This window comes from Coturnix japonica, chromosome 15 (assembly GCF_054131305.1).
Source record: "Coturnix japonica strain WE chromosome 15, WE-NBRP24, whole genome shotgun sequence".
Lineage (NCBI taxonomy): Eukaryota > Metazoa > Chordata > Aves > Galliformes > Phasianidae > Coturnix > Coturnix japonica.
The window spans coordinates 10,645,986-10,754,640 of record NC_140677.1 but is presented as its reverse complement, the minus strand read 5'-3'; the positions used below and the strand labels follow the sequence as shown (position 1 = coordinate 10,754,640).

General features: G+C 48.0%; 5 protein-coding genes across 19 annotated transcripts; 2 read left to right on the top strand and 3 right to left on the bottom strand.

The window, feature by feature from the left end:
- Nucleotides 1-1,924: 1,924 nt before the first annotated feature.
- On the bottom strand, nucleotides 1,925-11,218 carry LOC107319735 (uncharacterized). 2 transcript variants are annotated; one of them, XR_014934633.1, is made up of 5 exons: nucleotides 11,055-11,218; nucleotides 6,578-6,678; nucleotides 3,432-5,443; nucleotides 2,910-3,106; nucleotides 1,925-2,093 (listed from the first exon to the last, which is right to left on the bottom strand). XR_014934633.1 is itself a non-coding variant. In XM_085516354.1 (3 exons), the coding sequence occupies exons 1-3, from the start codon at nucleotides 3,530-3,532 to the stop codon at nucleotides 2,082-2,084; spliced, it is 345 nt and encodes a 114-aa protein (XP_085372480.1). In that variant the 5' UTR covers nucleotides 3,533-3,673; the 3' UTR covers nucleotides 1,925-2,081. The 2 variants fall into 2 exon arrangements, 1 of the variants encoding a protein (XP_085372480.1); XM_085516354.1 differs by lacking the exons at nucleotides 6,578-6,678; nucleotides 11,055-11,218 and having other exon boundaries at nucleotides 3,397-3,673.
- A 4,147-nt stretch (nucleotides 11,219-15,365) lies between these two features.
- LOC107319976 (uncharacterized) lies at nucleotides 15,366-23,689 on the bottom strand. 8 transcript variants are annotated; one of them, XR_014934627.1, is made up of 4 exons: nucleotides 18,649-18,976; nucleotides 18,238-18,421; nucleotides 17,204-17,626; nucleotides 15,366-16,755 (listed from the first exon to the last, which is right to left on the bottom strand). XR_014934627.1 is itself a non-coding variant. In XM_085516351.1 (3 exons), the coding sequence occupies exons 2-3, from the start codon at nucleotides 18,307-18,309 to the stop codon at nucleotides 17,264-17,266; spliced, it is 435 nt and encodes a 144-aa protein (XP_085372477.1). In that variant the 5' UTR covers nucleotides 18,310-18,421; nucleotides 18,649-18,976; the 3' UTR covers nucleotides 16,770-17,263. The 8 variants fall into 8 exon arrangements, 2 of the variants coding, with proteins under 2 accessions (XP_085372477.1, XP_085372478.1); XR_014934631.1 differs by lacking the exons at nucleotides 18,238-18,421; nucleotides 18,649-18,976 and adding an exon at nucleotides 20,403-23,689; XR_014934632.1 differs by lacking the exons at nucleotides 18,238-18,421; nucleotides 18,649-18,976 and adding an exon at nucleotides 22,217-23,689.
- On the top strand, nucleotides 19,065-35,558 carry GATA2 (GATA binding protein 2). Of its 4 annotated transcripts, none has more exons than XM_085516342.1 (6): nucleotides 19,065-19,221; nucleotides 24,635-25,084; nucleotides 25,708-26,307; nucleotides 28,800-28,945; nucleotides 31,783-31,908; nucleotides 32,737-35,558. In XM_085516342.1, the coding sequence occupies exons 2-6, from the start codon at nucleotides 24,856-24,858 to the stop codon at nucleotides 33,034-33,036; spliced, it is 1,401 nt and encodes a 466-aa protein (XP_085372468.1). In that variant the 5' UTR covers nucleotides 19,065-19,221; nucleotides 24,635-24,855; the 3' UTR covers nucleotides 33,037-35,558. The 4 variants fall into 4 exon arrangements, with proteins under 4 accessions (XP_085372468.1, XP_085372465.1, XP_085372467.1 ...); XM_085516339.1 differs by having other exon boundaries at nucleotides 28,767-28,945; XM_085516341.1 differs by lacking the exon at nucleotides 19,065-19,221 and adding an exon at nucleotides 24,048-24,211.
- LOC116654014 (uncharacterized) lies at nucleotides 33,353-91,380 on the bottom strand. 4 transcript variants are annotated; one of them, XM_085516343.1, is made up of 21 exons: nucleotides 91,271-91,380; nucleotides 88,531-90,056; nucleotides 87,899-88,079; nucleotides 82,198-82,281; nucleotides 73,778-73,902; nucleotides 73,576-73,646; nucleotides 70,664-70,736; nucleotides 66,594-69,668; nucleotides 65,953-66,049; nucleotides 65,169-65,347; nucleotides 63,045-63,201; nucleotides 57,809-57,953; nucleotides 54,123-54,175; nucleotides 53,093-53,184; nucleotides 50,997-53,008; nucleotides 50,165-50,238; nucleotides 49,396-49,480; nucleotides 48,392-48,530; nucleotides 39,659-39,904; nucleotides 38,319-39,473; nucleotides 33,353-37,791 (listed from the first exon to the last, which is right to left on the bottom strand). In XM_085516343.1, exons 3-8 carry the CDS (start codon nucleotides 87,947-87,949, stop codon nucleotides 69,389-69,391), a joined length of 684 nt encoding a protein of 227 aa, XP_085372469.1. In that variant the 5' UTR covers nucleotides 87,950-88,079; nucleotides 88,531-90,056; nucleotides 91,271-91,380; the 3' UTR covers nucleotides 33,353-37,791; nucleotides 38,319-39,473; nucleotides 39,659-39,904; nucleotides 48,392-48,530; nucleotides 49,396-49,480; nucleotides 50,165-50,238; nucleotides 50,997-53,008; nucleotides 53,093-53,184; nucleotides 54,123-54,175; nucleotides 57,809-57,953; nucleotides 63,045-63,201; nucleotides 65,169-65,347; nucleotides 65,953-66,049; nucleotides 66,594-69,388. The 4 variants fall into 4 exon arrangements, with proteins under 4 accessions (XP_085372469.1, XP_085372471.1, XP_085372470.1 ...); XM_085516345.1 differs by lacking the exons at nucleotides 82,198-82,281; nucleotides 87,899-88,079; nucleotides 88,531-90,056; nucleotides 91,271-91,380 and adding an exon at nucleotides 74,867-75,602 and having other exon boundaries at nucleotides 73,576-73,650; XM_085516346.1 differs by lacking the exons at nucleotides 33,353-37,791; nucleotides 38,319-39,473; nucleotides 39,659-39,904; ... (9 more) ...; nucleotides 65,953-66,049; nucleotides 91,271-91,380 and having other exon boundaries at nucleotides 69,602-69,668; nucleotides 73,465-73,646; nucleotides 88,531-89,107.
- On the top strand, nucleotides 79,109-80,071 carry DNAJB8 (DnaJ heat shock protein family (Hsp40) member B8). Its single transcript, XM_015875396.3, has one exon. It carries the CDS (start codon nucleotides 79,334-79,336, stop codon nucleotides 79,958-79,960), a length of 627 nt encoding a protein of 208 aa, XP_015730882.2. The 5' UTR covers nucleotides 79,109-79,333; the 3' UTR covers nucleotides 79,961-80,071.
- Nucleotides 91,381-108,655: the final 17,275 nt, after the last annotated feature.

Genomic DNA, 108,655 nt, shown 5'->3' with positions numbered 1-108,655 from the left:
ATGGCCCTGGCTGCCTGCCCCACTCCAGTCGGGAAATCCTGCTTGCTGTGCCCCAGGCTGCAGGTGCTCCCAGCCTTGGCAGATCCCTCACTAGTGCCCACAGCTCCAGCACAAGTGGCCATGTGCCCTCCCAGATGGGATGGTGGGCAAGGGCACCACTCCTGCTCTGGCTGGTGGCCTTGGATGCTTGGCAAACAGGCTTTTCCCTTCCCCCCCCCTGCCTGCAGCACTTGGTGGAGCCTTTAAATCACATTCAGCCCTTTCATTTTCCCTGTGCCATTTCCTTGCTCTGTGCTGCACATCACTGCACAGCCCTACCCTGATAGAGATCACAGACAGAGCACCACTCAGGCAGGGGGAACAACGCTGCACCACAACAGCCAGGAGGCAGCAGGACAAAGTGCACAGGGTTAAGGATTTCTCCATTCCCCTACTGAGCCTCCCCTCCCTCCAAAAACAAACCGTGTGGCTCCCTGCACACAGCTCCCTGCTGTGCTCACCACTTTCCAAAGCTCATGCCAGCACATCCCTCCGTGCCTTCCCTCCTCTGCAGGGATCACGCTGAGTGCAGGCCCTTCCTGCCCTCTGTCCCTCAGATCATTAACTAGCTCCACTCTCGCTCTCTCTCTTTTTTTTCTTCTTCCCTTTTGAACATATCAGCCTAATGGAATCAAAGAGGCATTTCAGTGACTCAGGCGTTTCCCATTGCCCTATTCCAGCATCCTCTACTCTTAACGCTGAGAGCTTTTCACGTCCTATTTGGAACTGATAGGAAGCCCTTTCATTGTTTCACTACATGGATATTAACACTGATGAAGGAAATGCTCCATCTGATAACAGAACCGTTGAAAAGAGCACCATTTCCAAATGAACAGTCTCTGAGACAGTGCACCATTGCTGCTCACATTGCTTTGCATGCTCCCTCCGGCATGGCTGGCACCACCTCCCTGTGAGCCACATCCATGCCAGCTGGGATACTGCCTCCTCAGAATGGCCTCTTCCCTGTCACAGGCATGTGATGTTGCACAGGTTTATTCTGGAATAATAAGAAAATTTATAAGAAGAAAAAAGTCAGAAGAAAAAGAGCTGCTATTGCTCTGAGATGCTGATTTGGGTAGCCCAACAGCCAACAACAAGGTCAACCTTGCTGACAGGACAAGAGGTTGTGGACTTAAGTTGTACCTATGGGGGAGGTTCAGGCTGGATATTAGGAAAAACTTCTCTGAAAGAATGCTAATGCATTGGAGCAGGCTGCTCCACCCACGGAGTCACCACCCATGGAGATGTTCACTAAAAGGGTAGATGTTACACTGAGTGACATGGCCAGAGTGATCAGAGACATGGGTTGACAACTGGACTAGATGATCTTAGTGATCTTTCCAACCTTAATTATTCTATGATCCTGTGGCTGAAGGGAATGAGTTCTGCTCAAGAAGCTGTGGGATAAACTCATCCCACCTAGGAAGACACTGAGCAGATTTTGGGGCATTCTCTGAAGCCTTCAATGAATTAAAGCTGAGAACTTCAAGCTTCTAAGTGGAGCTCAGAAAAGAAAGACCCACAAGGTCAGCTGTGAAGAGCCAAGAGATGTCTCCTGCCCTAGCATCATACACAGCCACCAATATTTGATGGTGGCTTCCCAGACCTACAGCAGCTCTGTCCTACCAATGAGCTCTGTGAGCAGCACAGGCACGTGGCTTCTCTTCGGGCCTTATCCAAGTCAGGAACAACATCTCTTTCTCAAGCCTTTTGATCATCTTGGGACTTTCTGCTCTTCCTGACACCTCTCCAGAGCTGGCTGGCACTCCTGAAAGTCATTTCCTCCTGCTGTGGCTGCCCTAATCAATTAGCCACCTATAAATAACCTCTCTGATTTCATGGTGTCATCTGGAATGCATCATCACCACCAGCTTCCCCCTCTTACCTGGGAGCGGTCTCTTTCCAGCACACAGGGTGGGATCACCACGTGTCTGCTTAGTCTCTGTGATGTTTCCCATCTCAGCTGTTTGGTGCTTTGGTTCAGCATAGAACCCAGTCACAAGCTCAGTTCAGATCAGTGGTCATCCCTGCCTGGTCATCTTTTAAATATGCTTCTGAAAAGAAAAAACCAAAAAAAAACCCAAAAAAAAAAAAAACCAAAAAAAAAAACAAAGGGAAATTTAAAATCATCCATCAGCTTTGTGGTTTTTTAATTATTATTATTTTTTAAATCTTTTTAGGAAAATCTCTTTGCCTGTGCTGTCTGAGGGAGGCTGAGCAGTTAACAATCTCTTCCCTTGCATCTCTCCTCTGCAGCGCAGCCCCTGGCACCACCAGAGGAAGTCACCAACGGCGTGTTCCCGTAAGCTGCCCCTTTGATCAGCTGTGATTTTTGTGGATCAAATGGCTCTGAGGACGTAACAGCGAGCTCGGGGCATGCGATGATGGGCAGGGAAGCAGTGCCTCCAGCAGGAGCTGGCCAAGGCTGTCACAGCTGGGAAGCAGCAACCACCAGACCCCAGGTGGGCACCTTCAAATCCCAAAGCAGCAGGGGGTTTGGTTCTGGCAGAGCTCCTGTGTCAAGGCTATATGTCAAGAGTCTTGCCCTGCTGTTCTTGTGGGGTTTTCAGTCTATAAAAGGCAAAGTGCCAGGATATGAGCACTTGGTTTCTTGGGAGGGATCCTACAGGTATCACCATCTGGATGGCCCTTGGAAAGGGTACACCCCAATAACACCCACCTTGGGATTACAGGTAAATATCTCTCCGTCTTTCTAAAAGCAGCAGGCAAATGAAAACAACATCCCAAATTATTCATTTTCATAAAAATTCTCAACTTTGGTCATTCATATCAGCTACAGGATTGGAGCAGGCACAGGCTGAGCCCCCATGAACCAGTTCAGGGGTCGGGTGGGGAAATGGGATACTCACCTTGGATAAACCCCTATACAGGCACAAAGCATCTGGGTTAGAGGACGGGACCTCTCTGTTCCGGGGTGGGGGTATCAGGGCTGCAGGGATGCTGAGTGCCCCAGGGATGCTCAGGCAGGGACAACCGCTTGTGGACTCTTCGTGGACCAGCTCTAAGTGTAATTCCACACAGCTGGAGGGAAACCCCAGCTGCAGTCCTGAAAAATAACAAATAATAAAAGTGGCTGCGAGCAGCAGCGGGGCTGGCAGGAAACATTCCCAGTAGCAGCTGCTTCCTGAGCGCGACATTTATTTGATCCCCTGGCACCATCTGGGCCATGCCCCACTCTTTGTTTTCATTAAGAGTTTAGAAAAACAATTCAGCTTTGACTAATTGCTCTTTAAGGTCCCAGGCTCACCCTTTCTCCTCCCCCACACATTTCCTCTCCCCCCACTCCATGTGTTCCATCCCCTCTGCCCAGCCCCAAGCACTCCCCTTGACCCATACCTAGTGGTCTGCCTTGTTCCCGTGTCCCCAGGTACCTGTTGTCCCCCAAAACCAGGTGAGATGTCTTCACGTGCTGACTCTTGTGAGCGTCTTCCCTCCCCACGTAAGCATAGGGTACCACGATGAGCCCAGGCATCCCAATGTTCCAACGATGCACTGGGATGTAGCAATCTGAGTGCTGTAAATTCTCAGCCAAGCAGAAGGGGCTGGATCCTGCATGTGGGCACCTCCCAAATCCTGACAGTGCCCTGCCCAGACCCCTCACTGTCTTCTTTCCACGCCTAATGAGAGCGTGCCACCCTGGGGGAAGCAGCCCTACGACCCTGACTGTTTTGTCTGACGTGTACTTTCCACCCCAGAATAATCAGCGAGAAAAGTGTCAAGCCTTGATGTGAAATCCTTGCTTCTCCAGGAGGGGGTTGTTATTGCACAGGACTTTTATGCTCCCCCTCACCTGATGGCTTTAGCAGAATCCACAGCAAGGACAAGGAACTGGAGGAATTCCGGCCCTGTAATTACACTTGCTGGGAGGAATTTGCTTTTGCAATATCCCTGCTGAGTTAACCTAACAGGCATGGCGATGAGCCTTTCTTTATTTAATTAGCAGCTCCACCGTGAAGTCCCCTCCACGGCACGCACACACAGGCTGCCCCTTCCTTGAGCTCTGCGGCGGTGTTTGTCCCTCTCCCTTCACCCTTTGCCCTTTGCAATCTTCTGCCAAAGCTCAAAGCACTTTTACACCTTCCTACTCCCACTTTCCGGTCCTCAAAAGTTTGCTTGGATTGGGGCAGAGGCTCCATTTCCTCGCTCCTTCCTAACAAGCGCTTCCTGCTCCTTGCTGCCTGCCATTCTTTGGAGCTCATGAAGCGCTGGGATTTCCTTCCATGGGAACCCCGCTGGCTCTGCCGTACTCAGAGCTCTGGATAACTCATCCCCACGTCGGCACCCCGCAGTGTGCTTGTAGCCCCATCAACAAGGCAATGGCAGTGGGAACGGCGGCCGCATGGGAAACCGCAGTCATCAGCTGTGATCCCGCTTCCTATGGGGTGGGTTTCTGTGCAGTCTGGGGTCGCTGCTGGACAGGGCAGGGACATTGGCATCACTAGCACGTGTTGGCCGTGAGCTGCTTTGGAGCCACCAGAGCCTGCAACAACACTCAAAGAGCACAGAGCAGCTGATGAATAGAGGTGGGCTCTCAAGAGATGTCAGGTTGCTTCCAGGTGTTGTGAGCAGCAGCAATGTTGTAATCAGCAGTAGAAGAGTGAGGCCAGGATATGATCCTCAGATGGGCTTTTCTATCCAAGCCAACCAGGTAAACAATAGAGAATCACAGAATCATTAAGGCTGGAAAAAGCACTAAGATATTCCAGTCCTACCACTGACCCACCACCATGGCCAATAAACCGCATCCCTCTGTGCCACATCTCCCCAGTTCTGGAACACCTCCAGGGACAGGGACTCCACCACCTCCCTGGGCAGCCTGTGCCAATTACTGACCACTCTTTCAGAGAAGAAATGTTTTCTAATATCTGGCTTGAACCTCCCTGGGGGCAACTTATGGTCATCACCTCTCATTCTAGTGCTGTTACTTGGGAGAAGAGGCTGACCTCCACCTCACCACCACCTCCTTTCAGGCAATTGTAGAGAGTGATAAGGTCTGCCCTAAGCCTCCTCTTCCCCAGAATGAACAATCTCAGTTCTCTCAGCTGCTTGCCATAGACTTGTGCTCCAGACCCTTCACAGCTCTGTTGCCCTCCTCTGAACACACTCCAGGACCTCTAATATCTCATAGTGAGAGCCCCAAAACTGAATGATCACTAATCCAATAAGAATAAACAGACAAAGAAACAGAGATGATGATATGAGCATATTTAGACATTTGTAACGTGTAGAAGATTGTGCTCACCTGGTGGGCTATTGGAGGAAAACAAACCTGAAAACCTCTCAGTGATGCATTGTAGAGCCAGTGCATTGCCCAGGTTCAGCTATATGGCATGTTGATAAATTAAGCAGTCAGTGGCCACCAGCGGATGGGATTTGCAGATATCTAGAAGGAAAACAAATAGAAACTACAATGAGATCCAGTTGAGATCTTACCAGCACTAAAGCAGAAGGACCTTAAAGGAAATAACTCAAAGATGGGCACAGAAGAGGGTTGGGGAGAAGATCCCAAGGATGCATCCTGAGGGGAGCATAGAAGAGGGCTGTCCTGTTGACATTGATATATCCCATATCTATATCAATATCCCATTGATATAGATATGTGGAGGAGGGGAAACAACTTGTACAGGCAGGTCCATTGCCAGCTGTTGCAGTGCTTGATGGTTAGGTTTCTCCAGGATCCAAACTGAGGAAGAGGAGAACAGAGATGTGCATGGAAATGGGACCTGAGAGCAGGAAGGTGTGCAGCATGGAGGAGATGCACCTCATCTCCCCTGAGCACAGACACCTCCCTGCTGTGCTGCAAGCACCAGAGGGGCTGCAACTGGAGTCTGGGCACCTAAGGGTGGACCAGAGCACCCGAGCATCCCTTTGCTCTCATTCCCAAGCAGAGCAGCAGGGCTGTATCCAGCCTTGTACTGCTCGGGGCGTAGGAGCTCCAGGCAGGCTGCAGGAAGCATGACTCGGCTTTCCAGCACGCAGGAATGCAGGACAGACAGGCAGCAGCTTCCTGCCTCCTGCTGCACGCTTCCTGCCCCAGGACAAGGCTTACTGGAAACCCCAGCACTGCCCAGTGCAGCCACCAGCATTTTCCAGGTGTCACTGGGCTGGTGTGAGCCTCTGCCGCCTCACTGTCCTCCCTCCTGCTGGCTCATGCTGCTGCTGATGGGTTGGGATTGTTCTCTTTCTGTAAGGGTATAAAAGTCAGAGAGGGGAGCAGAAGATGAGCAGAGGATTTGTCCCTGCAGAGGATTTGTCCCTGCAGAGGACAATGGCATCCTGGCTTGTATCAGCAGTAGCACAGCCAGCAGGAGCAGGAGGTGACTGCCTCTCTGTACTTAGACCTGGTGAGGCTGTGCCTTGAATGCTGGATTCAGTTTTGGGCCCCTTGAGGCTCTGGATCTCGTCCAGAGTAGGGCAAGGGAGCTATGAAAGGTCTGGAGCACAAGATTTACAGGGAGCAGGTGAGGGAACTGAAATGGTTCAATCTGGAGAAGAGGAGGCTCAGGGGAGACCTTACCACTCTGTACAACCGCCTGAAAAGACGTGGTGGCAAGGTGAGGGTTGGCCTCTTCTCCCAGGTAACAGCCATAGGACGACAGGTGATGGCCTTAAGTAGCCCTGGGAAAGTTCAAGTCTGATATTAGAAAACATTTCTTGTCTGAAAGAGTGCTCGGTGGTTGGAACAGGCTGCCAGGGAGACAGTGGAGTCCCTTGTCCCTGGAGGTGTTCCACAACTGTGGAGATGTGGCACCAAGGGATGTGGGTGGTGGGTTGACAGTTGGACTAAATAATCTTAGATATCTTTTTCAATCATTATGACTCCATGAAATCTCACTCCTTCCAGCTCCTCACACACCACCTGCTCTCTCATCTTGTCTCCAGCTCTTCTGGAGTTGCCATTGGGTTCCATCTTGGGAACTCAATGCTAACACAGGTGCCGTCTGCATAGGGCAGCCCTGTGCCTCCTTGCTCCTTCCACACCACTATGAGGACAAGGACTCTTCTCTTTTGAGCTTCCCTGGTACTGTGGGAAGATGACAACCCCATGCCCACTCCCCACCACACACATCACCTGGTCAGATAGCAGCCACCCAGTTCCACCACAGCACAGAGGGGATGCAGTCTCTAGGCAGGCACAAATCAATGCAACTCGCAGCATATCCCAGCTGGTTGAACAGGATCCTGCCCTGCGCTGGCAGCCACCTAATCTCCCCAGAGACAGTCCTTTGGGGCTGCTCCTGTTCCGAAGCTGATAAAAATCTGACCAAAATGTTTTCAACAGTAAGCTGGGTGTGATTACAAAGCAACCGTCCCCTACCGTCGAGCTGGGAAAGCTCAGCTGGGAGATTTCTTTCAGAAACAAATGGATTTTTAATTTATTTTGCTCCATTTCCCTCCCCATCCCCCCCTTTTGTGTGTGTGTATGCCAATGAAAAGTGTTGGTGGGGCAGCCCTAAACCTGGCTCTGTAGATGGACCAGGAGCAAGGCAGAGCCCTGCTGTCCTCCTGCCATCAGAAGTTGGCCTCAGTGATCCTTATGGTTCACTTCCAACTCAGGATATTCTATCATTTATGGGTCTGCATCCACAGGGGTGTGCAGGCCACATCTGGAGTGGAGTATCAGTGATCCCCAGCCAGTAGACCTCGGTTATAGCATCATCCCAGCACAACCCTACACAATTTACCTGTCTAGCTTGGTACTGACACAAGTCACCCATTAAATAAAGGTACATCATCAACAGGGAGAAAAAAACCAACAATCACAGATAAAGTATTTGGCACAGGGGTTGAGGATATAGTGTTTTTGGCTTCAGGACTTAAATATCTTCTCTCTTTAGAGCTGCCAACCTGCAGCACAAATGTGTCAGAGCATGAAAACCATTCTGTGGATTCAGCAGGCTCATTAGCCAAAGGCATTAAGGGTGAAAATTGACCAAAACATTCTGGAAAGAAAATCCTATCTTAAAAAGAAAAAAAAAAAAGAAGGAAAAAAAAGTCTTGGATAATGGCATTTATCACAGCAAGACTCCAAGGGGAGAAGAACCAGCCCAGCGCTGGGTCACAAAGACCCCCCAACAACCCCGTCCCTGCCATGGAGGTTGGCTTAATCCCAGTGCGTGTCAAGGTCTGAGGGAATAAAGGGTTTTATCAGCACTTCAATGAGCAATGAGAGCATTCACCAGTTGATCTTGGGGAGCAACAGGTACTTTGAATAAAACAATATGAAAACCCACAGCAACAGTTTCGGATTTTGAATCCTCAGAGCTATAGGGAAATTACAAACCAGTCACTTCATGATCGAAGGAAAATTAAAAGTCCAACTTCAGTGACAACAAAAACAACGCAAAGCCACGATGTGCAATAAACAGCACAGGGAGCAGCAGGCTCTTTGAACAGGTTTTTTAATCTCCTCTCCCCTCTGCTCATAATATCGCCTTTATTATTTTCTGATGTGGAGCCTGATTCTCACGAGGGAAACAGATGCTGACAGCAGAGTAATGGAGCACCAGTAATTTTGGTTGGGCAGCCCTCGGGGATTAATGTGGCTGCAGAGAGGGAGAGGTGTCACACAATAAAGCTGCCAGGTTGAGCGGGGTCCGTCAGCAACGGATGCTCGTACCAACACTACATCCCTTCCCAATGTCCTGTGAGGTCTGACAACGGGGCTGAAGGAAAGGTGCCTCAAGGAAGGGGATGGATGGAGTTGGTGAGATCCACATCCTCCAGCTCAGGTCTGCCCATGTCTGATTGTGATCCCACAGCCCTTGGTGTGCACAATGGGAGCTATTGTCAATCCAGATCTCCCATCCTGTCTGTCCCTGCAATAGAGCACCCACTGCAAGGCAAAGCTCTCTCCTTGGTGCCTACAGCCTGCCTGTACCCTCCTGCCTGACAGCCGGACACGTGACTGTGGCTGGAGTGATGGATGGGGCTGGAGTTTCTCTTTAATAGGATCTCACAGTGGTTTCCGTAAGTTGATGGAGATTGCACAACACTACTAACTGCCAGGACGGATATATTTTGCAACCAGGGGTTTTATGCCACATCTGTAGGATGATATGCCAGGGCCTTCTGAGGAGGCCTGGGGAAGTCTGAACACAGGAAGAAAGAATAAGAAAGAAAAAGAAAAGGAAAAGAAAAAAGTCAACAAACTTCTTTCCATAGCAGCTATTTTGGTGGGGCACCCTGGGGTGAGGGGAGCCAGCACTAACCTAGCAGCTCTAGGCAGCTCTGCCCCAGCACAGCAACCAGAGCAAATTCCTCCCGCATGGATGTGTGGCAACGCACACTGTAATGCCTGGCTGGAGCTGCAGGGATGGCCAAGGCTCTCCAAGAGGTAGCTGCAAGACAGGGCTTGAGGTAGCACTAGAGAAGACATGCTGCTGCAGCACAGTGGAGCTTGTCCCACTTAATGGCCTTGGGAAGTGCCATCCCTGTCCTTCCCAACCTGGTGGCTTATGTCAGAGGGTGCAGCCCTCCAAGTCTTGAGCCAACATCATATACTGTCCCTTCAGTATCTCCCTCTAAATGATAGAAAACAGGAGACCGGGATATACGGACTCCTTGGTTGGCAAATGTTGGTGAAGACACTCAAAGAGACACACAGGTACCTCATGTTTCCCAGATAATGGTTCCAGCAGCTCCATGGTAGAAGCCTACAACAATGACCTAAGGGAACTTTGGCTCTCAGCATCAATCCATAAATTATCATCATATCTTTCAATCCTCAACAGACTTAAATACACAACAGGGTCCCAAATGCAGACAAACCAGCACATCCCAAAGTATTATCCCCATAAAACTACTTTTGGAATACCTTTGGGCCCTGTCAAGGAGATGTCACATTGACTCCCTCAGATTAAGGAAGCCAAGAAAAGAATTCCAGGATTACTGATTTCCTGGGCTTGCATGCAGCTATCAGATTCCAGTTTAGGAAGAAAGAGTCTCTGACATGAAGGTTCCTACAGACTAAACAAACCAGGATACGGGGAAAGGAATCAGATGAGCCAGCACCTGCCCTGTAAGATACAAGCCATGGTTCTCGTCTATGATCCATATCTAAAGATTCAGAAAGGGGCATTCTGCACAAATATTTCATCACACCAGCGCATAAAACAAGACAAAACTCTGCCCTTCCAAGACAGGCACCCATTACTGACTCCAAATCCCACTGGAGATGTTGCTGCAACAGAGCTGCACCTTGCAGAGCAGGACACTGCTTATGCGAGATGTCTCCCCTGTGCAATGGCCACTCATCAGCAGGGAGGTGAGGATGCAGAAAGCAGCATGGAACCAAGGCTTTAGAGATGCTCAGGGCTTAAGTGACTGAAAATGAAAGCACTGGGACATTTTTTCACCCTGCACTTGACAGTGGGGATTTGATAACATCAGAGATGCTGAGCAGAGAGCATCTCTTCTGGAAGATTGATTATGCCAGCAAGGAACCAAGCCAAAAACATCACATCAGCCTCTGTCCCCTTATAGCTGAGCCCTGCTGTAAGCTGACTGCTGCAAGGCCAACACCAACAAGCCAAAACCCAGCACTGTTTGTACCATCCAACTGCCCTACTCAGAGTTTCCCTGCTCCAGCCAAGGACTGGCCCAGCTAGGGAGCATACAGCTCACTGTCCTCGAATCCAATGGGCTGAAGACACTTCACGTACCAACTAGATCTCTTTGGTGCTAAGGAAACCTTTTAAAAACCCAGTGGGACATGACCCAGTGGTAGATCTGCTGAAGACTCCTCTGCAGCTCACCCATTTTCTCCATCTCTGCCAACACATCTGAGTCCAACCTGGGCCCAGACCTCTGAACAACTGTGATCCAAGCATAACCAAGGAGCAGAGGTTATCATACAGCGGGGTCTCACTGCTGTGAGATGGGGAAGGTCTCACTGAATTGGCTCTATTCTCAAGGAGAAAATGCACAAGGAGCCACTTGCCATGTTGGCACAAAGGAGAAGATGCACTGCAGTGCAGTTTCCAGTGACTTACCCAGCAATTGCCCAAACTCATCCTGGCAGCTGCTCCTCCCCTTGCAGGCAACTGGAAGCAATTCCCTTTTCCAAATAGAGTCTGGACCCAAAAATCTCTCACACCGAGCAACGGGGTCCACCTGCTGCCTTACTTCTGCCTCCTCCATTGCCTTCTGCAAGTTTGCAGGAGAAAAACAGGGAAAGCACAGCTTTTTGATTTCCACCCCCGCTCTTGGAATGAGAAAGGAATGGGAAAAAAATAAAAGTATCCTTTTCAGTGTAAGGATGTGGTGAGGGCCAGACAGCTTCCCCTGATACATGAGCCAGGATATGGAGACACTGCCTTTCTCAGGCAGAAATGAGAGACTTTGCCATCTCCTCTGTTTAATGAGAAATTCGCTCAGCTTTAGTGGTGCCACATCCCCTGGCCTCCTTCCCTGCTGTAGAAGATAGAGGCAGCATACATCCTGACTCAGTTTCCCCACCTGGAAATCAGGCCAATGTTCATCAGTGACAAAGTGGGGAGGTGAGGTTTAGTCTGTATCTGCAAAACCCTTGGAAGTCTCACACCTTCCACTATCCATCATCATTTGAAAGGTGAATATGAAGTTCTTGCAGTGCAAAGAGCAGGTCCCAGGGATCTGCCCTCGTCCACTCCCCTCCTCTAGCAGCACACTCCTTCCCCTCGGCTCCTTCCTGTGGCAGCCAGAAACAGAGCCAAACTCATAATTCAGATGACAGAATTAAACCAATCCTGATTAGAAAAAGCCCTTACCCCAAAGAGCAAAACCTGGCTCCAAGCTGCCCTGTAATCCAATAGTCCCCCATGGCCACTGTGGTGAACCCAAAACTTGCCTGCAGGCAAAGACACTTTGTCTTGAAACAAGGGAAGTCAAAAGTGTCTTAATGGGAATTTTGACACGTTTTGCTTTGATTTCACTAATGTTACAGAAGTAGCTGCTAGGAAATATTTCAGCCCCTCTGTATGGGACCCTTTGGAGAGGGATCAGGGGGAGAGGCGGCAGTGCTCCACCTCCCCCACACTTCCCTGGGTGTAAGAACTTCATTTCAGTAAGGGCAGTGAGGCACTGGCTGCCCAGAGAGGTGGTGGATTACTGGAGACACTCAAGGTCAAACTGGATGGGTCTGTGCACCTGATGGAGCTTTGGGCGTCCTTGTTCATTGTGGTGTAGACTGGGTGGCCTTTAGTGGTCCCTTCCAACTCAAACTACCCTATGATTCTATGATTTGGGGGTTCACTGGGGAGGCTGTGGATGCCCCATTCCTTGAGGCATTCAAGGCCAGGCTGGATGTAGCTCTGGGCAGCCTGGCCTGGTGGTTGGTGACCCTACACATAGCAGTGTTGAAACTGGATGATCATTGTGGTCCTTTTCAACCCAGACCATTCTATGTTAATAGCAGCTAGTGGATGCTATAGGTGTTGCCCTGGTGGAGCCCAGCTACATCGGCAGATACAACACAGCATCAACACAGAAAGAGATGGCACATGAATGGGTGAGACTAATGGTCAATGCGCTGAGATAGGCAGCTCAAACTAAACTAAATCCCCCGCTCTCCTCTCCCCCAGCATCTGCCACTCCTCAAGGCAGAGCCTTATAGGGCATCCCCATCCCACCCAGCCCATATTTGTGAGTTATTTTTTGTTGTTTTAACGCCATGCTGCAATTCTAACCCAGAGCTTTGGATTGTCAAAGAGTTTTTCTTTTCTTTCCTTTAGGAAAAAAAAAATAAAATAAAAATACAGCTGAACTAATTTGATGAAAGGGGAAAATAAAACTTACGCCAGACTAAACACATGCAGTTCCTACCTACAGCCAGGGCCCAGCTTCTCCCAGGCCAAAGTCAACACACGTCAATTTTGAACATGACAGGGCTTTAAAAGGGAGGTTTGAGCCCTGGATGAGAGGCGGCTGGAAAACATTAATAATGAGCTCTGTCAATTAAAAGCAAGCATGACGAGTCACCAAGACAAGGACTGGGGGGTTCCCCTTCCTCCCCACTTCTCTTCCCCTCTTAATTTGAGGAAAAAAACAGTGATTTATGGAGAAATCCATCCCTTCATCCAAAAAATGTGGCCATGGTACCAAATGAAGGGGCTTTGTTTAGGCGCCAGGCAGGCAAGGCTCAGCATTCAGCCTTATGGAAAGGGCTGCTTGCAGGGATGTTCCTGTTTCACCTGCACAGGGTGCACAGCCATCACACTGCACTGGCCTCCTGATGCGCCTGGGACATGGAAACGACTGGTTTGGATTCCAGAGAAAGAAAAAGTATAAAAATAGTAAACCTGCTTTTATCAACCCCATAGGAAGTATTGCTATGGCTTCTGTGGGCTGGGCAGGTTTCTGCCCTACACCACCCACCCGTCTCCAAAACAAAGCTGGGCAAAACAAGGGAAGGGGCACCTGGCATGTGTTCCACTCACCATTCTCCAAATATCCTGCTCAGCTCCACACTCTGTCCTCATCCTCGTGGTACTGCAGCCCTGTGCTCCCCATTCTATCACCCAGCAGCATCACGCAGCACAGGCAAAAAAATTGAAGGAGAGCCCTTTTAGCTCAAGTTCACGCCCCGCATCAAGATAGGCTTGCCTTCCCCTCCCCAGATAAAGGATACAGTTGTTAAACTGATGCCACGTTTGATCGCAGCCAAAAAGCCAAGAGGGCTTCAAACATTCATTTATCTCAAGCTGTAAGCAAGGCTTATTGCTGCTAATCAGATAATTACTCTGCTTCTCCCCCATCACAGAGAGCACCATGCGGTGTGAAGGTTTCCTCCCTGCACGGGACCCTGCTCTGAGCAGAGATCTGAGCATCACTGAGAGCACTGGGATGGGTGGGATCCCAGCAGCTCCAGGCTCCAGTCTGAGATGAGCATCTTTGATCTGAGCCCATCGGGGCTGTTGGCACTGCTATAAGACCACATGAATGTACGAATCCATGAGGGATCAGTGGGGCTTAAATCCCTCTCCAACTCCACAAGATCTTTTCAGGCACAACGACAGGAGCGGGGATAAATCACGCATCTCCAGCACAGCACAAAGCGGGCAATTAGCAGACAAAGCTGCCCACCAGGGCCCGATGGAGCAGAACAAGGAGATTTTCTTCCCAGAGACGTCTGCTGGAAGCTGTCTGAAGCATTTCCATTCCCTTTGGCTTTTAATCGCGAGGTCAGCTCCTTTCTCCCTACCCCAACGTCCTCTATCAGGGCCTCTTTCTGGGAACTCGCAGCAATGCACCAGATGTCACAGAGACAGAATAACAGCCCAGGGCCAACCTGGGGCATTTCACCCTCCCCTGAATCCCATACCACTCTGAGCCACGTTTGTGGGGCTGAGAAAGCAGAATGCCCATTAGGGCCATCCCTGAGCAACCAGGTTTGGGGACAGCCCCTTCCTCCAGGGGTACAAGCAGAGTGCCAAGGGAAGCAATAGCACTGCCCTGAGGAATGGGCATGCTGCAGGGAACACAGCTTTGGGCAGAGGGTGCAGCTCCTCTGGTGCTTCTAGGGGTTTTTTCAGGGCTGCAGACCCCAAACAGCGCATCTGCTGCCAGGATAGGAAGGATGCAAGAGGGAAGGGAAGAAACCACAAGGCTTAAAAAAAAGAAAACCACCTACATTTTGGGTTGCTCTGTGCTCCTCTTCAGACATCCAGCTCAGGGTGTGCTTTTGGCCTTCTGCCCTTCCCTATAAATTCCACTACCAGAAACACAACAACCTCCTGTCTAAAGAAAAAGCAAGTGACCCAAGGCTTAAAAGCACAAAATTACACATTAACCCTCAAAACACTGCTGTCTGCTCTCTTCTTATAGGGGCAGAGCCTGAAAGAGAGGGCAGAGCCACAGGTGTGGGTGTTTATACGTGCACAGGTGGGGGAACACAGTGAATTACGCTGTGGTTACACACACACATTCCCTTATTTGGTTTTCAAGAGTGACCTTGGGTAAAAAGAGAAGGAAAAGCAAAGAAAGCGCCGTAGCTCTTCGTGGCGCAGATGACAGCGAACCTCTCCTCTTGTGTTTTAATATGTGTGTCTTCAAACAGCCGGGATTTCTGTCCGAACCCTCGGAGGTGTTCGGGATGGTGCCCGGCTCGGCCAGAAGGTGACGCCGTCCGCCCGCAGATCGCGGCCGGCCCCAATTAGCGGCCGTATCGCCGCAATCACGGCTGCTGATAGAGATAAATGGGGAAGGCGCTATCTGCGCAACAATAGCGCGTGGTTTTTTTTAAGGGGGGGGTTATGGGGGGGGGGAAACTTTAGGGAGGAGAAAAAAAAAAAAAAAAAGAAACAATTGAACTTTTCATCAGCCGCTAATCGTGATTTTTTTTTATTGCTTTGCTTAGCATTTTCTCGGGGAATAAAACCTCAGAGGAGCCCCGTCTTTTGTGGGAAATGAAAGGGCATATAAAAAAATGAATGTACATGGATTCTAAATATTTCAGGTTGTATGACTTTGTGTTTGACCTTAGCAGAAGATGAACTAATCCTGCAATATAATAGACTTTCATAGAGATATGGAAAATGGCTGCTTTTTTATCTCAGTTGCCATGGGAACCATCAGAGAGAAGGCCTAGCTGAGATGCAATAGAAGGTTATTAAATGTGTGCTTGTGTATATTGGAAAAATACAGCTTTTTGTCATCTCGTGTCACTCATAGGTCTTTAATACGTAATGTTTAGGTTATTAATAAACTAACACAGGTCCATTTTTTATGGGGAACAACTGTGAACACAACTGGAAAGAAAAAATTAGTACAAGTTGAACATTTGCAAAACTCCTGGGCACGGGCAGGGGCTGACAGGGCTGCTGCTCACACACAACGTCCCGCTGAAGTTTCTCTCCTTTACCTGGACAAGGGGACGGCTCCTACTGCAGGGGATGGGCAAAGGGGACTGGGGGCACTGCGGGCACCGTGTGCTTAATGGGGCAGTGCTGGGGACATAAGGAGCGCAGTTCAACGCCGTCTTGTTCGGTATCTGAGCAGGGGAAAGAAGGGGGTGATGAGGGCTGCTCAGCGTTGTGGAATCACCTGCTCTGGAGCCAAGGTTGAGAGGTGGTTGTTATGATGCTGGTAGTGGCCAAAATAAAAATCAAATTAAAAAAATAAAATAAAATAGAGAAGGAAAAAAAAAATTAAAAGTTTAAAAGAAGATGAAAAAAAAATGAAAAGGAAGAAAAAAGAAAGGAAGGAAGGCAAGAGCCTGGTGCTCCTCTGAGCGGACAGACTTCAGGCAAACTCCAGGCGGGATGAATTCCCTTTCTGTGGGGTTTTGCGGGTGTCCCGTTCCTCCCTTGGGATAAAGGTCTCGTTCAGCTTCGAGCCGGAGGTGCCGAAACCCCCCGGCTTTGGGGTCCTGCTCTGCTGCCCCACAGCGCTGAGCAGCGGCGGGCACCTCGTTTCCCCCTACCCTCCCCCGTAGGTCCCAGCGGGGCCAAATCCACCTTGCGCCGTTCCTCGCTCTCCCACCCCGCTCCCCGCGTCGGGGAAGGGCAGGAGACACTCCTGAGAGCCCCGGGGGTGTCCCGGCCCGGCGGGGCACCCCGCGTGCACAGCAGCCCGCCGTCCATGCATACTAAGTACAGCAAGGAATACATAGATTTTGCCTATCTGCCGATCAAACGCGGAGATCTGCTCTGGTAAATGATGCATTAGATGCGGTGGCTGTATTTGTTGTGTGAGTTTTGAAAGGGTTCCGATAATCTGGAAGCGAGAGATAAGGAACACCATTTATTCAGCAGCACTTTGGAACCAATTTTCAACCCTGTTCAACCCCATTCTCCAGCAGCCTCCAGGAGCCCAGGAGATAAGGATTGGGCTATTCATTATCTTCACAAGGAACAAAGATTAGCTAGCAGAGATGAAAAATTACCCCTGGATAGTAATAATAAGGAAGCGAACCTGGAGAGTTGCTGAGCCCATATTCTCTCCCCACTGCTGCTGCTGCTTCTTCTCCTTTTAAAATTCTCTCCCTCTCTTTTTTTGTTGAATCAATATTGAAAAGGTTGCTTTTTTTTTTTCTTTTCCTTTTTTCCCCCCTTTTCTTATTTTATTTTATGAAAGAAAAAGAAATTAAAATAAAATAAAATAAAATAAAAAAGCCTTCCCCGCTGACTATCATATTTTTCCATACGAAGAATATGGTTGTTACCGTGGAAGAGAGCTGAGCACGGTCTCCCCTTCCTCCCAGACTTTCAGATGACATCTTTAGTTACAGAAGGCAAACAGCAGAAGAAAGCTTCCTTCTCTTCCAGCGGGCATCGGGGGGGACACCGCTTTCCCCCCAGTGTCCCCAGTGCTTCTCGTGACACTCGGGGGCGGCTCTGACCCCGCACACAGCTCGGGATATCCCGGCAGAGCACCGCGGATCGCCCCGGGAGCGCAGCGGCTCCTCGGCAGCTCTCAGCACCCCCCCGGCCGTCGCTTCGGACCCCCCCGTGTGCCCCCGCCCGGGGTAGTTCTGCACGCTCCCAAAGCCGCTTTTCGTGCTGTTTTTACTCCGGGGCGACGCTCCCCCGTTCCGGAGTCGTTCCGTGCCGGGGCGATCCAGGGATGCGGTGCCGTCTCCCTCGTCCTGGGCACAAGGGAAAAAGAGGGGGATATGTATATACGTATATATTTTAATACCACATTCTTTTGTATTTTTTTTTCCCCTGTATAAATCTGAGAACGTATCTTCTCTCAGAGGATGAAGGGTAATACGGGAGGAGTAATTAAAACACTTACTTTAGAAATGGGCTGCGTGGAGCTGATAAGAATTATCTCCCGCATATCAAGGACCCTTTTTCCCCCGAACCATATCACAAAGACAGACAGAAAATGCCAGCAGAATAGGATTCCCCCCTCCCTTCCCCTGCTCACATTTTTACCTCCATTATGATGATAATTCCGCTCCAGAGAAACTTTTCTCCTTCCCTTCCCGAACCGTATTTCGTTCCCCCGCTCGCACAGGGCCCCCACCGGACGCTCCGGCCTTTGTCCCTCCGTTAGGACTCTTTGCCCGCTCCCCGCTCCGGGGGTCTCCCCGACCCTCCATCGGAAAATCTCCCCTCGCCCCGCGGCGATCCGGCGCGGCCCCCACTGCCGCTCTCGGCGCTGCCCCCGCGGCCAACCCCGGCTCCCGCCGACCCCATGCAGCCTCCGGGGCTCGGCGAGGGGACCCCAGCCCCGCACACACGCACGCACCGGGAGGTAAAGGCACAGCAGGTGAGCAGTGCCAAGCCGGGGACTAAGGCGAGGCGACATTTCCCAAAGCATTCGTTCAGGCTGAATCGCCCAGTGCTACGAAATCCGTATTTCGCCGTTTCTTTTCTAGCTATAACAACGACTCTTTGAGGCTCGTGCCTCTTCCAGCTCATCTGCTGTCTCTCTTAGTTGCAGGTGCACAGACCGAAAGATTGAGTTTGGGAAGGGAGATTGAGGAGAAGAGACACGAAGTTAGTAAAAAAACAGGTTGGTCAGTGCAAAAATAAAATAAAATAAAATAAAATTAAAAAGGGTCAGCCAGGTATGAAAAGGTGGAAGAAAAATTAATAGGAATAGGGATATTTAATATCCACAATTGACACCACAAAACGCTCCCCCACCCCGCCCCACCTTCCTCGGGGTCCGGTGGCGGAGGAGAGGCGCGGAGCTGCGGGCAGAAGAGCCCCGTTCCCAGCGCCGGAGATGCGAGCGTGTGTTGTGTTGGTATAATATCAATTCATTTAAAATATGAAAGTCAAGTCGCGTAGACTGTGACAGCAACCGTAACAAAAGGTGCAAGCAACAGACAATGTGATGTGCTTGTACAGATATTGTAATGATGCAAATGAAGTGGAGGGGACGAGCTGCCTTATTATGTACATAAATACACAGTGGCTCGCTGTGCCATCCTTGAATGCAGGAGAGTGAGAGAGAGAAGGGGAGGGAAAGAAGGGAGAGAGGAAAAGAGAGGGAGGGAGGAGGGAGGAAGGGAAGGGGGGAAGGAGGGAGGAAAAAAAAAAAAAGGGCTCAGCTCGAGAAGTGCCGCCAGTTCGAAGCAGAGCGCTCCTCGGGCAGCCCCTCCGCCGGCTGCGCGCACCCACGGGCGGGGGAGGACACGCGGCCGGAGCCCCCCTCCCCAGCCCGAAGGTGAGAGCGGTCGCTCCGCAGGCAGCGGGCGGCGAACAGCGACGGGAGGAAGGCAAGGTAAGGGAGTGCGGCTCCGCGGCGCTCCGCGTCCGTCCGCCCGGGGCGATTTTCCCCGGGGAACAGAGCGGGGCGGTTTAGTAAAGAACGAAAAAATCCCTTCATCCCTTCCCGGCCTCCTCCTTCCACAGACCCGGCTGGAGGCACCGCAGAGCCGCGGGGCTGTGCTGCTCTGCCCGTCGGTACCCTGCGGGGTGCGGGGCCGCCCTCGTTCGCTTTTCTTTTCCCTTTTTCTCCCCTCGTATCTTCCCCCCCCCCCTTTCAGCTCCCCTCGTTCTTCTTATTATCACCGCGCTAATTATTTAAATCTCCATCTTTGAAAGTTTGCATTTCACCCAGGGCAGCCACTTTCCCGGAGCAAAGGGGTGTGCGTGTGTGTGTGTGTGTGTGTGCGGAACCCCTCGCCCCCTCCCCGCATCCTATATCTCCTCGCTCCCATTGTTGGCAGATTTGGACAGCAAACACAAAGATGAGGGGTTTGTTCTGCCCGGAGAGAGCACCTGCCCGCCGGGAGCCGCCCGGCCCAGTCCCGTGCGGCAGCTTTATGGGGCTTTGCATGATTTAGAATTACCCCAGCACGGCCCGCTCCTCTCTGCTGCTCTTCCACCGCTCTCTCTCTCTCTTCCCCTATTTGTTGTGTGTGTGTGTGTGCATGTGCAAAGTCCCCCTCTCTTTATCCGCCTTTTGCTTTGGGGTGCCGAGGCTGAAAGGCAATAGGGGGGGAGAAAAAATAGCCAACAGGAGCTTGGATTTGAGGCGATTTCAATAAGAAAAGCGATTTCCATCAGGAAGGTGCGGGGTTCTCTGGCCAGGGATTGTTCTCCTGTTCTACCCGAGAGGATCTTTATTAATTAAACGCAATTAAAATAATAATAATAATAATAAAAGAAAATAAAAGAAAGGAAAAGAAAAGAAAGAGAAAAGAAAGAAAGAAAGAAAACGGTCCGAAGAGTCAGCCCGGTTCGGGGATACGCGGGGTTACGCGGCCGCGGGCGGTGCCGGACCCGCTGCGCTGCGGGGAAACAGAATGAGACCTGCGGGGTATCCGAAATCACCTTAAAATGGGGGGGGGGGGGGGAAACGACTGGGGGAGGAGAAGGGAAAGAAGAAAAAAGGAAGAAATCCAGCGGGCTCCTGAGAACGAAACCTTTCGAGGCAGAGGCTGAACGTTCTTGGTATACCTTTATCCGGATGAATGTGTCCGTGTGAAGCCCCCCGCACTCGTTCTGCTTTGGGAACGTGCACAAAAGGCGGTGACGGGGGGAGGACGGTGGGGTTTGTCCTCCTCACCGGGGGGAAGCAAAGTGAGGGGAAAGTGAGGGCAGAGCGGAGGTGAAGTTGTGCGTGTGTGTGTATGTGGACGGGCACGGGGGGGACCCGCCATTCCCACGCTGTAGGACAAACCTTAGTGGGGTTTGGGGGGGGAGGAGGAGAAGGGGACAGCAAGGCGGCTTCTGTGAGATTAAGGGGGGAAAAAAGAATGAAAAAGAGATTCTGTCGTGGTTTATTCCCCGAGCTGTTGCTTTTTTTTCTTTTCTTTTTCTTTCTTTCTTTCTTTTTTTTTTTTAATGCAGCCTAAATTGGGTCTTGTGGTTAAAAGGTGACTGTGTCGTTTTATAACCCTATTAGCAGCCATTAATACGTGCTGGTAATGCACAGAGGAGTTTGGGGGGGGGGGGAAGGTGTGGAGGGGTGAAGATTAATAAGAAAAGCGGAGGGAAAAAACACAGAAAGAGGCAGAAAGCGAGTAATCCCCCACCCCTCCATACCCCCCAGAAAAGAAGACAAAATGGAAGGGGGGGGGAGAGGGTAAAGAGCCCCAATCTGGGCGTGTAAATAAATACTGCGATATTTGTTTTCTGGCTTCGCGTCTGCCCGGGCAGAGGTGTCAGCTCCATCGCTAACTGTTGCTAAAACACGGTGCCGTCTGCCCCCCCTTCCCCCCCCCCCCGGAGCGATGTGACATCACTTGTCAATCACATCCACAGGACCAGTTGTGCGGCCAGCGCTGGGAGATCTCCCTTATTGCAAGAAATAATAATAATGGGACGGCAATAAGAAAATAAAGTTGATAAAAGTGAGGCCGGATATCGGTTAAAAAGAAAAAAAAAAAAGGGGGGGGGGGGGAGATGGGGGAATAAGCGGAGAGAAGGGAAAAGAAGGAGAATGGGGAGAGAGCAGGAGCTGCGGGGCTCGGCTGCCCGGAGAAAGGACTGCGGAGCGCAGCGCAGCCTCCTGCCCGCATTGCCCTGCGCGGCGCTCCCCGGAGGGAACTCATTCATTCGTTCCATTTCCAACCCCGGGTCCGCAACGCGGTCACCGGCATCGGGGATGTGAGATAGGAGGAGGAAAAGAATAAATAAAATAAAGCGTAAGAAATGAAAATGCTCCAAGCCGGTTCGGTAGGAATCCTCCCTTCTCCGCTGAGCTGATATCGCTTCTCCCCGCCGGATCGCTCATTCGTTTTGAGGAGGATTCAGGGGGGGTACGTGGGGGTTTGGGCGCTCCGGGAGGCGCCGGGGCAGCGGGACCCCCCGGGCGGGGCCGGGCTCGGGGCAGCGCGACCGGAGCCGGAGCTCGTTCGGCCCTTTTGTTGTGCTCCTGCCGCCGGCCCCGGGGTAACCCGAGCCGGGGGCTTCAGGGAGAGAGCCCTCGGCGGGCAGCTCCGGGGTCTGCCTCGCCATAAATCAAGCCGCCTGATTAATCTTTACAATTTGTCTTTTAAAACAAACACGGACGAATTATCAGCTCGTTAACTGCGATTTTATCACCTGCCTAAAACAAACAGCCCACCCCCTGACCCCCCCAAACAACACACACACACACACAAAAACCAACTAAAAAGAAAACCCAAAAAACTCGGCCCCGTGCCGATTGGCAGCCGGGCAGTAATTAAAACATCCGTAATAATCATCATCGGAGCGCTGGGCACGGCCGGGGGCTGCGGCCCTTCTCGGGGGATGCCCGCACCCGGCCCGGGTGTACTGAGACCTACCTGCGAGCGGCCGCTTTGGTTCCTTCTCGCCCTTTTTACACAATAGTCGTAATAACAAAAGGAAAGTCTCGGTTTGGGGATATCTGTCTGGTTTTGGTAGAGTTATTTCTGCCCGTGGTAAGAAAACACCTTCGGCCGTAGAAGGAGAAGCCTGATTTTTAGAAAGCTCGCTCGGTTCTCGCTCTGCCTTTTAACTTTCCTTTTTTTATATATATTTTTTCCATTTTGAAATTTTCCTCTTTATTTTCCCCTCGCTTTGTTTCCTTTTCCCTGGAAGCTCCGTCCCCATGCGCCCCGGGCACGGGGGCACTTTGCCCTCCCCAGCCCCGACCGCTTCCCACCCAGCGGCCGCTCCCGTCCTGCCCGGCCCGGGGCCCCCCGAGCCCGGTTCAGGTCGGGGAGGAGGCAGAGGAAGGGGCGCGGAGATGGGGGTGCTCCGCAGCCCCTTCTGGGGGCCTCTCGTAGGGGACAGCGGGTGAGGAGCGGGCAGGAGCGAGGGAGCCCCGCTTCGCTCGGGCAGCGCAGAGGGGGAAGGGAGGCTTTTATTATTATTACTGCCGTTATTATTATTATTATTGTTATTATTTTTTAAAAGAAAGTTCATTTCCTGGCGAATTTGGCAGTGGCGGTGACGTCAGAGCCCCGGCGTCGTAGTGACTGGGGCGGTCGGGCAGGGGGGGGCCGCGGCTCCCAGCGCTGCCCGAGGGGGGCTCGGAGCGGTGCTCCCTTCGCCGACTCCTCCGGGTACCCCCGGGTCGGCCGCGCCGTCGGGTGGGAGCCGCTGCCGTTGCCCGGCCGGCTTTGCTCCACGATTTCCTCGCTCGGAGGCTTCAGCGCTCGTTTCCCTTTTCCTCCGAAAGCAGAGGTTTGAGGAACGGGAAGGCAGAGCCTGTGCAGCAGGACCTGCGGCAGCCCCGATAGCGCGGCTGGCGTCTGGCTGCGACTTTCCCTGCGTTCGTTTTGGTTTTATGTCGGTTTTGTTTTGTTTTTCCTTTCCTGCCCCAAAAGCGGATGGGTCCCGAGGCTCTTTTCGGAAAGACCCGGAGCTGAGCCCCGCTGCGGCCGCAGCATTCCCGCTGTGCGGGGCAGCTCCCGGGCACGCACGGCCCGAAGCACGGGGGTGACTGCGAATAATCAAACCGTTTAAAGAACCGAGGGGGGAAGGAAAATAAAGGCAGAGCTGCGGCGCCGCTGCCCCACCGGGAGGGACACGCCGCGGACCCTTCCCGGGAGCGCTGCGGGACGGGATCCGGCCGTGCCCGCTCGATGCGGAGCCTCGAGTTTGTTTCTTTTTGCCGTTTTCCAACTATAACGTGATGCCATCAGCGACCGCGCCGGGCTCCGTCCCGCTGTGCTCCGTTTGGGGGAAGGGGGGGCCGTGACGCCTCCATCTCCCCGGTACCGGCCTCCATCTCCCGGCCCCGCGCATCCCGGCGGCAGCGCAGCCCCGCGCCCGGGCATCCCCCGACGGAGCCGCCCCCCGGCGCCGAACCCTTCCCGCCCCGATCCCCCTCCCATCCCCGAGCACCCCGCCGGGACCCCCCTATTCCGTCGTCCCCGCCCCACAGGGGCGTGCAGAGTCCGGGCGGGGAAAGCCCCCACGGCGCTGCCGGGCGAGGATGCTGCGGGCGGGGGCAGGGGGCGGAGGAGGGGGTCCGCGCCGCGCCCCCCCGGGCCGGCTCCGTTTGGGGCCGGGGGTGCGGTTGGGGGCGGTGTGGGGCGGCGGGATTGGCTGGCCCGGCCGCCGGCCCTGCGCGCCCCGGCCCGTCTGCGGCGCCGCGGCCAGCTGGCGCCAGCGCTCATATAGGATGCGCGGGGATGGGACCGAGCCGGCCAGAGCCGCGGCTTTGCCATCTGAGTAACACCCTCCATCCAACCTCCCGCTCTCCTCCTCCCGCGCTCGCTCGGCTTTTCCCCCTTTCTTTTTTCCTCTCGTTCTCCTTTTTCCCGCAGCCTCCGAGCGGGCACCCGTCTCCTCTCTGCCTCCCGCCCCGGGTAAGTGCGAGGCGCGGGGGGGCATCGCCGCTTTTCCCCCTCCTCCCACCCTTCTGCCCTCGTTCCCTTTCTCCTCCGTCCTTCGTTTTCCTTTTGTGTCAGCCCAAGTTCTCGCTGGGACTCTATGGGATCTGCCGTCCTTCCTTCCCCCTCTCCCCTTTTGAAGCCAGCTGGAAAAACTCCTGTTGACGTTTGTAGCGAGAGGGCTGGGGGGGGCGGGGGGGGAAGGAAGCCTTTGGATTTTTTTCTTTTTCTTTCTTTTTTTTTTTTTTTGTAAAGTTCGAAATGAGATCTGTTTATTTAGTGACGGGACAGAGCAGGGTGAGGAGTCGGGGGCAGCAGATATTTTAGGAAGGGGGAGGGGCTCGGCCGCCACCTCGCTATACATTTAGGGGGACCCGCTCACCCCGTGTCTCTTTACAGGTGCTGCCCCGCCACCCGCCCGCGGACAGAGGGACGCGTTGACTCCGGGGCCCACCCCGCATCCTCCCGAGGGCGATCTCCGGACACCCGACGGTTTTCTCCTAAACAATCGCCCGTCTGCTAAACCTCCCCCCCACAAACCTCCCCGGTACCTCCGCCTGCAGACCCCGACCGCCGCTCGCCGCTGCCCCGCGGGTGAGCGGGAGGGGAGGCCCGAGGCCATGGAGGTGGCCACGGACCAGCCTCGCTGGATGACCCACCACGCCGTGCTCAACGGGCAGCACCCCGAGAGCCACCACCCGGGACTGGCTCACAACTACATGGAACCAGCGCAGCTCCTACCTCCGGACGAAGTCGACGTCTTCTTCAACCACCTGGATTCCCAGGGCAACCCTTACTACGCCAACTCTGCCCATGCCCGGGCCCGGGTCTCCTACAGCCAGGCGCACGGTAAATGAGCATCCCGCTCCTCGGCCCCTTCCCCACCTCAGCCCGTTCCGACGTGTGGGTGGGGAGATGTGCTTGCAGCTGCTCCGGTGTGTCGGGGCCGGTGGGGGGGGGAAAGGAGATGGAAGGAAATAGAACAGAAAGGGAGGCATGGGTAGATTTTAACCCTAGCAATGACCAGGCATTGGCGGAGGGGAGGGAAAGAAGGGGAGGGTGAGAGAGGAAGGGGAAATAGTGTGTGCAGAGGCTCAAACTTCTCAGACACGGCTGCTTCCCGGATGCAAAATACGAACAGATTCAAATCGGCAATGGATTTTACTTGGGGTGTTTGTAGGATCTGAAGAGAGAGCACTGTGGCAGCTCGGAAGACAGCACAGAAGGGGGTTTGCTGCTTCTTGTAGGGTAGGGTGGGGTGGGAGGAAAGGGGGGTCCTTTGCTCCTTCCCCGACTAGCTCTGTTCCTCTGAGCTTTCCCAGGTGGTTGGGGGTCTCCCTTGGAGGGCATGTGGATGAGGGGCTGTGTGCGCTTTGCACTGGGAAATCTCACCCTGCTTTGGCTCCCCTGCAGCACTCTGAGCTGAGAGTTGGCATATTTAACTGATCCCTGACGCTCTTGTGTCCCTACAGCCCGCCTGACCGGGAGTCAAATGTGCCGGCCTCATCTTATCCACAGCCCCGGGATCCCTTGGCTGGACAGCAGCAAAGCGGCACTGTCTGCCCATCACCACAACCCCTGGACCGTCAACCCCTTCACCAAGACCCCCCTGCACCCCTCGGCAGCTGGAGCACCCGGGGCCATCTCGGTGTACCCTGGCAGCAGCACGTCCAGCACCGCATCTGTCTCCTCACTCACCCCGGCCTCGCACTCAGGCTCCCATCTCTTTGGTTTCCCCCCGACCCCTCCCAAGGAAGTGTCTCCGGACCCCAACTCCACCAGCGCTGCCTCCCCTTCGTCCTCCGCTGGGGCCAGGCAGGAGGACAAAGACAGCATCAAGTACCAAGTGTCGCTGTCGGAAGGGATGAAGATGGAGAGCGCCAGCCCGCTCCGCAGCAGCCTCACCAGCATGGGGGCCCAGCCCTCCACCCACCATCCCATCCCCACATACCCCTCCTACGTGCCAGCTGCCCATGACTACAGCAGCAGCCTCTTCCACCCAGGCAGCTTCCTGGGGGGCCCAGCATCCAGCTTCACTCCCAAGCCACGAAGCAAGGCCAGATCCTGTTCGGGTAAGCAGAGCACCCCTATCATGCATTGATGATATCCCTGGGATGGGAGGACTAAATTTAGGGCTGTTGTGCTGCATGCGTGCATGTCGTGGTTGGCTGTGCTTGTGTATATGGTTGAAGCTGTAGGCGGCTGTAGGGCCAGCAGTTTGTGCCAGCTCTCCCTGGGACAGAAGGGCAGGTGACTGCTTGGCCGTGCTTTGCTGTTTTTAAATTAAGCTTGTACCAGGCTTCCCTGGTGCCATCGTGCTGGCGGTGGCCGCAGAGCCCCGGGGCACTCAGATGGGGCTGAGGGATACAGAGTCGGCACAGCAGATCGCACATACAAAGAAGGATTTATATGGGGAAGAATGTCAAACAGCCCCCGGCAGGCTGCAGCCCCCGAGGGGCTCAGGCTCCCCTGAAGTTGTTAAACCCCCCCCCAGTTCCACGTGGGGACTTTCTGCTCAGAGTTATTTCCCCTTTGATAATTTTCACGTCTCCTCTTCAGTAAGAGAGAAGGCCCCATTGCAGGGTGAAAGCGAAACTTCCCCGGCCGCTCCGTGCGGGCCTTATTTCCTTCACATTTAAAGGAGCAAAAGTTCAAATATAGTTTACATACCAGTGCTAAAGACTAAGGTGTCCAGTCATCACTAACTTACTGCAGCCCAACCAGAAAGCACTCCTTCTTTCCTGATCCACACATCTCTGCTCCGCAGTGCAGAGCTTTCTCAGTGCACAGCTCTGCCTTGCATTTCTACCTGGAAGTGCAGTTCCAAATCAGCAAACTGCGATGGATGGAATTCCGATCGCGCCTTGCAGTGACCCCCGCTTGTTCAGACTGACATAGAATTAAGGGAATTTCTGTGACTCCGACCTTCCTGATTTAAAATCCTCAGCATCAGGAAGAAATGATGTACGATGTATTTCAATACAGTGTATTGGTACTGAATTAAGATAACCCTTAAAAATTAGCGACCGGATAAGCTGTTGTGTGTGTATTCTTAAACACCATTGAATGCACCACATGCAATTATTTTTAGAGCAGTTCAGAAGTGTGTTCCCTTACGAGTTTTGCAACAAAAGCATCAGACACCAGCTCTGTTCCAAACAGCCCCTCTGAAGGGAACCACACGGTCCACTATTTAAATGCAGTCACTGCTGCGTGCATGCATTCTTTTGGCTGTGCACAGCACGGTAAGAAGAGGCAATTAGCAGCCTGAGCCCCCTATTTACAAACAGACCCAAGGCCCCCATCTCTGAAGATAACCGGATTTCAAGGAGCTTTTTATTTTATCCTGTGGTCGCCGGCGTCTTTATTAAATGGAGGAAGCTTGGGGCTCCGATGTTTGTTTTTCCTTCTTTTTTTCCTGCATGGGAGCCCCCTGTGTGAGGAACTGGGGAAAGTTCGTGACCACCCGGTGTTTTTGTAGGAAAGCTCGGGCTCACGACACGGCGACTCCGGCAGCTTCCTGCCCAAGGAGGGACAAAAGCTCCAAACGCAACGCCGAGAGCTCCCCTCATTTTTCACTGCCTTGTTTAAAAGCCACCCACTCCCTAGATTAAAGGAGGCACAACCCCGCTGAACTCGGCGTGGCCCGCTGCAGTTATTAGCAAAAGGAGAATTTCCTCTCTGCTTAAACGCTGTAGGATTTGCATAAACTATATGAAGAGATTTCTATATTAAGCAGACCTGCCCTCGAACCATCGGAGGCGAATGAACTTCTAGCAGAGAGCTTTCTGAGGCACAGACACACGTAGGAGCTGCGTGCTGGGTTTCCGTAGGGCCGTTCTGTCTTGCCATGTTTCCCATGTTGTGCTGAAGCACAAAGCAGTAGCGTGGGTAGCTGCTCCCCACTGCATCTAGGGGGAAAAAATGACAGAAAAGGACTTTTTTACAATAATTCCCAGAGTCAGTGCTGGAACTGAAGTTTCTAAAGGATTGGTATTGTGCCTTTAGAACAAAACTCATAACAGACTTTTGCACGCCGTGTCTATTCCCAACCTGCTCGGCTTTGCTTTCCTGGCCGGTAGTGTTTGCAGCAAACAGAGCAAGCCCAGAAGAGGAGGTCTTTATGCTTAGATTTAATTTTAGGAAACCCCTTTTTTTAGTTCTTTTTCATCATTTTTTTTTCTTTTGTTACTGTTTGTTTGTTTCACATCTTGTGTGTTTGCAGGTGTGTGTGTGTGTGTGCGTGTGTGTAGGGCAGAAGGCACAGCCCCAACACCACAGTGCCGTGGGTACGGGAGGGAGCTCTTGTTTTCCCAGCACCATAACCGGGTCAGTCCTTCCCTCCCAACGGGGAGCACGAGCTGATCTCTGCTGGTGACATGCACTACTCACGGTGCTCTCAAGGTTCCCTGCTGCATGTGCTGCGCGTGTCCCTGCTGTCTGCCCGTGCTTGAACCTTAACGCTCTGTTTTGACTTTCGGAAAATGCCTAAAGGACAATGCAAAAAGCTTTTGTGAATTTGTTTTTAAAGAAAGAAATCCGGTTTCTTCGTGTTTCCATTTAGAAGGCAGAGAGTGTGTGAACTGTGGAGCAACCGCTACCCCTCTCTGGAGAAGAGACGGCACCGGGCATTACCTGTGTAACGCCTGCGGGCTCTACCACAAAATGAACGGTCAAAACCGACCTCTCATTAAACCCAAACGAAGGCTGGTAGGTGTCTTTGACTTTCTTTGGGTTGGGGGATACATGTAGCAAAGGGACCACACGCAGGCACGAGCCCGACACATCCCACAGCCCTCAGCCCCATAGTCACAGCGGGGTCAGGCCATGCCTGGGGGCAGATCCCCCTCCTCCCCACCCCCTGCCCTGAGCCCCCAGCCGAGCTTCTGCGCTGCCAGGCCAGTGGGAGATCGGGTATCCGTCTCCCCGTTTATCCTCAGATGACAGCTTTTAATTTAATTCCTCATTCATTTGGCCTCTCGGGACATTTCGGGAGCGAAAGGGTTATGAGCGTCAATGTTCTCCACCGTGTGCTAAAGGAAAAAAAAAAAGTTCCAGCTCCAAAAAGCAAAACAAATCAGATGAGTCAAAGCTACTGCTCCCTACTTAATAATTATTTGTATAAAAGCCATGAAGTAATTTTCACTCTTATATTCTCTGGCAATACTAATATTGGTTCCCTCCCCAGACAATCCCCTACTGTTAAAAAAAAAAAGAAATCCTATTATTTTTCCATGGAGTCACCTATACTTTGTATTTTCATTTGAGCCATTAAAAAAAAATGTCCTTTCTGAGCTCCTGGTAGTAGTTTCCTATCCGGATATCTGTACGTTAAAGATAAGGAAACTTTGTGTATCTGTTTCCTGACTCTAAAAGCTTTAGAGAGTTTCTATAGGCGAGCCTTGCCAGTCATGCTCACTGTTTTGAAATTTCTAATACACTCTATTCCACAAATAAGGCGTAAAATGCTAAGAATAATAAATATATTTTTTTGGAGCTTTGTGATTTATGGTGCCTAAGTCTCTCAGCTACTCGTGGGCACGTTTCAATGAGGTTTGGAGAGCAGAAAATTGGCACCGCTGCTCTGAGGCTGGGATGAGATGCAGAAGATTTGTCGTGAGTCAGAATTTCAGCTATGCAGGCTGCTTAGTGACTGACATACAGAAAAATGTTAAGACAACAGTGTAATATTATCATCTCTCAGGCTCAAGTGCTTTGCAGGCTGAATGGGACAGGCTACTGAGCCGAGCAGTATCAGTGAGCCGCGTCCCATCTGCAAACATAGCGCTCCACCTTGCCCTGTGCTAGGAGAGGGTTGCTCTTCATTTTCTGTACTTACCCCACTGCAAGCATCCACAGAGCTTTTCTCTTGGTTTGGTTGTTTGTTGTTGTTGTTTTAATTGATTTACAGCTTTGTTTATTGCCCCTTTTTCCACTGTAGTTTGCTTGTTTGCAGAAGAGAGATGGCCATCTTTGGGAATGTGTTCATCTGACATGCAATAGCAAAGCCATCATTAATGTCAGTGCTTGGAGGTCTGGCATTAATTGTGTTTGGGTTGCATGAGCGTACTTGCAGTAGGGGGTACCCCTTCCCTCTGCCTTCGGCCTGTTCTCACAAGTGATTGGGGGCTGAAATATACAAGTCCCAAAGGGCTGATTCCCGCTTTAAGCTGCTGAGCCGTCCATCACTTTGGGAGAGTTACAGAGCCAGAGTGTAAAACCAGCAGTGAGCGCTTACAAACCCAGCGCTGCCCTTCTGTGAGCCGGGTCCACCAGTGCTCAGCGTTCTCGTTTGGGAAACCCCAAACACTGGGATGATGCTGTCAGCTCGCAGAGGTGATCAGTGCTTCATGCAAACCTTGCTGCTGCTTCACTGCGTGGCTCTGGTGGCTAATTGCAGAAATACCTAGAGAGCAAGGCCCTGGGGAAATTAACACAATTTATGTGTGTTAGTAAGTAAACTGCGCTAATTTAAGGAAAGAAAATATCGAGTCCTCTCCTTTAACCCAATTGCACACACTGAATTGTGTTTCACCCACTTCCAGAGGCAGAACCATAGCTTTCTTATATAAAATTCTTTCCCAAAATGTGGGGTGCCATTGACAAGTCCACAATGCTTCCAACCAGCGAGCAGAGTGTTATTATTGTAAGGCCTGCTAGAGAAGGGCCCATCCAGAAATCACCCGCTGCCTGCTGTTCTTCTCTTCCTGCTCTTGTTTTGGGAGGTGGGTGAATGTTTGGGATATTTTTGCCCCTCCCTCCGCCCTGGTTTCGGCAGAACAATGCTGTTTAAATGATCCTTTTATATATTTTTTTTAAAGATGGTTGGCTGAGGGCTTGTCAGCCCAGAGACTGAGTAGGGACAGAGGCGGCAGCCGGGTCAGCGCAATCATTGCTGCGAGGCATGAAATTTGGTTTGCTAAATATTTAAAGAAAGTTGGAGCCAGTTTTGTTTTCTCCTTTTCACTTGTAAATGGAAACTGAATTTTCAGCGATGGCTCTGATAAATACTGCACCCAGCTAAGCAATGTGGTTGGTTTTCTTTTGTGGACATCTTTAAAAGGACAGAGGATGAGGAGGGGGGGGGGCTGGGAAATCACATTCTTTAAGATCATTACCTCTTTTCCAACCCTACACTGTCACTGACTTAAGTTGGTCACTTAAAATAAAAAAAGGGGAGGAGAAAGAAAAATAGATTTTCCTGACACATTCTAGAATCCTTCAAAGGGAAACCTTGAACAAATCAAACATCGATTTCCCCCTCCTAAAATTTTTTGTTCAGGGAGCTGAAGAGATGCATTGTTCCCTCTGCACACATGGTGCCACGGGGCTCAGCACTGCAGCCTGCATAGGAGAATATGTACATTAAACAAAAACCCAACGGCCACAGCATACGAAACTGACAGGAGCTTTCGTTCTGCCCCAATGCTCTGCAAAACCTTAGTATTAGATCTACCCAACCTAAATATCGAGCCCAAGTTGACCTTTCTCATGATCCCCCCCTCCTCCTGCTGATAGATTTTTAATTTTCTCTCTCTTTTGGTTAGTCAGCGGCCAGGAGAGCAGGGACGTGTTGTGCCAACTGTCAGACAACCACCACGACCTTATGGCGACGCAACGCCAATGGGGACCCAGTTTGTAATGCCTGCGGACTCTACTATAAACTGCACAATGTGAGTATTTGCTCATCTCATGTGTCGCGGGGATTGATGTCTTAACTGCGCGGTGTACACTGGGCTTTTATTGGTTTGGGGGGGGAAGGGGGGGGGGGCTGGTTGTTGTTTTATTCCTTCCCTTGGTCTCTAAGGTTCCCCTGGGGAGTGACAGCCATTCTTTGTCAGCATAGTGATGCTAAGTTAGATGACATTACAATGTATGAGCTTGGCTTCTAACGCTTGGGCAAAGCAGGCCAAATTGTGCATGACACTTGGTTTTAACTAAGCATGTTCTGTGCATCTTTTGGCCGTGGGAAATAGGCTCTGGGCAAGAATTGATCCCAACGGAGCATCTTCGTTTTGATTTAAAAATAATAACGCATCTAAGGCTTTGTGTTTTTGTTATTTTTTAAAAAGAAATTTGTTCTAAGCAGGAATCACTTGTCCTTTTGTAAAGTTATTTAAACTACAGGTAACTGAGGTTACTGGTGTTGGATTGTTCACGTCTAAGGTCTGAATTTAGGTCAACGTGTGCCTCCTGGTTTGATCTCATTCTCTTAGGAAATGAATGACTGAGGGCAAGCCTACGGGAAAGAGAGTCATCGGCTGCCAAATTCAGTTCAATTTGTTTTTCATGTCTGGGTTTGTGTGTGTGTGTGTGTGGTTTTATTAAACAAATCAATATAAACAAGTTCTACAGAGAGAAACACCGTTTTTTTCCCCTCTTTTTCTGGCCAGAAAAAGGTCTCCATCCAGGAAAAACACATGGGGGCTGTCCAAATATTTTCATTTTTGCACAATAAAGTCATTTTGTCAGCATGAGCCTGATTTTCTCATCTCTTGCAGGTGAACAGGCCTCTGACCATGAAAAAGGAAGGAATTCAGACCAGGAATAGGAAAATGTCCAACAAATCAAAGAAAAGCAAGAAAGGCTCTGAGTGTTTTGAGGAACTGTCCAAGTGCATGCAAGAGAAATCGTCTCCTTTCAGCGCTGCTGCCCTTGCTAGTCACATGGCACCTATGGGGCATTTGCCACCCTTCAGCCACTCTGGACACATCCTACCAACACCTACCCCTATCCACCCATCTTCCAGCATCTCATTTGGACATCCGCACCCATCCAGCATGGTTACAGCCATGGGATAAAACCTGACGACTAAGAGACCCACCCAGAGATCGAGAACATGGGGCTTTACCTAAGACGACACCAAGTAAGAAAATGTTCTGCCAAGAGGAGAATGTAGGGATGGCGAAAAAGGGGATCTGTGCTCCCGTGTGGTTTAATTCTTCATGCTGGACTAAAGCCTTGCAAGTGATGGGTCTCCTGCAGAAACGTGTAGTGGTGCCTGTAATGCACTTTGCCCCCTCAGGTATAAGGAAAAGAAGAACTCACCTGGTCGATATTGAGTTGTGTAGCAGAAAGCAAAAGGTGGCAGAAGCAGAAAGAAGAGGCTGGAACTGGCTTTCCTTTCTCTCTTTGTTATTACTGTGAATATTGTAAAGAGATATAAGCAGCCTCCCAGGATGGAATCGGCTCACTGGAAGCCACACATGCTGGATTTCTATTGTGGACTCTGTTTGGGGAGGGGAAAGGAGAAAAAAAAAAAAAAAGAAAAAAAGAAAAAAGAAAAAGGATGTCTTTATAAAAACTTAATTTTTAAAATGAAATCAGACACAAAGTCATATTTATTTTGCTCTTGTTTTCCACAAAAAGCCTCAACCCCTCTGAGTGCATGTTTGTGTGCTGTTGGTTGCAATGGCTACCCTGTATGAAAATCTGCCTTCATAAATATGGGAAGGGACACTATTCAGCGGCCTCCCTAGATTTGCTCCATCTATCTTCTGTACCAAAATATCCCCTAGGAAGGGAATAAAGCGAGGGTGGGCAAAGCAAGAACTGTAGCCGCAGTATGGGATTTCAGTGCGCCCAAGACAGTGATTATTTTTGACACAATTTCTTCTTTCATGTTAGGGAAAAGAATGACTTATTTTAAAAAAACAACAACAAAAAGAAACCCCACACAACAGCCCCCCTCCCAGCTACACTATTATTCCTTGAACCAGACAGCTCCCATCTGACTAACTGGTGGGAAGACGCTCCCGGAAGGCAGTCCTGCGTTAGCGAGGGGTGAAATACCAAATCGCTGCAGCTAACATGCAGCAAAACAACAGGAAAAATAAAATGGCAGGGCATAAAACCATCCAACTCACAGACTGCTGAGGTTGAAGCATTTTGTTCTGTTGTGTTGGCAGCTGTTGCTTAGAAAAATGCAGCTCAGCTTCTTGGGTAAACTTAGGGCAGCGCGACAGCGGGTCCGCACGCAGCAAGGCAGCGTGTGCTGTCTCAGGCATCCAGCCCCCACAGACTTCACAGGGAGGAAGGGCAGAAATGAGGTTGAGATCACTGGAGAGGGGAAAAGGAGAGACAATCAGTTTGAGCTTCACACATCCGTCAAATCCCAGACGCAGCGACAGCTGATGAGATGAGGGAAAGTGCCGTACGGCCACTTTCCATAGAGCATTTTGTAAGAAAAAGAGAAGAAAAAAAAAAGAAAAAAAAAAGTAAAAAAAAAAAGTTTAGATCTCCCATTATTAAACCACATTGTACGTAAATGACCGAAAACAAAGCTATTGCGAATGTGAAGTGTATTCTATTGATTGTTATGATCTGATGCCTCTCGTGAACACAAGCTCCAGTATAACATACAGTGTACATATTTAGCTATACTTCTGATGAAAACGCCCCAATGAGCAGAGGGGTTTGATAATGTAAACCATGTAAGCTTAACTCTGTGACAAGCTTCTTTCTTTTCTTTTCTTTTTTTTTTTTAAAAAAAAAAAACTTTTAACTTTTTTTTTTGTCGTTGTTGGGGTTGGTTTTTTTTTGGTTTTTTTTTTTTGTGTTTTTTTGGTTTTTTTTGGATCAAGCCAATTGTATCTTTACTGCAAAAGTCCTGCTTTAAAGAAAGGGGAAAAAAGAAAAAACAAAGCCACAACAGAACAAATAAAAATGGCTGTATGTTGATTTTCTTTTTCTAACCACGTAATTCGAATATTTGGTGATGAATTAAGAAGCAGGCAGACATGGAAAATCCTGCTTGCATCCTTTTCCTGGTCTGTGTAGGCATATAGGTGCACTTTGTAAAGAAGTGGAAATGAACGGGGGGAAACAAAAAGCAGTTGGGAGAAATCACAAACCTTCTTAATCTACTGAGGGAAAAAAAAAAACAACCCCAAAAGAATCGGATCCTTCTTACTTTCTACCTTTTACAATGGTACAGTTGTACATTATTTGTACCCGACTCAAATTGCGGTAGGATTTGTGCAGGGGGTGGGGAAGGGACGTGGGTGGAAGACAGGGATTACTGATACAGTTGACAAAGTGCAATATATCGTCGGTCACTGCAGCATAGACAATGGCAGTTGAGATTTAAATTATTTTGTACTTGTATCAGCATATTAAAAGAAAAAAAATAAATAAAATCTGCAGTATTTTCTGTTTTTATTTTAAGTTTTTTTTTAATTTTGCTTATTTTTGGATTAGTGAACTAAGTTATTGTTAATTATGTACAACATGTTTATATATTGTCTGTAAAAAAAGCGTATGCTTTCCTCATATTCCTTCAAGGTGAATATTGCTAAGAATAATAAAATACCTTTTTTGTGAAGTGACCTGTGCCCGGCTTTCTGTCCCGCGGGCTGCTTTCAGCAAGGAAACCTTTAGTTGGCAAAGCTGCGCCGTAGACGTGGAAAAGCATCCCAATGGGTTTCAGGGCATAGCCTCTGTTAGACCAGGCACAGCTTGCTGTAGGCTCCCACTCTGGTGCGACAGAGTCTGGTGTTTCTTACCATTTGGTGTCATGCATGGCATGAAAGGAGCAAGGGGAGACAGCCAGCCTGGAGCCCCTCTGCTGTCTGTGTTCGTGGGGATGAGGGTTCACCACCGGCCAGCTCTCCCATGGCCAACACGTTGTGTTGCTTTCATCACATGCTCTGGTCTGACCTGCACAAGGAACTCTTGGGGCTGTATAAAGTGAAACAAAGCCCTTGCGAGTGTCCCTGCCATGCGCGGGGGCGAGAGCTGCTGCGACTAAAACAATGTTTGCAAGAAAACTGCTAATGAACTTTGGGTTTCCTCCTTTGACCCCCTGGGAGTAGCAGCTCAGTTCTGTGGAAGCCAGTCTGGGATAACTCCTTGCTTATTAAGAAAAGAAAAAAAAACATACCAGTTCCTTTTTCAGTGAACATGTGCAAATTCCAACCTTTCATATCACTGCTTGTTAGTGGTGCAGCCTCCACCCCGGCCCTGTCTGCAGGCCCTGCTAGCAAGCAGATGACACGGGGCCACAGCAGTTCTGGATGTGCTGCACAAAGCCCACAGGACGGCCAGGACAAGGCCTTCCTGTGCCATTTCAGACAAGTTAATCATCTCTCTAACTTGTTTAGCAAGGCTTAGTGCAAACACCCATTAAAAAAAGTGAAAAAAAAAAAAGAAGCAATTTATGGCATACCATGCAAGCTTCATTTACGAAGAAACACGTTCATCCTCAGACGGGTTCAAAATGGAGTTATAAGTGAAGTCACCCACCCTTGCTCCATATTTGAATGCCAGACACACTCTTGGGAAGAGAGAACAGTAGCACCAACCACATCATTAAAAAAAAAACAACTTAGAATAATCCAACCACTTGCTTTGGTTGCACATCACACACCCAAACCCAGGCTTTGATGAGGATTCACCTCGGTGTTGCCTCTCTGTTGGCATCTCATGGGGGCTGTGCTACCCGCTGGCAGCACTGGGGCCGTGCTCCATCCCCACATTGGGATGGGCCCATTCCTGCAGCATATATAACAAACATTGCCACGTTCATCGGGTGCCACTAAACAGCAAAAGATCAAACCAGCCCTCTGCAACGCGTGTGTCCCGTTTGTCTCCAGACATATTGCAAAGCAGAAGGAAAACAAACAGCAGGGAATGGAAATGGAGCAAGCGTGCAAAGTTCAACACAAAGTGGAAGTACAGAGCTGGTACTGAGACGACAAATTGGGACTGATGGTCCTTTCACTACTGCCAAATACTAGGGGGACAGGTTTGTTGCGAGGAGGGAACCCTGACACCACTTACCTTCAGTTCCCGTTGTTGGGATTATTGTTTTAAGCTGTGCTTAATTGTCATGTCTCCACAGCCACATCAAAAGCTGAGAAGATTAGGTTACAGGGAGTGTTTGATGTCAAAATACAAAATAAATAAAAGGAAAGCTGAAAATGTAGCCTATTTTCCACGAGCTCTAGTGAGTTTTTTGCTTCATTTCTCCCAGCCCCCCCCTTCAAAGGTTGCACTTTTTTAGTGGCAAGACTTCATTTGCTTCCAAACAGCTCCACTGCTTTCCTGCAACAGCTCAAAGGGTTAACAGCCCCCCTTTGATGGCAAACATGGTATAATTAACGCAAACTTCTTAAGTATCCCTGTGACCTGTAGATGGCCACATGAGAATTTTGTTATTTACTGACTTGCCAAACGTTTATTGCTTATAGCAGGACAAGTGGGAAGCAGGCATTAATTCTGATGCTGTTATCAGTGATTGTGTGTAAAGTTCACAGGCACTCTCTGCTATATGTCAACTGCAATTAAACATTTCCTCATTTTTTATTTACTTATTTTTAAATGAATTTCATGTTGGTGGAGGGGATTGGACTGGCAGCCTTGCAAACTGAAATGCTGCCCATGGCAGAGGCACGACATGGCACAACTTCCCCTTACCTGCAGGCTGGGGAAGAAAACAGTCTGGCACTTCAGGGCATTTGATCCTTGGCTTCTCCGCTGAGATGGTCTGACTGAGCAGTGACTGTGGCACGGCACAGAGGGAGATTTTGTGGTGTGACATCTACTTGGAAACCAGCCTGAAAAATACCAAAAACGGAGCCAAAAGTGGCTATCAGGTGAGTATGTTCATTTATTACCAACCTGGGCTGGATTAGAACACATGACCCAGAAGTAAAACGCTTCGTTTAGCCCAACTCCCTGGGCCATCTGGTCCTTGCAAGTAAACATTTCTAAGTGAGATTAAGTGACTGTTCTTTAAGCATGGTGATCTGAGTGCAAACCAGGCTGCTCTGGATCTAACAGATCAAACCTCAGCAGCCGGCTGGTGCCGATTCAGAAACACCCTTTGCTTGAATGGCGCTGGGTGCAATTCTCTGCAGTGATTCTTGGTTCAGGCTGAGTGTCACTTTCAGATGCAATAAATAAATAAATAAATAAAATTAGCCACCAGGTAACACAATAGAGAACCAACCCCTCCCGCAAGGGAAGGTTTTTACATACCACAGAGGGAGGGAACTGCTACTGTTTTGGTCTATAAAAACTGCACCAGGGAAGTATAATGTTAACCCAGCCCATGCAACAATGCCAAGGAGAAAACAGCTACCTGCCTACATCCTGCTCCCATGTCCACATGGTTCTGTGCTCTGGGCTGTTACTTGCAGGAAAGCTGGCTCTGGCTCAGAAGGGCTGGTGGCATCCATAAATCATTTGAAGTTGGGCCTGTCAGTGGCAGAGTGTGAGCATGGACTTGTTTCTTCCCAACACTTCAGTGCTTCACCAAAGTCTTCCTCAGTGGCTTTGTTTTCCTCTAGAGCTCAACTCCTTGTGCCCACCCTCCATCACAAGAGAGGATGCAGCAAATTTCTTTCCTTGGGAAGCAAGAGTAGAACACTTACGTTAACTGTTTAAGTTATGATTATCTTCCATTCACTCCCACCTACCCACACTGTCATTTTGGTAGCAGGTTATACTGCTGGAGGGATTTCTGGGTGTTTCTGGAAAGGATTTTACTGTAAAATTTACATTCATCTACCACCTCCTACTGCAATTCAGTTCTTTCTCTAATCTTTTTTTAATCCCCCCTCTTTCCCCCTCTCCCTCCTTCTTGTAGCCCCAAGTAAAAGTACCCCATTTTGACAGTTGACCCATTGGAAGAGAAGGGAGCAGACAGACCCACATCGCTCAGTTAACCTCTGCACCCACAGGCACGCTGTGACACTGCAGCTCTCCAGCTGAGCACAGATCCAACACAGGGAACACGTTCCTGGTGACGACACATCCCAGGAGACAGAGCACTGCTCGCCTGGCGCCAGGGCTCACCGCGATCCCTCCCACGCTCGCTTTCTGATAACGAGCAAAGGTGCACGACTCCGTGCCTCAGTTTCCCCTCTGTAAAACAGGCATCTCAAAGACACAACCTGCCCTATCAGCTGCCTGCGAGTGCTGACTCGCTCATCCCAGCAGACTTCTGGGCAAGTAGGAACAAAGCTCAGTGCGTGGTGTGTGCTGCTAGGCACCGAGGAAGGGCACAGCACTCCAGTCTCCAGGTTAGAGGCTCCTCCCTGCCTCCTCCATACAGCTGTGTGTAGGGCAGAAGTGACACATCGGAGGAATTAAGTCATCGGTGTGTGCTGCCCGGCTGCTCCCTGTGCTGCACATAGGCACAGCCCGGTGTGCACCCGTCCCGTTGTGAAGCCATGCTGCCTCCATCTCCCATGCTGTTAGCTGCTGGCCTTCCTTTCACATGCTCTGACTGTCGCTAGAAAACAGAGAGAAAACAGTCATGGTATGGAATAGCACTAATTTGTCTCTATGCCTTTCCCCTCCACTGCCCGCCGTGTTCTCTCTCACTACTTAACGCTAAAACCAGCTGAAGTTTACAACAAATCAAAGCCTCCCTATAGGCCCAGATTGTCTAAATACAGAAAACAGGAAGTGAGTAACCTTCAACGGGAAATTGTTCATCCGATGGAGGCCAAGACCCAAGGCCCGTCGCTCCTTGGTCCTGCCCTGCAGAAGCAGCACAGCGGTGCTGAGTGACATCAGTGTGCTGCAGGAGGAATGGATCCGCCAAACTTCTTCTTCTGATATGGTCAATTTGAATGAGGAGACGGCGCAGGACAGCAGATGGACATCTGGGAGGGGCTGTTTTTAAGGAGATTGGGGGTGAGATGGAGAAGAAGCCAAAGGCTGCAATAAGAAACATAAGAGATGCATGAATGCTAACCTCCTCAGAAGCTGAAGGTGGTAAAAGAGTGTTACAAACAGAACTGGGCTGCTTCCAGCACAGAAGGGAGGGAGGAGATGCGTGACAGCCCACTTGGTGATGGAAAGGAGAACACTTCATTTCCTAGGCAGAGCGAATAATGATTTATTTTTGTAGAGTAACTTGCCTGCTTTGCCCCCTAAGGAAAGATCCCAAATTATTTTACCGGCTGTTTATCTAAGTGTTATATTATTCACTGCTCAATTGCAGCCATTACTGGGGTGGAACACAGCAGCTGTTTAACAACTCAAAACAATACCCCCTTTAAAAAAAAAAAAAAAGGAAAAAAAGTAAAAGAAAAAAGGCAAAAAAAGGAAGGTCATATTAAGATCCTTTCTAACTGAAGGTGAACTTCTTGTTACGTGCTGCATCCAGTGAAATAAAGTTTTGCTTACATTTACACTTCCACCAGCATCCCTCAAACTCCAAAACTCCAGCATACACAAATGCATCCAGCCACATCTCAATTCTTTGGCCTAAGCTCTGGACAGGGCCAACGGTCTGCGTGACACAGAGCAGCCCCTGGGCCATAGATAGATAGTTTGCTTCTGACCCCTGGGAGCTTGTTTAGCCCACAGCCTTTTTCCCACAAAGACTTCCCTAGATTTCAGATGGATTATATAAAACTGTGTTCACGGCATTTGCTTCACAGAGACTTTCTCTCTTGCACAGAGGTGAAGCTTAGTTGGATGCTCAGCTAACAAACCAGCTGGCTAGCAGAAAGATGCTCTTAATCAAACAGCCTCTCTGGGGAGAACTCTGTCTTTTTTTCCCCCACATCGCAACAGGTTTCTTCTTTGTCCTCTGGTGGGCAGGTGTTGTCTCACTGGGACATGAAAAAGGGCAGGCTCTGATCCCACTAAAGATAGTCCCATTGGTAACAGATCAGCAGGGCATCCCTAGATTATGGGAGAGTATTCCTATCTTGCTTCACTGGCTGGTGCATAATAGAGCTGGTTCCCAGTGATACATCCATGGCTTTTAACAAGAGTCCTGTTCTCCAGAGGGGTAATGAAAGGGAAAGGAACCTGGAGGGCAATGTCTGTGCCTGCCATTGCCAGAAACCACAGCTGGTCCTGCAAGTGATGGGAACAGAGACAGTGCTTCTATCCAGGAAAGATGCAAAGAAATGTTTTCCCACTGCATTATCTGCTCTCTTTAATCTCCTTCTCCATCACTTTCACACCAGGAAGCGAATTTTGCTCCAGTGGAAGGTGAGACGCAGATAATCTCAGGAAAGGAAACAATACTTACTGTAAGCCCTGGTCTCAGCCAGCCCTTGGTTCTTTCATGTTGAAGGTTGCAGCAGCTTTGCCCTGACTCCTTGGGATCGGGTGTGTAGGCTAAGAGATGTTAGGGAGCTCCAACCACATCCCTGGCCCGGCTGACCAGGGAACAACGATTGTGACCTGCCCAGCAAAGCCTGTCTGCCTGCAGTCCAGACATAGCAGGGAGCAACTTTTCTTCTACTGACCTTGCACTCACAAGGATTGAGATAATATTATCAGGGATCTCCAGTACACTTCCTTCTGTGCTTTCCAAAGTGATCCAGGAGGCAATCTGTCCAGGAAGGATGGACTCCAGAAATCTACAATGAGCTCTACACCTTCTTATCCAGGTTGTGTAGTGCCTCTACTCACTCTGTTAAGGTAGGATTTACCACCCTCACAAAGCATTGTGACAACGCATTAAAGAATGAATTCACAAAGCTGAAAATGTGCCGCAGGTAAAGAATGCAGCTGTGACTGCAAACCATGCCATAGGCATATTCGCAAAGTATGCAGGAGGCTTGTCTAATGAAGGAAATTCTCTTACACTATTCAGACATAGGCAGGCTCTTTGCATTTCCTGTCCATGGTGAGACTCCTTTGGCCAGTGTCATTCCAGCACAAGCAAATCTGTCCACAAGGGACCCAGGCCTCCTCAGCAAGGGTCCTGCATCCTTTAAAGAGTTAATTGTACTGTGACCTCCTGACTCAATGCACAGGAACGCAGCCACCTCAGGTGGAGTTTCACCAGGGCCAACCTTGAGCACTGCTGTGCCTTCACAGGAGCCTGCACAACTCTGAACTCAACAGCAACCACATTATGTTGCATGAGGATCAGCAGGAACTGACATGGGACCAGATACTCCCATTTTAAATCTCATTTCACATTTCCTTTCCTCCCCCCCCCCCCCCCACCATTGTGTTATTCCTTAGTACCCCACAAAGATGCTCCTTTGGTCCAAGCTCTATGCACCAGTTATGCACTCTCTTTTCAACGTCTCTCATATTTACACCCTTGCAGAATTTACCTTTGTGGCTCACAAACCAGCTATTTTCCTTTACTTCTGCTCCATTAGTGTCTGTTGGGCCTGGGAAGACCAGCCATTCTCCTTGTGATGCCCTTGCTACATGCCACAGTGCGATCAATCCCTGTCAATTCTTTGGCTTTGCCTGACATCACCATCCCTGCTTGTGTTCCTACAGCCTGCTTTCACTTTTAGCCCCAGTGCTGAACAAACCCAGCTCTTCATGTACACATACATATGTATTAATACAAATATACCCCCCCCAAGAAGAGACCTATTTTCAAGGTTTAATATGCTCCAAGTTCTGCTGTGGACTCTTCCTCTTTTGTTGCAGCTGTGGTTTATAGGGCAAGCTTTGTGGCTTTGCAAGAGTCCTTGGATGCCTTGGGAAATGTTCTGCAAAAGCGAGCTTTCTCTCCATGTGCTCTGCACTCCAGCCACCAGGTCCTGAAATCTCTGTGCACAGGATTTCCCCTATTAAAACAGAGACAGTGCCTACTTGTCTTTCAGGCAGAGCTTCTGATTGATACTAGTTGTTTATAACTACAGTGTCAGGCAAAGAAGTGCCAGCTAGACTCCCTCCTACACCATCTGCTCTTATGTGAGCCACAGCACAACACCAGAATTGCCCTGAAAAGGCTCAGAAACACCACCTCACAGACACAAGCTTCAAACACTAAGACTTCAGCCACTACCTTGACATATCCATGCATGACACAAGAGAAAGAACACCACCTACCTTGTAGAAATAAGGGAGAGCCTGCAAGTACCAAACAACTGTGAAATAACAAGGGCTACACCCTCTCCTGTGCTCATCCTAGTTACTCACAGGAGAAAGTAACTAGCTTAAAAGAGATGAGGATTAACCTAACACACCTGGGTACCACCTGCTGCTTTACTGGCTCCAGCTCACAGTTCTCTGACAAGCTGGGCACTTGACAGCAACATCCCTTTGAAATAACAGATTTGCTAAGGGTTTGGAAAAGCCTTGCTCTAGCACAAGGTAATTGTCAATATGCATGAAAGACAAGCCTCCTGGGGCTGGCTGCCAGCGAGGAGGGGATAACTTAGGGAAAGAAAATGCCACAAGCACAGCACAAAGCATGCTCATCATAATAACCAAACAGCAGCTTAGCCCTGTAGAGTTAGAACAGTACTGAGGTTTCTCTGAAAGGCAATGCTGAAAAGAATAACAACAACAACTACTACTACTCTACAACGCGACAGAAAGTTGTCTCAAGGTGAAAAGCACATTTGTCCAGCTTTGCCTACTGGTAGCCATGGCTCCTGAATGTGGAGCTGGCTGGCAGTGACAGACGGAGAGGGAGGTGAGATATGAGGCTGAACAATTCGCAGCCTTCTAGTTCCCTCTCTCCCACCTCCTCCTCTCGTGGGAAATGAAAGAGACCGCTTTTGTGGATGGAGGGTGGTAGGTGTGCGGTGAGAGTGTGTGCTGTGAGCAGCCCAGCCTCATGGGAAGGATCCCAGTGTGCAAGCATGTGTGCAGGGCTGTGTGCTCACACACACACGCGTGTGTACAGTTATGCTGAAGTGCTTGGGGCCAGCCCAGGGCCATTTCTCAGAAGTCTCCTCATGCGTGTCTGAAAAGGTGGATCAGGCAGCGGAAGCGGTGAAACCACCACCATGCCCAGGCCCCAAATGACTGCCTTTTCTCTTTCTCTCTCTCTTTTTTTTCTTCTTCTTCTTTTTTTTTTTTTCAGCTCCCCCCACTCCTTCCTCCTTCCCTCCCTGCCCTGTTCGGCTGAACCGCAGCACCAGAGCAGCAGAACCTGATGCTGGAGAGGAGAGCAAAGAAGGCAGCCACCGCCAGCCATCATCCAGCTCCCTCCTCCCTGCTGCCATTCTGCTGTCTGAATAGCATGGCCCCTACCTCTGTGAAGGCTCAGGCCTGGGGGAGCATGGCAGGAAGGACAGAATGAGCTGATGGTAGGGTAAAAACAGGTTGGTTTTCTTTCTTTCCTCTTCAAAGCATTGCTCAACCATGGCCTGGGTGAGCCGCATGGGCTGTGAGGCTGAAGAGAAGATGGAGGCTTGGATGAGAGCCTCCTAGGGGACAACTCCAGCTGCAACTCTTCTCCAACCAATATAATTCCATCAGGTCTCTTGTAGCCTGTTACCACTATAACAGGGACAAAAAAAAAAAGGGTGTGTGTCACCATTCCCACCCACCACATCAGGCAGGGAAGGGGGAAGCATGGCTGGAGCCCTCACTTCTGTTTACTGCTCTTTGTTAGCAACAAAGCTTTCCTGTTGCCATGCTTCCTGATAGCAGCGGGCCAAGCAGCAAGACTGTGGTCTGAACCCCCTACATCTGAGCCTAAAATGGCGGTCAGGACAGGCCTCAGCCCTGTGATGGCGGACAGCCCTCCGCCATCCCCACACAAGATCTCACTGCTCCAGCACCTTTCCCTGAGGGAAATATACTGGATCTGCACCATGTGCTTCAAATTTCCTCCTCCCATTGAGGAAGAAATGCTGGAAAGTTATAAAGGCCCCAACTCTAAAGGCAGTTTTGGCACTGATGTTGGAGATCTCCTTGATAGAGCACATTCAGCTCTTCTAATTTTGGGGCACTGCTGGGTCAAAAATAAACCTTACACAAAGTAAAACAGGACAGTTTTTACTTTGCACATTTTCTGTAAAACAAGAGGTGTTGGATGAAAGAAGGGAACAGCCTTGAAGATGTGGGAATCTACAACGTGGAAGGGACAAATTCAACATTGAAAATAAATAAAAGAAAATTGTAGTGACAATGGAAGAAGAAAAAATAGAAAAATGCATTGAATGGAATTAAGAAATTGAGGTGTCACCTGAGGTTGTCCTGAAATCTACCTGGGCATAAGGAAGATGGAGTCCTTATGTGGCACAAAAACTAAAGGAAGATAGACAAAAGGAGTAAGTAAAGAAGGCAAGAAATGAGAGTGTGCAAAAGCCCACTCAGAGATCTAAGGATTAAAAAGAAAACCTTTAGTAGAAATGGAAAACAGGGAGGCAACCAAACAAGAATATTCAGTCAGTTAAGGCTTGCAGGGAAAAGATAAGGGCAGCAAAAATGCAGAATGAGTTAATTATAGCCAAAGGGATTAAGGAGAATAAGAGGCCTTTTACAAATATATCAGGGGAAACAGAAGCACTAGGTAGAAGGTGGGTCTGTTAATAATAGGTCAGAGAAGGGAAGGGAAATAATGAAACAAGGGGACAAATCATGCCAAGAGCTATGTGGGCATCTTCCTGCTACCAGACAGCCTGAGACCTCCACGACTGAGGTAGGGCTCAACCCAGGGAGTCTCATCCACAAGGACACGTCTGAGCTGAGTATGGAGATGTGCCATGAAACTCTGTGCAGCACCTGACACCTTCCCTGAAGAAATCAAGACAAATATTTTCAGTGATGTTACTGCCACAGTTAAGGCAAGCTCATACATTAAAACAACAGGAGGAGAAACTGCCTGGGTTTTTTGTGGTGTAGGAGTCTGAAAGAGTTTAGGTTACCCATGTATGTGGTGCAGTGGACTTAGAAGATGACCTAGCTAAAACATATCCAAATATCCATGGGCTTTTCCTTAGCTAGGTTATTTCCTCCTTGTCTGCCGTGGTCACCCCCCACAGAAAGCAACCAAGGGTAACACCCAGCAAATCCCTTAGGGCTGGAAGCAGGGATTGGCACCTATTAGGACTAAAACTCGCATTTCACTGACTTGTGAGCCAAATTCTAACCTTTTAAGAAAGTTTGCGCAAGGATCTGAAGCATTTCAGATATGCACACATTCCTGCCGTCAGGATTTTGGCTTTCTCCTGCTCCAGAAATAAAATTTGGCTCTAAATCCCAGGTTTCCCTCTCAGTTCCTATATAAACAAGAGTCTCAGCTAGGAAAACGACAGAGTATTTATATTTTGTCAAAGTTAAAAAAAAAAAGAAAACAAAATACTAACAACACATCATAGGAGATGATAGAAACTATTTTGCCCAGCTCTTTCACAGGGGGGAGCTCATAGCAGTCCTGCCTGAGGCTTTCCCCAAAGCAGACCCCTCAGGCACCCTCCAGCCCCCATCTGCCGGGCAGGAAACAAAGGGCCAGCGCCTTCCTGGCAGGAGACAAGGTGCCAACCTGCCTGTCTCTGTTTACCAAAGGGAGGGATGTTAGCTGGGTGCGAATGGGGGCTGGGACCGTGGCTGGGTGGGGGCCATTTGTCCTCCATTCCTGACTCCCTTCTGCCACTCTGGCTGTATCCCTCTGATTTTCACTTCTTTTAAGTGCTCTAGATAGTTGGCAGGCTGATGAGTAGAAAATAAAAACTTTCAGAATTTAGAATAAGGCCTCAGTTTCTGCAAGGGAAAACAGGGGACAGAATAAACTCCTGTAAGCCAGTTCCCCACAGATCCATCCACTTTGGCCCTTGGGTCAGCCATGCAAAACACAGGTGTTACACAGGACAGAGCATGTGGCTCTGTAGGCTGGGCACTGACACTGGAGGCTCATTCCACACCCATCCACTCAAGTCCTCACAAATGACAAAACCACTGCTGACTCCCTTCCAGTTTCCCTGTGTTGTGCATTGCAGGGTGAAGTCAATGCTCCCTGTCTCCCTGCTGCCTCTTTGCACAACCCGAGTATGTAAAACTGCAGGAGGAAAGAGAGGTTAAAATAACAGCAGTCAATAAACAGAGACAGAGAATATACCGACATTTATAGGTCTTCCCCTTCCACCAGTGGTGCTTTTACTATCGTGATCTCTATGTCAGTGGGACTCTCCAAAGAGTCGCCAAGCAGGAGATCAGAAGAGCTATACAGAAACAGTTATATGCCATCATTTGGAACTATCTCTGAGGTCCTATCCATCCCAAGCCATTCTGTGTTTCTGTGATTTGGTATTGAACCCTAGACTGAGGAGTGACACACAGGTCATGCTGAATGCTGAATTTATAGGCAAGTATGTTCCCCCACCTCTGGTCCTCCTGGAGGAGGGACAGAGTTTGGTGTCTCCTAGCCTGCTTGTGCCCTGCACAGAGCCATGCTGCTGCAGAAGTAACCCCCTTTATTCTTCTGAGCACCCCTTCCATCTCTCCCCACTGCCCAGGAATGGGTTTGTAAAATCCAGCCAGCAGGAGAGGTATTGTCACAGGAGGGAAAAGGAGCCAAGAAGCTTCAGCACCGAAAGGAGCAGCTGTGGCGGAAGGCAGCACTTGGAGTGATCTCATGAATCAGCCATGACATTATCTGCAGTGAAATGCCTGGGAAGGGGTTTCCCATGTCCTACCCTGACCTGCAAGGTTGACTCCATGGGGGCCCGAAGGGCATTTTGATTGCCAAAGACAAAGGCTAAATCAGGAGGAAATGATATTTTATTTAACCTCTGCGTCGAGGTGGGGGCCCGAGGGGAGGGCTGAGGCAGGGGGGCGGTGACAGAGGCGTGGGGATAATGCTGGGGGATTCACAGCAGATAACTCTGTAACATATGGGCTTTCACTAAAGCACATGTCCCACCAAAAAGCCAATTTCCCTCAGCGTGCTCTCAGTTGCTGCCAGGGCAGCTTGCTCTGTCGGGGCTGTGCTCTGCCATACAACGCCCCGTTCGGTGCCAATATGGAATTTCCTTTTGGGAAAGGGTTGCAATAATTGTCTCTCCTATTTACACAGTGCTTTCCAGACAACGTGCCAGAGCCTGGAGCCCTTATACAGGCAAAGCTCCCAGGGACACCCTGACTTGGCTCCAGTGTCAGCTCTGAGCACAGTGTGTGATCAGGCAAGGGGGACTGCAGACCTGTTGGTGCAGGGAGCAGCTATCCCCAAAGTGCCCCATTCCCAAAGTGCTCATAAAAGAAATTGACATCAAAAGCACTCTGGAGTGGTAGTGTGGGGTGAGCTTACCTCCTATTTAGAAAGCATTAGATCTACAAAGGCTTTAAATATCTTCCTGATGTGACATGCCTGTAGGAAGTTGCTGTAGATGTCCTAAGGACCCGTGTGATCTGAGGGTGGGTGGGTAAGCCCAGAGGGATGGGAGCACAGGGGAATGCAAGAGTGCCTGGAAGGGAAGGTGGTGGGCTTTATGCAATCGGGCCCTGAAGGAGAGGTGGGAGTCATAGTGGAACAACCTGCGGTGCCAGCAAGGTGAGGCCACGGTGGCGGAGTTCACTCTGCTCTTCCTCTGTTGGGCCTGAGAGCTCCACTCACAGCACAGGGAAGGTAACGTGTGGGTCTGAACAGTTCCAGTTCTGCTGATCCTGTTTTCAGCTAACACAGAAACACAAGTGAGGTAGAGCAGAGGATCAGAGGTGTGAGAAAGGCTAAGGGCCTTGCTTCACTCCAGATTGTTTTGTCTGGTATTTCATCAGATCAGTCAGGCATACAGTGGCATTTCGTCACTTCCTTTGGAAGGCTGTTTCCATACTTTTTATACACCCGTACGTACAACCCAGGTTATATTTTGCCAGATTTCTGTTTTCACCATTAAGTAGAAAACAGTCGTGGCTGTCAGTATGAATTCTTCCAAGCGCAAAGGACATAAAAGTGGCACCCCCTCCCATCTTCCCACAGTACCAAAGTATCACGTGTCAAAGATGCTCCCGCTGAGAGCTGAATTCCCCCTTCATGCAAAGTTCAGGGACTGAGGGTTGTTCCAAGCGTTTCTATTTCAGACACTTGGTCTTTGACCAACTCATGGCATTGCAGGCTTGTGCTGAAGACCTGAGGGCCATAATTGTTTATATTCCCCCCTGCACTCAGGGCCCTGATCACATCCCCCTGTGCAAAACTGCAGCCTGCCTGAACCCAGGGCACAAACCGACCCATGGGGGAGCGTGACCCAAAGTGTCAAAACAGGGCCAAAACAAGGCCTTTTACATTTTCCACTGCCACCAAACCTGTTTGACTGAATTGCAGGTTAAAAAGGCATTGTGTCTGTAATTGTTGGGCTTTAGAGAGCATGTCTTTTCCTTTAATGAAATACCTCGCTCATTCCATTCGAAAAGGAACCAAAGACTTCTCAGGTTTATGATAAAGTTGTAAAAATTTTATTTACCCCATATTTCCTGCTGGGTTATTTATGAGGCATTTTGTCAGCTCTCATAAAACTGCCTAGTAAAATATATTTTCTTACCAAAAAAAAAAAAAAAAAATCATTTGTGTGGGACATCTTGAGAGCAGCGAGGACAGAGTTAATGGGATACACACACGTTCCGACCCTGGGAGAAAACAAAACAGAACAAAAGCCAGGCATTGTTGTGCTGTATTAGTTAATAATAGATTTAGAGCTGAAATCCTGCTCCCACTGATGTTACTGGAAGTTGGTCCTTAATAGAAAATAATCAGAGAACCAGCTGCCATGAAATGCCGAGCCCCAAAATGAACCTGAAATGCATCAGAGTGCCTCGAAAACACATTTCTCCTGTTGGAATTTCACAACAAAGAGGCAGCTTGGCAACTTTTTACTTCAAATGTGGTGGCTTCAATTTATTTAACCCTGGGAGAGATTCAAATTGCCACTCAGAGCTTGAACCCGAGGTCAGCTGTTTGTTAATAAAATCACTTTTACCTAGATAAACTTCAAGCTGCACAAAGTGAAGCTCCTTAATACTGAGATGAAGGAAATCCCATTGTGGCAGCTGCTGTCAACCGGCCCAGGCACAGGAAAAGCACAACCCACCCACTCCAGGCACAGCTGGGGGAAATTTGCCTCTCTTGGAGCACTGCTTCTCAGTTGTGTGTCACATGTTTGCATCTGCTCCGTTCTCCATGATCTGAACCCTCCTGTTTTCTTTCTCCCCAGCAGTGCTTATGTTCCCTAATCCCAGTGGGAAGCTTGGAACACTGCGCCTGTAGCTCTGCATTCCCCCTAATACCCCAATTTCAACCCGTGCATCACTTACTACATGCAGATGGGCTGGACTCAGGTAAATCCTCTTTATTTTTCCCATCCAGGAGCTCAGCAAAGGTATTCTAGCTGGGAGGCAGCAGACATATAAAGGAAGCAAGAAAACAATGAATAAAAGGCAAAAGAAAATAGCCAAGGAGAGTTGTTTTTAAAATAACAGCAGCTAGATGCTGGGAAGCAGTCAGAGGGCTTTTGTTTGGTGCCTGCACTGTGCTTGGCACAACACAGCCTCCGTGCAGCTGAGCTCCTTGCTCCCGCTGCCGTGCAAAAGTAAAGCAGCAACAGCAGAGCATGGGAAACAGGCAAACAGCCAGGTTTGGAAAGGTATTTAAGTGTGTAAAGGCGCTGTGGGATACTTATTTACAGATGCTGGTACAGGTCTTGTTTCCTACAGGAGCCAAGGGGCATTAGGCTCACAGTGCCAGTGCTTTATTGGTGCCACCAGGTGTTATCTGTGCCTTTAGGTAGAGCTGCTCTACCTCTCGACAAGGCTTGTTTATAAAAGTTTCTTATACTGTGGGGTTGCTCTCCTGTGTGCCTGCACTGTGCTTCTGCATGCAGGCTCAGAAGGAAGCGGGGAGCTGCCTGCTTCCCTCTGGGGATAGCGCAGACTGTGTCTGTAACATGGGATGTGCCAGGCCTGAGCGCTGGAGGATGACTGAGGAACAGGCTGTGGTTTAAACAAACTAGACCAAACTCCATCTGAGCCCTGCCAGAAATGCCTGATACTGATACAACAGCAAATGAATTCTACAGTGACTGTATTCTCCCTAGGCTAAGCTAAGTCCTTTACAGTGACCCAGTGAGCACACTGGAGACAGACCCACCTGGAATGTTTGTCAGCAGTTGACAAAATGCAGAGGAGCTGTGACACAGAGGAGAGGGCAGATGTGTCTGCAGGCTCTCTGGATACGGCTCTGAGTGCTGAGTAGGTGGAGATGGAGACGGAAAGCCATTTCTATTCCAGATATCAAACAAGCTCTCAGGGAAATTCCTTCTACAGCTTAATTCATTTAAAAAGAAAACACCTTTGCCTCCCAGCTTTCAGGGGTTTTTGGCATCCCTTACAACCAGTGCAGTCAGTCGTTCCAGAATCAACAGCTTTTGGTCAATGACTGACAAGGAAGGGCTGCTTTGCCTCAGTGCAGTGGGGAGAAACCAGCAGACATGTGGCAGACGCCGTGTTTGCACTGGTGGGAATAATGCTTTTGACTCAGCTTACGAAAGGTGAGCTGGCAGGATGTTAGCATACCGCACGCTTTGACAAACCCCTGGTGATGAGAGAGCTGCTGCCCGCCAGAGAGACCTGGCCCAGGGGAAGGTTCCTGCCTGTCCCACCAGCCTGTTGCTACCAGTGGGGTACATTCCAAAACTGAAGCTAGAAAATGCTTCTCCCTGTGCTCCAGGCTGGCACTGGAATGTATGGTGCTTAGGCTTGAAACCTGGCACTGGTGTAATCCCTAGGAGAAGAACATAAGTGGAGGCAGATAGCAGGGATGTGCAATAGCCCTCGTGGAGGTCTCTGTAAAGCTGCCATTGACTGGGGTCCTTGTCAAATGGCAGACATGAGGCTTATAGCTGCTTTTTTTTCCTCTTTGCAATGGGCTGTGTTATTTCTCTTCCCCACTGCCAACTGGCATCAGTGACTGATTCATTCGCACCAAACACAAAGATATGGGCTCTCAGAAGCCAAGCAGGACCCTCACCTAGGGAACACGCTGAAGCTTTTTAATAAAGTTTAGAGAAGCATTCAGGCTTTTCCACCATAGTAGGAGAAGATGAAATTCTTTAATTGTTTGTATTTGGTAGAACTCATATAAAAAGAGGATTTGGGATTCTGGGGAAGCTTTAGAGCTGAGTCTGACCTTAAGCTGTGTTTCTGCACAGCACTGCATGCTCTCACACTGTGTTCCCAGCACCCACCCTGGGAACAGCCCTCACTTGCATCCCTCTGTCTTCAGCACACGGAGCGATTCAGGGAGGCAGCAGTTGTTTTATCCCATCATTAGAACAACATCTTTAGGAGCCTGTGCAATATAAAAGCTGTGCTGTCATGCACAAATGCTGTGTCTCATCACAGACCAACAAGGTCTGACCTGCTGGAGGTTCAATGCAAGCTTAGAACTAGCAGTGACAACATGAGATCTAGGAACACAAACACAGCAGCCAACAGCCCAAGTACACATTGGTGATGGCACGTGAAGCATCTGAATCTGGATTTCTTACACCACAGACAAAATCACTAATACTGCAGTCAGCCTGTGTGGCATGATATTATCTTGATAAACTAGTTTGATTTTAATTGATAGATAAGGGGAACACCGAGGGCTGTTTTGATTTTTTCAAATCTTGAAAATCCTTTCCGGGTGGGAACTCTGCCCTCTACCTCCTTCACTTTACATTCCCAAGTCACTCACACAGATGATGGGATGCTTCTCCCTTTTGGGCTCCATGCTTTTCATTGCCATTCTAGATATCGGAGCGTTGAGCAGAAAACATTGCCAAAGCTGTGGCACAAGCACAGGCTTGAAGGTGAAGTGCAGAGCAATTCCTTTGGCTGAAAGATGCCAAGATGCTCGGCCCCAAATGCCATCTGGCACAAAGTCTCACTGAGAAGTAGGCCATCTTTCAGAACATGACTGGTCGATTAACTCTTTTCCCAGTATTATCCTGAATGGCAGCAATGTTCAGCAGTCAGCATGGCATATGCTGGGTCAATTTTTCATGCAACAGTTGCTTTTACCGCTATTAAATCACATGGCTCTGCGAGGACCAGCCAAGATCTTCACACCAGCAACAGCTACGGCTCAGTGGTCAAAATTTGGCCCAGCCCGCCAACCTGGAGATGAGAATGAATGACTTTCACCTCCTGGAGCCTCAGGAGTGCGAGGCCTGACCTAACACCATAGGAGGGTGGGGGTACCTGGTTGTTAATGGTGCACGTTGGAGTCAGGCTGAGCAGATGGACCCACAGCTTTGAAGGGCAAGTTGGCAGAAGGCAGAAGTATCTGCAAACTGAGAAATGCAAACAAGGAGGAAAAAAAGTTCAGTTTTGCATCCTGAAAGAAAATGCAAAACTTGGTTGGTTGGTTTTTTTTTCCCTTTATTTTTATTTTTTGAACATCAGTGCCAGTCTTTTCTCTCTGATTTCTACACCTTTTGGCTCAGGAATGAAACCAGTCTAATCTCAGTCACTGGCTGAGGAATGCTTAGGCTTTCTGAAGCCCCAGCCCACATGGATAGCTGTATTTCTGAGGCAGAGAAACAGCAATCTTTCTCCTTTTAACATCAATAACACCAGTTATTCTCCCAAAGAATTATTATCAACAATTCCTTTGCTATATTTACAAAGAAGCGGGGCTATTCTTAGAGAAAACACTAAAAAAGCCATTTTATTCAGCTTTCTTGGCAGTTATACAAAAATGTAAGGAATGTGGTCAGTTAAAAACATCAAATCCCCAGCACGAGTCTATAAGAGCTTCCCTAATGCATATTTACAGTATAGAAAGCAACCGCTTTCCTGTTTTGTAGAACAAACAGGGAACCTTCTCTTCTCCTCTGAGCTGTTCCTGAAGACCAAACATTAAGTTTGACACAGAATGCTGCTTTTAATGGTGCAGACTGTAAAATTTAATGCCTAGAAAATGGAACTTTATACTACAGCCTTCTTTTCCTAAAAAGGAATCGGAGGCGAATTTTACTGTGGGTTTTAGGCAAGTTCTGAATTGGCAGCCCAGGGTATCAGAATAAACCTTCAGCCAGAGCTCAGTTTGCCATGGCAGTGCTCACCTGTTCCATGCTGCTCTTTGCCCTGACAAGGACATGCAGCCCTGAGAGGAGGGATCATATGTAGGCACCTCACCCCTGTCCTCACATGTACTGCAGCATCTCAGGGCTTCGCTCCAGCCTCTGCGTGCCATCAAGAAACATCTCTTTCTAAGGGCATGACTTACCGCTCAGGTAGGAGATTGAATGACTCATCCAGATCACAGCTTTCCTGATGATACTGAAAACAAAAGAGGTGGGTTATTGCTCCAGGTCTGGTTAATGGGTTTGACTCTTACCTGGTGAAAATGGACAGATGCTTCCGATGTTGCTTATATTGCATGAATACCAAATGGTTTCCAAATGGACATAACAACAGCTCCTTTAAAGAACACTCTGTTTCATAGGGAAATAAAGACATTCAAACTCTTGAGGTTTCATAAATCGACTGGTATAGACAACATACTGCGAGGAACACTGACAAGAACAGGTATTCAGCTTCTCCCTCTTTCTCGGCTCTAACTCAAAACTCCATTTTTGGCTTCTCTAAGTCTGCCCATGTTGGAAGTCTCTGGAGCCAGCTTGAAACTAAAGACCTGGAAAGGCTCCGGATCCTATTCCCACCACTTCAGATGCTCTCAGGTGTCTCAGGCTAGAGGGAGACTGGAAACCTCCTCCTCCAACCCCACAGTGTATCAACGTTTGCTGCTACTCTGCCACTTGCAGACCTGCTGTTTAAGACGTGTTTCTAGCACAGCCTTCCTATTTTAAGTTACATATATGCTTGGCTTAGGCAGGTGACAAAGCTGCCCTTGCAGCATGCCTCAAGCCTTTGTTTTCACAGCCAACTTTACCACAGTGTGCTGCGCCATGGGGCTGAATATGGCCATGATCATCCTTCAAAGACTCCTTTGGGCAGATGATGCAACCCCAAGCAGATTTCTATAGGCTTCTGTGATTTGTGCTGCAACCATTGGCTATTCTTTCTGTTTCAGAGCCATCAGAAGCGGGCAAGCTGTCATGCAGAGTAAACCAGGCAAGAAAATGACCACACTTGAAAGAAGAGAGAGGAAATGGGAGATTCGTCCAGGCCTCTGGCTCCCATTCACTGTCATGTAACAGTTTCATCATTGTATGAAGTGTCAATAAGATACCAACAGGGTAAACAATTGTCAGACAGATTTTCACAGAGCCAGTTGACTGGACCATGGCTGCTTTGTACACAATGCCAATGCAGTGTCATTTCTAATGGGGGAATTTATACAGTGTAATTATGTCAGAATTTGCTCCAGGCTACACACTGTTGCATTATAAACCTGGCCATTGCCATGCGATTAGTCAGAGCCTAACACTGAAAGTAATTATATCAAGCAAGTAGTTGTCAAAGGCTGACAAAGAAAAGTGGTGAATTCCAGTGCTTGCCACATACCGGCCCTGGAGGAGGTTAGCTAATGATGATGGCCTTCATTGCTGGAGGGTTGGGTACCTGAGGCCACGTCCCCATCAGCTGACTCACAAAGTGTTTAAGGACCCGCTTGGTGGGGCCCTGTAATTACACAGCAGAGAGGACTCCTTTACGTGAGTTTCTGATAAGATTCCCAGATGACTGGATTTAGATGCGTGTGATTGAAATGCAAAAAGAGGGGAGCTGCCTCACATGGGAGCATAGGGCCAAAGGGGCTTTGCATCAAAGAGATGGCCCTGCATGGTTGCAGGGGTAGGTGGGTGGCTGTGTTTCCCTCCTGCCCCTGCAGCCCTGAATGAAAACGCCATTACAACACCATTACTCCACTAAAGTGAGGAGTCCATTCAGAAGGAGCAGAAGAAGAAGGATCAGAAGCAACTGCTGGATTAAGGGCAACAGATAGCCCAGCTGTGCAGCGCTCCTAGTTTGCACTTTCCAACAGAAGAAGAGTCCCAGTCTGTTGGCATCCTTGGATTCCTATTTCCCAGAGAGAAGAACACACAAATCCTCTGCTTTCCAAGTCATGCTGAGCTTCAGGCCTGTGAGGGGAACAAAGCTGGCTGCTATCTCCCTTGCTCTGGCCCTGGTCCCTCAGGGCTGTTACAAACTATTCCAGTTTGCAGCAGATCTCCTGAGGGCTGCAATAATGGCTGGGAATTACTGTCACGCAGCACCGCTTGGCCTTGCTCAGCCCTGAGTCACATAGGGTGCTCCCCCTTTGCATTGCCTTCTCTTTTCCAGTAAATGCTCAGTTGGACCCAGAGTAATACATGCAGGCTTCATCCCTGAAGAGCTCATGGTATCCAAGGCATCTGCGACACTGCAGCCAAATCACAGCCAGAAACGCTGCTGCTGGTGCCTTGCAGTATCTGAGGCTGAGGCACTCGAGCAACTGTACAGACACACTTTTAGAAACAGGGTGGATAATTCATGAGAAATCCCCACTACTTCTGCTTCTACCTGGCCTGAAAAGCTACAGAGACCAACTTGTGGTATCCTGACATTTCTGCTTTTCTCTGGGATGGGAATTGAACTGGGTGCTAGATCAAGAGAAATAGCAGAATGGCAAAGGATGAGGTGAATATTTTCAAACTGCAGCAATAATTACATTAATAATAATTGCTCCCTTTGGTTTTATGAGCAGACATTCGGAGTAGTTTTCACTTGCTCCAGCCCTTTCCATTGACCTGGTGGGATGGTGACAGGAGCCCTGGGCTGTGCATCCTGTTCCAGCTCCATGGAGAGGTGCCTGTCTGCAGCTGTGGCTCATGGCTCCCATCCAGAGGTTGCCACCTCTGCCGCTCTGCCAGCAGAACTATTCATGTCATCAGCTATTTGTGTCATCACTTCTCCTGCTCCATCAAAATAGTCCTGCTTAGAGAAGATCTGAATTAAATTGCCTTTAAAATACAGAAGCCACATAAGTCTGTGTTAGGACAGGACTAAATGAAGAGCTGTTGTTAACCACCATGGTCAGGTCAATGCCTTGAGCAAGAATCAGCACAAAAACACAAATGAGATACATATACCAACATTAACAAACTGTCCTCCATTATCCCTGCTTTCCACCCTATTTCTTCATTTGACCCTGCAAAGAATTGCCTCCATGTGTTGGGCTGGCATAAAACTAACCCAACCAAAAATGACTTTATAAATGACTTTGTTGTTATTATTTGCTGCTGAGTAAACTGAGCTGGTTCAGCGCAGCACCCATGCAAGCCAAAACCCAGATACAACATTATAACAAGGTGTGTGTCTTCTGAGGTCTTAGTCTCAAAATCTGCATGGCCAAGCTACTATGAAAATAAAAGATGCTGTGAGCAACAGAGCGGGAATTGAACAGAGGTAAATTTGAGTTTCAAATGAGAGAAAGAAGGGGGTGGGGTGAAGAATGAAGGGCGATGAGAAAAGAGATGTCTTTTAGGAACAATGCACCACTGTTTTACAGGACAGGATTTCTCTTGAGTTTCTTGAAGTCTGATAATTTTACATCCACTTCTGGATGTTAATTCCCGGTCATTTTAGCTCATGTCATCAGCTGTTCTAATAGAGCCAACTCTGTAAAGCTGCTGCTGAATTTATCAAACGTGCAGTGAGATATGTGCATACATTGTGTGCATCGGCTGTGAAAAAGGAAGTCAAAACCAATACTCCAACCAAATTTTCCATCTGAGATGCTTTGCCTCGCTAAGTAAGATAAAAGAGGCAAATCTTAGGGGAAAGGTAATCCAATAATGTGGCTGGTTGGCTTGCTGTGATTTACCCTTGGTGCCACTGTGATCTGGAATACCTGGATGTTCCCCTTGGTTTTTGTTTTGAACTGGGGTTTTGGCAGCAGGGGTGACGTTTTGCTCTCACCAGAAAATTGGGTAAACCTGACCCAAGTGAGGCTTCCATGGAGCTGCTTACCTGTGTGTGGGATGCTTGTGTCTCAAGCTTCTCAAGCTGTGCTGCTGGGCTTTGACTATGGTGGCCTTCAGACTGGTCCAGTCTCTCTCCCAACACAGCTTCTGAAAGATATCAGGGCTTTCCCCACTTCTTCCAGCTCCCCCTGCTTGAAGGAGAAAGAGAAGTAACTTTTCCTACATCTTCGTGCTTCTAATAATAGTTGCAGAAGTTGCTGTGCTACAACAGCCCACGGCAAAGTGAAAGCTCTGCTGCACAGGTCCCTCATTGCCAAGAGCAGGTAGAAAACAGAGTCATAACTGTGTACACACAGGTGCTCCATATCACAGCCCTGTATACCTTTTCCACCCTCTCCTGGGTGAGAGGGAGCCTGGAACCTGCTGTGGTCAGTATCTCTGCACTCATTGATTCTGCCCCACAGAAGGACCCCAAGACCTGATCAGGTTACACCCAACCCTGTGGAGCTGCTGGGTTTTCTCTGAACCCAAGTCCCTCTGGCTCCTCCTGCAGTGAATGGCCCTGGCACAGCTTTGCAGGGATCAACAAGGCCATCCAGCCTCCTGTTCCAGGATCTGCCAAATTATTTTGGCCCCTTTGCCATGGAGATGGAGGAAACAGATCCCTGTAAGCTGAGGGAGCATCAGTTGGTGACAGGTGGGGACTTAGAGACCTTAATCCTCAGAGTAATAAAACCCCATCATGGACTGTACAGAAAAGATGGATTCAGCCAGGTATAGAAAGGAGACAGCTTCACTTTTGGTTTCTGCGCTTCAGCCATCTCTCTTGTCTCTGGTATTGCAGAGATGCCACGGACTTTTTGGAAGGAGAGCTCCTTAGTCCAGCAAAACCAGCCTTAGCAAACTGGAAGGGTTTTTGACTTGAAAACCGAGGGGGAGAAGGAGGGGAGGGTACAGTGGAGAAAAGGGATGAGAGATGGGTTGGAAGAAGGAGATGAGTGGCACAGTGTCCTGGGAAGCACAACCAGCATGGCTTCTCCCGGCCCCCAGCCTGGTGCAACTGCAGCAACATCTGTTCCACTTGAGCTCTGCTCAGTTAGTGGCATGTTTGTTTAATTGTGGGCCCGGTTTGTTATTTCGCTTCCCATTAGGAAGCTGAAGAAAGGAGGAGGAGGCTGTTTTCATTCTGGCGAGCATTTTGCCAGCACAATGAGGTTTCTTTCCATGGCGCTGGGTAGTCAGAACTCGCTGTACAAGGCAGACGCCTCCAAAGCCCATTGTTCAACCTGGTGCATTAAGGGCTCACACTTGTAATTTTGGCGCTGATCCCCTTCTCCCATTGTGCGAGCAGAATGGGCTGAAAAAGGAGAGTCTGTCCTCTTTATCCAGCAGCAAGGGAAGGAGGCAGCGGCTGAGCTGCCCACCAGGGCTGGATGTTCCTGTGGCAGCAGGGGGATGCTGTGGATGTATCCCTGCCCACTGCTGGGAAAGTCACCCAACTTTCACTCTGCTGCAGCTCCTTGGTCTCCCTCCAGCTTTCCCAAATTCACCACTGATTATTTTGGAAAATAAGAAGACTTCTTCCTGCCTGGTCGTTCAGGCTTTTTTGTTTGTTTGTTTTGTTTTAATTAAAAAAAGAGAGCATTGTTTTTGGTTTTTTTTACTGCTGGACAGACAGCCCTGCAGCTCTATGCACTGTAGTCAGAGCATGGAGAGCAAAATCCCTTTTATGCTATGCCTTACCGGTGAGGGAAAAACCACATCACACCAAGGCAGCACTATCAGAGGAATTCCACACTAGCATCTCCAGGATGAGTCTCTGGGAAGTATTTGGGCTTGGAGGAGTTGCTGTGAGATGCAGGTGTGCCTTGTGCTTGTCCTGTTGGAAGCCTGCTGAGACAGCGTGGAGCACAGAGCTGTACAACAGTCTGACAATCTGTCTGCAACATAGTTCTCATTACAGAATCACAGAATCACAGAATGACCCGGGTTGGAAGGGACCTCAAGGATCATGTAGTTCCAACCCCCTGCCTAGCAGGGCCACTAAACATACACCTTTACTAGATCATTCTCCATCACTGCTCAAAACTGAAGCCCCCAACCCAAACCATTGGGCTCACCCTGCAGCAAGGCACCAAGCCCACCAGGAGCGTTTCAGATATTTGCCTGGAAACAAAACAAATACTTTCCCTTAATGCAATAGATGGATTTAAAAAAAAAAAAAAAAAAAAAAAAAAAAAAAAGAGCTGAACATCAGAAGCTTAAACATAAACTTAGATTAGCGAACAGGCAATACAAACAGAGCCCTGACTCTGCAAACATTTATGTATGCAAGAATCCTGGGCACTCGAGCTGAAGGGGAAGGATCGTGTATCTGAACACACTCATGAGGATGGTGTCTTTGCCTTGCTGGAGCTGCACGCAGACTGACTGACACACAGCTCCCATCAGCAGGGCAGAAGTGCAGCCACAGCTTTGCCAGCCACGCTCTCTCAATTTTCTGCACAACGCGAGATGCAATTCGCTAACCCAGCCTGCGGGTGCTGCCTGCGTGGATGCTCCGATCCAATCCCAGCTGGTGGGATGAGGGCCAACACCGGCAGCACAGCCCAGCTCAGGGGTTTGACAGCCCTGTGACTTAACTCGGTTTAAGGTCCGCACGGAGCGAATGCCAACGCGAGGTCTCCGCGCTGCAGGGCGAGCGGAGCTGGGAGGCTCTGTTACAGAACAACTGTCCATTAGCACAGGAGGCAGCGCAGATGCTATCTGGCTGCGGTATTATCCCTCGCTGTTATAACTTCACTTTGGACAGTTAAGATCTTGATGAGTGGGGCTAGGGGCAAACTGTGACCACGGCCAGATTAATAGTGCGCACACGGCTGGGCTGACACCTTTGCTCAATACCGAAGGTTGTGCTGCTTTGCTCCCGAATTTCCCCGTTCCTCCCCATAGTCAAACTCGCATCCGACACACAGAAACGAGGTGGATTTAAGCACAACCTCCAAAGCCAACGCGTGGCCGAGCGATCGCCAAGCGACGCTCGCACCGAGCACGAAGCAGCGATGCTCACAGCATCCCCGCATGGAGCTGGGATGGCAGAAGCCCTTTCCCAGCCCCGAGCTCTCCCAGTACAAACCTCTCCCACCCCACGCCTCGCCCACCCGCCGCTCAGCCGCCAGCCCAGGGGCGTGCGGTGTTTGCTTAAGCCGGGGCTGGTTTCACGTTTTCGCAGTGATATGATAATTGCGTTTAGATAGCCCTGTCTCTCTCTGCTGGGCTTTTCACAGGGCTCTCCTGGCCCCCAGCAGGGCTCATTTAAAAGCGGCTCCGCTCTCAATGACACGCCGCAATGTTTTCAAAAAGAAACAAGCAGCGAGCGGCTCGCTGGAAAAATAACAAAGGGACCCAATTACAAGCAAATGTGTTGAAGGGTCCCAGGGCCGTCTGTGGGCAAATTAGGGCCAATTAAAGGTCAAAATGATTTAAGGTATAAGGACAAGAGAGGGAAGAGAAACAATTGGCCGGATTCCTGCACAGAATGAGAGTCTGCTGCTCAGTTTGAATAGGTTTTAGCGCCCAAATGATGGAGAAACTTCAGAGCTGAGGTTTTGCCCGATGTTTAAAGTGGGCGTTCGTGCCTGAGAAAGCGGCACGGAGAGGGAGGAGATGCGCTGCCAAGCTTTGCATATGCCTTCCTGCAAAGGCAGCTTGGAGCCATAAACCCGAGGTCTGGAGGCTGAGGCCATGCTTGACCGCATCATTTTTTTTTCACTGTTAGAAGTCCCTTCGGTTTTGATGATTAGGAGGTGTTTAAAAAGTCACACTCAGCTGATGTAGCACAGCCCTCCTGCACGAATACACCCCTCCTGCCCATGTGTACATCCATGCACAGGGAAAAGCATCTCTCCCTGACCTCAGCTCCTGGGTAAACTCACCTTCACCGACCTGCAAAAGCTGAAATCTCACCCAGAAGCAGCCCAACATCTGCAAAGCAGGCTGGGGATTTCACATGGGGTTTCCTTCCAGGCTCAGTCCTTCCACCCACAGCCAGCTCAAACCCCAGCAATGTGCAATGAAAATAGCATGATAAATACTGTCACCAGAGCTATTTAAAACCAGAGAACATGTTCACCCTGCTGCTTTCTGTTGGATTTCGAATGAAGATTTTGGAGGAGATGGCTTTCTCATTGTCATTTTTATCCAGAAACAAAGAAGCCTGGAGAAGGCCTGAACTTCTGCTGGCTCCCTGCATCTCCCCTGCTTTGCCATGGCTGGTTCAGCAGCCAACCGCGCTCAGAAAGCTGCAGGGCTGAGCGAGCAGCTCAATGCGTGGCAGAAGGAAGGCAGCAGGTGGTGGAACCCCAACACAGCAGGGTGGGCATCGTGTGGTTTGGGTGAACAAACCCACTCAGGTGGATCCAGATTTCATTTCAGGCTCATCCTTCCACCACTGTCACATTTTAGCAATGGACAGAAATGTAAAGAAACCACAGAATAGAATCTCAGGGAAGATAATCTCACTAAGGCTGGAAAAACTACTAAGATCATCTAGTCCAACCATCAGCCCATCACCAGCATACTGCTAAATCACAGCACTCACTGTCACATCTACCCTTCAAAGCCTCCAAAGGACAGTGTGCCCATTGCTTCCTAGGCAGCCCCTTCCAATACCTCACCACTCATTCTGAGAAGTAATTCTTTCCTAACATCCAGCCTGAACCACCCCTGCACAACTTCAGGCCATCACCTCTCATCCTATCAAGAAATGAAGCACTTTTCCCCCTTTTTTCCTGGGATTTCATTTGATACATTTCTGAGTAAAGAAATATCAAAACTCAGGGCAAACAAAAAATAGCAGACATAACATTTCCAACAGCCCGTGCTGCTGGCTGGCTTCTTATAAGAAAGCAGATAAAGCCACCTGGGACAAGATGGCCCAATTATTCATCATCTGTGACATCTTCAGCACTGCCTACCTGGACTGTTTGGAGACAGCCTGTTGTTGGCTACACATTTTCTTGCAGTCATGCCCATGAAAAACAAGCAAACGAACACAAAACCAAACTTTAAAAGCAACCCAACAGTTTAAAGCCGTTTTACAAATGGCTTTAAAACAGCCGGCCGTGTCCCATCCCATCCTGCCCCTTCCTACCAGCTCCAGCTGGAAAAAAAAAGAAGAAAAACCATCAGGCCATAAAGCAGTTCTGTGCAGTCACATGTAAATCCCCCGTCTCTGTTAAGGCGAGAGATTAGCCTGTTAACAAAGTTACCTTGTCACCTACCCTGCTTAATCCTTGCATTTCAAAGTGTAATTTTATTGAGCGCCTCGGAGCTGAAATCTGGTGTGTGTTATTTATTTATTTGTGCCTTCTAATCGTTCCCTACTTCTTCCTTTCTTTTTTTCTCTCGTTTTTCTCCTCTTCTTTAATTCATCCGGACCTCAAAAAAATAAAAATAAAATAAAAATATACATTTAATTGTGCCAAAAGCAGTGGATTTTGGAGAGGTGGCACCTCTGTGTGTGCTTTAATTTCCACGTCTTTCTTTAACCCTTTGGGGGCCGGGGAAATGCGAAGCCCCCAACCCCGCCCCGCAGCTCGCTGAGCCGGCAGCCGTCGGCCCCGTGTGCTGCACGACCGGGCTGCAGCGGGGTATCCCAGCCATAAATCTGTCAATACAAAGAGAACGACGCACACGCAAAAAAATGCGGTTAAAACCAAGAAAAGCAGCGTAATTACAGGTTCATTACGGCAAACAAAAGCGTCCCCCGATCCCACCCCTTTGGCAGGGACAGAGGGATTCCAAGAGGCTCATTATGTAGTTACCTCGGTAGGGTCAGAGCACAGCACTGTGGCCCCACTCCCTGCCCAACTGGGATGTGCCCACCCGGCCTCATCTCAGACCTTTATTTCAGGCTCATTTAAACTGTTTGGCCACATTGAAAGGGGCTGGGTAGCAGCGTGGGGACCAAAGGCACTATGATCTGCTAAGGGAATGGAAAGGGGAGGCTGGGTGCAGGAAAAGGGACAGCAGTCCCATCTCTGTGGCCTGCTCAGTGCCAGCTTTGCATTCCTAACCCTCCTGGGTGCCAGCTGGCCAAGGCACAAGGCTACTATGGCCCATTCAGCCATCTCCTCTCTGCTTGCTAATGGCTCCGACCCAACCGGGGTTGGAAGATCACAGTGACCCAACTTATCCTGAATTTCCCAGAAGCCAGGGAACTCAACACACTAAACCTTTCTTCCAGGACATCTCCAGCCCTGTGCAAGTCCTGCAAGGGATGCAGCCAATGCTTTTCAGCTGTTTCCAACTCGTGGCTCCCTTTCTCACCGGGTGTGAAGTCCCCTCCGACACCACATGCCCCTTCCAGAGCCACAGCTTCCCTCTCTGTCCGACAAAGAATTGAGGAACTCCAACGGCAAGGCCAAATATTCAGGGAACCTGGCAGCCCCCTTCCCTTCCACCCGCAGTGGTGGTGAGCGCTGCCAGCACGCCCACACTGAGCCTGCCTCCATCTGTAACCCAAACGTCAAAACATTTCCTCCTGCAGCCCCGTTTTGCTTATGGTAGCCCTGACCCCAGGTCTGAGCCACATTGCTTTTGGGGTCTGCCTTGCCGAGCCATTACTGTCACTGCCCCACTGTGCGCAGATAAGAATAGGCTGCTTCTTCTGACTCATTTAGCTAAAACAATGGAGCCACCAGAGGCCAAATTAATCCCTGGTGACTTCAGCAAAGTTGCACCAGGCTAAATTTGGTCCCAAGCGTACAATTAGCACGGAGGAGAGCATGGTGTCATGACAGCCTCTTGGCTCTTCCCTTGGGCTCCCTTCGTCAGCCCCATGGCTGAGTGCTCCCCTGCCATTTCTGGGCACGGGGAAGGGCACCCTGCTAGGGACAGGCAGCCCATCGTGGGCTGGGGAAGGGCAGATCCCATTTCCCTTGGATCTGCCTTGGGTTTGCCTTGGAGCTGCATCCCCTGCTGCCCACAGGCATCCCCACAGGACTGTCTTCACCTGGTCCAGGTCTCCCATCCAATCCCTTTGATGGCCATGCAAGGGAGCCATGGGCTGGAAACAGCTGAAAAGCACAGGCTGCATGGAGACTCAGCCCTCACCAGCCTCTGTGCAGTAACTCTGTGGCCACAGATTCCCTCTAGTAACAGCTAAACCACCAAACCACATTTTTTTTTCCCGGCACATTTGTGTTTGAGATGTAGAAAAATGGGTTAGAAATCGCTACAGGAATTGTCTCAGGTGACTCTTAGCTGACCCAGGAGCAGAGGCTTTGCTCTGCCTCTTTGCACAGAAGTGCTGCATGTGAAAAACAGAAGGTACAGAAATAAATTATAAAATAAGTGTTTAAAAAAAAAGGGGGGGGAAAAAGGACCAAAGAAGGTAAGCAGACCTTTTCAAACTCCAGAAGTACTTCCTCAAACACACAGTTTGGTGCATTGGGCACAGGCAGAGTCTGGATGGCAGTGCTGATCCTGCTCCACAGCACAGTGCACGCAGTTGGGTCTCACCAGCAACGACTCATGTAGGATGGGGTTTGCTCTGAGAACACTCTCGCTAACCTCAGAGTGCCTGTGCATTGAAAAAAGAAAAACCAAGCAATGAGAAAGCCTCAAATAATTGAAAAATATAAATTAAAAAAAGGGGAACAAAGAGCAGAGTGTGGGAGCTGGAGAGATCTGTGCTCCGAGCCTCCCTCCCATGCACCCCTGCCCCTCCTGCCCCACAACCCAAAGCAGTTTCAGCTTCTCATTCCACTGACAGTTCTTCAAAGGCTCCAGGATTTGAGGGAGCTTCTTGTTTCATTGCAAAACCTTGTGTCCTTTTGCTTTGTCAGGCTATTAAAACTGTGCCAATGAAGTGGCACTGACTGCATGGCCATTGACCCCCTGCTTTGTGCCCAATATTGAAGCTGCATTGCTCAACATGGTTTGGTTCCTATAGCCCCTCTCCATATATTTCCCCTCTTGCAAGCACACAGTGGTTGCTTCAGCATTGCATGGGGTTGCGTGTGTTATTTTGTTATTGCACGGTTGCTGGTGACAACTGATCTGCACGCACTGCTTTGTTTTTGTAGGGTTGCTTTAAAATCCTAGGCTCCTGGTATTAGCTCCATTTATTTATTTTAGGAAAGGATAGTTTTAAGGCTTGAAAAATAAACACGCTTTAAGACATACCGAGTTATGGGGAGGACATGGTACATCCCCACACTCTGCTCACCCGGGCAGGACTGGCACTCAGTGTTTGGTGTTTTGGCAGTTCGTGTTGGTGTCACTGTGAAAACAGCATGTTATTAATGATTCTCCAAGGTTTGAGTTACTGCAAAAAGCTGCACCAAGCGCAGGGTTTAAAAGTTCAGATAAAGGAAGAGGTGTAAAGAGAAGAGGAGGAGCTCTGGTGTGACCGAAGAGGGCTTTCAGCATCATCCTGTGCCAGGCTGCTGATGGGTGCCCAGGCAGCAAAAAGGGCTTTTTAAGGCACAAATACCTTCCAGTTCACTACAGCACATCCCCAGAGCCTCCCAAAGCCCACACTGAGAACACAGCCCCAGTCCTCACCTGGCCTCAGCACAGTGTCCAGGGCTCATTTTTGCTAAGGGAAAGGGAAAACAGCTGAGTTTGGGCAGTACTGGGAAGGAGAAGAAAATGACAATGAGACACACTGCCCAGCAGATCATCCACAGCCCTGATGTGAAAGGGGAGACCGAGAAGACAATGAAATTAAGGAGAGAGACTCCTGTCAAGCGAAATAATTAGGTCTCAGGGTATGTAATTGATGCGCTCTTGATGTGGACCCTAAATCATTTACAAGGCCTCACCTGGCATAAGCAGCTCCTGCACCAAGGCAGTGGAGGATGAGTATCCTCAGCAGTGTGATGAAGCAGTTGGTGGGAGCAGCTCCAAAGCAGGTCTCAGCAGCATGAACTTCCTCATGGGGCTCTGGGGTTCCTCCTGCCTTGTCCTCCACTTGCATCAGCTGCTGGGAGTGGATTGCTCACTGCTGTGTCTTAGTGGGCGCGTGAGCAACTGGAGCATCCCAAATGGGAGATTCTCACCGCAGGACTTGGCTATGAGCTGGAGAAGCTGCTCTCCTTCGCTGCTGACATTTTTCACCTGAGCCCAACATCAGCTGAATCCTAAACACCAGCATGGGCTATTCAGAAGCATCTCTAACACACCACAGTGTTTTCTGGGCATCAAACATCCCAGCAATCATCATTTGGGAACAGATTTCAAACTGCTTCTCTCCCCACAGCTACTCCACTCTGTGCTTCTAACCTACAGAACTGGAACAATCAACAAACAAACTGCCAGACAAAACAAGCCCTTTGGGGATCAGGTTGAGCCACACAGATGTTCCCCAGGGCTCCACCATCCAGGCTGAGGTAGAGGAATCCAACCCCGCAGCTGGCTTTGCTATCCCATAAGAAAGACATCAATCTTGAGGACTTTTTCCATTGTCAGTCATCCTCAGTGCTTTTTCCTGCCCTCAGCTGCAGCAGTCAGATGGCACCAACATCCCTATTCTGTCCCCATCCCTCCCAGCTGTCCCCATCCTGGTGTTGTGACAGTCTGCTCCATAGGCAGAGTGTCAGCACAGCCACCCCAAGCCCCCACCAACTCCCCTCTGCCCGGGGCATGCGCCATCCTCCCGACACTGCCTACAAACTCTATTAGCTTTGTAATTAAAAACAGCTGTAATCTGATCAGGTGGAGATCACGGTTACAAAATGAAGGAAGCCATTAGCAGGAAATGTTGTGGTTCAGGCAGACATCAAATCAGTTTAAAGAGATTGGATTTCATTGTTTTTATACAGTTACTCCATTACTATAATGCACTGGGTCCATTTAAGCGGCTGGCTCAGAGGAGTGCTTATAAGGCAGTAGTGACATCTATGTGAAATGAACGGCATAAACGGTGAGCGGTGAGGAGATAGCACTGAATTTACACCCCTCACTCTGCACTGAATATCAATACACCAGAGTGGGGGCTTGCAGGGGGTGTCCTGCTTTTCCAGGCCCCCCTCATATTTCCAACCCCTCTGTATGGTTGGGGGGAGCCCCCCCCAGAGCAGGTTGGTTCAGAGGACCTTTCTTCTCCTAAGCCACTTGCCTGGCTCCTGGGCAGCGAGGTGGAGTGAGAACCAAAATCACAGCAGCCACACTTCTCTGCTTCCTCCTGCTGAACAGCAGTGGGTCAGGGCAGAGCCTGGGCACCTCTTCTCACTGGGGGTGTTGTTTTTTTTTCCCTCTGTTTCCTCTGTCTGAAAACAAACAAACAAAAACTTCCAAATAATAATAATTAAAAAATAAATAAAAGGGGAGGGGGGAGTTCAACCTGTGCTGGGAAGCACCAGCCTCTGGCCCAGTGCTCATAGTGAGGTGCAGGATGTGATCCAAAAGCAACGTCATCAGGAGGGGCTGTTTGCAAAATCTGTCTGCTCCCACTTTGCTTCAGGATTGGATGCAGCTCCTTTACCTACAGAAAGTCCTACACCAAGCAGCACGTGGCTGAGGGTGGTCACTGCCTCCAGTGAGAGGGGCAAGGAGTGGGGATGCACAGGGTTTTGGGGTTTGTATCCTGAGCACTCGGAAACCTCTCCAGGCAGCGCCAAGCACAGGCAGAGCCTCCCCTCCTTCCCAATCTCCTCATCAGAGCGGGAGATAAGAAGAGGCCCGCAGACAAACGCCTGCTGCCTCCCACCCGCTGCGAGGAGCCTCCCCAGGCAGAACCTCGTGGTTAGCAGAAGGCTATGGCACCTTCCAACCCATCCTGGGCAGCCTCTTAAGCTTCCCCCCACCTCTCACCCCAACCTGTATCAAATGCATCAAAGCTTGAGTAAATTATGTTCCCCTTGACCTGCTGGCAGCAAGTTCAGGCACAGGACATTAAAAGAGGAGAGGCTGAGGTTTCATGGTCAGCAGAGGTGGAGGAGGAACTGCGTTGCTTTTGCCTTTAGAAGCGACGTTTTTAGTCACATTCAGCTTTGGGCAAAGCTGAGGTGCAGGGCTCAGGTGGAGCAGGCTGGGAGCTGGGGAGGGGATTTCAGAACAGCCCCCTGCTGTGTTATGTGGCAATTTCATACGTCGTAGGATCTGCCTAGATGAGACCACCAGACAGCAAACACAAAACGATCACAGAATGGCCGGGTTGGAAAGCACCTCAAAGATTACCCAGTTCCAACCTTGTCAACCACAGGCATGAGACCAGGTTGCCCAGTGCTCCATCCATCCTGGCCTTGAACACCTCTAGGAATGGGGCATCCAAAAGATAGCAAAGTGCCCTTATGTCCTCACACACCTGGTGGCACATAGGCCTGGCAGCATGGAGACCCAAGATCTCCATAGGCACATAGGCCCTGTGTCTACCTCCTGGCACTGCCACAGCTCTGAATGTGGCACAGGATGGAGCACCCTGCTCCCAGATCACTGTGCCAGTCCTTGAAGAGACAGCATCGAATCTGGAGCCTGTGAAGCCACTGCCAGCAAAATAAATATTCGGGCATATTTTTAGCATGCTCTTGTTCAGAGAGAATTTCTTTGTGTCCTTCTGAGGAGCTCGCCGGATCTTTCATCAGTTTGTTTTTCTCATTAGCCGGCATAAGCTTTGTTCTTATTTAATAAAGATTAGGATCTGCTGCCTCCAGCCCTCTCTTTTTGCTCCTCCGTCAGGCCTGTGGGGGCTCAGGCTGCAGCGACGCGTTTGATGTCGGCCACGGAAGTTGAAACACGGGACAAAAGCTGGGGTTTGTTTCCCCCAAAAAACCCCTTGCCTGTTCACCCCTTGTGTGTTCCCCACAGAAGGGCAGAGACATGGCGCAGCGATGGGAAGCTGCTGCATGGGCATGGAGGTTTCCAGGTCTGCTGGTGCATGTTTTGCAGGGTGATCTGAGCTGCCAAGAGAGAACACAGAAGAACAGTGAGCTGACCCGTTCATATGCCTCACAAAACAGACATGACACAGATGGGAGCTGTTTCTTCCAGCCCTGGGGTCAGGGAGAGACAAAGGAGCTCCTATCCCTTTATATACCATCAGATTCTCCTTGCAAGCGTGGGGAGTAAAATAACTGCCTGCCTTTCTGGAGCTGAGTCATTCCTTGAAAAGAGATGGGTTAAAATGATGGCAGTCATGAACCAGAATGAATGAAATGAACTCCCAGCAGAAGGCAGCAGCATCTCCTTAGCTCTGAAAACCTGATCCCAACTGATGGCCACTGGGTTGGACCAGCACCATGTCCTGCCAGGATGAGGGCATGAGGGGGCAAGGGGCTGGGATGTCCCCATGGTACAGACTGCATACCCCAGCGAGAGCAGCCACAGGTCACCTCCTGGTAACTTCCTTCACTGTCAACTGCATGGACCAGACTGGTCTTTGCTGTGCAGCTTGGTTTGGCCATTTCCAGACCAAGATTGTATTAACACCTTCAGAAATAACATAGCTGTTTGTCAGCACTAACATAGACAAGGTCTACACAGATCTGGCACTATTAATAGTGCTATTTCTTCATGTAGTTTTACTTCCTTAGACATTTAATCATAGAATGGCTTGGGTTGGAGGGGACCTCAACATTCGTTTAGTTCCAACCCCCCTGCCATAGGCAGAGTTGCCTGCTGCTGGATCAATCACCACATCAGGTATTTAATTTTTATTTCCTAAAAAAGAAATAAAAACATTAAGATCTTATATGAAGAAGGCTTCCATTTCTAGCAAGAAACATATTTAGCATATGCACACCTTCGGAGGGATGCATAGCTCCATGGCCAATAACACTTATCGCTTTGCCTCACGTAGGAAGATAAGGGCAGAGGAACGCAGGGCTGCGGGGCAGAAGCTGTTTGCTGAAAGGGGCTGGGAAGGAATCCAGTCCCCACCCCAGTGCAGCCTTACCTGCGCCCAGGTGCACGCCAGCGCCGGTCCCCGCGTGCCGTACTGCCAGTGCCAGACCTCAGAGCTGGTGTATCTGGGAGGGAGAGCAGAAAAGGCAGATTTTACACATGCTTCTTTTTATTTTTTTCTGTATTTTTTTCTTGAACAGTTGCTGTTGTAAATGAACTCACCCTCGCCATGTTTTTGTGTTGCTTGTGTTTGCTGCCTGGGGCAATGTGAGAATGCAAGTTTTCCTGGCATGACTGCTCTTGGAAAATCAGCTTCAAATCCATATATGATAGTATTCATGGAAACCACGACTCTAATTCACATGCACTGATTTCTCTGCCAGAAAGCGTGATCCCATCCAACCCAAGGATAGAAACATCACCCTGTGACTTCCTTGCCCAATCACGACCAACTGATGCTCTTCAAAACTCAAATATTTTCCAGGGAATGTTTGCAACCCACAGACTAAAAAAAGAAAATCTACCCCACATTCATGCAGTGGCTCAGTGTCATGGCTGTATTCAAGGAAGATTCCTGATAGGTATTTCCCAAGCCAGGCTACTTCTCTCCCAAAGAAAATAAAATGAAAGGAAAAGCCTTGAGACCCAACTATTTCAGATACACAGATACTTCATTCAGAATTTCTTCCCTGTTTTCTTAAGTGCTTTACACCATGCTACAGAGATGTACACGCAGCTCAACAGCACAGAGGGAAGGACCTGGCCCTTGCAAGCTCATCCTTCCTAATACCAATGAGAGATGCTCCCTGCCACTGCTGTGCTCAGTGCAATGGGACAAAGGTTGGGGAGGTGGAGGGAAAGCCCTCGCTGAAGATAAAATCTATTTCTGATGTCTATAAAAACCAAACCCGAATTCCCAGTTACTTCAATGCGAGCAGTGGATGCGGGGTAATGGAGAATGGAGTTATTTATTAATAGAAGGGCATTTCAATAGAGATCTGAAGAGATTATATGGGCCAAATGGAGGCATTTGCAGAAATAACGCTCGGGAGGTTTTACCTGGTGTGCCCATGTGTCTTAGCACCATGTCTTGAGGAATCTCAGGAAAAGTGTTTTTGGGAGCTGCATAGAATGGCCTGGGTTGAAAAGGATCACAATGATCATCTAGTTTCAACCCCCCTGTCATGGGCAGGGTCACCAACCACCAAACCAGGCTGCCCAGAGCCACATCCAGCCTGGCCTTTAATGCATCCAGGGATGCAGCAGAGCCAGAAGAGCAAGTGTGGAGAGGAGATCTGTGTCAAGGAGTACTGTTCTCAATGCGCTTTTAGGGTGGTAGAGGGGCCCTACTGCCAAGGCTGCCAAATCCACATTGGACTCCATTCCAATTCCTACCCTTGTCTCCCACAAAATACAAAATTCACCTTCCTGAATTCTGCGCTTACTCCTTTATAACCAACACCTCCATCCTCACTTGGCAGGGAAGCAGCACCGCAATTCCCACCCGCCTCTCCCTCGCAGCCCCTTCTGGAGGGGCTCATTACCCATGCAAATAAATAACACTCCAACAGCCGATCCCCTCCCAGCACACACACACAATTCATGGGGGTCTTTGGGGAGCGGGGAAGGCGGGAGGGAGGAGCGTGGTGCTGCGTGGCTGCATGTGGCAATCAAGCTTTCCCACCGCTGCGTGCCCCTGGGGAGCAGCTCTGCTCCTGTTGGCAGAAGCTGCATCTCTCCACCTTGCTAATCCCACTCCGCTGCGCCCCGACCCCTGGGAGCCCTGGGAACGCAGAGCTGGTTCATGCTGCCCCATCTCCCCTCCACAAAATGGAGTGGGGAGGGAGGGGAAGGGGAAATGTGTTCTTCCTTAATTAATTTTTGGTGAAAAAGGCAGGCAGCCGCGACACAGTCAAATTAATTAGTTCCTGAGCTATTTGCAGTTATGAGCCACATAAGATTAGTGGTCACTGTGACTGGGTGCTGGTAAGTGGAGGTAGGAGGAAGGTTGTAAAAATGCTGGTTTTTTTGCTCCTCTTTAAAAACACAGAGAAAATAAGAAGGGAGACTTCATGGCTGTCTCCCCAGTATACTGCACACAGATCCACCTGGACGGCCCAATTTATGGGGTGAAATTACTGTTTCGGCCCATCCTACACTGCCCACATTGACCCAAGCGAGTGCTCTCTCCAGGTCCTCTGCTTACCCCACTGTTGTCCCACCAAAGCATGGGGACAACGCCAGCTCCCGCTCCCCAGGAAGTGACATCTGTATCCCTCTTGCCCTTCCAGCCAGGGAGGCTGTGGGAGAGGCTCTGAGAGCCCCACATGGGCTCAAAGGCTGTGATCCCAACGAGTAGGGGATCAAGGGTTGCCTGCTGCAATGTGATAACGTGGCAGCATCCCAAGGGGCAGCTGCAGCCGTGCTGCCCAGCCCAGGGGCACCCGCTGCCTCCAGAGATACAGCTATGCAGACACACTCCCATCTGGGTATCGATAAGAGTGCCTGTTTGTGTGCATAAACACAGCACAACATGCAGCCACATACCTCTGCATTCCTCCTCCCTTCCCTCCCTTCTCTCTCTCCCCCCCTCCTTATTTCTTTATCTCCTTCTCATCTGCTCTTGCCTGTTAAATGTTATTTCTGCTCCTCGTTCAGAACCGAGGCCCAGGAAACAGCAGTTGCTGTTTGTTACACAAACCAGCACTGAAGCAGTGAGAGATGATGAATATTTTTGGTGTATCTGAAAAAGTTTGAGTGGAATAAAACAAAAAGAGAAGGTCCCAAACCCAAACACTGCCAGACTGACTTCAGCCAGGGAAGGAGCACTGAGTCCATCCCCTCCACACTTACTGCATGCTGTCCAATTCACTTGATTTTGTCTGTCTCTTCTGGCTCACGCAGTGGACACAAGCTCTGCTCCCAGAAGGATAGTAAGGCTGGCACTGAGTACTGCATCCTCACCTCTGATCCCATTACAGCTCGCAGGCTCAAAATCTGCATCCCTGGAGGCAAAATGGTTGCTAATTCTCCATCTTTCTTGGAAAAACAAGGAAAAGACATAATGACCAAGTGTCAACACCTAAGTAAGTTATTAAAGGAAATCTGTACTGGACAAACTCAACGACAATCACAACCCAGCTATGGAAACCCCATCACAACTCACCCCAAAAGTAGCATGGCATGTTCACCACTCCTCCACAAAGCCCTTCTAATCCCTCTGCTCTCAGGGGTCACCCAGTTCCATGAAGGGGGACATGAGTGGTATAAGCAGAAAACTGGTGGAAGAACCTGTGGATTAATAGAAATATTAATCTTTCCTACTCTGGCAGCTCAAACAGGTAATGCTGCTTCAATAGACTCCAGGGAGGGGTGACCATCCTTCCTTCTCCAGAAGGATTCTTCAGAGAACTTGGGTTTGAGCACAGGGCAGCTTGTGAGCCCAAGGCAGCGTGGCTGCACTGCTCACTGGCTCTCTGGAATGAGGTTGTATACTGAATTTATGAGCTCTTAAGTCATCACATTTACAATTTATATTCTCCAGACTTTTAATCTCAGCAATAAACTTGGACTAAACCTTTGCTGAGGCAGTGTGGAAATTTCACTGTTCCCGTCAGCCTCGTCTATGAGTCCACGGGCAGGACCAGAACCAAAACTTGTCTCCTGACATCTTCACTGTGGGGTCAACTCCAGTTCCCCACTCCCAGAAGCAGTTACAACACATCAGCAAATACTGGAGGATGAATGCTAGCCATGTTCCCCTATGATCTCTCCTGCCTTCTAGAGGAGGGTGCTGCTTCCCCTTAATGACATGCACCAGGTCTACATGCACGTAACAATCCAAATATTGCAGGAGTCTGGACCTTGGCATCCCTTGCAAGCCAGCCTCACGGGTGCATTTTTACTCCCCTAGAGCTGCTTTACTTCAGCAGAAGAACCATCTTCAGGTTTCCTGCTGGAGTGGTGGCTATTGACAGGAAGTGGTTTCTGAAGCGGGCACCTCCTCTGCAAACCTAAAATTGAGATGGAATTGGCAATGGTAAAGCTACTAAGGGAGGCAGGCCCTCCCTGCTTTCATGAGCCCCATGCTTTCAGAAGAGGGTGGCATCACTTCTGCAGAATGCTTCAGTGGCCTCAAATAACACACTGAACTGTCAGGCACAAACCCAAGCGATGGCGTGAGCCAGCTCTGAAATAATGAGAAGCTGATCTACAGCTTTTCCCCTCTGGTTTATTAAATGAATGCTCCACATACCACTTCCCACTGACTGGAGACAGAGCAAAAATCCCAGGACAGTAACTCATCATCCTTTCTTCCCCTGAGAAGATTCAAGGCTGTGGCTATGTATGGATGTTGTAAAGTGATAAAGTTGCTGCGGCTTCACGAGTTACCACGCACTGACTGAGCTGCGCTGCCTGACCGCGCACACGCTGCCGGCTCCCTGCGACTGGGTGGTAAAACATGTTCACTCACGATGGGGCTGGAGCAGGTACACCGGCAGCGGGCTCCAGATAAGCACGCTCTGCTGATAAGCAGTGCCTCATTAAGCCCCGGGACTCAACCGCTTGCAGAGCAATCCTTGGCCCAGATGTTCCTCATCTTGTCAAGTCGTAGACCTCAGTCACGGAACTGGCAATGGGACGGCACTCTGGGAAAGCGGTCAATATTGAATTAATCCCTGTATGTAGAATGGAGAGGAAGAAGGGTTCAGGACTGTGCCAGAGAGCAGGAATAGAGGAAGGATCGGCCAACTGTATTGCTGAGTACAGCTTCAGCAGAGCCATGCCTGGGTGAGGATGTTGCAGATGACAGATGGAGATGACCCAGGCAGTGAAACTGGAGTGCTCTGAATTCTCCTGGGATCAGAGTCCATGGAGAGAAGTTACATCACTGTTTGTGCTTTCCAAGACTGGAGCAAGGTCTTGCCCAGGGCATGATCTAACATAAGAAACATGCCAGGTCCCTTGACTCCAGTAAGCAGGACCAGGCCTTCTCTTTGGCTTCATACCTTAAAAAAAATGGTGTTTCTTTGGAGGTCCTGTTCCTTGTCACCACCCAGAAGCTGAGTGCCTTCTTGCCTGAACCTTGGTTTGGCCTCAAGGCTCAGAAAACTGGATCCAGACGCAGCTCTCCAGGACCTCCTCCAGCTCCATCTTCCATCTCCCATCCCACCACAAGCCTCTGCACTGAGGGGACAAATTTTCCACTTATTTTTAATCCTCATGCTGAAGGCAAGCAGGCCGCTCTGCCACCCAACAGGAGGTCAGGATCACATGCTCAACTGTAGTTGTATTTGGGATCATGGCTTGGGAAGCAGGCAGGGGACAAGCACAGTTGCCTTAAGGGGAGGCATCCGATGACAGCTTGAGTGCTGGGGCAAAGTGTGATGTGTGTTTGTTTAGATAGCCAAAGGACTTGGAACAAATGTCTGTGGCTCATGTTTTAGATAAAAGGAACCCAGACTTGTCAAGGTATCAGGGGGATGCTGAGAAAATGCTTATCAAGAATCCCTTTGACCCTAAACCCCTTTATAATAGAATCAACTACAATAAAAGGGATAATAACAACAGAAGAAAGTTTTCACATCTCGGAGATGCTCACTTCTTTCTGGACCAGGACATTTTGGGGATGCCAGGAGCAAGATCAGTGTTAGGGGCTACAAATCTGGGGTCACCTGTGGTCCATGAACCAAAATCTTGGGGCGCTTGTCTCCTGAGTGCCCTGTGTTGTGCTCCTCACCTCCCACTTGACCCATCACTGCTCCTTGGCTGGGAGGGAAGAGTGGGACATGGTGGTGCCGAGGGGACAAGGACTGCCACATCCGCATCCATCTGGCATACTGAAGCAGAGACTGAAGGAAAAGGAAGGAGGGGGTGGGTAAAAGAGAAAATCCCAAAGATCCTCGGATAATAAGCACCATTAAGGTTAGTCTGTCTCATGATTGTTTCTTATTAAAAAGAGACTGTACTTTATCTGTGCAGGATATGCTGTTTGGATGAGGGAATTAGCAGAGTGACTGCCTCCATATCATCTAATTAGCAAAAATGTTGATAAGCAGATACAATCACATATGATTAGGATCCTTTTAAAAAGCCACTCCATTAATTAAATAGACAGAAAGGCCGCCTCCAGCCCTCGCGTGCCACTGATTAGAATACAAATATTTACACTAATCTCACCTCCATCAGCCATGGGACACTTTTGAGTATTTTTAGTGACATCAGATTACTATTGATTTCCATCCCCAATGTCAGACCATTTTGTTAGTATCTGAAAGTGCTGCCTTCGGTTTCGGATGCTTTAAATCATGTTAAGGGTTTATCTTAATGACGCTGCTGATAACCACTGTTCAGGTCACTCGTACTTTCTCTTCAAAGAACACAGTCTGGGCTGGTTTTTATTGTTTGTACTTGAGATTTGAGATACGAAAAACATTTCTCATTTCAAAGCCTTGGTTTCTAGGGATGGGGCTGCCAGGCTAGTTTGGGTCTAGTTACTTGAAGTGTGCATGCCTCTCCCATTTTCCTTTCTCCCCATCTCTTCTTGACCCTTTCTTTCTTCCTCTCAAACCCTTCTGGCTCACAACAGTGGCCTCTGTTGAATGGCTGCTAATCTCTGATGCCTGCTGCAGGCAGCAGACAAACAGGCAGTGAGCATCCCCACTGCAGGATGACAGGAGAAAAACACTCCCTGTGTTTTAGATGGGTAGGACACTCTAAATCCAGGACAGATAATCCACTGTGCCAGCATGTCTGTGATAGGCACTCTGCGGAGAAAGCAAGTGCTGGAGGAGATGCTTTTCTAAGAGACAGTCCAAGGCAGGGCTACCTCCTTCCTTCCATGTGCAGCCCTATGCTCTGCAGCAGATAACAAGCCTGGTACCTTCCAATGGGGCTCTTTCATCCGTTTCTCTCATCCCATTTCCACTTCTGGGTAGCAGAAAGCAGAGACAGCATTTGCTCCTGAAGCTTCTGCCAAGCATCTACAGAGAGATCTCAGTGGCAGAGGACAGGAGAATGCTGCACCTTTTGGTGGCTTGTGGGTGGGAAGCTTGGATCATCCTCAAGTCCAGTGTACAGTCAGTCTCCGGACCAGACTGCACTGCCTAATGGCAGCTTCTATCACAGGGCCAGAATACAGTGAGTACCTCCATAGTGCTGCACCATCACTGACCAAAGAGGAAACAAGCCCAACAAAGCTCTTCCTCAGTGGCCATCATCTCCAACACTTTTCTTCCCTTCCCTACCATACTGCTTTCTACAGGCTGACATGGCTTCCTCTTGGCTTCATTGTTCCACTCTTACAATGTGTGTTAGAACAGCAGCGGGCTCATGTGCTGTGCATACACTCTTTGGTATGATCAGCTGTTTACTCCTTCCCAAAGTGTGGGATAATGGAAATGAGGGCAGTGATCTGCAACCCACACTGCCATTAGTAGGTGTTTATGACAGGGTTACAGACAGCTGAGTTCTCATTGTTGGCACTTCCTTGGAGACTTTCCTCATGCAATGATTCCCCGTGAAGATATTGCATTTCCCACAGGAATGACAAAACCAGGGAACAGAAACAGATGCAGGATAACCTCACACTGGATCAGGGAGTTCAGCTCCTCAGACTGAACTTGTCAGTATTGAGCTTATGCAGTATCTCTATTGTGCCTGGGCCAACTATCCCAAAGAGCAAGTAGAAAAGAAGCTAGGGTTGTTCATGAGCTTCATTCTGGGCACTTATTTTGGTGCTCCATGGGAGCTAAGTTCTTGTAGAGGCATTAGGTTTGGGCATAAATTTACATTATGGTCATCTAATCATTATTTGAGGTAAAAGGTCCACTTTGGGTTTAAAAATGGACACATGAGGAGGTTCTAGTAATTCACTACCTTCACTGTATAGGACATGCAACACATTTGGAGTTTTAACTTGTTAGTGCCACCTTCCTAAGAGTCCAAAAACCACTGTACCATTGAATCTCTGTTTCCATGCAGGTTCTTAAAGGATATGATGAAGCTGCTGTTGAACTTCCTCTTAATATCAAGGAAATTTCCCTGAGCATCTCACTCCAGAGCATGTTCTCCAAACCCTTAATCACATCTTAGGGCTCTTTCCTGAGCCTTCTCCAACTTATCTGCTCTCCCTGAACTGTGAGTGGCTGAACTACAAACAGCTTTTCTATAGCTGCTGCTGCAGGGTAATATGTCCTATAGAAGTAACATGACCTGATGACACTACACTTCTCTGGACTGCACATAGATCTGTACTCAGTATCTCAGAATAGCACTTTTGGGCAGGCACATACAAAAACTTATCTGACAAGGCCATACCTCAGAGCTATGATATTACAGCTATGTTGGGCAACTACATCATGTACACAACCAGCATTTGAAAACATAAGGCCAATGGCAATGTAAGGCCAATGGCAACCAACACCGCCCCAGAATGTGGTTTGATCGCCTGAGCAACAATTGGCTGTACCCACTCTGAGGTCACAATCTCAAGATCTGGGAACATCAGGCTTCAAAAGGAACAACCTTGTAGCACTGGACTCAGCTTCCCATGTGTTCCTGAAGGACAAAACAGAGCAAGCGATGAACTGAGCCTTCCCCCAGGCAGCACAGTGGCAGTGGGTGTCCAGGAGCCTCTGGGTGCTGGACATCTCCAGGCTTCATATCCGTGGTGAGAGACAGGTGCCAGGCAACTTGCAAGCAGCCTCAGCTCACTCCTGAGATGGTGGATTATTACAAAGTCCTTGAACTGCAAAGAAGCGCTTCCCAGGATGACATTAAGAAATCCTACCACAGACTGGCACTAAAATGGCATCCTGACAAGAATCTCGCCAACAAGGAGGAAGCCGAAAAAAAATTCAAAGCTGTCACTGAGGCATACAAAACCTTGTCTGACCCTAAGAAACGATCGGACTATGACAGATCTATCAAGGAGACCCGATCCCATATAGGGAGAAGTGCCAAGGGGGACCATAACAACTGCTTTGACATCGCTTACGTTTTCCGAGACCCCAAAGATATCTTTAAGGAAGCATTTGGAGGGACGGATCTCTTCAACAACATCAGAAACAATGGAAGAGGAAGCAGCTCCAGTTTGTTTTCTGGCTTGATGCAGTCCTTCATGCCATTTACTTCATTCAGTCACAATGGGCAGACTTTCTACTCCTTCACTGAGGAAACATCCATGCCGTGCAGTTTCAGATCAGTCTTAACCTCTACTGAAGTGATCAATGGCAAGAGGATCACCACCAGGAAAATCAATGAAAACGGGCAGGAGAAGATAGAAATTGAAGAAGACGGCCGCCTGAGGTCTGTGTCAATAAATGGAAAAGAGCACCTGAAGCTGTAATGTCCCCCAGCACACATATCACCTGCAAGCTGTGGGACATGCTCTCACTGCTCAACAAGTGTGAGCACTGTGAGCAGTATTAATAAAAGCTGAGTTCATGGCACAACTGAAGCCAGCTTCTCTATAGCCTAAAACAAATTATTGGCAGGTAGAGGTAAGGAGTTATGCTAAACTAAGGAGAGGAACTATACTGTTTCTATGTAAGGTTATATATAGTGTTTGTTCTGGAAACACATAGTAAATATACAGTAAATATACACAGGAGCTACCTTGCTTGTTTGTTGGAGACCAAATTAGTTAGTACAGCAAAAGGATGGCTAATGAACAGGTACAAGGGCTCTATGACAAGCTGGAGGCACTCTTTCCACCCCCTGAAATTGACCCTTTTAAAATATCTAAGCCTGCTGGCCAGAAGAATAAAGGCTCTTGTCTGACTGTCATGCACAGTGCTGGGGCTGAGAGAAAAATGTCCTGCCTTTGGGCACCGGAATACAAGATATATTCATTGAAACATTTTTGGTACACTCGCAAGAAAGTAGGGGATGTTCAGGGGTGATGAAGAGCCTGGAGGAGTGGGACTGCCATGGGAAAACCAAAGGGAGATTTAAGCGAGGAAAAAAAGGGGAAAAAAAAAAGCTGTTCCATAAAAGAAAATAGGGTATTCCTTTAAGATGCCCTGAAAACTATATCTGGAGATCCCTGCACAGTTTGGGGGCTGAAAACGAGCAGGAAGAAGGTGAATTTGGTTCTCAAACTGGGACAACCTATGGCTCCTTTCTGCTTGGAGTTGTTCAGACAAAGCCAGCTAAATTCAAACCATGAGCAAACAGAATCCAGGGGGCTGAATTTAGCTCCCTCTTTGTGCAAAGCTGAACGTGGGGAGCTCGATGGTGCTTTACCATCCTCATTGTCTTGCTCACAGCTGCTAGAGCCAGCTCACAATGCATTTCTTGCACAGCCTGGCAGCATGCTGCTTTCGTCCTCCACTGAGCTGAGGAACGCGCTCCCCATGTTTTTGCCCTCCCCTTGTGCTGACATGAACCACAGAGCCTTGTTTCTTGCTTGGCCAGATCACCTTAGGCATTTAAAATCTCACACGCTTTATTTTCAGTCCTACACTACATCCCGTTGAGTTTCCCAGCTTGCCCTGCCCTCTCATGTCTCCCTGGAGAGTGGAACTGGTTTTCAGGGACATTTTCACTCTAATCCAGATTGCAATTGCTGCCTGCATTTGGGCAGGTCTTCCCATCTGTTTCCTCTGCAGTGAAATGGGAATAACAGGCTCCTGTGCCTTGAAGGAGACTGCAAAGCAGTGATATACATAAAGGCCTCCCAACGCTGAGTTAAATTAGCCAGAATACTGCAGCTACTTAACAGAAACCTTTTACTTCTGAAAGGAAAAACACACCTTTTGCAAACTGATGCCATGCACAGCTTGGAAAAGAAACATAACAAAACTGAATTTGCTATGCTAAGGGCTTTTATGTTCCTGTGAGTCCCTGTCCCAGAAGTAAAGGACACAACACTGAGAGGCAAATGGATGCCCAAGGGCTTGCAGAAGGAAGCCAGAAGTGATGGGATTAGGGACAGCCAGTGGTAAAATCCCCATCTTCTGCTCCTACATGGTTTGGGAGCCAGAAGGAGCCCTGCAGGCACTGGAGCCCTGGGGATTGCAAAGAATTTGTGGGTTTGGTGCACAAAGATTATTATTTTGGGCAGGACAAACACGAATACGTATTTCTACCAATATTCTCTGTGCTCACTACATGAGATGGCCATTTGCATTTACCTGATGTTACTTAGGAGGAAGTTCAAGGGTTTATTAAAAAAGCACATTTTGGATCGGAAACTGAAATGGTCTTTGATCAAAATAGCATGCAATCTGGACCAGAGTTGAATTCCCAGCCCCTAACATTTTCAGCTTGCTGGGCTAAAACTTTGCTTCAGGCTTGTCCCTAATCTGATTTTTTTGGTGCATGTCCATCAAGACGTTTTGATCTGTGATCAAAATAGGCTGATCTACACCTAAACTAGACCCAGCCTGCTTGGGTTGTTATACCACTAGTTAAGACAGCATCTAAGAGAGAGCTCTTCTTTTTTTCATCCCTCACTCAGAATATTTCCATCACCTCTTGCAGCAGCAGAGAGCTCCTGTAGCAGCTCTGGCAGCTGCACACACCAAAACCTGCTCTGTGGATTATGGGAACATAGGTTGGGAAAAGACCCAGTTTGCTCACCCAGTAAGCGCTGGGTCCAGGAGGAATGCAGATCTTCCACAGCTCCTTGTGCAGTGTGGGGCATACGGCAGCTCTCAGCACTTCCTGCAAGTAAAAGAGTGGAGATTAAAAAACTGAGAAAAGAAAGGGGGAAAAAAAAGAGAGAGAGAGACAGCCATGAATGGCTGGTGGTATGAAAGCAGGTTGGACTGCACTTGTGATGGCCCACATTGCTGCAACAGCACGAAACTTGCCAAAAGTGCCTGAACCATCTGTGGAAATGAGCTGTACTAGTGTTACAACAATAATTCTCAACCAGTACAGCCTTGGAAGAAATCATTTGCTTGTGCAAGGGACAGGCTCTCCCAGGACTGCATTGTCCCTGTAAAAAGCCATGTTTTGGGACTCTCCCTGGTGAGCTTGCACACACAGCTGATCCACAACGAGGAGGACCACAAGCTGTGACAGCAGAGCCTTCGCTCAGCTGGTAATGGGCTCGTTGAGAACGAGCTCTGCTCCAACACAGCGTATGGGGGCAGTTTGCAGTCTCCTGCTGAAGGGCTGGAGCAATGGGAAGAGCACATAGCAGAGGCAGCTCAAACCCAGCCAGCAGCCAGCTCGGAGAGGCTGAGTCATTATTTTATTAGCAGGCCCCACAACTACTTTAATGTGGGCTTAGACTGCAAAAACAAAAACATACATAAAAGCATTTGGAATTACTTCATAAAATACTAAATCACAATATTAACCAACTGACCTTTGCTCTATGCAGACCTGCTAATTTTAGCAATTACAGCCAACAACTTGAACATATCAAGTGGGCAACTGTTTAACAATAATGACATCTGCTTGGAAAATCCAATTATGTCTAAACATCTTTAAATCCCCACTAGGGGATACCTGCTTTCTTTTTGCAACTGTTAGTCTCTGCCTAATAGGATTTTAAACTCACAGCCTGCTGCACACTGCGGTGGCGGTGGCCCCTCTCCCTGGAGTGGCAACAACAGGACTGCGATCACATTAAGCAGGGAGTGAGTCTCTCTCCTCAGACAGTGATGGAAGTGGTTGGGTTTTCTGACAGCCTAATCTGATGGACGGGTGCATTAGCTGGATCCCTTCACTCTCCCGTGCCCCCAGCTCTGAGCTGGGCTCTGCAGTCATCAGAGCCTTTTGTGGGGTCACCAAATGAGTTTTTCTCCTGCAAGGTTTTGTCTCCTGGGCTGACTTCTTCTCTCCTCTCCCCATCTCTTTTCGCCCTTCTTCCCTCCTCTTATCCCCAGCTACTTAAATCCCCTCACTGCTGTTCTATGCGCTCTATGGGTGAAGCTCCAGGACTGAGATCTTCTCCACAACAGGAACCCTTAAAGACAACAGCTGTGCAGTGGCTTTTGCAGCCATATTTCTGTCCTGAAGATGGTTCTTGCCAAGAAGAGTGACGTTAGACAAAACGGGGACCAGTAGGGAAGACTGAGCATGAGACCACCCAATTCTCCAATAAAGCACCCCAATGCAGTGCAGCATCCTCCACCACAAAGCCAAAGGCCCATATTCAGCCTCCAGTTATATCCTGCAGCCCCCTGATCTGGCAGCTCTGTGGCCCCACTCCTGATCACTCAGCACCCCAGGGCTGCAAAGCTATTGTCAGATATTTGAATCAAGATACAAGAACTGAATATTTCCGTCCCTTCTCCTCCCTCCCTGGCCAGCCTGGCTCTCTTCTGATGGAGCGTGCAACAAAATCACAATCACATGTTTGCAGCAGTAGGAGGCCATTGGCATAGAAGTGGCTGTGATGTCACTACAAACATTTCCACCCTATCCTATTTCTCCAGAACAGTCTCCGTTTTTATGACCCCATCCTGAGATCTGCAGGAAATCAAATTGTCCTGATGCTATTTTGAGCGCTGGTGTCATGGCATCAATATATAATGATGCGGTGTCAAGCTGGAGAGGCTCGAGCGCGCTGCGGCGGTGTCACAGCCGGTTTGTTTTGTGCAGCTCCACGAGCCTGGATCGCAGCCCTGCAGATGCCAGGCTCGTGCTGGGACCGCTGGGGACACGCACGCCATGCTGATGGGATGGGCTCTAGGGGCAGGATGTAGGGCAGCGCTGACTCTCAGCCCTCTTGCACACTACCACAGATCAGCAGGGGCAGGGTGGTTCCTACAGGTGCCAGCCAGGGAGGAAGAAAAGAGCGTGGTTGCAGAGCAGTTGTGCAGGGCAATGGGGGATGGGTAAGAGAAAGAGATTTGAGGGCAAATATTCACTAGCAAGGTGCCTGGGGCAAGAAGTCCAGCCATTTGGGTGGTGGCTGTCTGACCAATGCAAGAAGCAATTCTCAGCATCCACAAATTGTTGTCTAATCTAGGATTAGCTTCTAAACAAAATGGATCTTGGGTTGAACATCCCCTGAGATCTCACTGCTCATGAAACACTTCTCCCATGCTCTCCACCAACACGTGAGCCCTTCAGGCTGGAGCTCACCCCTGAGCCTGCATCTCACAAGGAAGGATCTGTCCCTGAGATATCTCCTGGCAATTAAGGTGCAGCAGCATCTCTACCTGACTTATCTGCTGCACCCAAATCTTATCTGCTTCTCAAAGAACATCAGATGTAATGCAAGGCATACACAAAATATTCCTGAACTGAGCTCTCCAGCAGAAGCAACATCTGCAGCAAAATTTTATCTGTTGGCCAGAAGGCTTATCCTGGAAGAACTTAACACAGCCTGCAGAGTCCCCTGCAGCACAGCAGGAAAAGGCACTGGTTGGACTGAAAAAGCAGTGGGAGGGATGTGGTGGTGGCCCAGAGCTCCTAGCAAGCAGGAGAGCATGGAGTACTTATCAGGAAGAAGCGGGAAGAACTCAATTATTTCTCTTAACAGGACAATCCCATATATGCAGAGATTCTGCAGATCAGAAGGGCACAGATTTAAATCCTACCTTAAGATCAGAGCTCTTCCAGGACACGCATCTTTTGCTCATGTGTGGTTGCTCTCCACAGTACCAGGAAATGTGCACACTGTACCCCCAGACAGAAAAAGCACTTTGTTTCTGATCAAACTCCTCCAAGACTGGATGTGGACATTTATTTACCTTTAGCCATTTCTACTAAACTCCCTTCCTCCACAAGAGCCAGCACTGAGACCAGACAACCGCATCCTAAACTCCTGCGTGGCTAATTGGAGATAGCAGCCCGGCGACTCGCAGCCCGAGACACCGCGTCAGTTCCCATGAAATGGCTGGGCCATTAGTCATCTCCTCTCTGCAGCTTTCATTTTCAAGCCCTCCTTTATCTTTGGCTATGATTAGCACTCAATTGCGTTCACCTTTGGTCACCCTCCAGAAGGCAACAGGCAAAAGAGCTCATGGGTCTTGAATACCACCCACTTCTGAAGCGTTCAAGAAAGTTCCTTACTGTTTGACTCTGGTATCTGCTTTTCCATCTTCCCTGTAACTTTCTCTTCGTGGCTGGCAACAGCTTTGCACCCTTCCTTCCCCAGGCTCAGACCTCCCCGGTGCCATTTCAGACAGCTCCTCACTTTCTCATGCCCTTGATCACTCAACATCTTGGCTCGCCGATGCCATCCGCCCTCTCCAGCTGCTCTACTTCCCCATGTTATCCTGAATTCCCCTTGCCTCCCTCCTCCACTGCCCTCCAGGAGCTGCTTGCTAATGCTTTCCTTCCCACTTGGGATGCCGCACCCCATTAATAAATAGTTGTTCCAGTGGCTCAGCTGAGAACCAGGCCTGTCCCCACCACCCACGACAAGAGGAAAACTCTCAACAGTGTTTAACAGCCACGGGATTAGGCCCAGCAGCTCCGGTGACATCAGCATTACAAACACACCACTGTGGTCAGAGTGAGGAGCCCATGTGGGGTGATAACATTAAAAAAAAAAAAAAATCCTATATTTTTTTTAAGTTTTATTATTCCCTCTCTTGTGGTTCCCTCTGCTCCCGGAATGAACAGGGGGTTTTATTGCTGGGGTTAAAAAACACAAATTTGCATTACATCCTGGCTCCCGCTGTAATACTTCAGTCTTGTTTCTCTCTCGTCCCCTCTCCAGAACAACTGATGCTATCACAGCCTGATTTAATTTCAAAGACGGATTGTGATTTGGCAGTCGGGGGAAAAAAAAAAAAGCCAAGCTAATCAAAAGTCACCATCTGCTGCGTTGCCATGGGGATATTCCTCCCCAATAAATGTGCTCTTTGCCAAAATCACAGATAACAGCACTATAAAGGGTGGGAGGTGGAGGGGGGGAATCAAAGAAAGAAGTTCCGACACTAGGGGGGAAAAAGCAAAAGAGAGAGAAAGGAGGGAGAAACAAGAGAGAGAAGAAGTCGGAGAGAAAGGAGGATGGACTACTGAGAGAAAATGACGAATGGACCAACTAGGGAGAAGGAGGAGGAAAGTAGGGACTCACCAGCATCAGAGCGACAAAGTGGTGGAGGGAGACAGACAACTGGAAATGGGGAAGGAGGAGAAACACCTCGAGACATCGTGCTGCCTAAGATGCCCACCCTGGGCACCGGGTAAGGCTGTTACCCGGAGAGAAATGGGGTCACCTAACCTGGAATGAGTAAAAGCTGTCAGATTTCAGGTCGCAATGTGCTGGCTGCCCCCTGACCCTGTTTAGAGCCTGCATGTGTGTGTTGAATGCCCCTATTAACCCCCAGCAGCTAACGGAGATACGGGAGACGTCCTGCTCTCCTCCCCAGCCTGAGCGAGAGTTAAGCAAAAGGGTCACTTGGCACCCAGCAAGGAGGATGGGATGAATTATTCACTACAGAGGCATCACCGGTCTTTTTCTTCTCCCCTACTGGAGAATAAACCCAGAACAGATCGCAGGTTGTGTGAATTTCTTGCTCAAAAAAAAAAAAAAAAAAAAAAAAGAAAAAAAAAAAAAAAAAGAAAAAGAAAAGCAAATGGAATGGCTTCTGCATGAACTTGTTTTGCAATTCAGCTCCGGAGCTGATAAGAAACGGTCACTGTGTGTTAACTGAAGGAGCACAACACCACGCTACCCATCTCCAACAGGAAAAATTTACGATCAGCTCTTCCCTCTGCTCCCACCTCCTCCTCACTTCACGAGGTAGTGTAAAAATCACAAGCCTTAAAAAACTGCATTGGATGTTTGTGTAAGCACTTCAGAGCACTGGGGTCACATGTGCATCCTTCTCTGCAAAACTGTGTAAATGTTTTCTTTTGAAGGAAAGCTAAAGGGCCTCCCATTGCATGACTCCGGGAACTGGGGTCTAGCAGAGTACACCATAGAATCACAGAATCATCCAGGTTGGAAAAGACCACTAAGATCATCCAATAACCATCAACCCATCCCCACCGTGCCCACTAAACCATGTCACTCAAAGCACATATCCTACACAAGCATTAATGCTTGTTGAACTTATGTGCATGGAAAGAGGTAGGGAGCTGGAGTGAATTAATTTAAAAATTAGAATGGGAGCTGTCGAGTACTATTTTTCAGAGTAGTTTTGTTGAAGACTAAAGTCATTGGGTCTTCCGAGCTCAGGGGGCCTCACCTGTTTGAACGGAGAAAGCAGCACTGTCACTGCCCCAGACCCAGTCCTCCTCTGTTTCCAGAAGCCCTTAAACACCACTTTTAAAGTAGGCAACATTTGGGCAAGCAGAGATAACAAACAGTAACAGGTTTGCCCCATACTCAGTGCCTTCCCTCGGTTGGTGTAGTGGTACTCACCCAGGGGTGATGCCAAGAGATCCAAAATCTCTTTGTCCTTGAGTTCTCCATGGGCGCAGGATCATGCCCCTGGGGTCGTTCTCTACATGGGATGGCTGTATTGCTTAGGACAAGAACAGCTCCAGACACATCACTCACCCCAGCAGATTCCCTTATTAATTAATTAATCAAATGAAAGAACCTTAAAGACAGAAGAGAGAAGGTATTAGTTTGAGAACTGAAGAATTTGGATTAAAACAAACATACACAAAAAAACCAAGTGAAATAAAAGCAAAAAACTCAAGTAATGCAAATGGGAGAAGGAAGAAAGCCTTCAAGAACAGGGAGAGACAGGCAGGAGACAAAACCCTATGAAATGGAGCAAAACTACTGAACAGCATAAGCATCAATTGCACAATCACCCCGATTTAGCCTGCACTAAATAAGATGTGAAAGCCGAATGGCAGACATGGAGCTAAGAAAGCCTCTGGGAGGAACATCCCTTTGAAAGCAACCTGGGAGATGAAAAGCTGGAACCCAGCTCCAGTGCACGAGGGCCCAGTCCCAGATCAGCTCCTTGGAGTGACAGGAGCAATGGGGATAAGGAGATGAGCACAGCAGAGGGCTAAACCAAGCAAGAATGGAGTTCTCACCTCCTGCCTCCCCACTTCTCTCTTTGCAGTGCAGGAGGGAGGGTGTCTCCAGCAAGAGGAGTGACAAAAATGAGGAAGCAATGGAGATTTGTTTAAAATTAGTGAGTTTTGTTAAACAAAATATTTTCCTATTCAGTCAGCCTCACTACTTTTCCTCACCCCCACCCCACCCCTAAATTAAACAGCAAATTATACTTATCAAAGAAAAGAAGGTAAAGAGAAATCTGAAAGGCTGTGAGAAACCTTTAATTATTAGTATAGTGGCATGAAAAGCTGTTGAGCCCCTTAGAAACGTACATGGCCAATTATCAAAAAATATAAGAGATGCAGAAAGAAAGGTTTGTCTAATAAGTATGAATCGCAGAGCCATTTAGAACATCAGTGTTAAAGCATTAGAGTTAAATGGAAAAGTAAAAAGGGGCTGATGGTTTTAACTATTTCACAGGAGGACAAGAGGTTGATACTGATAAGACAAGCAGTATAGTGAAGTTAATTATCTGTGGCCCTTGGTGCACAAAGCTTTTTGAGCTGGTGATTAATAGAGATAAACCATTCAAACTCCACATTTCTAAGGTGAATGAAGATGGCAGAGGAACCGCACAGCCCCAGCATACTAACTAACCTGCAGCAGTGGAGGGTGCTGGTGGCTTCATTGCACCCCATCTGCTCCTATCCATCAGCAGTGGGGATGGCTGGGAGACAGGGAGAAGGAGTGACCCAACATCAGCTGCACCTCTGGGTCTTCAAATTGTTGGGGGTTTTGGGGGCAGCTTCCCCTTAATTAGTAAAAAAATATATACATAATGTTCCAGTGTTACTTCTTCAAGTAAAGCAACCTGGGGGAGGCAACATCTGCAAATATTTTACACCACGCTGATCAGTGCCTATGTGAACTTCTTCCTGCACTGCATTAACTGTTGGCCTCAGGCCTCCTTGCTGCTAGGTATGTGCAGAAGATCTCACCTTTATCTTCTCATCCCATCGCACAACTCAGGTAGAGACACGGCACATCCCTGGATCAGGGCTAATGGTGACAGAGTAATCAGGCACCGTGAGGTCTGTCCTGCTTGAGTCAGATAAGTAAGTCCCGAAAAATAGAGGGCTTAGATGGACCATCAAGAGGGACAGATCTGGATCTTACAAGATCTCCAGACCAAAGCGATTTAGAGGTGCCCCCATGAGTTCTAACCTCCACTCCAGAATTTGGATCAGATGTTTCTCCAAAACTTCTGGAACTGAAGAATTCCCCAACAATATCTGATGCTTCCTGCTGCTCCTGTTGGATGCTGTGAGTGCTGGGTGTCCTCTTCCAATGTTTCTGTCTAGAGCCCAACTAGAATTTCAGAGACAGTAATGAAAATTAAAGAAATAAAGAATGGACTCAATTTCTGAGCTTCACAAATGATTTGGTGCTTAGGTTTGCAGTTCAGCTTGAATTCTAGGATGACTTTGGGGTTGGCTGTTATTTTCTCCAAAACGGTTCCCTTGTCCTTGATAAGTTTGGAAAGGCATCTCAACTTCAGCATCTGCAAACAAAAGAATCTTATATTTTTGGCCAAACTAAATTGAATAAATTTTGTGTTTGTTAATTGCATCCAGGCCAACCTAGTACAGGGCCAAGTTTCAGCCCAGTGGGATTTGCACATGGCCTGGATACAAGCTATTGTAAATGGGGATCCCTGAAGGAAAAGCTGACAGATGGTGATTCTAAAAATGTTTGTCAGAGCCAGCCTTTGTGACACATAAAACCCACAGCCAAGGGGGTCCCTGAGTTTGGAGATGGTTCTGAACTGTATGTAAGGCCAGAGAAGTTTGTTGGTACTGGTGGAATTTACTGGCCTGCTCTCATTGTTGGCCAAACCCATTTCTCTTAAATCTGTACTCTTTAAGATCCACTCATTTGGATGAAACAAAAACTGGATCCATACTACACCTGGTTTTCCAAATGCATATTCCAAAACCACTCTGATTTCCATGTTATAGAGTGGTGCCAAAGATGAGCATAGTTTATCCAACCTACATGGAAATGCTCCTCAACCATTCCTACAAGTAGGGTTCCAATTTTGTGCTTTAGTATACTAGTGATGGGATCAACACCAAGACACACTGGCCCACTTCCTTATTAGTACCATTTTCTTCTAACTGAATGGTTGCATTCGATGTCTGGACTGGGAAAGGTCTCATGATATGGCACTGGTGCTTTCTTCATAGCCAAGAAGAGAGCAGCTTTCTAAAAAAACACATTTCTGCATCATGTTCCTCATCTCTGTAACTCTAACCAAACTGCTAGACAAGCCCAGACATCCTGTTAGCCCCATCAACGACCGGACAAATCATTTGGATCAAATTATCTACTTAATGAATTTTGTTTTCACCCTGCAAACAGCCAGTAAGGAGTCTGCAATGGCTTTGGATATCTTTTTTTAATTTTCTGCATCTAATTTTTGTTACTGGCACCATTCACTGCAGCATTTGTCATCTGAAAAACAGAAATTACATCTTTCATCTGGCTTTAAGTGAATGTACCTGTCAGATGACTGTAAACCTTGTTAGTCAATCAACGTTTTAGAGCAGGACACCAAAGAGAGCATGAAACTGACCCCTACCCCTGACCATTTTCTACCATTAGTTGCATGTATCTGTTGCCAGCCATATTCCTATATATACTCATCTGTACGTGTGCCAGGAAATTCATGGAAAGTCAATACAAACAGGAAACAGGCAGAGCAAATACATTTACCATAAGTTCATGTCAGATGCTTGTTTCATTGAAACGCGTGTTCCTTCTCTTACATCCCTATAATTGTAAAATAGAAAATGCAAGAAACAAGAACTTACCTGAAAGACACCCTCTACAGCAGTAAAAAGTCAAAGTTCACAAAATACTTCAGACAGCAAGATAAACATTTTTTAGGGGAAAAAAAACCCCGTGTAAGAAATGGAGCATTCAAATCTTTAAGCTCAAAGAAGTCACATTAACCAAGAAAGCAAATCTTTCTCTTAAATGTCTGATCTAACACAAGGCTCTGAGTAGTCCTTTGGCTCTTGTCATATTGTAAGACCTTGCAAAAAAAAACCAAACATATTTCCCAAAAATTAATTAGAATTCATCATGGGAAGGGAGATTTTCTGCCTCCAAGAAAAATAAAATGATTTTCTAGAAGTTTAAGTTTTGTTTAAACTTTTTTCTGCACAGGACTTCAATGTCTTTTACAAGGAATGTGAGCAGCCCTGCGGCAACACTCACTGCTGAATTTGTGCCATGTGCATTTGGGGTTTGTGCAGGATCCGACCCTGCGAAGAGAAGGACACCCCCAAGTTCAAGGAGATGCATTCAGACCAAAGCATTTTATTTGAAGCAAGGATAACTAAACACCGTGATTTTGGCAGAGTGGCAATGAAAATACTTGTAAAGGTAATGGAAAGAGCTGGATGGAGCATCCAGCAGAGCCATTCTGCCCCAAATACCACGGAGATTTTTATCAAGGATAACACAAGCCCTCCAAAAAAATCCAGTGTTGCAAGTTTGCTCCTATCTAGCTGACTGCCCGGTAATGCCCTGCGGGAAGGACACAGCTCCTGAGCAAACTCTTGCCTCACCTATCATTTTTTGGTGGGCTTGACTTGATCACACTATTGCAAAGGTCATTTTATTAGCTCTTTTCCTAGCCCCAAGTTCTTGCTCTGTTACGGCTGATGCACTTCCAAGGCAGCCATGAGAAACATCCCAATCACCTTACGCCCATTATAGGAAGGTCTTGCACTTCCACTGCCAGATCTGGAGAGGAAATGATATAACACAGTGGTGACGTTCCCATGAAGATAAATTGTTACTCACAGTATAGTAAGGCTGCTTCATGTTTCTGCTGTTTATCTCCCCTGCTAGCCATTCATTAGGAATTTATGCATGGTCTTTAGTCACCATTGACTCACCTTCTCTCAGCTGCCTTTAATCACTCTTCTTACAGCACAAGAAAGGTGAAGCTCTACCTGCGATGAGAGCAAAATTGGTTAGGAGAGCAAACTGGATGGGAAAACAAACTGGTCAGTAAAACACTGCTGTGCCATTGGGTGCATCCTCCTTAACAGGACTGTAGACACAATGGGACAGCCTTCATCTCTCACTCCCACTTCTATTTTCTAATGACTTGTTATTGTAGTACAACAGAGTGGCATTATGCAACAGGGGCTTTCTTGTTTTTCAAAACAGGACAGTCCCTGTCCTGAAGTACTAAAACAGCCTAAAGAAACCCTCCCTAGGTGTGCTCCTGCTGCCATAAAACCCGATGGTTCAAAGGACTGACTCGCACACCCAAAGGGCAGGTTCCGAGCACCCTGCCTCACATCAGGCTCTGTGGCTGTCCAGCACCTTCCAGGATAAAAGGCTTTTGGAGAACAATTCGTAGATGTTTTTAGAAGGGCCAGAATTATGGAATGTTGTAAATTAGCAAGCAAATAAAAGACATACAAAAAGCCCACTCTGTCACAAAGCCTTTGCAATGGATTTTTTTTTCCCCCTGAGTTGTATTTTAGTGCAACTACTGATGATAACTCATTATAAAGCCCTAATAAATTTACTGAATGGCATTTATTTTTTTTTTTTAACATAGAAATCATGTAGCCATATGCTTAACTCTACTTCTCACATAAGTACATTTAGGCACGTACATGGCATTTCCAGACTGTGGGTCTGAATTCAGACATGACAAAATACGAATGTGCATGTAACTGCAGAAAAGGATAAGCAGCTGGTAGGAAGACGGAAGGTGGACATCAAACAGATTATACAGTTACTTTGTGAAAACAGAGAGAGAGCCTGATGATATTTTACATATGAAGGACAAGAAAGTCACAGCTCACCGGGATATTTCACTAAAAAGAATAAAGTTCTCCCATTTCTAAACATTCTTTTTCCCCTCTCAATGGAGGTGAGCGCAACTGTTATTCTGGGCAGGTTATAAAACACACAGATTGGAAAGATGCGGATCGCGACACGAATGGTTTTCAAGTTAATGGCAGGTTTCAGGTTATAATAGAGATTCACTTAGCTGCTGTTTGGAAAAGAGTTGATGGGATCACTTGAAACTGTAATGGTGAACTGATTATTTCTGAAGTTCCTAAAGACAAACCATTTTTTGCTCCAGGTCTTCATTTTCTGTGATGACATTAGAATGATCAAATTTATCCTACTTCACAATACCGTCACTAAAAACCAAAGCACCTTCTCAGCCTATAATAAAGCTAATTTGCTTCTTGATATAACACCATGAGCTTGCATCGAATCACACAAAATGGATGAATTTGATCATAGCTGCATGGCACTCCCAACTATTCCCTCTCTCACATTCTCATTAACACTGTTTTACCTACATGTATGCAAAGAACATATGCTTGTTTACCCAAACCAGGTAGGTGGCTGCTTGAATTCTAATAGGTTCTGCTTGCAAAGTTTTCCCATAAAATCAGGCAACACATTTCAAAATAAGAGACAAAAATAGAGACAAAGGAGAGAGAGAAAAACCAGCACTGTTGAATGTATATGGAGCCTGGACTACCTCATTTCTGTGGGTTGAAACTAATTTGTTGCATTATGTTTCTATCTCTCGCATGTCCACATTGCCACAAGGTCTTATTTTTACAAAACAGACCCATCATTCTTTCCCACAGGATGAAAACATGGTTAAATACTTGCTGTAAAAAAACCATTATGTGATGTGCTAGCCAAATGATACACTAATACTCCGACGTAAGTGCTTTTTTGGCAACTACTCAAAGGAGAAAAATCACATCGTTTTCAACCCCAGTGATGATAAGATTACACAAAAGAAAGCAAAATATACAAAACGGGTTGATGATAAATATTGTACAATAAATGGAGTAGAAGCCGGTTTTCTTGCTGTCACACCCCTTGCAGTTTTCTGTAATTTTTCCATCACTTGAGGCAGCCACGCCAATTATTTCCATCGTATTTGGGTGTCCCCTGAAAGCAAAAAACCTGACAAAAATAAGGATTTGAAAGATTCCTTTTCAGGAACTTCCTCCACCAACTATTTCCTCCTTTTCAAATGGGGCTTTCAGAAAGGAAGTGGTGGCCAGCAGTAACATTCCCCATGGGAGGGACCCATCTTCCCTTCACATGTGGAGAAGCAAGAATATCCTCTTATGAGGCAAAGCAGGAAAAGAAATCATCCTTTCATTGGCAGTGTATTCTGACCGGATAGGTGTCTGGTGCCGTGTCCAAGATGGTACCTTCTGAAGAGTCATTTCCAATTGGCTTCAAGCCCCACATTGCAGACAGATAGTACAGGGCCCACTGGCTTATCCTCTATCCAACTTCTTTCAGTTGGAAACAAATCAAGTCATCAACAGCAAAAAAAAAAAAAAATAGCAGCCCTTAATCTTCACCCAGATCCTCCTTCACTGCATTGGAAAGATTTTCTTACATCCTCAGCGAGGCGCTCAAATGTTTCTCCTGTTGCGAGCAGGCGCAGGGTTGGTGGAAATATTTCTTGCAGCCTTTCACCTTTTTTTGCCCAGTTTGCAAACCCAATTTCCTGCCTTCTGCACATTGCCTTGCTCCTCGCTGTATGCAGGACAGTGGAAGGAACGATCTGGAAGGCAGCAGAGAGCCATTTAGCGGAAGTCCGATGACTATTTATCGCTTCCAAAGGGAGACGAGATCGGCTGTTAGTGCTTGCAGGATCAAATGGGTAAATGAGAGGCAGAGAAGATCGCCATTCAGGCTAATGGGATTTACACTCTCAAATCAAGTTACGTGGATGCATTATAGGGAGTTTGCTTTGAGGGGAGCCAATTACCCCATTAGCACTAATAGGAATTGCACTAAGGCATCATGTGAGAAGACGCCCGCAAGAAGATCGCAGCTTTCCCTCACTTATTAGGGATTGTTTTCCGAAACAAGGCAATAACTGATGGCTCTGGATATTTAGCCTTGCCTTCACCAAGCCACTCCATTCATAAAGCTGGAGAGGGACCTTCTTCCTAAAGGGCTGCCACAGGGGCTCAGCTCCTCTATACTTATTGCAGCCTCTCTTATGCAAACGAGGGCACACAACAGGTCGGCCTTCTGCTGCTGAGAAAGCTATGGATCGAAATGTACGTGCCTTTTATCTGCAGTTCCTGCTGCCTCTTAGAAGTTGCATGCTGGCTTTGTCTCTGTGTGCTGTTGTTTACTGCCATCTCCTCACTGGCAAGTGCCCAGCGGACACATTTATTCCCTGTGCAGTGCACAGAGGCATCTTAAACAGATACCTGTAACCCTAATGACGCTTCTTTAATGAAGAAAAGACAGCAAAATTAAATGCAAGCAGCACATTACCACACTTGTTTTAAATTGATATTTAATTAAAAAGTTAATTATTAATTAAGTTTATCAATTGCACATCAGTTGTTCAATAGAAAAGGGCTCATTCATTTAATTATCTGCGTGCAACCGATAGTATATGCTTTTTAGCCAGGCAAGGTTATCTCTGCATCTCTTCTAATTTAGATCAGTTTAGCTTCTAATCTATCGAGAGTGCTTCCTTCTGCGAGCTTTTGATTTGATCTATAAATGTTTACTTACAGAACTGTTAGGTATTTGAAGCTGATCAAATAAAGGGAAGAGCTGCACTACGCTCACCGAAGGGCGCTGGTGGTGCTCGCCTGCAAGGAGCTTCCAAGGGTTCACTTTAACAATGCGCCTGCTGTAAAAGTTTCAAAAAAGATAAACATCCACCCTGAAAGTATGTTAATAGCCCAAACAATGGGGAATCTTCAAAGGGTGAGAGGGGCCGGGGAGCAGAACACAGTGGCAGATAGCAGCACCGCTGGGTGAGGACTGCAGGGCATGGGATGTGGCAATGGCATGAGGTCTGCTGGGTGGTGGGGGCACGCTGCTCTCCCAGGGCCCTGATCAAAGCCTCAGCCTAAGGCTCCTGCTCTCCTTTCTCCCTTGCACGGTTCCTATGTGCAAATCAACAGCTGTTTATGGAGGGGTTTTGGATGACACATAGTAAACCATACAGTAAACACCTCCAGTACTTACTATAGCGGAGGAAAATGTCTTGCAGAGGCTGTGGATCTAAGAGTGTGTTGTATTATGTTGCTTTGTATTTATTTTAACCACAAATCATGGTCCTGTTCAATTTCTAATAAAATAGCACTGAACATAGAATCACAGAATTGTTAAGGCTGGAAAAGTTCTCTAAGATCATCTAGTCCAACCATTCACTTATCAGCAATGTTGCCCACTAAGCCATGTCCCTAAGAACCACATCTCCACGATTCTTAAACACCTCCAGGGAAGGTGATTCCACCACCTCTCTGGGCAGCCTGTTGCAGTGTCCAACATATACACATATATATTTAATATGTTAAAGGACTTTAGCACATTAGTATCCAGGGACCAGACCCAAGATGCTGAATAAACACCAGTAAAGTCAAGAGACCAGTCTGCTCACTCAGACCTTGGAGCATCATAGGATGCTATAGAAAGGCACTACATAACTACCTAGAATAGACTGCAGCGCTTTGTGTCTCTAAATATTTCTCACGTCCATTGCATGATAGACGTGATAGGGCTCCTTCATGGGCAACCCCCACAACACGCTCCCTGCCCCAGGACTCCCCTGTGTAACAGAGATCATGAACATATGACAGAAAAGCGTAGCAGACCACAGAAGATCAGCCGAGGAAAAAGTAGGAGAAAAAGATGTGACAGAGGGCTGATGGACTGCCTTGAGGGGGCAATACTGCAGCAGATGTGTCCTCTCGGAGCTTAGTTAATCAAGGAAAGCAAATGTATCACAACAAGTAAATAGCTACAGCAGAAGTTCATATAATTCAGGTGAATACTCAGTCTGCAGCTTGTATTTGATCTGAAGACAAGCCCAGGGCTGTCTCCCATCTCCTGAATGAAAAGCACTAAGGGGAGAGGGCTTTTAAAAGGAGGGTAATTTACAATGCAATATTGCCGGGGGTGGTGGCAGTGGTGTGTTTGTACAACTGGAAAGAGGATAAAAGAAATCTCCATGAATAGTAACTCTATGTTTATAGATGGGTGCTTCGTTGCCAACTCTGCATGCAATGAGCATTCATCTTCACCAGATATTCAAGTGGCAGGACTTTTTCAAGCAACAGTGTTTATAGAAAATGACTGTTTTGAAGCTTTACACACTAGAATTTGAGGAAACTTAAAATTTACATTTACAAACATCATCAGTCACTCTATCTGACAAATCAGAACAGAGGAATCTGGCTAACTACTATAGATGTGCAGCAAGCAGCAGTTGGTTTCTCCAGAGATTTGCTACATCAGTTAAAATGAGAAATTTATAATGCATCTACTCCCAGATAGTCTGAAAGAGCCAAACATATCAAAGCACTCATTTGTGAGGAATTATTTACACCAGCCCTCTTTCTTGACTAGAGGACAAAACTGGAAAGTTTCCTTTCTGTTGTATCACCCCATCCAATATGGCTCTAAGCCAGGGGATACTCCTTTCCTTCAGAAATGAGACTAAAGAGGAAATACAGAAGAGCTTCCACATGCACATAAGTTATCAATGAAGATGTCACATAAGCAAGAAGTTCTGAGAGACAGGGAACAAATAAAACCAGTTTGTTTGTTTTTCAAGGTGCCACTGCACAATGAGATGGCTGATAAAGTGAGAGTTTTAACTGGAGCTTCTCCACAGCTGGGGGAGATCAGAAAGCCCTTTGGCTCCCCTTGACCCAGACTCTGCTGAAGATCCTCTGCTGTTTGTCAAGGAATTAATTAACACTACAACACTAGTTTTCGCAATAGGGGTGCTAATTTAGTCTGTCATCTCCATTCAACCACCTACCCATAAAACCTGTAAGAGTTTCGTATCTCTGAACTCTCTAGACTTCGTGGCCAAGTGCCATTGAAAATGTTGCTTGGGGAAGGATTCAGAGAGATGCTGGGCTGCTGTAGAACCTCATACTACTTGTCTTTGGATTTTTTTTTGGTTGAAAAAAATCTAAGAACATTGGTTAATTTGAACAATTTCCATATGAACCAAGCAATAGGGACTGGGGGAGGTGGGGGTGGGAGGGGATGAGGCTGCTTCTTTGTAAGGTATAAGGAAACAAACAAATCTTCCTTCCATCCCCCACGGATTCAAAAATAAATATAAAATAACTGGGATCCTCTAGTCTTATAGCCCTGGGAGGATCAATACTTGCCTCACTGAGTGCTGCCACTGGGTTTCTGCCCCAAAGAATGAACCATTCCAGCTGTTAGCAAGCAAGTCTCCAATCAGTCAGGGACTGGACCTTCCATGCAATTCTTTGATTAAACCTGTGGTTTCCAAGCTGAATCTTCTGTGCCCACCAGTAGTCCCAAGCTTCCCTGGCAAATAAACACAGAAGTGCTACTGGGTGAAGCATGTTTGTGTGAGATTTCCAACCCAATTTTGCAGACTCAGATGTTAGGCAGTTTAGATAAGAGGATGATTAGAGGTCTAAGCCTTAGGTTTGAAATACCCAGACATCCTGGAACCACTGGTGCAAATCCCAGCAGGGCTGAGTCAGCCCTACAACCTCCTGATGAAGATAAAGTGAGCTCCATGCAGAAGTGTGACTTGTCAATGCTTACCAGCAAGACCCAACTGGAACTGAGATAATGATGGTGGTGCCTACAGCATACAAGAGTATCTGTTATGCAGCAGAGGTGTAGTATCCTAAGTCTGTCCATGCTACAGCTCCTGCTAATGCTGTCATTCTTGAGCTCCACCAGCAGTGATTTATAGACCTTAAACTTTAGATTCTAGAGTTTTGCACCAGCATGTTCAGTGTGCATGTCCAGAGTCTTCCAGCGCTTCCAGCAAAGCAGAAGCCCCTCTTATCTGTCTGTAGCACTACATATTGACCACTTTGGAAAAGCACTCTATCAGTATAGCTTGGGAGCCACCCTTAGAGAAAAGCCCCACAGAAGCATACGAAGATTTTCTATCAGTTGGTAGAATGACCCAATTGTTTTTGTTTAAAAAATAAATAAATCAAAGCCCCAGATCTCTGGAATGACCTTCACACTAACATTTGGTTTGCCAAGCACAGCTACCCAAAAGTTATCAGCAAACAACTTCTAAAAAATAATCTGAACTAATGGAGTTAGTCTTTCTTTTCCCATTTATTACTGGACAATTAGCCAGCATGACATTAAATTCCTGCACGCACTTCCTTTTCCAAGTTATCCATAATATTTTCCTTTAATAATTCACAGAGTACTTGCAATGAAAACTTGCAGTTTATTCTTTTGCGCTGCATTCTGAAAATTAAGCCAAGTGATCAGGGTCTCCTGTGGAAGAAACATGAAGAAAAAACACCCAACTTCTGTAACTATTAAATAAAGCAGTGATAACTGATTTCACAATTAAGTATGTAACTTGAAGTGCACTTCAAGAAAGTATAGGAACAGCAGAACTAATTAAACCTTTGCTTTCCACAAGCATTAATTACAAGTCAAATATTCAAAAGACACATATACACCAGTATTTTCAAAGGGAAACTTCACAAATGGACACTGATAGAAACCCAGTGGCATACAGTCAATCCTTATCCTAAACTGAGACCTACGGATTAATCAAATCAAGACAGGGCAACAGATATTCAGTTCTATTACTCAGTCCAACATAAGAAAGTGGTAGGAAAATTACAGCTCATCCTCTCTCCTTCTCCTGTTCACACTGCGGCCAACTGGATGATGACCCATTGGCACCTCCACACCCAAAATGCTGTCCCGCAGAGGCGAGGGTGCTCATTCACATTCTTTGAGCCAAAAACAGCATCCCCGAACTCTGTCCACCAAAATCATATGAGTAAATTAAAACCTAAGTAGTAAGTTTAAGAGAGGTAAAAGCATGGGTCCTATTTTCCCGAACTTTGTGTTCCCATGGTTGAATTATCTTGCATCTCAAAGGGTACGATTCTCGCGTACATGCTGTGATGGAAATTTTCTCCAGTTGGCTGCAGCTGCAATGACTGCAAGAAAACATCTATCCCTCTCTCTCTCTCTCTCAGATTTTTCGAAGATTAGTAATCCTGCTTCTGCACAAGGAGAAGCTTTTACTTCAGTTGAAATAAAGGATTTGTCTCTCCTCTACCTGGCTTTTTATTTTCAACAAACATAAGACATCCACCCATACACCTTTCACTGAACCTTGCAGATATGCTCCAAAGTTACTGCGGGAAGCAGCGAGACCTATTTCTATTGAGGACAGGCTAAAAATGGCTACAGAAGCCATGCATACAGAAAAGAAAATCTAAATAGCTTAATGGACGTCTTGGCTTTCCAAGTAAAAGTGCCCATCTTCGGGCTCTTAATACCAGGCAGCCAGCAGTTTCGTTCTGCTTTAGTCTGACTTAAATTGTAACTCCCCTTGGGGCAGCATCTTTGCTTTTCTATTTGCTTTTAAAATGCCCTGCATGCCCAGCAGCACCGAGGAAAAAATAATCTCTGATGCTGGAAGGAGAAAAGTCTCCACTAAGACGCGCCTGAGTTTTGTAATGAAATTGTCTTCATGCTGAGATGTCGCGGTGCACAAACTTTTCCTCGACAGGGTTTCACTAGGACAAATACTTTCTTTTTGTTGTTTGAATACACAAGGAGACTGCATCTGGGTTTGGGTAAGCATTCACATCAGAAGGGTCTTTGTAAATCAAACTCCCCTGCTCAGAGAAGAGAAAGAGTTGATTTTCTTGACCCATCCCAATTTGGCAATAAAATTCAAATGTGGCAAACCAGACTATCCAGACTTCTATTTTTCCTTTCTTTCTTTCGTTTCTCCACCCCCCACCCCTCCCTTCTTTTCAAAGTAACAAACATTTTGTTGAATTGTCCTAAATAATGACAACGTTTGAAACCACTTCAGTCTGTTGAAGATCTCAGGGGGAAAATTTGGTGAATAAATGACTCGGGATAAATCAAACCATTCTGTTCTAACAACTGCATCTTTCACTCTCCTCATCTTGATTGCTGTCCCTAATTCTTCATGCCCCCATACCTCCCTGGCCAACTCCAGGGCTTCAACCCTTCTTTGCAGCCGCCCTTTTCACCCTTGCCTCCAGTGCATGGCTCTGGTGGTCCTTGACCCATCTCCTCTCATGATGCTGTTAGGCATCTCCTGGTTTGTCTTCTATTGCATCTTTTCTCTATGCAGTTCCCAACCTCTCTTCACAGCCCCACACACCCCGCTGCCAGGCGTCTCCTCTCACCACCCTTTCCATCAAGGCCAATGTGCGTTGTACAGCTCTATCCAGCAAGGAGCCTTGGCTCCTTTCAGCTCTCCATTCCTCTTCTCCCCTTGAAAAGAATCTTCTCACACAAGCACAGCCCCACCATCCAGACTAAAGCCTTGTGCCTCTCTTCACCTCACTGCAAACCCAACCTAGCACCCACCTCTTCTCCCTTCCCATGCAATCATTTGACACAGTAGCTGTATAATTTACAGCAGTCCTTTCTGATGGCCTTTGGATAGGATTTGCATAGGAAACATGGCCCAGCACCATGTCGGGGTGTGCAGCAGGGCCCCAGGAGTCAGAAGAGGTCAAACGTTGGCTTGACCTCCTAAGCCCATCTGCCTTCACGCAAGCAGAAAGACATGCTCTTAACATGTATTATCTGTTCAGGACATTTGTTTCGGGAGCAAGTTGCGTTAAGCAAAGGTACGTCAATTGATAATAAACCTGCTCCACGCTGTCATTTGTGGGCGATTTGAAGAAAAACAGACCATGTAATCAGGTCTAAGGGGTCCCTAATACCAGAGACGCTGGTGCTGTCAGCTATAGAAAATAATTAGAACGTTATCCCTGTGGCAAGGAGAATGTAAATACATCTAAAATACGACATAATGACATTCTCCTCTGTAAGCCAGGGGATCTGCTTCAAATAAAAGGGCCATTAACACAACAATTAAAGCCGAGGGGGCTGGTGAGGCAGGGAGCCGGCCTGGTGCAGGGCGAGGCGAGCAAGCGCCCGGCGTAAATCTTTCGCCATCCCAGCCAGGAATGTGACTATTAGCCCTCTCATGACCCGAGGGCTTCCCAATAATGCATCTGCTCTCTGTCAGGACCAGGATTTCGAAACGTTCTCCAGTCCAAGACGAGGGCCAACTCCACGGTGCGGCGCCAAAGACAGAGCCGGCGGAGCAGGGTGGCTCCAGGCTGGACATTGGCCTCGGTTCAGCAAAGCACTTAAGTGCTCGCCGTGGGGACACTTCTCGTCCCAGCTCTTTGTGTGCTCAGAGGGAAACACGGGTGGGCTTTTCTGAATCAGGCCCAGCCAGACTCACCCAGGGCAAAGCCGGACCCATTTTCATCTTCATTTCTCTATTTTCTTTGGGGGATGCACCCTGTGGAGGTCCCAAATTTCTCTGGGGATGCTCTCGTTGTGAAATGCCAGCCTATGGAACCTGGGAGATCCAAAGCATGGAGAGCACTGCAGAAAATTAGGCAATTCCAAGGATGTGGAATCCCTCTTTCCACTGTCCAGGCAGCAGAGGGCAGATACTCTGAACATATAGAATCATAGAATCATCTGAGTTGGAAGGGACCTTAAGGCCATCTGGTCCAACACCCTGCAATGAGCAGGGACACCTATAGCTCCATCACGTGCTCAGAACCCCATCCAGCCTGACCTCGGGTATCTCTAGGGATGAGACATCAACCACTTCATGCACCAGACAACACTCAGTTAATATTTCTTAGAATCCCTATAAAAAACTTACAGCAATTACAGGCAAATGCTTGGAGAGAATATCAATTGCCCCTTCTCATTCATTCTCACTGAAAGAGGAGTAGGTGGAGGTAAGAACCCAGACACATCAGGAACTTTGATTTTGGGCAAAACACACCTAAATACAATAGAGCTGGAAAATTAAGCTTCCTTGTTTACATAAGGCTCAGATATGTGAGTTGGACTAGATGGCCTTTAAGATTCTCTCTTCCAATGATCCTATGATTCTAGGATATAAGATTTCTTAAGAGGAAGCTGATAGGTCAGGTAACAAACACAGATTTTTTTTTCTTTCTTTGTATACATAAAGGCTTCAACAGGTCGAAAGTATTTTTAATATTTAATGTTGCTGTTGTTAAAACTGGATGACTTTTTGTGGTAAATGTAAAGTTTTATGTGTCCAGTGGAAGTTTGTGAATATCAGAAAACAGGAAACGATACCGACCTTCTTGGTTGTGATGCACAGAAAAAGAACAGGGCTGAGTTCAGCTCTTTGGAACCATTTGTCAAAAGGCAGATTTATTACATCAGTCTTCTCTTTCAGTTCTACATGCCTTTCTAAGAGAACTACCTAGCAGACACTTCAAAACAAAGCCAAAACAACAACAAAACACCCAAAACCTCTCTGGGCAACCTATGCCTCAATACCCTAATTGTAAAAAACATCTTACATCCAGCCTGAATCTCCCTTCTTTTATTTTGAAACCATTTCCCCTTGTCCTATTACAGCAGACCCTGCTGAAGAGTCGATTCCCTTCCTTCTTATAGCCTCTCTGACTTGCACCTGACCTAAAGAGCAAATTACATTTGCTGAAGTAGAATAACCATCACAACCAGCAATATCTGGGTACAGAGAGAATTATGTAAGCAAAAAGTCAGCTACATGTCCAATATAGAATAATCTTTGAAGATTCTCATTACAAGTAAACACAAGGATAATAACTAGTGGATAAGCTAATTAGTCATGCAAATCTGATGGATTTTGCTGCCTCCTTCCAGCCACTTACTTCTTTAGAAAGCATCTCTTTTTCTGAGTAGTGCATAGTTGTGCCTAGTTCAGCATCCAATTCATGTTGGTTGGGCAAAAAAGATATTCCCTTTAATCTTCTGACACTTTGGTCCTCAATGCAAAGTGCATGGAAAGTCTCCAACAGAGAAACAATGAGAGTGACAATATAAAATAGAACATTAGCAAAAACTCCCATGGAACAAAACAAGGTGGTGCTCTCTGGGAAATCTCATGCCTGAGCACTGTGGGCAACAGTAACTTAGAACCTGTGAACAGAAGGACAGCAACCACCACATTTGTCTCTTAGGATTATGTGAGCTGCCTTATATACAATAGAGCTAATAAAAATGATCTGAAATAAACAACATCCAGCCTTTACAACTAAGGTCACACTGGCCAAAAGGATTGTGAGTGTTCCAGAACGCTAGGAACAAGTTTCTAGACAGCTGGAGACATTTTGAGCAAACGTGGGCCAAATTAAACCGACGTGGGAAGCCAAAGTGAAACCAGTAAAAGCTTGCCTACTCAGATGACTTTTGTTTGAGCTGGCAGCTAAATTCAAACAGAATTCCTAGGATGATACTGCTTCAACCACAACGGCAGTCACCTGAGTCACGTGATAAGCGCTTTGCTTTAAAATCTGAGTGTGTTGCTCCTGAGAGCACTCACACATCAGATCCACGAGGAGTAAAAAGAAGGGGGGAAAATAAAGGGAAAATAAAAGCTTTTGTACAAAACCTGTGAACCAAGTCCCCTCTGTCTCTTTCCTTCCAGACATTTCTGAAAAAACAGCTCACTGGAACCACAAAGAACAACAACAACTGAGCAGCATTCTAATACGGGACATCCTGCCTGACCAGTTAGAGCCAAAAGAAAAAAGCAAGCCACAGAGTCGGAACTCAAATTGGATGTACAAAACCAAAACCTCCCATTTGGGGGCCTTTTATTTGCATTTAAACTAATTTAATCAATTGGTCACCATAACAGAGGGTTCAAGCAGCTGGCTTAGTTAGGTCTGCCTGTGACGAACCTTCGAAGCAAAGCCATGTGTTCAAATGCATGCACATCTGCATCAACCATCATGTCGTAAAATATCTACTATTGACTTTGTGCATCACCATTAGTAAGTATCACAACACACAGTAAAGTCTTAGTGGTGTTTGTGAAGCATGCAATCCCTAGAAATACACATTTATTAAGTCCCAAGGACGGATTTCCTCTCATACTGACACACAAACCGTGGGTGAAAGTTTATCAGAGGTCACTGCATTGTGTTGATGACCCTGTCTTGGGAATGGCTGCAGATTAGAGAGCACAAGAAATAATATGAAACGATGTTAAGAGAGGAAGACAGTAAAACAAGATAGGATCCTGGGAAGAGTGCATTTTTTTCCAGGAAGCAGTAAATATCTGGAAAATTGGAAGACATATTAACCACTAAAAGAATTCCTTAAAAGCAGAATGCTTAAAAGAAGATAATTGGCAAAGCTTCTAAGTATGGTAATAGCCAGTTATCACCTGCACATATGAGCTGCTATCTATTTTCCATTCTTCCCACCAGCCAGGGAATAAGATCTCATGGCTTTCCTGAGTAGGGGCACAATGTGATGTAAGGCACTGGTTCTCTCTGGCCCATCAGTATGGAAAGAAAAGAATATGGAGATGATGCACAACTGAGCCCAGTTCCAGCATGGTGTCAGATCTCAGCTGGACTGCGACTCCCAGCATGGAGTCCAGCTTGGACACAGGAGCTGGAAAATGCTCCTTGGCTCTTATTCAACCTCTGGGATGTATTCCAGAAATGAACCAGCTCCACAGCCAAGACCTGATAAAATGGAGCCTGGGACTGGACCAGGCTGGGGTTTTTTTGATCCATGACCCCCAAAACCCAACAGTCAGGACTCAACAAATCCAACACTGTGCTCCACAAGTTGGATCATGGAGGGCACTGGGCATCTGCAGTCCATGTTTGAGTGTACCTCACATTTCAATATAGTGCAGCTTTCCCTTTTATGGTCATTTACATAGAATGGAAATCACGCACGCTCAGTTTTGCTAGCTCAGAGCCATCTCTAACTTTGCTCTACTCTTCACTACCACCATCTTATTTTGTATTTTGCAGCCACACAGAGATAAACTCAATGAGTAAATGGCCAAGGGATGTTGAGCTTGCTGTGAGAACAAAACCAACAGCTGGCTTTCTTTTTATCTAGTGAGGCAAAGGCTTAAATTCTCTTAAGAATAAACTGTTTTTTATTGCAAAAGAAAGAAAAATTCCTAGCAACAACAGCAAAAGAGAGAAATGTCCTATGAGAATATAACAGAACTGGGCTAAATTACTTTAAAATAAGAAAACAAGGGTGAAGGGGAAACTCCCCAAAAGTGAACAAGTGCTCTTCAGATTTTAAACAAGGGGTGGATTATTTTTTTCCCTTTCTTTCTCCCTTTCTTTCCAGCAGCTAGAAGTCCCATCTGGTTCCTGTTTCTATTCGTCTGATCTCCCAGAAACTTCTAAAAGCCATAAGCATCAGCCAAAAATTCCCCAGGCATGGACTCCTTTCCAAAATAGCCCACAAAATGGCATTTTTTAGGTGGGTTGGTTTGGAAGGAGCGGAGGGGGGGGATGTTGGTTTCTGTGACATTCCTAGGAATTTCTTGCATCTATTCTCCCCTCTAGAATTTCTTCTCTGCCTGAATCCCCCTTCTACTTTCCACTGGAACGTCAGCCAGCACAGGGACAACCCACTCCCATGCAGAGGGATTCAGACCTTCTTGTGAGAGCTCACAAGCTGCTGAGAGGTTTTCATCTCCAAGAAAGGCAAATGAACTTGCAGTTCACTCACAGATGAAGTTGTCTCTATTGGACTGGTGGCTGCACAACTGAACATTTTCCTCTGTGATGACAAGGTCAGGACAGGAGTTCTGTTAAGGGAAGTTCAAGACGAGACTTTCAGAAATAGAGACTTTTACCCATTTATATTATGGGTAAGATAGATGAGGCAAAAGGGCTTGGATCACCTCTATAGCCTCTGGTGGCTAAAGGGAATTATGTCTTTCCCTGCATGGGAACAGCTGGAAAGGGCTGAAGGTAAGCCAAAACAGTGACCCTAAGTTCCTTCACAATGGTTTTGTTCCACAGACGTGACTGATCAATGTCTGGTCCCTCTGAAATCCAACCAGTGTGTCCAATTTCTGTACACTGATCTAATTCAAGTAAGCTTTGATAAAGATGGTTAACTCACTGACTTGAGCATGTGCCTCAAAGCTTCCCTGGACACTTTGCTAAGTTAAGACTATACAAAACTTCAAACAAAAGCAGACCCTCTTTTTTTTAATACACCTCTTTGTTATACCCATGGTTCCTATGAACGTGCCCAGACCTCTCATGGAGACTCCAAGCACACTGGGCTCTGCATTTGAAGCCCCATAATCCTTCATTGGAGCAAAACAAACAACTTAAAAGAGCAATCTTTCAGGCTGTAATTCAGAGACACAGGGAGAGCAGGACAGCTCCAGAGACAAGAGATGGCCTAAAGAGATTTAACCCACCACCGCACTGGAAGAAAGCAGTCCAGGTCACTGATTATTAAAGGTTGCTAATTTTAGACATTTAAATTAATGAGATTAATTTAACCTCACAAAAGAACTCAGCTGCCTGGCTGGACCCATCCAGCATTTGTAGGAGAGGAACAAAATAATCTCAGAGGTCACAGCCTTATCTCCACATCCTTCACTCACATGTGTTGACCAAAATCACTGCTTGGGTAAGCCAGCCTGGCCAGAGTTCAAGTGTGTTGGCCAGAGACTTTCTCTTCTGCTGCTGAACACATCCTCTCATCTACTCTTGGCATCTTCCTAGGATGCAGTGAGAAGAAACCAGCGATTTCCCCAAAACTGCTGGCACAGTTGTGGCAAATCAGAGAACATCAAGAAATCCTGACATCCCTGTGCCATTCCCAGCCATGAAGCAGGTGATTTGATTGAGCAGGGTGATCGCACCAAAGACCAAGCAGCATTTCTAGTCAACGCACAGCTACAAACATCTCTCAAATCCTCACAGCAATTAAATACTTCATCAATAAAAAATAAACACACTTCATTTTCTATTTATAAAAGAATCTCTCCCTCCTCCCCCCAATGTTTTATTTTAGCAAGTGCACTCAACCATGTTCTCAATCTGCACTTCATTTCCTGCTATTCAGCTTTCTGTGGTTCACAGACAAAAATACCTGGGGGGGAAAAAAAAAGCACAATACCAGATCCCAGGGGGCTCTGACTTACCGCAGGAAAAAAAATGTGGCATGCTGCATAACAGGAGCCCATGCCCATACTGGGAGCAAGGAGGCACAACAGGCAAA

Excerpts from the sequence above, each read along its gene's own strand:
- LOC107319735 (XM_085516354.1), bottom strand. The coding sequence starts at position 3,532 with ATGCCTGGGCTCATCGTGGTACCCTATGCTTACGTGGGGAGGGAAGAC. Across the intron at positions 3,107-3,396 it reads GGAACAAGGCAGACCACTAG|GACTGCAGCTGGGGTTTCCC; the intron begins GTATGGGTCAAG and ends GTTATTTTTCAG.
- LOC107319976 (XM_085516351.1), bottom strand. The coding sequence starts at position 18,309 with ATGCTTTGGGAAATGTCGCCTCGCCTTAGTCCCCGGCTTGGCACTGCT. Across the intron at positions 17,627-18,237 it reads TGCTGTGCCTTTACCTCCCG|GACGAGGGAGACGGCACCGC; the intron begins GTGCGTGCGTGT and ends CCTTGTGCCCAG.
- GATA2 (XM_085516339.1), top strand. The coding sequence starts at position 24,856 with ATGGAGGTGGCCACGGACCAGCCTCGCTGGATGACCCACCACGCCGTG. Across the intron at positions 25,085-25,707 it reads CTCCTACAGCCAGGCGCACG|CCCGCCTGACCGGGAGTCAA; the intron begins GTAAATGAGCAT and ends GTGTCCCTACAG. Across the intron at positions 31,909-32,736 it reads TCTACTATAAACTGCACAAT|GTGAACAGGCCTCTGACCAT; the intron begins GTGAGTATTTGC and ends CATCTCTTGCAG.
- DNAJB8 (XM_015875396.3), top strand. The coding sequence starts at position 79,334 with ATGGTGGATTATTACAAAGTCCTTGAACTGCAAAGAAGCGCTTCCCAG.
- LOC116654014 (XM_085516343.1), bottom strand. The coding sequence starts at position 87,949 with ATGGAGAACTCAAGGACAAAGAGATTTTGGATCTCTTGGCATCACCCC. Across the intron at positions 82,282-87,898 it reads TCTCTTGGCATCACCCCTGG|GAAGTGCTGAGAGCTGCCGT; the intron begins GTGAGTACCACT and ends TTTTACTTGCAG. Across the intron at positions 69,669-70,663 it reads TGGCGTGCACCTGGGCGCAG|CTCAGATCACCCTGCAAAAC; the intron begins GTAAGGCTGCAC and ends CTCTCTTGGCAG.